We start from the raw sequence: 111,569 nt of genomic DNA, 5'->3' as shown, positions 1-111,569 counted from the left end.
CCCCCATTTCCCCCTTTTGCCTTCCTCCTTCCCTCTCCCACGTCAACTCCAGGGCTTCACCTGTTTATTGTCTGTGTCCATGGGTTATGCATATATGCTTATAAGTTCTTTGGTTAATTTCTTCCCGCTCTCCTTCTTGCCTTCTCTCTAAGATCTGTCCATCTGTTTCATGCTTCCATGTCTGTGGTCCTATCTTGTCCGTCAATTTATTTTGTTCCTTAGATTCCACATATAAGTGAGATCATGTGGTATTTGTCTTTCTCTGACTGGCTTAGCAAAATATTCTCCAGGTCCCTCCATGCTATCTCCAAGGGTAAGAGCTCCTTCTTTTTACAGCTGCATACTGTTCCATTGTACCACAGCTTTTTTATGCACTCATCTACTGATGGGCACTTGGGCTGTTCCAGATCTTAGTTATTGTAAATAATGCTGAAACATAGGGGTACGTGCATATATTCTGAACATTAGATATTTTTTCCCATGGGGTCAAAAGGTACCTAAGTATATGATTGCAAGTGGAAGGTAGTAGCCAGAAATCAAATATTGGCAGTTTTTCCATTTTCATTTGTGTGTAAATTTGTTAAATATAAATGTGGGGATAGAAAGCATTAATGCAAGTCAAAATGTTTTAGTGAACATGTTTCAACAGTTCAACTTTATAATAATATAAATAAATTATATTATTATTTTTCTGGACAATGTTAGCATTTGGATGTGTGTGTGGGCGGGGGGGGTATTTTATTTTATTTATTGATTTGAGAGAGTGAAAGAGAGAGATCTGCCCATTGCTCCATTTATTTATGTATTCATTGGTTGCCTCTTATATGTTCCGCAATTGGCTTAGACCTCAGGAGTACAGGTAGCCTGACACTAACTACCCAATTTGTAGCCCCAAAAGGGAAACTTATTAGTAGGAAACACGTGTACTCTATTTCATAATGGCCCTTTGTTTCCCCTACAGCGTCCCCAAAGCCAGAGTTTCTCTCATACCTAAGTGGTTTGCTCTCTGTCTCTTTTCAATTATATTACAAATTAACAGACTGACTCAGTTGTTTCACTGTTGGCAAATACTGGGGTGATACAGTCTTTCACACTGGTGCTGGCATTTCCATAGGACAGATTTCCATAGAACTGATGCATTAAGGGCTCTGCATGCTTAGATTGTTCTCCAGAATTATGGTGCACGCACACTCTTAAAATTTATGTGGCCAATAAAAATAATGAAGTAGATGATTTATCAATTCTTTAAACTGCGGGGGAGAAGGGGTGACACGTAGGCTGCAAAACAAGACACCTGGCGTGGTTTTAAAGTGAGGATGGGTAGAAGTGGGAAGGGAATGCAGGATGAGACTGCCTCTTCCACTTTCTGCTTCTTAGTGCTTTACAGTCTTTTAATATTTTAAAATATTTTAATAAGCAGGTTCTGCCTTTATAATTTTTTAAAATTAATGGGAGGAAGATAGGCCTGTTCTTATAAAAATATATCAATACCTACAAGAGGGAATTCTTCCTTCTGTTCCAACTAACGTGAAGCGGCTACGCCCACCTCTCCTGAGCTCATTCTAAAAGACCATTCCTGAGATTTAGGATTACTGTTTATCTTGGCTTGAGCTGGCAAAGAGGGCCTCTGTCCCTGACATCATACCAGATACGGTGATTTCTGCCTTGCCTCTGTCCTGGCATATTGCCGGCCCTCCTAGAAAAAGCCTGGGGTGGGACTCATGGGGATCTACTCCCTGGCTTCCCAGGGACACCAGAGGACACTGGTGGCTCCCACAATTACCCCGTATTTACTGCCACAAGGGGAAATTGTTGCAAAAAAACACAAGAGCAACATTTCAGAGCTCAGTGGGTGTTGAGCCAGAGCTTGGACACTGCCTGTAAGGGCGTGGAGAGTAAGTGGCTGCGGGGAAGCTGGAGTTCTGGTGGGGGAGCAGTGAGCACAGCTTGTGCTGGGGCGTATGCAGAGACTTGCCTGGTAGCCCCTGAGAGAATGATGTGGGGCAAAGCTGGTCAAATGGGGGCTCCAGAGCTCAGAGGCCATCACAAGTCAAGCAAAGCAGGGTAGTCAGTGGGGAACTTTGGGAAAGAGGGTCTTTAGCAAGTGTATGGCTAATCAAAGCCCTCTTCCCTCTCCTTCTCCTCACTCATCCAATCAATCATCAAGTCTTACAAGACAGGATTGATTTCTCTTTCCTTCAGTGGGTAAGTATTGAGTGCCTCCTATGTGCCAAACTCTTCCAAGTGCTGGAGATACATCAGTGATCGTGGTCCCTGATCTCACGGAGCCTATGCCTAGAGCTGAACAAATAAGGGCATAATTATATTATTGTAATTTTATTGTGTTACTAGAGGCCCGGTGCACGAAATTCATGCACGGGGGAAGGGAGGGGTCCCTCAGCCAGGTCTGCAACAACGCCAGCGTCCCGCGCCCCAGCTGCTATGGGCGCCACCATCTTTGTGACAGAGTGATGGTTAATTAGCATATTACCCTTTTATTAGATAGGATGAAGGAAAAGGAATGCTGTAAGTCTTGCAGTTAAAAATAATTAACTTTGTGTTTCCTATACTTACCTCAGAAACCACTACCCTCCTCTCTCTTTTTTCCCTGTACATAAAGACTTTATTTTTAGAGCAGCTTCAGGTTCTTAGCGAAGCTGAGTGGAAAGTACAGAGTCCCCACAGGCCCCCTCTCTCCACACATGTGTAGCTGCCATCACCATCATCATCCAGCACCAGTGTGGTACTTTTGTTACAACAGATGAACCAACGTTGACACATCATTACCAACCAAAATCCATAGTTTACAGTAGGGCCCTTCTTTCTTCATCCTTTTTAAAAATATAATAACACTGTATTACACTGAAACTCACAGCTCTAGGCAGTAGAGAGCTTACAGGTTCTAAGAGGGAACTGATCACTTAGATTACTGTTTTGCACAAGCAGTTCATTCACTGCTTCTCCTTATCTGATCCATGAATGTGTGTCCTTCTTATCTTCTGAGATTTAATTGGTTCAGAAGGCACAGACACCACCCTGCCCAGGTTACTGGAATTAACTTTAAATTGATCTGCCAGCCGCCAGACCATCCCAATCTCCCCACTGCCACCCCTGATTCACCTCCGACTCCAGACCCGCCGTTAAGTGAAGAATACTACTGTCTCCATGGCATAAGCTTGCTCAGACATTTTCAGTAACTCTCTAGCAGTAGTTTTTAAATATTATTTTTTTCATTTTTATTGGCTTTATTGGGGTGACATTGGTTAATAAAATTATATAGGTTTCAAGTATACAATTCTATAACATCATCTGTATATTGTATTGTATGTTCACCACCCCGAGTCAAGTCTCTTTCCATCACCATTTATCACACCTTTACCTTCGCCTACCTCCCCCACCCCACCCCCATCCTCTCCCTCTGGTGATCACCATACTATTGTCTGTGTCGAGTATGAGGTTTTCCAATATTATTATCCATGGAACCCATGGTGATGGCAGTTGAACATAGTGATTAAAAGCATAGGCTCTAACATCTGGAGCCCAGAGACTACATCCCAACTCTAAGAATCCCAGCTTCCTCATCTTTAAAGAGGATCATTATACTACCTAGTCAAGGAGGTGGGAGATTGGGGGGCATAAAATGAGATAAAGCATACAAAGTGCTTACTAGTATAATAAACATTTCTAATCATTAGCTGTTATGTTGTTGTTGTTGTTGTGGTTGTTGTTACTACCCAAAGGAAATCTTAAGCCCTAGCCGATTTGGCTCAGTGGATAGAGCTTCAGCCTGTGGACCAAAGGGTCCCAGGTTTGATTCCAATCAAGGGCACGTACCTTTTTGCAGGCTCCTCCCGCACCCTGGCCCTGGTCAGAGATAGTGCAGAAGGCAACCTATCAATGTGTTTCTCTCACATTGATGTTTCTCTGTCTTTCCCTCTCTCTTCCACTCTCCCTAAAAATCAATGGGAAAATATCCTCAGGTGAGGGTTAACGACAACAAAAAAGGAAATCTTAAAATCTGAGCTATAATATCAGTTGATATGATGTGAACACCATAGTTCTACCAGCTTACAGGACTAGTATGTCTGACCTCTCAGCCCTGTCTGACACTCCCCACCCCAAAATTCACTGTTCACCTTTACAACATTCCAGACTATACTGATCATTTACTTTCCATCAATATGTCATGGAACCTCTGAATTTTTATCTACATTATTCCTTCACTTCCTCTTACCCATGTAAACCCCACTGCAGGCTGAGGTTTCAATCAAACACTCCTTCCCACTTCCTTTGGGAGCCTCTCTCCAACCTCTTCTCTGACCCAGTGGCACTCACTAGCTTTACCAGCTTCCCTCACCCTTTCCCTTCTTGTTCCTCCTCCCAACTGGGTGAATTTATTTGCTAGATACACTCTCCGAGTATGACCACAGTTGTACAAAATTCTTAGTTATAATGTTGTTGGTCTCTCATTCAGTAAAGTATATTAGATCACAGGTGCATGTGAGTGACATTTCTATAGGCATAAATTTCAAGATGCTCTATTTCATCAAGAAGAATCATTCACTAGTATAGTGGGTTGAATAGTGTCCACCTGGAACCTCAGAATGTGGCATTATTTGGAAATAGAGTCTTTGCTAATGTAATTAAGATGAGATCATGCCGAAACTGGTTTGGCTCAGTGGATAGAGCATCGGCCTGCGGACTCAAGGGTCCCAGGTTCGATTCTGGTCAAGGGCATGTACCTTGGTTGCGGGCACATCCCCAGTAGGGGGTGTGCAAGAGGCAGCTGATCGATGTTTCTCTCTCATTGATGTTTCTAACTCTCTATCCCTCTCTCTTCCTCTCTGTACAAAATCAATAAAATATATTTTTTTAAAAAGATGAGATCATACTGGATTAGAGTAGCCTCTGATTCCAATAATGACCAGTGTCCTTGTAAGAAGAGAAGAGACAGAGACACAGAGGAGAAGACCATCTGGAGATGGAGACAGAGACTGAGACTGGAGTGATGCAGGAAAGGAACAAGCCACGGATGGCTAGGAGCCATCAGAAGCTGGAAGGGGTGAGGAAGGATCCTTCCCCAGAGCATGTAAGAGCTTGGCCTTGTTGACACCTTGATTTTGGACTTCCGACCTCCAGACTGTTAATGAATAAATTTCTGTTGTTTTAAGCCACCCAATTTGTGGTGATTTTTATGGCAGGCCAGGGCAACTAATACAATTAGCTTCAACCTTTGAACTATATTTAGTAAAAAATTACTTATATGCCACTCACATCACTCCACAGGCGCAAATGGTTGTGTGATCTGTAGGACGTATTTGATCTCATCACATACTGTCCTCCATAGTTATTGCCAGAAATGCTAAAAGACAGTGGTCACAAACAGTAGTCAGGCAGGACACCTGCCTGGTCAGCAGGGCCTGAGATAAGCAGTAGACAGTGATAGGGACTCTGATGAGCTGGAGAAGGGATGTCCCGTCTCAATGGGCCAGAAGTTACTCAGTTCTAGCAGTTTGTTGCCAAATCTCCCCATTTTTTAAGAAAAAATAGTAAACCTGATCTTTACATGAAATAGAATTTTGTTTTTATGTTGGCAGTTGTGGAAGACTGCAAAACATAGTCTCAAATTCCTCTCCCTTTGCAATGGGACCTTGCCATTCCTCCCATCAGAGGTTGGAGTCTGGCCCTGTCTTGTGTCTTGTGTTGGCCAATAGGATGGAGTATGGGTGACATTTGCAACTTTGAGCCATGACCTCAGAGTTTGGTTTTCACCCTCTTAGAATTCTCTGCCATCATGTAGAAGAGCCCAAGATCACCTGAAGGAGGGTGAGGTCCCACGTGGAGAGTAGCCACGTGGTCAGAGAGACAGCAAGTCATCCCAACCATTTCAGCTGTCTCAGCTGGGGTCTCAGACATGGGAGTGAGGCCATCTAGGACCAACTAGCTAAACTGCCCACTGAATGCAGCCACCTACACGTACCCAGGTGAGACCAGCAGAAGAACCATCGGAGTAAACCACAGAATCATGGGCAAATGTAAATCATTGTTGTTATAAGCCACTAAATTTGGGTGTTTGTTACATATTGCTATAGCAGGAAGAAATTTTTAAAGCACCATGCCCACCAAACACCTCAAGTCACTAACTAGTGATCTCTTAACTGTGAAGCCCTAGAGGACAGGAACTGTGTCTTATTGATCTTGGTATCTGCAGTGCCTACCATTTCATGGTACTTACTACTTACTTAGTACATCTTTGTGAATAAGTAAATGTGGCTCTGTGACAAACTCCTGCCCAGCTTCAGCCCCCTTGAAGAGCCCCCTTGAAGACAGGTCTTTGTCACACATGCCTTTTTCATGCCAGCAGAGACCAACAGTAGTCCCACAAGTCATATATATATATATATATATATATATATATATATATATATATGTATATATATATATATATATATACACACACACACACACACACACACACACACACACACACACATACACACACACACTAGAGGCCCAGTGCATGAAATTCATGCACTGGTAGGGTCCCTCGCAGCTGCCAGATGCCAGCCCGGTACTCCCTCCCTTCCCCCGGCTGCTGCCACCACCACTGACTAGGGCCTCCCTCCCTTCCCCCAGCCGGCCCGCCCCCTGGTCAAACTCCTGGAAGAACTCCGGTCAAGGGGACAATTTGCATACTATGCTTTTATTATATAGGATATAGATATACTAGGTGTACCAGTTAATAATGCGGATGTTTTTCAATAGATGGAGCTACACATATGTTGATATATATGCGATTTGATATGTATGCTATTTTGTTGTATTGACAACAAGCTTCAAAACTTCATATGTCAAATTTGCTGAAGGTATTAACATCATAGATATTTTTACACTTAAAAATGTTGAATTTCATGCCAAAAGAAGAGCATTTGCAGGAAGTTTTAATTCATTAATTTATTTTGAAGAAAAAGTTATTGTATACTTCCAGAAGCTTATGGTGAACATGCTCCATCTCAAGATACTTGTGAACACTGGTTTAAATGCTTTCAAAGTGATGATTTCGATGTGAAAGACAAAGAATGTCCAGGTCAACCAAAAAAGTTTGAAGACCAACAATTACAAGCATTATTGGATGAAGATGCATGTCAAACTCAAAAACAACTTGCAGAAAGATTAAATGTTGCTCAGAAAACAATTTCCAATCATTTATAAGCAATGGGAAAGATTTTAAAGGAAGGAAAATGGGTGCCACATCAACTGAAGAAAAGACAAATGGAAAACCGAAAAGTCATCATTAAAATGTTGCTTCAATGGCATGAAAGAAAGTCTTTTTTGCATCAATTGTGACTGGAGATGAAAAGTGGATTTATTTTGAGAATCCCAAATGCACAAAATTATGGGTTGATCCAGGTCAACCATCAACATCTACTGCAAGGCCAAATCGCTTCGGAAAGACACTGCTCTGCGTTTGGTGGGATCAGGAAGGTGTGGTGTATTATGAGCTTCTAAAACCAGGTGAAACCATTAATACTGATCACTACTGACAATAAATAAACAATTTGAACCACACTTTGATTGTGAAACAACCAGAATGGGCCAGAAGATACGACAAAGTAATTTTGCTTCATGATAACGCACCATCACACACTTCAAAACCAGTTAAAGACACGTTAAAAGATCTTGCCTGGGAAGTATTAACCCACCCGCTGTATTCACCAGACCTTGCTCCTTCAGATTATGACTTGTTCCAGTCAATGGCACATTCACTTTCTGAGCAGCACTTCAAAACATACAAAGAAGTGGAAAATTGGGTCTCTGAATGGTTTGCCTCAAAACAAGAAAAGTTCTATTGGGACAGTATCCACAAATTACCTGAAAGATGGGGGAAATGTGTAGCTAGCAATGGACATTACTTTGAATAAAGCACTTTTGATGTTTCTCTTGAAATTATCGTGTTTTCCTTGATTACAAAATCCACATTATTAACCGGTACTTCTATAGATGTGGATGTAGATGTAGATGTAGATGTAGATGTAGATGTAGATGTAGATGTAGATGTAGATGTAGATGTAGAGGTAGAGGTAGAGGTAGAGGTAGAGGTAGAGATATAAAAGAATGTTTGATAAATAATGAATTAGGACTGCAAACTGCATAATAAAATGGAATTTTGGGTGGCTACTGAATAATTAAGCCAACAAGAATTTTGGTGACAGTAAGAGAAGGTCACTCTGACCAACAACAACCTCAAAGAAACAACACTGGGGAGTCTTGATGGAGGCAGGAAACTGTGTAAGGCCATCCACCCAAAACTGGGAAACTCCAAAACCAGGCGAGACTGTGGTCAGTAGCCAGTGGGGTGCTCAGTCAGGAAATGTTAGAATTTTCAGGCTAGAGAAAATAATACAAAACAACCCAAAATGGAATAGAAACGTAATCTTCCCTGCCTTGTAAAAACTTTTTGTGCTCTATACAATCACTCAACGTTAGGGGCAAGCAAGCATTTCAGCACCTGATTGAATCTATGTACTATAGTTTTGTCTGCACAGCCAGGGTGTGGGAGCTGGCCAGGTACCAGGCAGGTCAATGCTTTGGCCTACTGTCTTCCTCTGCCTTCTGCCACCAGGGGGACGAGGAATGAAGAAGACCACTCTCTGAGCCTGAGCAACATCCTTAAAGAGCCTAAAGAATGGAGAGGAAAGGGGCTCAGTTCTGCCCCCAATCAGCCCTTCTACCCCTTCCCCACTCCACCCTTTCAGCCAGAGACTGGGGAGGTGGGACTTGGCCATCCTGTATTTTATCTAGCAAGCCTGAGTGGAGGGCCACTTCTACAGGCTCCTCTGTACACTGCTACTTGTGACATGAACTCCTGGAGTGTTAGAACTGGGAGGGATCTCAGGCACTGTTTGGACCAGTCCAACCCTGCATTTTGCTACATAAGAAGTGCACAATTTCCCAACGGGAGCATGAAGCCCAGAGCCTTTGATTAAAAGTCTGAAGTTCAATCTCTGGGTTGTCTGGCTGCCTTATTTGAAGGCAGCCCTGGATGTTTACTTTCCTCCTTTTTTAAAGTTTATTTTTCAATCACAGTTGACATAGAATATTGTGTTAGTTTCAGGTGTACAACATAGCAATTAGACATTTTATATACCTGACGAAGTGATCACCTCGATAAGTCTAGTACTCACCTGGCAACATGCATAGTTATTATATTATTGACTTCATTCCCTATGCTGTATTTTACTAGATGTTTACTTTTAACCTGATTTTACCCATGCAATAAGGAACTGGATGCAGTATTGTAGAAAATATTGTTGGGCCTGGCATTAGAAGATAGCCTTCAAATGCCAGCTCTGTCCTTAAGGAGCTGTGTGACTATATAACATTACTTAAGGCCTCTCTGCCTCAGCTTCCTCGCTATAAAATGAGGACAGTAATAGGAGCAGCATCTCGGGATTGTTGGGAGAGGCTTAACTGAGGTGAGCTATGTAAAGGGTATGATGATGCGCCAGGAGGTGAGCACCCCCTCTCACTGCTGTGGCTCTTAACAAACATCTCTGACCTTTGGTTTGGGATTGCAGCAAACTTGAAGTAAAACATGTAAAGCACTCTCCTAACATGCATCACAAAAATGGCAGCTTTTATTATTCACTAGAGGCCCAGTGCACAGATTTGTGCACCAGTGGGGTCCCTCGGCCTGGCCTGCAGGGATTGGGCCGAAACCAGCTCTCCAACATCTCCCAAGAGGTCCTGAATTGCGAGAGGGTGGTGCAAAGGTGATGCACCCTGGAATCAGGCTCCCTCCTCTCTGGTTCCAGGTGCATCACCCAAGAACTGCAGCTGCCAAGTCAATGCAGCTCAGCAGCTCCTGCATTGAGCATCTGCCCCCTCGTGGTCATTGTGCATCATAGCTACCGGTCAGACAGTCAAACGGTCAGATGGTCACTTAGGCTTTTATATATATAGATATATATAACTTAGGCTTTTATACATATAGATATATATTATAACTCTTTGTATCTGTTCAAGAAGCTACAGAGTCATAAACACTGTCTCTTCTCTTTAGGACCTTACAATCTAGTAGGGGAGACAGGGAAGGAGCCTTCCATAAAAATATAGTGATGCCCTGGCCAGTTTTGCTCAGTGGATAGAGCGTCAGCCTGTGGACTGAAGGGTCCCAGGTTCGATTCTGGCCAAGGGTATATGCCTGGGTTGTGGCCTCGATCCCCAGTAGGGGGCATGCAGGAATCAGCCAATCAATGATTCTCTCTCATCATTGCTGTTTCTATCTCTCTCTTCCCTCTCCCTTCCTCTCTGAAATCAATAAAGAAATATATTTAAAAATATATATATACTAGAGGCCCGGAGCACGAAATTTGTGTATGGGGGGGGGGGGGGGAGGGGATCCCCTCAGCCCAGCCTGCACTCTCTCTAATCCAGGACCCCTCAGAGGATGTCTGACTGTCGGTTTAGGCCCGATCCTAGGGAGTCGGACAACCCTCTCACAATCTGGGACCACTGGCTCCTAACTGCTCACCTGCCTGCCTGTCTGATCGCCCCTAACTGCTCCCCCCCCCCCTGCTGGCCTGATTGCCCCTCACTTCCCGCCCCCCCCCCCCCCGCCAGTCAGGTCACCCCCAACTGCCCCCCCCTGCAGACCTGGTCACCCCACACAGCCTGCTGCTCAGTCCTTTGGTCGCCCCTCATTAACCCCCCTGCCAGCCTGATTGCCCCACACAGCCTGTTTGGTCGTTCATTCGGTTGTTTCGATGCAATGGTCGCTTAGCCTTTTATATATATAGATAATGAAAAAGGCAAATCTACAATTACTAAAGGCCAAATGAATGCTGATCCTGAGAAGGAGAACCAGTCTTTAAGGTGTGATCTGAGCAAATGCAGAAGAAGGTCTGGATGTGAAGTTTGCAGGGGGAACAGGGGCATTTTCTAACCTTCTCCGCCTCCCCCGACCCCCAACCCTCCACCTTGTTACTGCTGCCCCCTGGTGTTGCTCACCTTCCTAGCATTCCTGGGTGATAACCTCAGCACTGTCTACCCTGGGCAGTTCAGTGGGGAGGGACTGTCACCTACCCCAGGGCACAGCCAAGCAAGACTTGAAGCTCAGCGGGTCCCACTGGGAAGGAAGGGGGTGTCTCTTCTTTAGGATTATGATGGGCCCCCAATCCAATGACTGGTGTCTTATTAAGGGAAATTTGGACCCAGAGACATGGAGGAAACACAGGGAAAAATTCCATGTGATGACAGAGGCAGAGATTGCAGCGATGCTTCTACAAGTCAAGGAGCACCAAGGACCCAGCAACCAGCAGAAGCCAGGAGAGAGGACTGGGACATATTCTCCCTCAGAGCCTCCAGAAGGAACCAACGCTGCCAACAACTCCACTTCAGACTCCCGGACTCCTAAACTATGGGAGATGGGTTCCTATGTTTTAAGCCACCAGTTTGTGATGCTTTGCAATGACAGCCCTAGGAAACTAAGGTGTCAAAAGGGGCTAGAAGGAATTAGCGGAACATACTAGTAAAAGTGGAATGCCACCTAGTCCTGGAGCTGCCCCCTTCCCCAACTTTGGCCCCTGGCTTCCTGCCCTACCAGGACCCTGCCTCAGTGCAGGAGAAGCTGCTTGGACACGGACCTAACTAGATTGCTCAGGTTCAGGCCCAAGAGAGAGAAGCATAGAGAGATGTTCCTTCTAACTCTACCCAGAGCCTCGGTGACAAACCCACATTTCCTGACCTTGGATGCTTTTCATCTGGGATAACAATGACAGTGGAAATCTCCCTTCCTTCCAGAGAATGTCTTGTCCACCCCACCCCTAGCCCCCAAAAAAGGGATGGATCCAAACTATATCAAAATACAGTCGTCCACCATTGCTACAAGAGATACACAAGCAGCAGGAGAGAACAGGCTCAGTGACCTCCCTGTGCGGTCCCAAAGCCTCCAGTATTTCCCACCATTACACAGTGCTCTGCAATTGCCTGTTAATTCTCGAGTTCCACTAGGGAATGAGCCATGTTTGTTTCATTCAGTGTCCTGGCCCCTGTAGCTAGCACTGAGGCTGGCATGTAGTGGGAGCTAAATACATTTACAGCTAGGCAGCCAGGGCCCACTTACGTGAGGGTGTGCTAGAGATCACACAGCTAGTTCGAGGAGCTAGGACTGGCCCAAGACCTGTTAGGAAGAGCTCATCCTATGTAGCTGAGCTAAGTACTAGGCAGAGCCCAGACTTCTCTTGCCTGAACTACTTCAAAACCCTTCTTTCTGGCCTCCCTGTCACTATCTCTCCACACAGCTTCTAAATCTTAAATCTCACACACACACACACACACACACACACACACACACACACACATACACACACACACACACACACGCACACACTCCTGTAGACCCTTTGACCAACTGAGTGAATGACTCCCTGTTATTCATACTCCTTGGCATGGCCTGTTCAAGCATCCCAAGTTTGATTTCTACACACCTGTTTGGTCTTGACCTCATACATTTTAACCCCTAGTCATGACCCCTATCTTGTTTACACAGAAAACTCCCACTCTCCCTTAAAGACCCAGCTCAAAATCACCTGCCTTTGTAAAACGTTTTTTACCCTCCCACTTGGGCTTAGTCCCAGTGTTTCCATAGCAACCTATCATTTCTGCCTCTCATTCAGCTCAGACCAACACCCCACCCCAATCTCCAGGCAGGAAGGTCTCTCCCACTAGGGATTGTGTTGTCTGTTCCTCCAGGGCAAGGCCCCAGTGTAATGCCCGTGCACAGGGTTTGGTACAGACCCAGGGCCCTGGGAGGGCTTGGTGGGGAGTTGGCTAAGTGAGCAATCAGACACTGAGGCTACTAAAACCAGCTCCTAAAAGAACGGCCAAACCCCTATGCACTTCCCACATCTGGAATTTCCAGGAAGTGAGAAAGATGCTGCTTCTCTGCAAGGGTCTGGCGGCAGGCTCCAGGGTACCATGGCTCCCGCTCCAAGCACAGCCTGAGACCCAGCTGAAAGGCTCCTCGCTGAGCCCTCTCCAGACATCCTGGAGGCTCAGAGTTCCAGCCAGAGAAGGAGACTCGGTAAGCACCAGGGGAAACTACTGCACCCGGCTGCCAGGCTGTCCCTGACACCATCTTGTATTACCTAAGCCACAAGACAGAGCCAGGTGAGAGAAGAGATGAGTTGCAATGTCAGGAATGTGTGTGCCCTACTCCTCCCCTAAGTACACTTTCCAGGTGATCCTCCACCCACAGCAGCCCAGACAAGATCTGTGACGGGGTAGGGAGCTATTATAGAGTCTGGAGTGGGAAGAACTGACACTTATTTGACAAATGACACTAGTTCTCAAACTTTCATGTGCTGAAGAATCACCCAGAGTGCTCTTTAAAATGCAGGGGGGGAGGAGGGGGAGGGTAAGAGATCAACCAAAGGACTTGTATGCGTGCATATAAGCATAACCAATGGACACAGACAGCATGGGGATGAGGACCTGTGCTGGGGGCGGGGGAGGAGGGGGCGCGGGAGCAGGCAGGGAGAGGTCAATGGGGGAAAAGGAGACATATGTAATACTTTCAACAATAAATAAATTTTTAAGTCATAAAAAAATAAAAATAAATAAAATGCAGTCTCCTCCTCCTCCCCCTCTGAGAATATAATTGAGAAGGTCAGGGGTTGCCTAGGAATCTACATTAAAAAACAAAACAAAACAAAGCAAACCACACCCCCGCCACCACCTAGTGATTCAAGTGCAAGTAATCCTCAGACTGCACTCGGAGAAGCCCTGGCCAAGAAAGGCTTTTCTGACACCAGCTGTAGATCAGCATCCTTCTCCTCTCCCAACCCCAGCCTCAGGGAGTGAGATGTCCGTAGGGAGCCTGGGAAGAGACAATGACCCTGGGAGGCTGACTCTCCTCAGGATTCTAATGGGAGGATTCTATAAAGTGAGGGCCTAGCACAGTGCCTTGCAGGGCAGTCACAGGAAAGAAGATTTCAGCTCACCCCAGGAGGACTCCCATCTAGTGGGGAAGCACCCATCATCCTTGGATAACTCTAAATTCCCTGGCATGACTACGAGACCCCCAGAATCCAGCCTGTGCTTTCTCTCCAGTCCCTCCTCAGGGCCCTCCACTTCCAGAACTTAACCTTTCCCCATCCTCATCACACAGAACCTCCCTTGGCCCTTTGAGTGTAGCAAGCCCTCCATCTGCCAGGCTTCCTTATTCACCTCTCCTCCAGGACCTGGCCCATTCTGGGGGCTCTGCCCGGCCTGCCTTTTCCTGCTCCTGGGCTGGTCAGTTCAGTCATGCTTCAGGTCTCAATCTGGAAGTCACCCCTGAAGTTCCCTCTAGCTCCTACAGCTGGACGGAGTGCCCTGCTCTCTGCTCCTTCTGCACCCTGTAATAAAATTGTTCACTGCCCACCCCCCAAACCTTACCTTCTAGGAGAAATATTTACTGAGTTGAACTGTTGAGTTATAATGAGATGTTGACTTACTGTGGCCTCGTGAGGTCCTCCAGGACCCATTGGCTGGCACTTAGCTGCCTGATAAATGTCTGGCAATGAATGAATGGCAGTACTCTGGCAGAAAATGAAATCATCTGTCTGGGAGGTAATGAGTCCCCTATAGCTTTTCATTCACAGAAGCTGACACCCCTTGTTAGAGATCTTGGGGTATGAGGTGGGTGGGGGTGTTGAAGAATGCTGGTTATAACACATGTATCCCAAGGTCCCTCCTGACATGGAAATTATAGGGTAATGACTCTGGGCCCCGCTGGAGGGTATCTTTGAAAAGCGGCCAAGGCCACAGCCCAATGAGCTGATCACTTGATGTCAGTCTGGTGCACAGCAGTTGGTATTCAGGAAGACACAGGAAATTCCTTGTTATTGAGGTCGTCCTGGTTCTCTTGTTCTCCACTTCAGAGCCAGCTTCTCTCACACCCGCCCCTGAACACACGGGTTCTTGCCAGACCTGTCTGAACCCATTGGATATAGAGAGGCCCCACCAGCTTGGAGGTGATGCCTGTTTCCTGAGCACCAACTCCCTGAATGTATTTGGGGTGTAGCCCCCAGCAGCCAAGCCTAGCCATCGCAGGCTAACGGTACTAAATGCCAGGCTCCATGTGAGCAGAGCTGACAAGGTCTGACTTTTCACAGTCCACTGGGGACTTGGCCACATTGGCTGTCAAGACGGGACAAACCAGGCTTTGAGCATGGGCCTGTCATTGGTGATATACGGGCATACCTGCAGGCCAGGCCAGGAGCCAAACAATGCACTGGGCCCCATGGCGAGTAGCACTCAGAGCCGCTAGAGAGGTTGCTTGGCTTCCTGCAGTCTACTTCCAAAGCACAGATCTTTCCAGAACGTTTTCACTGTCCCCAAGAATCCAGACTGTGGATAGACCCATGCCAGCCTGTCCCTCACCCTCAACCCTATTCCAGGGAGATAAGCTTCAGGGGCCTGAACCTGATGACTCAGGGTGTCTGAGGATGGGCTGGAGGCAGGAGCCCAGGAGTACAGCATTTAACCTGCTACTGATCAGCTGTGTGACCTTGGGCAAGCCCCTTCCCTCTTACTCAGATGCCTCCTTTGTAAATAAGGGAGAAGGGCTAGATTGGTGTTTCCTGACCTTGCCTAGGAATCAGAATCATCTTGGTGGTAGAAAGAAAAAGAAACTTGAAAATACAGATTCCTGGGTCCCATCCCAAAGAGCCTACAGGAATTTGAATCCCAGGGAGGATAGGCCTACTAAAGCTCTGGCCCCAACCCAGTTAGGGAGCCTCTGGGCCCCTTAAATTATCCCCAGCCCCCTACTCTGAGAAGCTCTTTAGGTTACAATGATCCCAGCCACATCCCATCTCTTTCCAACCTCTAAGCCACCTCAGGCCAAAGTAAGCTGCCCCTCCTCTCTTGCCAAAGAGTTCCAGAGCCTGAAGCACCCATCAGTGAGCAGTTTATTATCCATCCACCCATCCCAGACTCCCAGCACCAAGGCCCATACACAATCTAGACACAGCCTTCACTCCAGTCAGTCCTCGCACCCAGCCTCAGTCCTCCATGCTGTCCCCTCACTGAGCCTTCCCTGGCAGCACCAGGCCCAGGGGGCCACACCTCAGCTAGGGGAGGAGAGGGAGGGCAGGAGGAAAGAGGCAAAAGCTGGGGAAAGAAGAACCAGATTGCCCCCAAGTTTCTGGAACCACCACCCCAGGATGAAGGGAAAGTGGGCAGGGCTGGAGGGGCCAGGAGGCTGGAGTTGCCAGGTGATGGTTCAAGCAGGAGGCTCATCTCCAGGAGGTGCTGGGAAGCCACTCAGGTCTCGGCCAATGATTTCACTCACTGCAATGGAGGGACAATGGAGAGACTGGGCTAGGAGCAGCTCCCTTACTTTTCCAGAGACCTCCCCCCCACACACACACCCACCCATTCAAGATAGGCCTCAGTCTAGGAAGCCTCTAGGCTCCTCCCCACTGGGCCTCACTTTCCCCAATGTATCTTAACACCTGCTCCCAATCAAATCTGCTCAGCTCCATTCACGTGGGCTCCCAGGCCCCCATCCTAGCCCTCTCCTGCTGGCTCAGCAGCCTGCAATGTCAGGACAATCGCCGTCAGCAGGGCCAGTGGCGGGTGTAGTCAGTGGGAGGAAGAGGCAAAATATCAAGGTTCTTCATCACCGATCCTGACCACAGTCAGCATGCTTAGGGGGAAGCTGAGGCAAGGGAAAGCATGCTTGACTAAGACCTCAGCAAGCCACTGCTCCTCTCTGAAACTCAGTGCCTCCGTCTGCAAAGGGGGAGGTTTATTAAATGATCTTGAAAGTACTTGTAACCCGTGATTTTGTGACGTGGGGCAGAGGCAGGAACGCCATGCACCCTTCAGAATTAAGTTAACTGGGTTCATGTGGCTACATGCACCACGAACTTGCCTCCCGAGACCCCCTGACTGGTCTCAATGGATCAAGCTCCTGCCCTCAGCAAACATGCAGAGCAATCTCTTACACACACTCACACTTGCAGCAGCCAGTTCCACACTCACCTTCCTCCAGCGTGATACCCTGGATAGGGACACTGTCTCGGAAGCTGCTGCCGTTGCCATAGCCACCCCTGGACTTCTCCTGCTCCGGAGTCCCCTCCCCAGGGCCATAGCTTGGCCCTACCTCATTGTACCCCTCAGGAGGTGGGGGATGAACACCACTCTGGGGAGGGAAGGGGCCTTCCAGCGGTGGGGAGGAAGGCAGGGGAGGCTGGAAAGGGGCTGGAGGAGGGAATGGCAGCCCCAGGGGAAAAGGGGAGGCCCGTCCCCCATAGGGGTCACTGGGAAAGGGCCGGGGAAGGAAGGAGACTGGTGGACGGGCACAACCTGTGGTACCCCCAGTCTCAGGGAACATCCGAAGGCCAGGTCTGTATGATGGTGGGGGCCCCGTTTGGGGGTACAGAGGGGGTGTGCCATAGCTGAAACCTTCTGACAGGTAAGGAGGTTCATAAGCAGGGTCTTCATGGGAATAGGAGGAGTAGGGGAGCCTGGGGGGTGAGAAGTCCATGTCAGTGCCAAAGGAGGGGCCTGAGGCTGAAGGGAAGCCCCGGAGAGATGAGTCTGGTAGGGGCTCCTCCTTGAAGATCACTGGGTGGATAGGAAGCAGGAGGACACACTGGTGAGAAGACTGGCAGCCCCCCCCCCCCACTGCACACCCTCCATCTACCTTCCCATCCCAAGAGCCCTCACGATGAAGGCATGGCATCCCTCTGCCCGGCCACAGCTCCCCATACCCCCACACCCCACCACGGGCTGTCCTAGAGCGCACCAGGCAGGAACTTGAAACTCTGGGTAGGGCTGCGCTTCCTGCGGCCATTGGAGACATAAAAGTAGACCTGGACAGGCCGGGACACCCGCTTGTTGCTGTACTCGGGGACGGTCAGGGTCAGGGTCACCTGGAAAAAGCAGAGGACGAGGCAGGGAGCCCTCAGGAACCTGGGCTCAGCCCAGCCCTTCCCAGGACCGGAACGCCACCTCCTGGATGTTTCCATTTGCTAAGGAGCAAAGTTCATCCCCTAGAGAAGAACCTGCTTCGATTGGCCAGAATGTGTCCTCTAGAAAAGAACAGGTCACCCCTGGAGTCCTTTCCCATGGTCAAGGGCCATTCCTGGGAATTCCCTGCCTTCTTCCCCGCCCCGCCCCGCCCCACCCAGAAGGGGGGCACCCCAAGTGACACTTGTACCTCATTGCTCTGCAACCGGTTCACAGTGGCCTCCTCCTCCCATTGCAGCTTTCCATCTGTGCAGGGGGAACAGACTACTCCAGCCCAGCTCCAGGGCCCCCACCCCATACCCAGTCCTCTGCCACTTCCCCTCCCGCTAGAGCGGAGGCCAGACTCAGAAGGCCTCTGCAAGGCTTCGCTCACAAAGAAGCCCACTGCATGTTTACTCAATTGAATGGAAAAGGCAGGGTTTTAAACTGTGCACGAGACAGAGCAGCAAACTGAGACCAACAGAGACAGCAGGACCAGCCTCGGAGCCAAAGGGAGTGGGTGACAAACGCAACTCTTGAACCCTCCCATCCTGTTCCAAACATCCCCTCCCATGATAGCGTTGGGAGGAAGTTCAAGGATAGGAAAGGGTCCTAGCTTGAAGGAGGGCAATGAGACCTCAAGTCTCATGATCCAGCACCTCAAAATCTGTTAAATTGGAGTGTCGGTACTAGGGATCTTGGTGGTCAGGGTTGGGAGAAGACAAAGGCCTCAAGCTGGTGGGTGCACCTGGGCCCCTCGGTCTCCCCTTCTCCCTCTGAAGCTCCGTCTTGGGGTATGTCACAGGCTTCCATAATCATAGCTGTGCTACCAGGCTCATAACTCAGGAGGGGCCGAGCATGGGGCTGTGAGGGTTACCTCTTCCCTTCTCCTCAATGACCCTATCCACATGGGGTCAATTATCTCAAAACCGACTTCTCCCTAAAAAATAGAACGTGTATTTCTTACACCTGTTGACCATCCTGAGCATTACAGATTGCTGTCCTGCCCGTGAAGCAGAAAGTCCAAGAGGAAGGATAGTCTATCTGCCCGTTTTACAGAGAAGTTAGTTTAGTGACGGTGCCAGAGTTCTTTCAGCTGCCTGTCCCAGCTCTTCCTGCCTGCCCTTCCCTCCCCAGTGAGCACTCACCGGGGCCCCTCTCGATGAAAACCACCTTGGAATCCGGCAGGAAGTTGGAGCCAGTTAGCACTAGCTCCTCTCCTCCTCTCACAGAGCAGGCGCTGGGGCTGTAGGCCTCCACCTGGGGCAGCTCCTGGGCCGAGCGCTGGGCTGCAGAGCAGTGCAGGAAAGGCCTGGCTGGACTGCATATGGAGAGGACAGCCTCCTCTGCCCCCATGCCCTTGGAATAACTGCCACAGGGCCCTGGAGGAGCCCTCCTCAGTGGCAGACACACAAGTAAACCCACGGAGTCCCTGGGGTGGCACACACCATGTAAAGAGCCACCCAGGCAGACAGTGAGCAGCAGGGCAGGCCAGAGAGTTATCCAAACAAGTGCACAGGGCCACCGACCGCAGAGGGAGGACAGGGGCACTCTACTCCATCCCAGAGACAGAGTCAGCAGCAGGGGCAATTTAGAACACTCCTCCCACCCCTCCGGGATAGAAATGCGGGCTAGCTCCTTTGCAGGGCTACCCAGGAAAGATGGGACACAGGACACTATGCAGAGGAGATAAGGTGGACAGACAGACACACAGACAAGAGGGTCACAAGAAACAGAGAGATGGCATAGGGTCTCTTTGCTCACAGCACTCGATGGGCACTGATGCTGTCTGCACAGAGACGACCTTCCCGCTGCCCTGGGGCACGTGTACCCGGAATACCAGCCGCACACGTGTGTTCTTTCGCCCGATATCCGTCTCACCCTTCCGCAGCTCAATGTCTGAATTCCGAAGCTTCAGGATTCCAGCGCAGTCAATGCTGAAGGCAAAGAATGGTAAAACCCACACCTCAAGAGGGAAGCCCCGCCCTCTATCCAAAGCCCTGAAGACCTGCTCTGGGAGCCTAGAAGGGCTATTTTAACCCCGAGCCCCAAAAGTTCTCTTCTAGGTGGTGAGAAAGCCTGAAACTGCTCCTCTGGATGATGTCTAGGTCTTCCGGGAAGAGGAAGCATGGAAAAGACTGGTCCTAAAGCCTGAGGACAGAGGGGGAGTAGCGTGGGAACCTACTTGGCTGCCATGTTGTTCTCAGGAAGCAGGGTCATCTCCAACACCTTGGTGCCACTGACTACGGCTTCATAGCTGGCCGTGGCCACCATCTTGCCGGTGATGCGGTGCACCTGATAGAAGGCATGGGGCCGTAGGTTCCTTTCATCTGCAGTGCCGATGAACATTTGTAGGGTCAGTGGCTTCTCACTGTAGCCTAGGAGCTGGCAGAGGGAGACACAGGCAACACAACTGAAATCTCCACTGTCTGATCTTTCATCCATCCCAGGGTTTTCAGTCCACCAAGGGGTAAGGATGGTGAAAGACAAAGGATATCCTGGGAGGGATTCCCAGGGGGGGGGGGGGGGATTGGGCATCAGTTGTGGAGAAAATGTGGCCTGGAGTTCACAGTGTTATTCTTGGAATAAGGCTCCAACTGAGCTGGGCAAAGGGGAAAATCTCCCAAGAGAGACTGGCCCAACTCAATGAAGACAACCTAACTCCCAGTGAACTTTGGCCTCAGCCTAAGCCCTCCCCCACATCTGGCAGGCCATCATTTTCCACAGCAGACATGAGGCTGGTGTCCCATGGGATGAAGGGGGTGGGGGTGGAGGGATAGAGTAGAAAGTACATCCGGGTCCTCGAAAGGCACCCTTCCTCCCCCAACCCCAGTCTGCCTACAGGGTCAACTGCTGAGAGGGAGTGTGGGAAAGGGCAGTGCCACGGGTCTGCACAGCTGGAACCCATCGGCAGGGATCTGGGACTGGAGAAGAGAAAGGCTGTCAGGCCTCTGCCCCTTACCTTGACTACAGGGTGACCACCAGGAGCAGCTTTGACAGCACCTCGGCTGCCCTCTGTCTCATAGTGGGCCCGATGGTGGGCTCGGGGCTGCACCTCAATCCTCAGCTCCAGCTGCTCGTACTGGCTGGGCAGAGGCCAGTCCAGCGGGGGTAGGGCAGAGGTCCTAGACAGAAGAAAAGAGCACTGATCACCTATGGCCTCAGACCCTGGTCAGGGCAGCTCCGAGTCTCAGCTCCCTGGCATGTGAGGGAGGAGGGGAGTTGGGTGTGGGAGAAATCACAACAGGAATAAAGTAGTCCAAAAGCCCAGAAGCAAGGTGAGAGGGGAAAGGCCCCTCAGAACCCCTCAAGATGAGGGTGCGGGAGATGGCACCAGGCCTGAGACTCCCTCCTTTCCAGCTCTGAGCACAGGGTCTGAGGTGGCAGTGGTTCACTTGGATACAGAGGAACCCAAAGCCCATCCTAATCCTTAGCCCTGGATGGGAAAAAGAGTCAAGCAAAGAAGCACTATTTCAGACTGAACATGGCCTCGGAGATAAGCCCCTTTGTTTTTCAAATAAAGAAACTGAGACCCAGATGATAGAACATGGTGAGCCAAGCACGCCAGGGACTGACAGAAGCCAGGACTGAGCACACGCCCTGTTCCCAGGTCAGTGCCCATTCCACTAGTTGGGGCTGGGCAGGTCCAGTCCAGAAACTAGGGGTTACAAATGTGCAACTTTCCTCTATTGAGCTCCCAGATACCCTAGGCCAGGGGGCACCTCAACTGGTGATTGTCCCCAGGTGATATTTGGCAATGTCTAGAGACGTTTTTGGTTGTCACACTAGAGGAGGGGGTACTACTAGCATCTAGTGGGTAGAGGTCAGGGATGCTGCTAAACCATCCTACAATGCCCAGCACAACCTCCACAACAAAGAATTATCCTGTTCAAAATATCAATAGTGCTGCCCTAACCGATTTGGCTCAATGGATTTAGCATTGGCCTGTGGACTGAAGGGTCCCAGGTTCGATTCCGGTCAAGGGCATGTATCTTGGTTGCATCCCCAGTAGGGGGTGTGCAGGAGGCAACTGATCGATGTTTCTCTCTCATTGATGTTTCTAACTCTCTATCCCTCTCCCTCTCCTTCTCCCTTCCTCTCTGTAAAATATCAATAAAATATATTTTTAAAAAATATCAATAGTGCTGAGGGTGAGAAACCCTGCCCTAGAGGAACCAAGGAGAACAGGTGTTAAGATTTCTTTTCCCAGGAAACTTTCCTGGATGGAGCCAGCTCAATCTGACATCCCAAGATTCAGGAATATTGAAATGGGCAGGATTCTTTGAGGGTAAAATGGATAAAAGAATGCAAGAACTGCTTGTTTTAATATGAATTTTTGTCTTGCAAATATATGCTATTTTAATTCAGATGAGCAGCTATGCTTTTAAGGCACAAGTTGGGCCCTAGAAATTAAAAGTTAGAGAAGGGGGGCTTCCTGCTACCCCGTGTAAGTATGCCATCCAGTCCACAGCCATGTCCAGACAGTGCCAGCCCAAAACCAGGTGTGGAGGGACCCAAAAGGAACTCCCCCTTTGCCTAAGGGGTGGGGGCGGGGCTTTTCCTTATTGATCCACAGGGAATGATTATCCTTTTGCAAATAAATCATCGGTTTGTAGAAGGGGTATGTTGCTGTTGATTTAATCCTCCCTAAAACTGGGTAAATGGTAGCAGCCAAGCTGGTTACAGATTCTCTTTTGAAATGCCAAGGGCACAGAACTCGGACCTTTCTTCAGACTGATCCCCTGACCTGCTCCAAAGTGGAATGGCAGTGGTGCCGGCACAACCCTCACCTGAAGATGGGGCTGTGTCCCCCAATCCGGGCCTTGGACCAAGCCAGAGGGGAGGGCACTGCCAGGTAGTCCATGCCAGCTCCCTCCTTCCGAGGACCTCCCGGAGGAGCTGCAGTCTCCTCTGCTCCCGAAGGCAGCTTCCCGTTGCACGGAGCAGGCTCCTCAGACCGAGGCAGGGTCACCGCCTGCTCACTGGAAGTCCTCCGGGTTTTCTGGGGGATGCTCTCGGCTGGTGGGGCCCCCACATAGTCAAAGGGGCCAGGGGAGCCAGCATCCCGGGCCAGAGGCAATGGGGGTGGTGGAGGTGGCTCGGGCCCCTCTTCTCCCAGGCTGCCCCGGCGGGACAGAGCTGGAGAGGCTGAAGATGGGGTTCCGGAGCTTGAATAGCGCCGTTTGCCACAGGGAGAAGCTGGCCGTGGGGAGGCTGGGGTGGGCCCAGGAGCGCTGAGAAGTAGCCAGCTATCTTCTGGTCCCCGGCCTCCAGGGCTTGGACCATACAGGCTCCAGGGATCATCAGGGGTCCATGGCCTAGGGGATGCCCGGGGCGAGGGCAGTGGGGAGCCCAGGCCGAAGCGGGAGGCCGCTTCATTTAGCTCAGACTCCACCTCATCGCAAGCGGCATACAGGGCAGCCTCATCAGAGGCGTCTGAGAAGAAGCTCCAGGAGGACAGGCTGCTGCTGCCAGGGCTGGGGCTGAAGAAGGGGCCCCCGCCCTGGCCCCCTGCCTCTCGGTAGCCTCCAAAGCCTTCTGGTGGGGGGTAATCCCTGGGAGAGCCGTCCCCCCAGGCATCAGGGTTGTCCTCCAGGGTGGCTGGCGGGTCGGGCGTGGGAGAGATGGAAGTGATGCGGATGCTTGGGCACTCAAGGACACGGCCTCCCCCAGCCCCGCCCGAGCCCCCTCCTGGCCCCCCCAGCCTCACCGAACGAGCAGGCTGGCTCTCCCAAGTGCCAGGGGAGGGGGCTGGGCGGGGTGGAGGCGAGTGCATGCCAGGCCGTGGGGGTGGTGGCCGGGGAATGCCAATAGGGGCAGCGCCATAGGGAGGGGGCTCCCCCAGGGCCAGGCGGCAGCATGTCGGAGTGTCCTCTGAGTCCAGCTCTGTCAAAATGGGAAGGGAGGGGGACAGAGAGAGGGATACCACAGGAGATGGGAAGAGAGAGAAGCAGGTGAGATGTCTGGGTTCCTTGAGAGATCAGCCCCTTAGTCTTGTATGCCACCCCCTCCTCAGCAAAGAGGGGTCTCTACGGTGCCCTTCAGAGCCACAAAGACAGACGCAAGTTGAACCTCGGAAGGTGGAAGAGATAGATTTAGAGGCGCCAAGCCTATTCCCATACGGAAAAGCTCACACTCTGAGCCCCCTGCCCCGGACCTCGGGCACCAGACCCGGTGGGTCTTAAGGTGAGGGATGTAGGTCAAGAGGGGCTGGAGCGGGGCCCGGAGGCGCGTTTAGAGAGGCGCCCGGCTGGGCTGGGGGCGACTCACACATGAACCCAATTAGTAGCGGTTCCCAAACCCCCAAACGGCGCTGGCAAGAGCCCCAGTTGCTATCGCAACAGTGGCCAGGGAAGAAGGGGGGGGGGGGGGCGCCAGGGCAGTGGTGACGAGGAGAGGTGGCTCCTCCCTCGCTCCCCCCCCCCAATTTGGGGGCGGGGGTGCTGCTTGCCAGGCCCGTGGGGAGGGGGGGCCGCGCGCGGCACGGATTCCGTGCGAACGGCGGCCGCCGCCCCCGGCACGGTCCCAGCCATCTGCCTCTTGTTGCGGCCAGACCGGGAGGGGGAGGGGGAAGGGCGCCCCGGCGGGCCCCGAGAGTGCCCCGGGTCCCGGCCCCGGCGTCGGGTCCGCCGACCCGGGGCTCGGTCTGCAAGGGGCACGCTCCAGAGCCCAACCTTCCTTTCCCCTGGCGGCGCCGGGGGCTCTCCGGACCGCCGCTCCCGTTCGCCCCCTATCCCGGTGACAGTCGGCCCAGCCGAGAGGCGGCGCGCAGCCAGCGGCACCCCCACCCCCACCCCCACCCCAGTCACGACCTAAAAAGGAGAAAGTGGTGCCCGGCCCCCCGAAGACCTCCTCAGACCCCCCCAGCCCCGCGACTCCCTTCAACCTCTGACCCCCTCCTCTCCCACCCCAGGCTCGCTGCCCTAAGGTCCCCAGACTCAGAATCCCCGGGCCCTTCCCTCACTGACCCAAAGACCCCCTTCCCGGCCCCGCACTAACCTTCCCCCGGCCCCCCCGCGCTCAGCGGGGGGGCCTCCTTTTCCTCCCCGAACACCAGCTTAAATTCCAGCTCCTCATCCTCGCAGCTCGCTGCCCCCATGGATCCGGCCAGAGCCCCCAGTCCCGGTCCGGGTGGGAGGGGGCGCTCAGGAGGCTGCGGTCGCTGCACCCGCGGCTCCCTCCCGCCCCTTCTCCGAGACGCCCCCTCCTCCGCCGCTGCCGCCTCCCTCCGGACGCCCCCTAGTTATTATAGAAACTTTTCCAAACTTTTTTCCCCAAACTTCTTCAAAGCGGCCCCCCCAGCCTGTCCCTGATTGGCTGCCCGGGATGCTCCGGCCCCTCCTCCGGGGATGAGATGGGAAAACCACGCGCCCCTCGTCCTTCCCCACCCTCCCTCTCTCCCTCTGTCCTCCCTCCAGTCCCTCCCCCTCAAAAAAAAAAAAAAAAAAAGGAGAACAAAACTGAATTGGAAAACGGTCCCTCAAGCGTGGGATGACCACAATGGTGCCGATTGGCTCGCAGTTGTGACAATCACTGCCCGATGCCTGGAGCACTACCACCACCAACCCCCAACTTAGTCTAAGTTCAGGGGCTCCGGGTCTGAGCGCCTTAAAGAGGCCACATTTGGGGCTCACTGTGTAGAGGGTACACGGAAGACCCTTTCTGAAGTTATGAAGGAGTTCTGCAGCCATCGACTAGCTAGAAAGGACCCCCTCTCCTCCTCTTTCCCTCCAAGCCTCAGGCCAAGCGGACTGTGGGGTGCAGAGTGGTCCCAGGCTGTTCTGAAGAGCGAAAGGCCCTTCCTTCGAAGTCCCTCGCCTGAGCCCGCCCTGCCTGGGCCTTCGAGAAGCCTTGGCTCAGTCAAAGCAGCCCCTCCACCGGCTGTCTCTCCCCCTACCCGCTACCCCACCCCAAAAGTGAAGAAACATTCAGCTGTCCTGAAGAACTGTTCATAGGTCCACGGCCCCGGATGGGCGAGGATCCAGGCCGGGCTTTACCGCTGCCCCTGTCCCAGGCACCCAGAGGGGCCATTAATTAGCCTCCTAGGGAAGTCGGCTTCCCCCCTCCCTAGAACTGAAGTCTGGAATGAATCTCTGACTCTTTGGCATCCCGCTCCGGCTCTCCTGAAAATCCTGGCCAGGTTTACTAGGGGCCCGGAGCCCTGCGACTCCAAGGGCCCCTAGTAGGACACCTGTCACCTGGGCGGGAGGAGGAAGGAAAACTTGGGCTGGATTTTCTAGGAAGGGCCGGCAAGGAAGGGCCCTGGTGTGTGAGAGGGAGTTAGATCCGAAATTCCTGACTCAGACTGCGGAAGGGATGGGGTGTCACCCGCGCCGCCCCGCGCGGATTGTGTACTTCAAACTTTCCTAACACGCGATCTTTCATCTAAATCCCTCCGGCGCAGGGCTGCTTCCCCCGTGGCAACCCCCTCCCCGCCAGCCCCGCACCTAAAGGGTTACGCGACGGCCCTCGGGTCAGACGTTTACAAACACTCGCGAGCCGGGCGGGACCGCGCCCGCTACTCTAATGAGAAACAGGCGCTGCGGGGCGGGGAAGAGGGGAGGGCTGGCCGGGCGGCCCGAGCTCCCCTCCCTCCCTCTCCCTCCTCTCCCTTCCTCCCTCCCCTCCCATCCTCCCTCTGGCCCGCCCAGGGGACCCCCCAGCCCCCGGGGACCCCAATGACGTGCGGAGCTGCCCCGGCTCGGAGCCCAGGCCACGACGCGGGCGGGGCGGGGAGAAGAGGCCGGCCGGCGGGGAGAGAAGAATGTTCCGAGGCCGAGCGGGAGGCGGCCGGGTTTGATTTTCCCCCTTTGGTTGGTCTCCTCGGGTTACACTTCCCTTCCAGCTCCAACTCGGAAATAAAGGAGAGACCTACAAGGAGGGAGAGCGAGGAACACCCGAGACCTGCGATCAGAGTCCGTCCACCTAAGGGAGAGGAGGGGCAAGGGGAGGTGGGAGCGGAGGCGAGAGGGGCGGGGTGCACACCCGACCCGGGCCCGGCCCGGCCCCCACCCCGCCGCCCCGAGCCCCTCCCCGCCGCGCCGTCCCCGAGCCCCCCTCCGCACCGCAGGCAGACGCGCACATTCTTTTCAAATGTCATTATTTCCTTTGATCCTGGGCAGCATTTCTCCATGTGTCTGGCTCAGCTCCTGCCCAGCCAGCAGCCTCCCCCCTCTCGCCCGCTTTGTATATTTTCCTGGAGAACCTGCCCCTCCTCCCAGCATCTGGAAGGCCCCGAGGGCTGGCGACGGCGCACATTCCCCTTGGGGACTCTGGCCTCGCCTCCCAGTGACTCAATTTCCCCTCTGCGGGTGTTGGGGGAGGGTGGGGAGCAGAGGAGAGAGTTGTGAAGCGCAAATGTGGTACCAACGAGCCTGAAGACTGCTCAGGGCCCAAGCTTCTCTCAGAGGAGGGAGGGTCCCCACCCCGGTCTGCCTGGGCTGCAGCAGAGGGATGGAATTTATGACTTCTGCCGTGTCCTGCCTGGAGAAGAGCGGCTAGCGGTAAATGTAGGTCGCCCTACACTTCTACCCCCTGGCGACCACAAAGACCCAGCGGCCCTCCCTCCAGCAGCTCCGGGTTTCTCGCCGGCCTCGGCTCAGTCCTGGTTGCGCTGCCCCCTAGCGCGCACACCGGAGCACAGCCCGGCTCTCTCACCTGGCGAGTGTGAAGCAGTTTGCCTCCGGCTCTGCACTTTCACAAACATAATTCCACGGCCTTGGAGGTGGTCGGTTTAAAAAAAAAAAAATTACACAAGATACATTCTTCTTGTAAATTATTCAAGGCATTCAAAAATATATAGAGCCCTGGCCGGTTTGGCTCAGTGGATAGAACGACGGTCTGCGGACTGAAGGTTCTGGGGTTCGGTTCCGGTCAAGGGCACATGCCCGGGTTGCTCGATCCCCAGTGGGGGGCGTGCAGGAGGCAGCCGATCAATGATTCTCTCTCATCATTGATGTTTCTATCTCTAGCTCCCTCTCCCTTCCTTTCTGAAATCAATAAAAATATATTTTTTTGTTTTTCTTTATCAATTAAGGTATTACATATGTGTCCTTATCCCCCCATTGCCCCCACCCCACCCCGCTCCCGTTCATGCTCTCACCCCCTTGGTGTCTGTGTCCATTGGTTAGGCTTACATGCATGCATACAAGTCCTTTGGTTGATCTCTCCCCCTCACCCGCATCCTCCCCTACCTTCCCTCTGAGGTTCGACGGTCTGATCGATGCTTCTCTGTCTCTGGATCTGTTTTTGTTCATCAGTTCATGTTGTTCATTATATTCCACAAATGAGTGAGATCAGGTGATATTTATCTTTCTCTGACTGGCTTATTTCACTTAGCATAATGCTCTCCAGTTCCATCCATGCTGTTGCAAATGGTTAAGGACTCCTTCTTTTTTACCGCAGCATAGTATTCCATTGTATAGATGTACCACAGTTTTTTAATCCACTCATCTGCTGATGGGCACTTAGGCTGTTTCCAAATCTTAGCTATTGTAAATTGTGCTGCTATGAACATAGGGGTGCATATATCCTTTCTGACTGGTGTTTCTAGTTTCTTGGGATATATTCCTAGAAGTGGGATAATAAAAATATATTAAAAATATCTATAGAAAACCATGAGAGTCCACAATTTTGTATACATGTACTAACATATGTACACACACAAGATCCATATCAGACCATACTACAAGCATTTTTTATTTATTTATTTTTTGCCTAGCTTCCCCCACCCCCTCCTCAGTTAACAAATGACTTGGAGAACTTTGCCTGTCAACACATGTGTGTCTGAAAATTGTGGTAAAAGTGCCCATCTCTATTTGAGGTTAGTGACAGACCTCTGTCTGGAACCCAGACTTTCAGAGATAATTCTATTTTACATAAAAGTCTGTCTTAGGCTGGGCTCCCCCAAAAACCAGAGCCTGAGAAAAGAACTATAGACATATAGTTTATTGTGGAAAGCAATCCCAAGGGACTAACGTGTGGCTCAGTTGGTTGAACATCGTCCTATGCACCATTCAATTCCCAGCCAGAGCACATGCCCAGGTTGCAGGCTCGATACCCAATAGGGGGTGTGCAGGAGGCAGCTGATGGATATTTCTCACAAGGATGTTTCTCTCTCTCTAAAATAAATTTTTAAAAACACTTTTAAAAAATAAAAATTAAAAAGTGCGGGACCATGAAGAGTGAAATGGAAAGAGGGAAAGCTTGGCCAAGGGTGTAGTATTGAGCCACTTTGAGAGATGGAACATTGTTCCACTTGGGACCTTGTGTGGAGCCATATACAGTGTGATTCAAAAAAACAGAAAAGAGAATATTTATCCACTCTCTCTGGTCAAAAGTTGCCCCTTAAATGTTAATTCCCTTACTCTTCCAGGTTTACACAAGTGTCAGAAAATGGTAGATGTTCTACAAGGTTGCATCAAAAAAAGGCCCTAGGCAAAAGGCAAAAGATAGAAGCTGTAGCTGGGAGCAAGTACTGTCAGGTAACACTTGCAAGCTGTAGGTTCCACAGTAATAGCTGAAGTAAAAAGATGGATGGAGAGTATGTGAGGCAGGTAAGATGTGATCTTTCACTCATTCACTCATCGATAAGATCATTCACTAATTCAAACAAAAAAATATTTATTGAGGAACCTGTATGTTCAGAGGCAGTTCTAGGCATTGGATATCTATAGTTATAAACCAAGCCCCCAAGAATTTCCAGTTATTATCAGGATGAAAATATATTTCATACTCGACATCTCCCTCTTCCCTGCCCCCATAACTGTAGACAACTATCAGTGTATTCATGTTATTCATTCAGTATCGATCTACCTATCTATCCTTCCTTTCTATTCCTTCCACTACCATTCCAGTGTAGGCCTTGATTTTTTTTCTGACTTGGACTCTCAACAACAGTTTCTAATGTCAATGGCATACCTTACATATTTGACAACTGAAACATCATTTTTAAAGCCCTTCTACTCTATAACAAAAAGTTATTTTCAGTACTACTAATAATATGAAACAATATGCTATGAAACAAGAAATGCAAAGAGTAAAAATCGTTTTATTGAACTCATATGCTCAATCACACTGGTTAAATAGATATATCCTACCTAATAAAAGAGTAATATGCAAATTGACCATCACTCAAAGATACAAGATGGTCGCCCCCATGTGGTCAAAAATGGCTGCCCCCATGTGGATACAAGATGGCCACCACAAGATGGCCTCCAGGGGAAGGCAGTTGTGAGCAGTTAGTGGTGACCAGGCCAGCAGAGGAGGGCAGTTGGGGGTGACCAGGCCTGGCAGGGGAGGGCAGTTGGGGGAGACCAGGCCAACAAGGGAGGGCAGTTGGGGGGGACCCAGGACTGCAGGGGATGGCAGTTGGGGGGGGGTGCCAGGCCTGCAGTGGAGGGCATTTGGGGAGGACCCAGGCCTGTAGGGGAGGGCAGTTGGGGGGACCAGGCCTCTAGGGGAGGGGAGTTGGGGGGTACCAGGCCTGCAGGGGAGGACAGTTGGGGGGGACCCAGCCAGCAGAGGAGGGCAGTTGTGGGGGGGAGCAGGCCAGCAGGGGAGGGCAGTTGTGGGGAACCAGGCCTGCAGGAGAGGGAAGTTGGAGGGGACCAGGCCTGTAGGGGAGAGCAGTTGTGGGTGATCAGGCCTGCAGGGGAGGGCAGTTCGGGGTGATCAGGACAGCAGGGAAGGCAGTTAGGGGTGACCAGGCCTGTAGGGGAGGGGAGTTGGGGGGTACCAGGCCTGCAGGGGAAGACAGTTGGGGGGGGACCCAGGCCAGCAGAGAAGGGCAGTTGGAGGGGACCAGGCCAGCAGGGGAGGGCAGTTGTGGGGGACCAGGCCTACAGGAGAGGGCAGTTGGAGGGGACCAGGCCTGTAGGGGAGGGCAGTTGTGGGTGATCAGGCCAGCAGGGAGGGCAGTTAGGGGTGACCAAGCTGGCAGAGGAGGGCAGCTAAAGGAGACCAGGCCAGCAGGGGAGGGCAGTTGGGAGGGACCAGGCCTGCAGGGGTGGGCAGTTGGGGGGACCAGGCCTGCAGGGGAGGACAGTTGGGGGAGGGCAGGCCTGCAGGGGAGGGCAGTTAGTGGTGACCAGGCCTGCAGGGGAGGACAATTAGGGGTGACCAGACTGGCAGGGGAGGGCTGTTAGGGGCAATTGGGCCGGCCGGAGAGCAGTTAGGTGTTGATCAGGCTGGCAGGGAAGTGGTTAGGGGGTGATCAGGCTGGCAGGCAGAAGCCGTTAGGGGAAATCAGGCAGAGGCAGGCAAGCGGTTGGGAGCCAGCAGTCCTGGATTGTGAGAGGGATGTCTGACCGCCCTTTTAGGCCCGATCCCACCGGGATCAGGCCTAAAAGGGCGGTCAGACATCCCTCAAGGGGTCTCAGATTGGAGAAGGTGCAGGCTGGGCTGAGGGACGTCCCTCCCTCCCCCCAAGCCCCCCCCCCCGTGCACAAATTTCATGCACCGGGCCTCTAGTATATATATAGAGGGGGTGGGGGCGGGCAGTTAGGGGTGACCAGGGCAGTAGGTCATATATATATGTGACCAGGGCAGTAGGTCATATATATATATATACACACACACACATATATATGACTGTATATATGTGTGACAGTATAAGAAAGGAAAAACAGCAATGGATTAATAATTATAATTATATTCATATATTTTTAAATATATTTTTATTGATTTCAGAGAGGAAGGAAGATGTAGAGAGAGATAGAAACAGCAATGATGAGAGAGAATCATTGGTTGGCTGCCTCCTGCATGTTCCCCACTGGGAATTGAGCCAGCAACGTTCTAGCCACTGAGCCAAACCGGCTAGGGCTCATACACTTTTTATTTTAAATAGAAAGTAAAAACATACTTACATATTGGTCTGTCATAGGAATCCTATATAATAAAAGGCTAATATGCAAATCGACCTAACAGTAGAATGACGGGTCACTATGACATGCACTGATGGGGCGGGGGCGGGGGGGGGGGAGGGGGAAGGCGGGAAGACACTCAATGCAGGAGCTGCCCCCTGGTGGTCAGTGCGCTCCCACAGGGGGAACTCGGCTCAGCCAGAAGCTGGCTCATGGCTGGTCAGCACAGCGGCAGTGGCGGGAGCCTCTCCTGCCTCCTGGGAGTCTCTCCTGCCTCCGAGGCACTGTACAGGCCTGGCTGAGGGACCTGTCGTCCCCCGCAACCACACACACCCCTAGTGTGCAAATTTCATGCACCAGGCCTCTAATAAATTATAACATTATAACTTCTGTTCTAGTTCTTAATTTTTGCAAATTTGTCGATGATTTTGTCAAAATTGATCTTCACATATAGACAGCATTACCAGATATGTTGCTCTATCTAACATATAGTTAATTAAAGAAAACTTTTTAGTAATTTTAATTTTTTATTGTGATATAATCCATATACCATATAATCCACTCTTTCAAAATGTATAGCTTAGTGGTTTTTAGTGTATTCAAAAGTTGTACAACCATCATCATATCTAATTCTGGGACATTTTCATCACCCCCAAAAAGAAATCCTATACCTATTAGTAATCACTTCCCATTGTCCCCATTCCCTTACACCTGGAAACCACCAATGTATTTTCTGTTGCCATATATTTGCCTATCCTGGACATTTCATATAAATGGAATTACATAATATGTCACCTTTTGTGTCTAGCTCTTTCCACTTAGCATAATGTTTTTTGTTTGTTTGCAGTATTTTTTTATTGATTTCAGAGAGGAAAGGAGAGGGAGAGAGAGATAGAAAGATCAATGAGAGAGAATCATTGATTGGCTGCCTCCTGCATGCCCCACACTAGGGATCTCGATTGAGCCTGCAACCTGGGCATCTGCCCTTGACAGGAATTGAACCTGGGACTCCAGTCTGCAGGTCAACACTCTATCCACGGAACCAAACCAGCTAGGGCTACTATAATGTCCTCAATCTTTATTCTTGTTGTAGTATGTATCAGTATTTCATTCCTTTTTATGGCTAAATATTAACTTTAATTTTGAACATTTTCTTCACATAAAACAACAGATATATAAATAGTTAGAAAAATTATTAAACCTATGGATAAGATTGGCAAGATTCATAAAAATCCCATTTCATAATAAATTCAAAAAATTGCAACTATCTTAGTTTCTCCAGGATTGAAGCTAATAGCTTTCCATTGTCTCCTTTATTGAAAAAAATTTAAACTCAAATAAACACTATGAGTTTTTTATATAATGTTTTAGTTTTGCTTACTGCATAACAAATCACTCCCAAAACTTTGTGGTTTCAAAGCACAATGACCATTTACTATCTTTCATGGTTTCTATGAGTAAGAAGTTCAGGCAGGGTACAGTGAGGAAGGCTCTTATCTGCTCCCCAGTATCTGGTGGGGGACTTAAAGGCTGGGAGCTAGAATCACCATACGTCTAGCAGTTGATGTTGACTTTCGGCTAAGATTTTAGCTAGAGCAATTGGCTGTACCACCTACATGTGACTGCTCCACATGGCTTGGGCTTCCTTACGACATGGCAAGCGTGAGAGAGAGCACTCCAGGTAGGAGTTACATCCTTTTTATGATGTGTATTTCATTGGTGAAGGCAGTCACAAGCCCCTGGCCAGAATCATGGGGTGGGAACATAGACCTCACCTCCAGATGGAAAGAGTAGCAGTTACACTGTAAAATGAGCATGTAGAACAGTATGAACACATACATGTGGCCATATTTTTTTAAAATATATTTTTATTGATTTCAGAGAGGAAGGGAGAGGAAGAGAGAGATAGAAACATCAATGATAAGAGAGAATCATTGATCGGCTGCCTCCTGCACACCCGCTATTGGGGATCAAGCCTGCAACTCGGGCATGTGTCCTTGACCGGAATCGAACCTGGAACCTTTCAGTCTGCAGGCTGATGCTCTATCCACTGACTAAAACCAGGTAGGGCCATGTGGCCATCTTTAGATGATCACAACATGCCGAAACCGGTTTGGCTCAGTGGATAGAGCATCGGCCTGCGGACTCAAGGGTCCCAGGTTCGATTCCGGTCAAGGGCATGTACCTTGGTTGCGGGCACATCCCCAGTAGGGGGTGTGCAAGAGGCAACTGATCAATGTTTCTCTCTCATTGATGTTTCTAACTCTCTATCCCTCTCTCTTCCTCTCTGTAAAAAATCAATAAAAAATATATATATTTAGATGATCACAACAATTCACACTCCTCCCACATTTATCCTCTCCCCATAGACCCTCAAGTATCATGGCACCAAGCTCAGGCACAAGGGACCAGATCTTGTCACCTAGATCCTGAACCTCAAGCCTGAGCAAATGCTGTGTAACAAGTCACCCCCAAAGTTAGTGGCTCCTTCCAGGTACATATTTTATGATTGGGAGATAAGACATAAATATATGAAAGGTTATATACTGATAAAAGAGTTTAACAAAAAACAGTAATTCTGGAGATATAACAAAACAATTCTATCAGTAAGAGATGTTTGGCTGGAAGCAACAGAAACTGACTCCATATAACTTAAGCAAAAGAGGGACATATTGAAAGATGAGATCACAGAACTAACAGAAAAAGAGAATGAGGCTTCAGGAAGGATGCAAACCAGTGAGTCCTCAGAACCTGAGGCACAGTCTCTTCATGGTGCTGGATGTTTTCAGTTCTCAGTCTGTACCAAGTCCTTCCTGTTTCTAGGACTCCACAGATGCTGTTTCTTCTCTCTTTACACACAACCCTCCTTGCCTGACTAACTTTTATTCATCTCTAGATCTCAGCTACAATCCCATAGCATTCTCATAGCATTCATAACACTGTGAATACATACATAATGCATTATGTATGTATTTATTTAATGTCTGTGTACCTCACTAAAGTGTACAGTTCTCTGAGAGGGGCTTTGTCCTTTTTTTTCTACAAAAGTCTCTTACTTTCTAAGTTTTATCCATTTAACTAACATTTGTGGAAATAAATGAAGACCAATTAAATGAGACAGGCAAAAGCTATTTATTCAGAGCTTGTTACAGCAATAGAGTTAGTCACCATCACTTGCATTTTGGCAGAGACTCAAAGTCAGGTAAAAGAATGGGAAAGCTTTATAGTGAAAAAAAGGAAAGCCTTGGGTATGTTGACTGGCTAGGGAAGCTGTAGGTGGGCTGACCGGAAGCAGGGTGCACTATTTGGCTTTCTCCAATCGGTCCTAATTTGAAAGTGGGGACAAAAATTAGGAAAGTTGTCAGATATTAATCGAGAGCTGGCTTTGGGAAGATTGTTACAGGGCTTACTATATGGCTTCCTAGGCTGGTTGCTGAAGGCAGTGGTCTGACTTCCTACAAGTCTGTCTTACAGACAGTAGACTGGCTTCCTGGGCTGATTGGTATAAACAATGAGTTGGTTTCTCAGGCTAGTTGCTGCAGATTGTGGGTCAGAGTTCTATTGTTATATATGGCCTGACCATTGTCCATTGTCTATTCAATCTCTCACATTTAACAAAAATCTATTATGTGCCACACACCATGCTAAGTTCTGGGATACAAAGATTGCTAGAAGACGGTGGTTGACTAATTGAACAGTTGGTAGGAGATGGTGTTTGAATAACTAGGAGCACCCATTAGAATGAGGCTTGGCTGTGTATGACATAAAAACCTTAAATCTATAGTTTAAGTGAAATAGAAGTTTACTTCTCTCTCATGTAAAAGCTCTGCAGGTAGGCACCCAAGGTCTGGTATGGCAGTCCCACAGGCTCCCAAGCTCCTTCTAGCTAGCTGTTCCACCATCCTTAGCATTCCACATCATGGAAAATGGCTGCTCAAGGTCCAGCCATCATACCCATATTTAAACCAAGAACAACAAAATAAGAGCAGAAGAACACACACCCTCCCTCTCCCCCCACCATTTATATTTACTTCCCAGTGGCCAAAATTTAGTCATATGGCCATATATGGCTGTAAGGGAGGCTGGGAAGTGAATTTCTTCCAAGTGCACATATGTGAAGCTAAAAATGTCAGGTTTTATTACTAAGGAAGATGGGAAGAAAGGTCACTGGGGGTCAATTAGCAGCCTCTGCCAACTAGAGAAATGGGATTTGGAGATTATCCATAAATCTAATTACTCATATTGTCCTTTCCTCTAATATAGAATACTCTTGACTTACCATGTAATTATTCTCAGTATGTATTACAGAGTAAAATCAAGTTCTTTACATAGTTAAGAAGAAGTTGATTTATGAGCTTTATGGTTATCCTATTTTAAGGATGTTGTCTACAGCAACTATTCGGAGTCTTCACTGTAACCAGAGACACTTTTCTCTCAGCTCCCAGGAAGAACTATGCTTCTCCTGAATCATTGGTCAAAGGGCAAAACCAAAAAGACATTTAAAATGGCAGATACTGAGGCTTTTTTGCAGGCTAAACATTTGCAATATATGTTGTAGACCTTTAATGCAATCAATTTGGTTCCAGGTGAAATTAGGTCCTGTCTTTTTTGATGAATTCATGATCCAATTAAATTCATGATCATATACATTCCATTTTTTTACGAGAGAGAAAGAGAGAGAGAGAGAGAGAGAAATTTGTTGTTCCACTTATTTATGCATTCATTGGTTGATTCTTATATGTGTCCTGAACCCAAAACCTTGCCATATTGGATGATACTCTAACTGAGCACCCAGCCAGGTACATTCAATTTCATAATCACATACTAGTATAATTCCCTAGATTTTGCCTTAGAAATTTCCTACAGCTCCTTCTGGGTAGCATTCCTATTTACTTTGACACGTTGTTGCTTCTCATTCTCTCATTCATCCTGGTCAGAGGATGAGTGTAAGAAGGTGAGTGTAGAGGGGGTGGGGCATAGCAAAGCAGAGTCTCACTCTCCCCTTTGCAAGGAGGAAACAGTGAATTGCTTCAAAGGAGACAATTCGATTGGATTTTCCCAAGACTTCTAGTTCTTTTCTTATGTCCATACTAGTAGCCCATTTGCAGGAAAATCCTGCAAGCGGCTGTTGCGGCCGCATGCGCTGCCGCTGCCGCCGCCTTTGCGGCCACTGTGCCTGCACCCACTCGCCACTGCTGCCCGCCCCGCTCCGCCCCATTCCACCCCGCCCCGCCCCGCCTGGGCTTTCCCTCTGGCAGCCACCTTGCTTTCTGCTTTTCCTCCCTCTTCCTTCTAAGTTGTCTTCAGTCTTCACTCCTCCCTCTCTCAGCATATGCAAATTAACCGCCATCTTTGTTGGGTAATTTGCATACTGGCCCTGATTGGCTGGTGGGTGTGGCTTTGGCTGGTGGGCGTGGCTTGGGCATAGCGAAGGTGCGGTCAATTTGCATATTACTATTTTATTAGGTAGGCTTTGGATTGCCAAGTCCCTAATATTTTTCCAAATCATTATTCTTACTTTCACTGCAGAATCTTGGTGAGGTTGTAAACTCATCTTCATTTCAATGATGTGCAAGATCAGTTTCAGAGTTTAGTTTATATCTGACATCTACGAGAGAAAGTTGCATGAAACAGTGCTGTATTTTCTTCTGGGCTTCAAGGTGGATATTCTAAGTTCTTTGTTCTCCTATCTTTAACTGTCCAATGGCATTGGAAGCAAACTTCCAACCCTAAAATTCCATATTGCTTATTATCTTTAACTTGTTCTATAGGAACTGCTACCTGGTGCCTCAGAAGCTCACATAATTTGCCTTGCTAGAATGTGGAAGGAATCTCGTTTTCTTTACTCATATCCAATTGCAAGTGCCCCACATATTCTCTAAGGTTTTGCTACATACAATCCTACCTATCGATTAGTGGAATGGCTTATTGAACAATCATTTAATTCTCCATCAAGGAGATACATATTGAGGTTAAGGTCTCTTTATACTTTGACCTAGTGACTAATAAATGGTATTGTTTATCTATTACCAGAATCCATAGTTCTGAGAAACAAGATGTGGTAGAAAGAATAATGGTCCCCAATTATTAGGTAGGAGCCTGCAGAGAACTTTCAGCAGTCTTGTGGTACTGAGGAAACAAAAATTGGAGTTAAAGACCTGTCAAGAAGGAGGGCCCTGATAAATTCCCCCAGGATTTCAGTCAGAGCCCCTGAAGAACTATATCCTAAGATTACAGCTGTATCAGTCAGGGCTTAATCAAGAGGCAGATATCACACAGGAATCTGAACTGGTAAAGTTTAATATAAAGAAGTATTAACTATAAAAGGGCACTGAATTACTGAGAGATTGGCTAGTAAGAAGAAAAGATAATTATGAAGAAAGGGGGAATAGCAGATATGAAAAAGAGCTACGCCTCCTAGAACTAAAATAAAATATCCAAGAAAGACCACCCATCCTGCCCCAAACTTTCTCGCAGGGCTGAGATCCAGGCTTAGTTTAAGAGAACCTGGCTCACTAGCTGGTGTAGGGAGTTGCTGAGATGCCCAAGAAGGTGTCAGGGGAAGTCATTCATGGGGAGGTGCCTCATCATTTGCAGTTCGCTGAGAAGCCACCTAAGGAGGTGACAGGTGAAGCTGTTGGCTGCTGAGCACTGTTGACTGCCATGCACTAAAGAAGTGGTTCATGCCACTGGAGCCGGGCCAAAGGAACGTCAGAACTGGGGAGAGACCTCTTCCTACTCCAGTGTTTCTCCAGCACCCTCTACTGACAATGCTTAACAGTGTGCCAGCTGGCAAAAGAAAAATATTTACAGAATCTAGCTCCTGTATTGTAAAGCAGGAAGTGAAGGGTGGGGCTAGGGCTAGGGTTAATTGATAATTGGCACAAAGGACAATCTGGAAATAGATCAGCCTACACTAAGACTGAAACTCAGCTTCAAATCAACTCAAAACCACATTGGATTAAAGTGATTTTCCCCTCTTTTAATTGCCTGCCAGAAATTAAAGTGAATTATCTGTGAAGAAATATAATATTATGCAGACACAACTATCTCTACAATTTTTTTGGCACAATAACTGTCATTCAGTCAGAAATTATCAGATGCCTCAGGAGATATCATCAAATTACTGAAAACCAAGAGAGAGAAAAATACTCAATAGTAACAGACCCACAGCTGATCCAAATATTGGACTTATAAGACATGAATTTTTAAATAACCACAATTAATAAGTTTGAGAAAGTGGATGGTAAGATGGAGAATTTCAGCAGAGAAATGAAATCTATAAAAATAATTAAATGTAAAATCTACAACTGAAAAAATCCTATAAATAATATATTTGTCTCTATTTCCCACTTTTCATAAGAGTTCATGCATACCCAAGTCCCACTTAATTTTTTCCACTCAGAAAATTGCTTTACTTGGTAATTGTTATTATCTTTTAAGTGTCTATTATGTGACAGGCACTGTAATACATATATCATATAGTTCTCTCCACCCACAAACCTTGTTAAGTAGATATTAATTAGTGCCCCATTATATATACAGTATATGGAAATTGACACAGAGATTAATGAATTTTCCCAAAACAAACAGCTGAAATGTTGAAGCTGAAATCCCAGCCGAGGTCTATTAATCTGACTCCAAACCTGCATTCTTGCCGCTAAACTACACATTACCTCTCTCTTCCCTACTTGTCTGAGCATATAGAAACTATTTCCTTCCTATCTCTTCAGTGTAACTCAGTATCTTAACTTATTTCCTATTTCTTGTTTTCTTTTCATAAAAAGGCATTCTTAATTCTGAGCAAGGCTAATTCTTCTACCTTCTGAATCTGTGCTTACCCACTATTCAGAGTCCTCACTCCCTCTTAGGCCTGTAACTTTTCCCTCCCTACTGCTACTCCCTCTTCTCCACAGGCTCAAGTCTCCATCCTAAAAAAAGAGAAAAAGATTTTTTAAAATCCCTTGATCCTTTTCCTTGTTTAACCTAACATTCATTTCTCTTTCCTTCCCTTCACTACCAGACTTCTCAATGGTAATTTCTGCAGATCACACACACTCATTAACTCACTCAAACTGAAACATAAAACTCCTCTCTCAACAGTCACCATAGTCTCTTTTATACTTTCAAACCCCACAAGCTGTGTGAGTCCTCCCCTGTTTACTATCTTTAGCAGATAACTATGGTCACATCCTGAGTTCAGCCACACCTGAGTTCAGCCACAGATAACTATGGTCACATCCTGAGTTCAGCCACAGAACAGTTCTGTGTGAGCTCATACACACATTGCACTGCCAAGATCCTACATCAGGTCCGCACCTTGACCTTCACATTCTGCTTCAGGTCTGTATCAGTCACGGTTCTCCAGAGAAACAAAACCAATAGGATTTGTATATATATCTCCTATCTAATAAAAGAGTAATATGCAAATTAAACACCACTCCACTATACCCACAAGCCACGCCCACCAGCCAATCAGGAGCAAGTATGCAAATTAGTCCAACCAAGATGGCTGCGGCCACAGAGCGAGCAGAAGGCTTGGGTTTCCCCGGCAATGGAGAAAGCCAAGCTTTCCGCACACCCTGGCAGGCCCAGGCCTCCACTCAAGGCTACAAAGTTTCAATTATAGAAGATAAATAAATCCCAACAAAATTGGCAGCAGCCAGGGAGTTGGAGAGAGCAGGAGGCTTGGGTTGCCCCGGCGATGGAGGAAGCTAAGCTTCCACAGCCCTGGCCTGCCTTGGCCTCTGCTGAAGGCTACAAAGTTTCAATTATAGAAGATAAATAAATCCCAACAAAAATGGCTGCGGCCACAGAGCAAGCAGGAGGCTTGGCTCCGATCAAGGTTACAAAGTTTCAATTATAGAAGAAAAATAAATCCCAGATACCAGGGCCTCTGATTGGGTTGCTGGGGGGCATGGCCAGCCTGCAAACCACCACAGGCCCCTCACCCAGGCCACCCCACGCCCCAAGGGAACCCCCACCCTGATCCAGGACACCCTTCAGGGCAAACCAGCTGGCCCCCACCCATGCACCAGGCCTCTATCCTATCTAATAAAAGAGTAATATGCAAATTGAACATCACTCCAACACACAAGATGGCTGCCCCCATGTGGACACAAGATGGCCGCCACAAGATGGCCAGCGGGGGGGGGGGGGGGGCAGTTGGGAGGGACCAGGCCTGCAAGGGAGGGCAGTTGGGGGTGATCAAGCCTGCAGGGGAGGGCAGTTAGGGGTGACCAGGCTGGCAGAGGAGGGAAGTTGGGGGTGACCGGGCCTGCAGGGAAGGGCAGTTGGGGGGAACCCAGGCCTGCAGGGGAGGGCCGTTAGGGGCAAACAGGCTGGCAGGGGAGCAGTTAGGTATCAATCAGGCTGTCAGGGGAGTGGTTAGGAGTGATCAGGCTGGCAGGCAGAAGCAGTTAGGGGCAATCAGGAAGGCAGGCAGGCAAGCAGTTGGGAACCAGCAGTCCTGGATTGTGAAAGGGATGTCCGACTGCCCGTTTAGGCGCGATCCCGGTAGGATCAGGCCTAAACGGGCAGTCAGACATCCTTTGAGGGGTCCCAGATTGGAGAGGGTGCAGGCTGGGCTGAGGGACACACACCCCTGTGCACGAATTTTGTGCACCGGGCCTCTAGTGTGTGTGTGTGTGTGTGTGTGTGTGTGTGTGTGTGTGTGTGTGTGTGTGTGTTTATAGATAGAGAGAGAGAGAGAGAGAGAGATTTATTATAAAGAATTGGATCACACAACTACGGAGGCTGCCAAGTCTATAATCTTCATTGTGGGCCTGCAGGCTCAAGACTGAGGAGAGCCAATGGTGCGCACGGTTTCAGTCCAAAGGCCAGCAGACTGGAGACCCAAGAGAACTGATGGTCCAGATGAAGTCTGAAGGCAGTCTGCTGGATAATTCCTTCAACTAACTAGATAAGGCCCACCTACATTATGAAGGCTGCTTTACTCAAAGTTCACCAACTTAAATGTTAATCTCATCCAAAAATACCCTCCCAGTGGATAAATAAAATTAACCATTATGAGGTCCTTCTCCCATGCAATGGGACTTGCACATCACCCCTCCCCTAGCGCACTCTGATGCAATCATAGCCAGGAAGTGCAGGCAGTTAGTATCCAGCTGCAATCCTCAATTAATGAGTACAGACATTGGCAGATGGATATTCCAGACTCCCATCTTTCATGTGGACAATTCTGGGAGGCATTCTCTAAGTTTGGAAGTTCTACTGGAATGAAGCCTGCATTGCCTACAACTGAAATCTCAATAAAACACTCTTTTATTGACTTTTCCTTCTTCTCTACCTCATTTTCTGTGATTCTTCACGCCTGCTTCCTGGGATCCCTCCCCAAAAAACCTACCTGTACCTAAATCCATGCTCTGGCTCTTCTTTTGGGGAAACTCAAAGTTAATGCCTTCTCAGTAGCAGCTGACTCTGATGATTCTCTCCTGATTCTTCCTCTGCCTCCCTGACCTCTGTTTCTCTCAGTAGTTTCTCTTCTGTTGGCCTGACCTTCATAATGTGGGGTTCTCTGTTCTCTACCTTCTTCCTTTCTCCCTCCATAGACTCTCCTGGTTGATGCCACTAATTTCAGCCCAGTGCTTGCCACTCTTCTTGCTCTAGTCTCATGCTTCCTCCTGCCTTCTGGGGATCCCTTGAGGCTGCTGCACTGGGCTCTCACACAAATGTGCCCACATCCTAACAGAGTCCATTCCCACACAACATATGTGTCCTTTCTATGTTCCACATTTCCATTCATGGTATTATTCTCTCAATGTCCCAGAATAGAAACTTCTAATATTCCTTATCTCTCATCCCCCACATCCTTCCATTAATGCCTCAGAAATATCTCCATCCCCTCCATCCCCACTGTCATTAGCTCTGTTCAGGGCTTCATCATCTTTCTTAAATTGCTCTGTGGTCTCCTGTTTTCTCTGCCTCCAGATCTCCCCAACTCAATCCATGCTCCAAGCAGTCACTGGCTTGGTCTTCCTAAATCACAAATCTGGTCATGCTGCAACACAGATCAGAACCTCTCCACAGCTTCCAATATTAAAACAAAGCAACACCCTTTAAACCTTTGCCAGAGGAGGCACATCTTTAGGTGAGAATAGTGGTCACTTAAACATCCTTGATGCTTTGAGCTACTTGTCTAACTCCACACCAAAGCTTCAGGTGTGGAAGGCTCCCTTTCCCACCCAAAAACTGGCCTAAGCTACACAAATTCCCCATCTGTAGTTCCTTTATTAAATGTGAGTCAATCTAACACTTTCAAAACAAATTTCTGTAAAAACCAAGAGAGCCTTAGCCGATTTGGCTCAATGGATAGAGTTGTTGGCCTGTGGACTGAAGGGTCCTGGGTTCGATTCTGATCAAGGGCAGATAGCCAGGTTGTGGGCTTGATCCCCAGTAGGGCTGTGCAGGAGGCAGCTGATCCATGATTCTCTCTCATCATTGATGTTTCTCTCTCTCTCTCCCTCTCCCTTCCTTTCTGAAATCAATAAAAAAAAATTTTTTTTAAAAAAGAAAAAAAGGTCAAAAAAGATCCAAGAGGTACACACACACATATTCCTTAATCAGAGATATCTGAACCTTTAAATTGAGTAGATCTATTTTAAAATAAAATGAACAGATATGAATGTAAAAACACTTATCTAAAACTTTTAGAAGAAAACAAGAAAAAAAAATGTGACCTTAGATTTGCAAAGATCTCGTATAGATGACACCAAAAGCACAGTCCACCAAAGAGAAAAACAAATATATAAGAAATTTTAAAACTCAATAATAAGAAAACAAATGACTCAATAAAATATGGGCAAATTTTGAACAGACACTTATCTAAGAAGATATGTGGATGGCAAGTAAGCACATGAAAAGAGGCTCAATATCATTAGTCATCCTGGAAATGTAAATTAAAACCACAATGTAATGCCTGTCAGAACAGCTAGTCTCACATTCGGTTCTTATAATTATATTTCTAGTAACACATGACTCACTCATCTAGGGGAAATGATGAACAACATAGACTGATGAACAAGAACAGACCCAGAAACAAGGAGGCATCGATCGGACTGTCGGGCCTCAGAGTGAGGGTAGGGGAGGGTGGGGGTAGGGGGGAGAGATCAACCAAAGGACTTGTGTGCATGCATACAAGCCTAACCAATGGTTAAGGACAACAGGGGGGTGGGGGCATCCATGGGGAGGGATGGGGGATGGGAATGGGGGGATGAGGACAAATATGTGACACCTTAATCAATAAAGAAATTTTTTAAAAAGTGACCCAAGTGCCCATCAGTGGGTGAATGGATAAAAAAGCTGTGGTACATTTACATAATGAAATACTACTGGGCTGTGAAAAAGCAGGAAATCTTACCCTTTGTGACAGCATGGATGGTCCTGGAGAGCACTATGCTAAGTGAAATAAGCCAGTCAAAGAAAGACAAGTACTATATGATTTCATTCATATGTGGGATCTAATGAGCAAAATGAACTAACAAGAAAATAGGAAAATAGTGACAGACTCAGAGAGGAGGCTGATAGCTGGATGGAGGTGGGGAGTGGGCTGGATGGGGGTGGTAGAGAGGTTGAGCAAAAAGAAGAGAAAAAAAACTCAAGGAAATGGACAACAGCGTGGTGATTGTGGGGGTGGGGATGTAGAGGGAGGTGGAGGAGGATATAGGGGGCATAAATGGTGGTGGATGGAGACTTGACTTGAGACTTGAGGTGGTGAATACACAATACTGTGTACAGATGAAGTGTTGTGGAATTGTGCACCTGAAACCTACACTATTTTGTTAACAAGTGTCACCCCAATACATTCAAAAAATGGGAGAAAATTGCAAACTCTCCAAAAGCCCCAATAGAGTTCTGCTTATTTAAAAAGAAAGAATGGAAGAAGGAAGAAAGGAAAGAAGGAAGGAAGGAAGGAAGGAAGGAAGGAAGGAAGGAAGGAAGGAAGGAAGGAAGGAAGGAAAGAAGGGAGGGAGAGAGGGAGGGAGGGAGGGAGGAAGGGAGGGAGGGAGGGAGGGAAGGAGGGAGGGAGGGAGGGAGGGAGGGAGGGAGGGAGGGAGGGAGAGAGGGGGAGATAATGATCTCACTTCATGAGGCGGGAACATACCTGTCCTGTTCATAGATAGACAATGCCAATAAATTCAAGTATGGTTAAAAAAAAAAAAGTCTTGCTTTCAGATTCTTTTAAAGAACCCCACCCATAAAGGGAAGTGGCTGAAAGAGCATAAATCTGGGTTTAAAACCCTGTTCTGCCACAAAGTTGTTTATGAGCTTGGCCAGGGCTGGTTACTTAACCTCTCACAACCTCTTCAGTTCCTTCAGCCCTAAAATGGGGCTAATAATAATCTGCTTCACCGGTTTGTTGTTAAAATTTGAGTGAGATGCCAGATGAGAGAGTGCCTAGCCCATCCTAGATGGCAGAATACCTTATGCCCCATCTCTGAGGTAGTCAGATTCCTTTCTATTCCTTTCCTTTCCCCTCCTTTCCTCTTTCCTTCCAGATAGGGAGGGTCCTAGTCACAAAGATATTCAGAAGAGAAACAATGAGGAGGAAACAGGGCAGAGGGCTTGGATTGTGTTCCCCTGAACACAGTGCCTGAGACCAGAACTTGAGACTTCCTGGAAGGTGGCCCCAGGGATCGGGAGGGAGGGGACAGAAAATGTAACTCAGGGGCTCGGCTGGTATGGCTCAGGGATCAAGCTTCCATCCATGAACCAAGAGGTTACCGGTTCAATTCCAGTCAGGGTTTCTTTTTTTTTCTTTTTTTAATTTCTTTATTGATTAAGGTATCACATATTTGTCCTCGTCCCTCCATTCCCATCCCACTCCCCTCCCCACAAATGCCCCCACCCCTCTGTTGTCCTTAACCGCCGGTTAGGCTCATATGCCTGCACACAAGTCCTTTGGTTGATCTCCCCCTTTACCCCCACCCTTCCCTACCCTCCCACTGAGGCCCGACAGTCTGATCCATGCCTCCTTGTTTCTGGGTCTGTTCTTGTTCATCAGTCTATTTTGTTCATTATTTCCCCTAGATGAGTGAGATCATGTGCTATTAGAAATACACTTATAAGAACCGAAAATGAGACAAGCAATAATGGTTATGGTGACAGGCAAATGAATCAGTGTGTAGTGAGTTTCTTTCTGGGCCTACAGTTCTTTTGAGACCCAATTTCAATGTCCAACAGTTCCTTATGTGTACATGTCAGCACTGACATTTCAGTTCTGGATGGTGGACAAATGGTGGTCATGCAGGTCCGACTCTGTCTGGTTTGGTCCTGGGCAATCTGCAGTGATGCCCAGCTGCTAACTGCTAGTATGGGAAGGCCACATCAGCGGCTTCCATCTCTGGACTGCTTCTCTTCTGTCTTCAGGGTTTCTATCTCTTTGTTCCTCTCCCTTCCCCTCTCTCTAAAATCAATAAAAATATATTTTTTAAAAAGAAAAGAAAATGTAAATCAGGGAAGGAGAAAATGCCAATAAAAAGGTACCAGAGCTAGCCACTGATGTGGAGCTCAGCCCAGCCAGAGCCTCTCTGAAGAGCTGTAGAATCCACCTTAGAATTGACCCTCTGAAGATCCGGAGGCTGGGGCGCTGACCTGTGTCCGTGTCCAACCTGGTGAGGATTACACTCAGAGCCTTAACTCTCCTCTCTTTTGGCCACACCTCTGTCCACTGAGGGAGAAAAACAGAGACAAGGCCTCCGCCTGGGGCATGGCAGGGCTGTGGGCACCATCCACCCCACCGGCAGTTCAAGTCAAAGGCGGCCTGAGGACATGTGGCTTGGGGCACCAAAAGCAGCAGCCTCCGGCCCAAACCCCACGCTTGGGTTAACAATGTAATCTTCTCAATCCTGGTGAGCAACTCTGTGCCAGACAGACAACCTGGAGTGCCTTTCAGTGGGAGAAGCTAGAGACCCAGGATGAAAGTCCCCTCTCCTCAAGACCACCGCAGGGACTGATTGACTTCCTCAACTGTTCTCTCAGAACAGGCGTCTGGGAGAGAGGAGAGAGAATACCTGAGGGGGTTAGTCATTAAAGGGGAGGAAGGGTGGGGCTGGGAATTTACCGAGAGAAGGAAATGCTAGCTATTTCACTGAGCAGCAGCTAAATCATTTGTCTCTGCTGTACAAATAAATTGAGAGTTAGAAATGTTCCTCAGATTGGAAACACCATTATGGTCATTGTATTAATGCCTATCGCTTATCAGGCACGTACTATGCACCTGGAAATGTGCTGTTTTCTTTCATGCCTTATTTCATTTCATCCTCACAGCAACCCAATCCAACAGGTATTATAATAAACTGAAGCTCAGAGAGATTGAGCAAATCGCTGAATGTCAAACAGCTAGTAACTTGTAGAGCCAGAATTCAATCCCAGGCAGCCTGACCGAAGAGCATGTGTTTTGACCATTAGGCGTCCAGCGAGGGAAGCAATCTGAAGCAGTGGCCTGGCGGACAGGGGCTGGGAGAGCACAGGAACAACTCGGGAGTAGCCAGGTGGAGAGATGCATAGGGCGAGGTATGCGGGAGAGGGCTCGGAGCTCCCATGCTCTCTTCAGGCACCAGCCACCCAGGACCTCCACTTGTTCATCAACCTGGAAGCTCTCCGAGTCCGTCCTTCTGGGGTTTAATGGAGGCTTCATACAGGGGCGTGACCGAATCAGTGGCTTTGGCAGTTGATTCAAACTGCAGCTCCTCTGCCCTCCTTGGAGCAGGTGAGACTGAAAGTTCCAACTCTCCAAACACCGGGTTGTTTCCCCTGGCAACCAGCCCGGTTCTTAGTTTACCTAAGGGTTTTCCCAAAAGTCACTTCATTGACTTAAAAAAGGCACCTTTTCCCACTTTCTTCAGAGGAAATTCCAAGGGTTTTAGGAGGTTCTGTTGTCAAAGAACAAATATATATTTCTTATTATAAATCGAAATATCACAGACCCCTTTCGAGGTGGAACAGTCTCTTCATAACTCCTCTGCTCAAACCCTGGGGTTTGTTTTTTGGCTTTTCCAAGTTCAGTGCAGCCCAGTCTCAGTTCATTTGCTCATCGTTGCACCACCCGTCCTTCTCTGGTCAAGGTTTGTTTTTCCGCAGCTGGGAGCAGAGATAAGGGTTTCCCTGATGAGGAGAGCAGACTTGTGCCACGGGGAGGGTTCTGCACGGTCACAGTAAAAAAAGGTCTTATCACTTTAAGCTTGTCTTTCCCATCCAGACAAAAAGGGAGGCCTTTTTATTTCTTCATCTGCAAAACTTGACGATTGGTCCCACCTCACAGGCTTGTGGTGACACACTGTGAAAGTGCTTTGTGGACTGTGAACTGTAAACAGACTAGCTTTCAGCATTGTTGATGATATGATGGTAATAATGACCCATTAAGGGGGGGGGAATAAAAAGCCCAATCGGCCAGTCCCAAAGTTCACACTGCGAACTTGGCACCTTTTCTCTCTTCAGCTGTATCTTCTGTTTAATCAAGGATTGCAATTTTAATTTCAATGGTTACATACATTTTTTATTTTTTTATATGCTATTTTTTTTCCTAAATCTGTCTGGGCATTTTTTATAATCTCGTATTCCTTATTCAGTTTGTCTGCTCTATCTTTTATTCTTTAAACATTTTGCAATAACTTCTTTAGATTATCTGATTATTCCAAAGCTGAAGTCCTTAAAAATCTAAACCTGTTCATTATTGTTCCTGCTGATTCTCCCTCATGATGAGTTGAATCCTTATATATTTAGTAATGTTTTTTTAAATTTAAATTTGGCTAAATTTAAGCCAGAAGCCTGGATTGAGGATGCTTTCCTCTAAGGAGGATTCAGTTTGCACCTGCTGGACTCTCGGGGGCATTAATAATCTGGGCCACTTACATTTTTCAGTGTATGGTTTATTTAATCAAAGGGAAGAGAGCAGGTCTCACGTGGAAACTAACATCTTTATTAACTTTAACATCTAGTGCTGCAGTCTAGACAGTTTTCCTTATAGGTTCCCTCTGTAAGCAGGTGGACTTTATCCTTTCCACTAAGAATCTAACCTTTTTAAAGGTCCCAGCTTTGGGCAGAAGACGGTGTCTCACATTTAGCTCTTCCGTCCTCCTCGACCCTAGGGCTTAGTGTCCGGTTCTCCCCAACCTTCCATACTTCTACCCAGTCCCTAAAGCTCTAGGTTTCTAGTAAGTTGACCTCTCCGTTTATTTACCATTTACCTTTTGTTTTGTATTATTGGCTTCAGGCGGATGCCCTTGCTAGATTACCTTTATTTGGGGGAGCTCACTAAGGGATTTTTAAAATATGTATTTGTTGTGTTTTATATAGCATTTAAGTTTTCTGCTATGGGAAGCTTTTGAGAACTCATAGTACTGGAAGAGCTTTTTCTTAAGTGATTATATGGCACATGTTGTTTTCTAACCTGCTTTTTTCCCACTTGAAATATGAAAAACACTTATAATATAAATAAATAATAGGTCTAGAGCATCATCTTAATGGTTACATACTCTTCTCTTTTACATTTTTTTATTGATTGATTTTAGAGAGAGACACAGTGAGAGAGAAAAAAAAACATCAATTTGTTGTTCCACTTATTTATGGATTCATTGGTTGATTCTTGTTATGTGTCCTGTCCCAGGAGTGAACCCGCAACCTTGGTGTATGAGAACTTAGCTCTAACCAATTGAACTACCGGGCCAGGGTCTACATAGTATTCTATTGCATAATTTATTTAATCTTTTTCTTATTATTGGATATTTAGGGTTCTGGGTTTTTTTCCCCCACTATTTTAAACAACACTTCAGTGAATATCCTTATAGCTAAATCTTTGCATAATCACAATCTTCTTCTTTCTTTAAGTATTTCTAAAAATAATATATGCAAACACTAAGGAAAATAAAAATTATCCACAATCTTTTTTGCTGTCACCTTATTAATTAATACCATTTGGTCTATAATTGGAATCTCTTAATCAAACAACAGATGAGAAGGAGTTAGGGCTAGAATATGAAGAGAGACCATACCCTCTGCTCTCCACCCCTCACCCCAACAACTAGGGATAGGGAGCCAGAGCAGGTACTAGGGCTGGACCGAAAGTAACCAAGGACTATCAGGAGCAGAGAGCTGAAGGGATGGCAGCCGCCAAGTGGAATCCAAAAGCCTGGGACAACTGTGGCCAGAGGCACCAGGCCTCAGGAAAGGCTGAAGCTTCAAAAATCTCGCCTCACCTGTTCCCTTCTGCCTGAAGCAGAGGGTCTTCTCGGACACTCCTCCATGCTCCCATCCCTGCCCTCCTTCATTTAAAGGGGTTTGGCTTATTTTGAGTCAAAAAGCAGTAGAGCCCTAACCAGTTTGGCTCAGTGGATAGAGCGTCGGCCTGAGGATTTAAGGGTCCCAGGTGCAATTCCGATCAAGGGCATGTACCTTGGTTGGGGGCCCATACCCAGTAGGGAATGTGCAGGAGGCAACTGATCAACGTTTCTCTCTCATCAATGTTTCTAACTCTCTATCCCTCTCCCTTCCTCTCTGTAAAAAATCAATTATATATATATATATATATATATATATATATATATATATATATATATATTTTTTTTTATTTATTTTTTTTTTTTTTAAAGCAGTACAGGGCCCTAGCCGGTTTGACTTAGTGGATTGAGCATCAGCCTGTGGACTGAAGGGTCCCTGGTTCGATTCTGGTCAAGGGCACATGCCCTGGTTGCAGGCTCTATCCCTGGTATTATTCTCTCTCATCATTGATTGCTTCTGTTTCTCTCTCTCTCTCCCTCTCCCTTCCTCTCTGAAATCAATAAAAAATATATATATATTTTTAAAAAGCAGTACAGGCTCTGAAACTATCCCCAGCCCTATACTGCATAGTGGCTTACCCGTGATTCTCAGGGTCTTGTCCCAATCTAAGAAATTCTACCATAGAAAGGCCTTTTTTTTTTTGGGGGGGGGGGGCATGTCTTTAAACACCTTTCTGCCTGCTCCCCTTGAGTGAAGCCCAGATGTTGAGCCCAGGGTCTTCTCCCTAAAGAGGATCATGAGGGGAATGGCTGCCCTCTCTGACAGCTCTTTGCTCTTGACTACACTTTTTTGAGGACCTGATGCACTTGCCTTTATAGTCTGTGAGACACCGTCATATCTCTGTAATAAAGTCTGTTTCAGATTGATTCTGTCAGCTGTGCAGGTGACAGCCCCTAAACCATAAAGAAGCCCCACCTCCTCTTTCCTCCCAGTGAGTATGGAGCTCCAGAGGGGGTGATCGGTTTCTTAAGGAAGCCCTAGAAGTTACGGTCTCCCTGTGAAGGACTGGGTGCCCAGAGCTGGCTGTATCTCGTTCCCACAAGCTCCAGCCCTGGTCAGGCATTGCATGGGTAAAATAACTTTTTGTCTATCCTAAATCCTTAAGGCTCCCCAAGCTCCTGAGTTCTGAAAAGCCCTTGTCCAGAGCATATGCTTATGGGGAAGGTGTGTAAACCAGGGAATAAGCATGGAGGAGCTGGCATGCGGGGGAGAGGGTAGGGATGCTCTGAGGTGTTTCCACTGCAGCGTACTCCTCCGTGTCAACCAGCCGCTGGCTGGGCCGTTCATCTAGCCTACCACAAGGCCCTGGGAATGGTTCTTGATCTTGACAGCAGACAAGTCACTACCAATGCCAGGGGCTTGCCTCAGTGAGAGCAGCTGTCAGGGACTGGGCAGGAATACAGACAGGGACCCGTCAGCACTCGGTTGGATGCTTCACACCTTCCTCAGCCACCTTCACCACCACCTGAGTGGACAGCCCTGAAGCCTGTGTGAAAACAGGAAAGCCTACTGGCTGGGAGGCAGGCTCTGAAGTTCCACACTGGCTTGGGCGAGGTAAACTATCAGGGCCTGTGTTTTCTTATCCATAAAGAAGTAATGAAAGTGGTACCTATGCCCTTAGGGTTGACGTGAGAATAAATAAGCCCATCTTTGTACCGGGCACATGGTGAGCATTACAGAAGGGTTAGCTGTGATCTTAGGGTAGCTGTGGGAGAGATGAGCCCTAGGACCACGAAACCCTCCTCAGCTCCATCCCATCCCCAGCCCAGGCCTGGCGGGTGGTGGAGCTGGGAGGCCTGTGGGAGACACTGGCTGTAGGAATGGGTTGATTGTGGGTTCCTGGAACGTGAGGACTCCTTCGTGGCACCCTAAATGCAAGTGACACCTAACCAGGCTGTGGCATGTACCAGGCTGCTCAAGGAAATATCAGTTAGAAAAGACAAGCTCTAAGCTTCCGTTCTGCCCAGCCCCTTTGGGGCGGGACTGCAGAGGCGGGAGGAAACTTAAAGGCTGTCAGCTGCTCTTTGTAACAGGAAGTTCTTCAGTCACTCTGGATAGGGAAGTGGAATTGGTGCAGTGACTTAGGTGGCCTGGAGATTGACCCTTCTCCCCACCCCCAGACTCCTCTCTCTACCACAAACCCTATTCTCAGAAGTCACTCCATCCGTGTGAACTCGAAACTTCCAGAAGCCCCTGGCACCTTCCAGTTTGATGTCTTGCAGCAAGTTATGGTGAGTGGAGAATGAGACACAGGATACCCCTTGGACTCACTCTGGGACTGCCGTTGTGCCGGTACCAAGGCCAGGGGACAGTGGGGCTCACGGGGGGGGGGGGGGGGGGGGGGGGAGGCTGTGGATTGTGCTGATCCTTCTGAGTCACGGGGGATGGGGGGGAGGGAAGGAGGGCAGGGGCACATAGGGCAGAGGGGTTGTGGGACTTGGGACCAATACCAGCTGGTGAAGAGGCCCCTTCTCCCAGGCAAAAAGGTGCCCCAGCCCCCCTGGTGTCCATCAAGGACTTGAAGAACCCGAAGGTCATTGGCCAAGGCGGGTTCGGCACAGTGTTCCAGGCGCAACACCAGACATGGGGTTACGATGTGGCAGTCAAGATTGTTGACTCGTGAGTGTCCCAGCTGCTGGTTGACTAGCCAGGGTCTTGCTGAGGAGGCAGGCTGCTGGGGCGGGGGGGGGGGGGGGCGGGCGGGGGGGGGGGGGCCTGAGTGGGGAAGGGAGAGATCTGCCCAGCAGAGCAAGACTCCAACTCTCTCCTGGAGTGTAGGAAGATGATATCCAGGGAAGTGAAGGCCATGGCAAGTCTGCGTCACCCCAACGTGCTGCCCCTGCTGGGGATCACCGAGAAGCTGGAGTGGGACGACGCGTCGGGGCCAGCTCTGGTGACTCAATTCATGGAGAATGGTTCCCTGGCAGGGTTGCTGCAACCCCAGTGCCCTCGGCCCTGGCCACTTATCTGCCGCCTGCTGCAGGAGTTGGTGCTCGGGATGTGTTACCTGCACAGCCAGGACCCCGTGCTTCTGCACCGGGACCTGAAGCCCTCCAACGTCCTGCTGGACCCGGACCTGCATGTCAAGGTCAGCCTGTCCACATCCCAGCCCAGCCTCTAGATAGGTCGTGCCCCAGAGCTGCTCCAGCCCCACCAACTGAAAAAGCATCTGCGGCAGCTCTGTCTACGGAATACCCTCAGCATCTCCCTCTGGACACAGGGCTGCCCAAGTGTCAAGGCGTATCCAGAAGCTTTAGCCCCTGCCACACCAAGTGATAGAGGCCCTGACCAACACAGCCACTTCGACATGCCCACCCCACTAGGCTCTCCAAAGGCCCATGGCTGACAGCCCAGGAGACTCAGACCTTGACCCACCCTCAAAGAGAATGCAGACCTTCAAAACAAGGCCCAATTGGTCCTACTGTTTCCCTAACCCTCCTCACCCCCTTTACAAGGCTGGACCTGAATCTTCTGGATGAAGGGCGGGAGTGGGGGGGGGGGGGGGGGGAAGAGAAGAGGATTCTGGAAGCTGCCTGGCATTGTCCATCCCTTACTTCCTCCTCCTTTCCTTCCTTTGCAGCTGGCAGATTTTGGGCTGTCCACATTTCTGGGAGGCTCACAGTCAGGGGCAGGGTCTGGGAAGTCAGGGGGCACCCCAGCCTACTTGGCCCCAGAACTATTGGCTGATGTAAACCAGAGAGCCTCTATGGCCAGTGATGTCTACAGGTAAGACACCATGCCAAACACACATCCTCAATGTTGACTCCTCTCCAGGCCCTTCTAGGGGAAGGTGTGTGAAAGAGAAGTTTTGCCAGAGGTTGGGAGAGGCCTCAGCTTTTTGTGTCTTGCAGCTTCGGGATCCTAATGTGGGCAGTGCTTGCAGGAAGAGAAGCTGAGGGTAAGACTTTGAGCAGACTATTGGGTCCTTAACGCCAGGCGCCCTCCTCCTGAAAGCCCCCAAGCCCTCCAACTTCCTGCTTACCTGCTCAGACTGTCCTACCCCCTCCTCTCCTCCCATTGGACTACACTCCCTGCCCTGTTCTATGATGGAGCAGATCTCCCTCCTACTCTGAATGCTTTCTCTTCATGTCCCCCACCCCCACCTCAGCAGTGAACCGGATAACAGTGATGCAGCAAGCTGTGTGTGAGGAGCAGGTCCGGCCCCCACTGACAAAGCTGCCCCAGCCCGGCCCTGACACTCCTGGCCTGGAGGGACTGTCGGAGTTAATGCAGCTCTGCTGGAGCCATGAGCCCAAGGACAGGCTTTCTTTCCAAGGTGAGCTGGCCACTTAACTGGCAGCTGGGTTGGGCCTCGATCTCTCAGCAGAGGGCTTTCCCAGAGAAAGAAGTTTTGCTCACCTGCCACCCACTCTGCCTTCTCTCCAGAATGCCGAGCATACACTGAGAAAGCCCTCCAGCTGGTACGAGATGAAGCCGGTACAAAAATGGATGATGCAGTCTCCACAGTGAGTACCCAACACCAGCCCCAATCTGAGAGCTGGGAAGGAATGGCACCACATGGCTCCCAGGGCTACCTGGTGACTCCCCACTGACCACTGCTCTTTGTGCCTTAACCCGCTCCCCACTCTCCGCACCCCACTCCCAATTCCCTGACAGCAGTTTATGGACCAGGGGACGTCTTCCTAGGGTTTGCACTGGCTCTCCCACCTCCACACCCATCGAGTTCTCTTCTGGCAGGTGAAGAAGTTCCTGTCGGAGCACAGGAACGGCAACAGGTTGTCTGCCCCTGAGCCAGGTTCAAGGGGGACAGAAATGGATGGCCGTGGGGCACACCCAGGAAGCCCTGATCCCGGGGTCTCTGACATGCTGAAAAACCTGAATCTGAAAGGGCCCCCCAGCTCTGTTTCTGAAAAATGTACAAACCTTCCTGAGAAGATTGAGGCACAGAAAAAGCATGTTCCACAAGCCTGGACAGCAGGGACACCTTCTGATTCAACTGCCCAACTTCCCCCAACTTCAGAGACCTCACCATTCAGAAACCCCACCTCGGCTTGGACCCCAGGTCCGGGACCCCAAGGAAATCAGGTGAGACTTTGGCAGGACTAGGGGATGCAAATATTGTCCCCTTTTCAGGGAAAACTTGGAACTGAAGAAGTATGCCCTGGAATCAGGCCTTGGGACAGGGAGCCTGAGAGCTCTTTGTTGTTCACAGGGGACTGAGAGATGTAGCACCACCTGGCCTCCCAAGGAGCCAGGACCAATGCCAATGCCAGGTAACCATAGCCACTCCTTACCCCCCCCACCCCACCCCCTCAATTCCTCCACCAGCTTCATCCTCTAGAGTCTAGAGCAGGCGTCCTCAAACTACGACCCGCGGGCCACATGCGGGTGTTTCTGCCGTTTTGTTTTTTTACTTCAAAATAAGATATGTGCAGTGTGCATAGGAATTTGTTCAGAGTTTTTTTTAAACTATAGTCCGGCCCTCCAACGGTCTGAGGGACAGTGAACTGGCCCCCTGTTTAAAAAGTTTGAGGACCCCTGGTCTAGACCATATATAGAAGCCCTCTTTTGAAGCTCCTTGTGTGTGGGGGGGTGCTGCCAGTCCTACCCAAGGAGGGGTAGAAAAGGGGAAAGAAAGGGCTAGAGGCCACTTACTCTAATCTTCTCATTTCATAAATGAAGAAACTGATACCCTTTGGGATTGGATCCTGCGGAGATTGCAGCAAAGCCTGGATTTGTCCTAGGCCTTCTAGCTCCCCAGCACCAACTCTGTGAACCCCCAAATTCCATTGTGGCTATGTCAGTACTGAGGGCCTCCAAGCAGAAAAGATCCAAATACCCGGGTCAGAAACGTCAGCTGCCACCACTCTTGAGCTTCTGCACACCCGGTTCTGAAGGGGCGGCCCACAGGGGAAAGGCAAAGGCATCCCTGACACCCTCCCGGGGAGGCCCTGAGACCCCGTCTCTGCCTTTCCCCAGGGTGAACACGAGGTGCTGCTGCCCTTCCACTCTCTGCTCCTCCGAAGTTGCTGAAGACTTAACCCTCACACTAACACCTCTGTTTCTTTTAAAGGGCTATGGTACCCTTTCATCCATAACAGCCAAGCGGTACAGATCGGAAACAACAACCACATGGTGATACCTAATGTCTTGGGTGGAGCTGGTAGCACCCCACACACACAAGTAGCTACAAAAGAAGTGCCACAAGAACCTGATGCCTGGACTGGGCCACAGGGCCAGTATAATAATGACAGAAGTTGAGGAAGCATCTGAACTGCCTCCTGGATTTGAGGCAACTAGCTGAGATTTCCTTTGAAGGGTACCAAGCCTGCACCCAAACTGACTTTGTGCCCCCAGGAATCAATAAAGTGGTGGTATTTTTAAAATTCTTTATTGTTTAAAGTATTACATATATTATTACATATGTCTCCTTTTTCTCCCATTGACCTCTCCCCGGCCACCCCTGCCCCCAGCATAGGCCCGCAACCCCCTAGTGTCTGTGTCCATTGGTTATGTCTATATGCATGCATACCAGTCCTTTGGTTGGTCTCTTACTCCCCCCAACCTGCCTTCCCTCTAAAGTTTGATGGTCTGTTTGATGCTTCTATGTCTCTGGATCTATTTTTGTTCATTATATTCCAAAAATGAGTGAGAGCATGTGATATTTATCTTTCTCTGACTGGCTTATTTTGTTTAGCATAATGCTCTCCAGGTCCATCCATGCTGTTGTGAATGATAAGAATTCTTTCCTTTTTTTTTTTTTTTTTTTTTACCACAGCATAGTATTCCATTGTGTAGCTGTACCACAGTTTTCTAATCCACTCATCTGCTGATGGGCACTTAAGCTGTTTCCAAATCTTAGCTATGGTAAATTGTGCTGCTATGAACATAGGGGTGCATATGTCCTTTCTGATTGGTGTTTCTGATTTCTTCGGATATATTCCTAAGAGTGGGATGGCTGGGTCAAATGGGAGTTCCATTTTTAATTTTTTGAGGAAATGCCATACTGTTTTCCACAGTGGCTGTACCAGTCTGTATTCCCACCAGCAGTGCACAAGGGTTCCTTTTTCTCCACATCCTCGCTAGGACTTGTCTGTTTGTTGATTTGTTCTGACAGGTGTAAGATGGTATCTCATTGCTGTTTTGATTTGCATCTCTCGGATGGTTAGTGACTTTGAGCATGTTTTCATATGTCTCTTGGCCTTCTGTAGGTCCACTTTTGAAAAGTGTCTATTTAGTTCCTTTGCCCATTTTTTTATTGGATTGTTTATCTTCCTTTTGTTAAGTTGTATGAGTTCCCTGTAAATTTTGGAGATTAAGCCCTTATCTGAAATAGCATTGGCAAATATATTCTCCCATGCAGTGGGCTTTCTTGTTGTTTTGTTGATGGTTTCTTTTGCTGTGCAGAAGCTTTTTATTTTGATGTAGTCCCATTTGTTTATTTTCTCCTTAGTCTCCATTGCCCTAGGGAGCTGTAGCAGTAAAGATATTGCCACGACATGTGTCTGCTATTCTGCTGCCTATGAAAGTGGTGGTATTTTAACCAAAGTATCACGCAGGAAGCTAAGGTGTCAGACATAGGAGGGAAGTTGGGGAGCTGGCATTGAGAGCGGGGGAGGCAATGCAGTCTCCCTGAGACCGGAAGCAAAATGCTGAGAGCTGGGGGTGGGCAATGTCTTGGCACACAAGGTCAGGGCCCAGCCGTGGCAGGAAGGAATCCCAGAGGCCTGGCTCCTGGGGCCCACTCTAATCTCAGGGCAGGGCACTTCCTCTAGAGCAGGCAAGACCTGACCCTAAACCAAACTCTGGGATTAGATGCTGTCCCTCCTTTTCTTCTAGGCTACAAAGACTGGGCTGTGGGGTCCTGGGGAGGGGGGCTCCATGCGAATTTGCAGACCTTGTGCACAGCAGGAGAGACCCCTCCAGTTTCTCCGAGGTGAGCCCCCACACTACCACCTTCCTCCACCACACACACTCACATGCACGTTTGGGTCTCCGCTTGTGTCTGGGAGTGGAAAGCTCTGGCTTCTCAAAGCTATGCACAGACCTGCCCCCCACCACGGAGCTGGCGATGGCGGGAGAATAGACAATTATTTAGCCAGGGCCACAGCGGGGGCTGTCCAGGCCCGAGAGTTGAAGGGGGAAATGAGCCCCCATCTTTGTCTCTCCGGCCCTCTCTCAGCCTCCCCACATCCAAGCATTCCACCTCTGTTTTAACACTTGCCACTCCGCGGGCCCACCCCACCCCACCCCCTCGAATTTCTCGCATAGTCACCTTCTCTCCTAGATGGGGGAAGGGGGAAGGCAGTGCTGTTAGGAGAGACTATCGGAGTGGGGGAGGAGGCCTGGGGAGTCCCGCTCGGGCACGGGAAGGGCCGGGCTGTTTCATCGGGGAAGTGGGAGGGGGCCCCGGCGCCGGGAGGGAAGCGCCTGTCGCCCGGGGCTCAGAGCCACTAACTTAGCGGCGAGGAGTGAGCGACTCCGCAGCTCACTCCCCGAGCTTCCTCCCTGGGCCTGGCACGCTCAGCTGCAGCAGCCTCGCAGGCGGTGAGTTGGGGAAGAGAGGGAACCCGTTGCTTCAACCCCAAATCCTGTCCCCCCTGGACGTGAGGTATTGCTCGGGCACCTCCGGAGTCCGGGTTTGAGGGAGCAGGAGCGAAGGATTGGGCAGTGCCCTTGCCGCCAACTGGGAGAACCCTGGGAGCCACAGGGTGTGCCTGGGAGGAGATGGGATTGCCTGGGGCTGGGGGTGGGGATGGCAGCGGCTTGTACCAGGTGAGAGGGACGCAGCCGGGGCTGGCTGGAGCCGCGGGCGGTAACCCGGACAACGACCCTCCCCAGCCCCGTGCCTGCGTCCAGGCGGTGCAGCGCGGGACAAGGGGAGACCATGGCCCGACTCTTCAGTCCCCGGCCGCCACCCAGCGAAGACCTCTTCTATGAGACCTACTACAGCCTGAGCCAACAGTACCCGCTCCTGCTCCTGCTGCTGGCGATCGTGCTCTGCGCGCTCCTGGCGCTGCTGACCGTGGCCTGGGCCAGCGGCAGGGTGAGCCGGGCCTCTGGTGCCCAAGCCTCACGGGCGCGGGAGGGTCCCTGCCCAGGGGGCATTTTCGGTGGTGAGACTTGTGGGGTCTCCTTTACCTGTGCTTTCTTTGCTGGGACCCAGGAAAGAAGCGCTGGACCTTACGAGGAACTATAGTGGCCCCGGCCAAGTCACTTGACCTCTCTGGGTCTACACGGGGAGGTAACTGAGCCCTGGGGGCTTCCGATTTCCCTCAGGGTACTGACAGACCTTACCAGCTTCTGTGCTCTACTAGTTCTAGAATAAATCCAACACCAGATTTTGAGATTTTCCGGGAGAGGGGAAGGATGGAGAATTACACTGGGCCCTGTGGGAGTCTGTTTCCTGGTTTTCTTTCCCACTTAGGGGCTGTGGGGCAGTTGTACCCACAGACTCCCAGAAGGCACCTCCATCCCACTCTCATTTAGTCCCAAAATAAGCCCATCTCCAGTTTCTTTTGAGGGGAGAAAAGGGGTTTTTCATTCCATTTCTGGAAACATCCCGCTCCAAGTTTTCTTCTCACTCTTGGGAGGCAAGGTTGGGGAGACCACCTCACAGTCTAGGGGGGAGAGGGGACACAGGGTGAAGACACTAGCGGGACTTCTACGCCCTGAGCGGGGTGGCGAGGCACAGCCTCTGGAAGCCAGGGAGGTTCTTGGCGCCCCCTGCTGCCAAAGCACTGCTTGCAGGGCCGGAAACCCTGAGGTTTGTGCGGGGCGGGGACTCCCCCGAGCAAATTGGTCAAACTTGGATGCATTCATTTCTAAGTGCCTTCTGTGCGCTAGGGTTTTTTGTGTGTGTTTTTTTTTACTTGCTTCCTGACCCCAGGCTGGTGCCATGATTCCTATTTGACAGATGAGAACACTGAGGCTCGGAGTGATCAGGGATACACAGATGGCCCATATTGGGACCGAAGCCAGAATTTCTGGGTAGATGGCTTATGACTGAGCGGCCTCTGAAGCCTGCAAGTGATATGTTAGGTTGAACCATATAAAATTGCTGTCTGTATAGATTACAAACAAATTATCGGCAATTCATACGGTTCGACCTAATATAAATGGCAAGCGGAGGCGCCCTGCCTTATTTTGTACTTGGGTTTGACACACTTTTCAGAACTGGTCTGGGAGGCTGTCCATTCTTTCTCTTCCTGGACGAGCTCCCCAAACCCGACACGCGCCCCTCCCCACAGGAGCTGGCCTCAGACCCGGGCTTCCTGACCACAGTGCTGTGCGCGCTGGGCGGCTTCTCGCTGCTGCTGGGCCTGGCTTCCTGCGAGCAGCGACTGCAGCGCTGGACGCGTCCGCTGTCGGGCCTCGTGTGGGCAGCGCTGCTTGCGTTAGGCCACGGCTTCCTATTCACTGGGGGCGTGGTGAGCGCCTGGGACCAGGTGAGAGGGGCGGCAGGTGGAGCAGCGGGGAGAGGGACGCTGGGGAGAGGGACGCTGGGCCTCGAACTTGCACCCAGGACACCTGTAGAGCAGAGCAGCAGTGTCAGCCTGCAGCTCCCGCCTCCCTCCCCCAGGTGTCCTTTTTCCTCTTTGTCATCTTCACTACGTATGCCATGTTGCCCTTGGGCATGCGGGACGCCACAGCTGCGGGCCTCACCTCCTCCCTCTCACACCTGCTGGTCCTCGGGCTGTATCTTGGGCCTCAACTAGACTCAAGACCTGCGCTGCTGCCGCAGGTGAGCGTGCATGTAGAACAGGCTGCGCCCAGGGCCGGCTCCGCTGGGCACTGCTGGGTTCATCAGGGCATTCACCAACCCTATGACGAGCTGTGACTCCATGGCAGCATGCAACGCTGGGCACAGGACACAAACACAGATAGGTCCCCACTGTGCCCTGTGGAGCTGGAACCCAGTGCAGTGCCATGCCTGCAGACACCAGAAGAGGGTTCTGCATCCCCGGGGGAAGGGAGTTGGACAGGCGACCAGGGTGCTGGGGACAGATGTAGATGATAGAACCCTCACAGAGAATGCAAACATTGGAGCTTGAGTAGTTTTGTGCTATGGTGTGTGGGGGATAGGGGGTGGGGGTGGGGGATGATGGAATGGTATTCCAGGCAGAGGAGAAGTATGTGCAAAGGTTTCTAGACCTAAGAAGCCATGTTGGTACAGCAGCCAGGAGTCTGGAGCAGAGGGAACTGGGCGGGGGGGGGGGGAGCGCCACCTGTGGGTCCCACTGTGTGGCACGCATTGCCTAGAAATACCTGGGTCTCTAATGGTAGTGTCCTCCCAGCCCCTTTGGAGACCAACTCCAGTTACACACATAGGCACCCCCACCCCTGCCCGGTCTAGCGCCCTCTGAGGTGACCCTCACCCACAGTTGGCAGCAAACGCGGTGTTGTTCCTGTGCGGGAATGTGGCGGGAGCGTACCACAAGGCGCTGATGGAGCGCGCACTGCGCGCCACCTTCCGAGAGGCGCTCAGTTCCTTGCACTCGCGCCGGCGGCTGGACACGGAGAAGAAGCACCAGGTCCGCTGGTAATGGGGGCCGGGTGGGGCCTGGGCTCTGAGAGAGAGGTTACTTATATCACACAACTGGGCTCCTTCCCAAGCTGAGTGACTTTGGGCGGGTCACCTGACCTATTTCTTCCTTTGTCAAAAGTGGCTGTTGCCTGCTTGGAAGGTTGCTGGGAGGCTCAAACACACTGAAGTTGGTTAAAACCCTTTCGAACCCTCTGACACTAAACGAATTCTAATTCCGACGTTGGTGATGGGAGTTCAGTCATCAGTGCAGGATGGGGTACTGGAGCATAGCTAGTATGCGTGGTGGGGAGGACCTGGGACAGCGCCCTGGGGAACCCCCCGTGGGGCTGGGAAAGGGTGTGGGCTCCGAAGGCTTTGGGAAGCCCGGCTCCTGGTTCTAGGGTGCAAGAGGGTTGGTTCTCATAGTGATCTCTCCCAGGAACACCTTCTCTTGTCCATCCTTCCTGCCTACTTGGCCCGAGAGATGAAGGCAGAGATCATGGCACGGCTGCAGGCTGGACAGGGGTCAAGGCCAGAGAGCACCAACAACTTCCACAGCCTCTATGTCAAGAGGCACCAGGGAGTCAGGTATGGGCAAGGATGGCTGGAGAGGAGGGGGCACGGGCTGAGACCATGGCCCCACTAACTGTAGTCTGCTCTGCCCAGCGTGCTGTATGCTGACATAGTGGGCTTCACACGGCTGGCCAGTGAGTGCTCCCCAAAGGAGTTGGTGCTCATGCTCAATGAGCTCTTTGGCAAGTTTGACCAGATCGCCAAGGTAAAAGGGAGCCTGCCTCCCCAGCTTCAAACACCCCACTCCGGAGAACCCGTTCCAAGGGAATTCCTAACTTATAAAATCCCAGTCCCACATCAGAACCCATGTGGGCTCCCAGATACACCACTGAAAGTAGGAAACTCTTGCAAGCATCCCATCTACCACATACCTCAAATCTGAAATGTCTCTCAATAGTTCCACAGATGCCCCAACCACAGCACCCCAAATATGCTCAGAACCCCAACACAGTTGTCTCTGAATACTATAACCAAATCTAGGCATTCAGATGCTCTAAGGTTAGAGCATCTGAATGCCTAGATTTGGTTATAGTATCCAGAGACAACCGCCTGAATGGACCCTAGGGCTGCGCCCAAGCAACTTAATCTTGGATCTCCCACCCAAAAAATCTCAATGCTGAGGCTACATTTATGGGCTCAAATGTGAATACATCCTACACATGCCAAAGGTGGAGAGCCACAGACATCCCAGCCCTTGAAAAACCCTTCTGAGAAAGACACCTGCATGGGAGACCTCAGGCAGCCCCACATCAAGTTAAGGGAGTCCCTAGGTCTTATCTAGACACTTCCAACATCAGACGTTCTTCAGGAACACTATATTTACTCTAACTTTTTCCAACTTCCTCCTGCCTCCTCTGGCCTCTAACCGGGTGCCCCTCTCCCCCCTGCACACACACACTCCCAGGAGCATGAATGCATGCGGATCAAGATCCTGGGAGACTGTTACTACTGTGTCTCCGGGCTGCCCCTCTCCTTACCAGACCACGCCATCAACTGCGTGCGCATGGGGCTGGACATGTGCCGGGCCATCAGGTCAGCTCAGGCGGGCGGGCAGGAGGAGTCCTGAGGGATGGATGTGGGAGAGGAGCAGGCAGGGCAATGGATGTTTTCCTGGAGAAAAGGAGGGGTGGGGCATGGGGTCGGGCTGAAGACAGCACTCAGATTGTCCCTCACACACCCTGCTCAGGAAACTACGAGCAGCCACCGGTGTGGACATCAACATGCGCGTGGGTGTGCACTCGGGCAGCGTGCTCTGTGGAGTCATCGGGCTGCAGAAGTGGCAGTATGATGTCTGGTCCCATGACGTCACACTGGCCAACCACATGGAGGCAGGTGGCGTGCCAGGGTGAGACCTGGGGCTCCAAGAGGCTACAGCAGGAGGCCAACCAGGTCTCCCCTTTGCTGCCTCCCTTTTCATAGTTCCTTAAAATGAGCACAGTCCCATGTGGGGCTCAGGGAGATCCTGGGGTGCAGGAGGGGGAGCTGGAAGACACCTCCTGTAGCACAGGGCCTTGCTTGAAGTTAGAACCTCAGGAATGATCCTGGAAATAAATGAGAGGTTGGAGGTGCTCCCTCCTAACTCCCATTGTCCCCTCCTTCCAGACGAGTACATATCACAGGGGCTACCCTGGCCCTGCTGGCAGGAGCTTACGCTGTGGAGGATGCACCCATAGAACACCGGGACCCATACCTTCGGGAGCTAGGGGAGCCTACGTACCTGGTCATCGATCCCCGGGTAAAAGCCTAACCCGGAACCCAGGGGCTGGCCCACCCTAACCACCCACAGCCACATGCTTGGTCTCTTCTTTGCCAGACCTGAGTTCCTGGGTCCTAGTGTGTATATGTCTCAGGGGAAGGGACACAAGCCTCTAAGGGGTATGGGGAGAACAGGGGAGGGGGGGGCAGTGGAGGGGGTTGTAATCTTGACTGTCAGCGCTCATATACCCCAGGCTGAGGAAGAGGATGAAAAGGGCACTGCAGGGGGGTTGCTGTCCTCTCTTGAGGGCCCCAAGATGCGTCCATCACTGCTGATGACCCGCTACCTGGAATCCTGGGGTGCAGCCAAGCCTTTTGCCCACCTGAGCCACGTAGAGAGCCCTGTGTCCACCTCCACTCCTCTCCCGGTAAGTTCACCTCCACCATGAGCCCCAGCACTTACATAAACCCACCCCCACTGCCCATTCCTAGCCTCCTGCCCCCACCACCAGCCACCTGATGATATCCCAAGGTCCTGAACTCTCTGGTCACCCCAGTCGCTGACTCTGGACCTTCCTTGCCATTCTTTCCAGAGAAAGGGCAAAGATGACTGCCCTCTGAGCTCACCACAGAGAAGATGTGAGATTCCCATAGACACCATGTCCATTGCTCTCCAACCCCCACTCAGGAAGCCCTTTCCCCTGCTACCCCACGTCCTCCTGACTCTGAAGCTAGTGGTCATACCCATTCCCACCAGGATATGTCTCTTTTTAACTCAATTCCTGCAACTACTTGCTCTTTTTTTTTTTTCAATCCCCACTAGGACTGGGAAAGTGGGGCAATTGGTTGTTACCCCCACTCTTTAGCACTTGTACACAGATAAAATGAGGTGACAGTGAAAATCTCACATGGCTTTGAAGAAGGAAGTCACCATGAGCAGGCAGGAGTGATGGAGGGAGAGCAGGGAGCAGACCTGCGCCTTGTCTAGGGGAAGCCAGGCCAGGGCCGATTACTGGCTGATCCTGTGCATAGCACCTTCGGGTAATCACTGACCCCCACCTAGTGGAGGAGCCTGGATCTTCCTTACCTCTAGCTCTGAGGATGGTGCTTGATGATGAGTGACCAGAACCCTCATTCTTGGAGTCAGGCTATGTTCCTCAAGGCTTACCCCAGGATTAGGTTCCTCTGCCGGCTCTCTTCCACTTTCCCTGATCTTCCCCAAACCTGGTATGCATTTCCAGCCACCTTTCTGCAGATCTTCCCAGAATCTTGTCTGCTAGTACAGCTGGTTGGATTTATGGGATGACTCCAGAGTGCCCTTTCCATGTTTCCTTCCCCTCCTTTCCCATTGATCAGGAAAGCAGGCAAGAGCTCAGCGACCACTGGGGAGTGAGGGGACATTGGCAGCTGAGTACTTAATTTCAAGCCTCAACTTAGGGTAGGGGAGGAGTCAGAAGGGCTAAGCTGGCAGAAGGGAGAGGAAGGAAGAACCCAAGACCTAGTTGATTGAGCTGATTGTTGCAGGATGAGGCCTCCAGGGTGGGGCTGGAGTAACAGGGGTGGGGTGTTGCTGGGAGCCCAGGGAAGTGAGACAACATTGGGTGCAGTCCCCATTGTGGGGATGCCCCCCGGGACCCATGTCAGACCTTCACAACCCAACTCAGGTGGAGGAGTAGGAGTCCCTTCATTTATAGGCAGGACCTCACCAGCCCAGAAGTTCACTTCTCAGCCCCAAAAGTTCCAGGATCCCAGTCACATGTTAGAAATCCTGAGAATCACAACCGGCTTACTCATAAACAATGTGGAACTTTGGGGTGGTGGGGCTATGTTTGTGCTGGTAGATCCCATTTATCCAGTCACTCCTTCCACAATTTTAGCATCTACTATGTGGCAGGCTCTAGGCTAGTTATTGAGAAGATAGGAGTGAATAAGATGTTTTCCCTGCCTTCAAGTAACTTACAGGCATTGGGGGGGGGGGAGGGGGAGAGGGAGGACGGGCAGGTAGGAAGTTTGGAAAAAACTTAGGCCCATGCTTAGATGCATAGATGGGCTCATACCTAAAACATACCTCTCAATCTTTCTGTCTTGGTCTCAGTCTCTCCCTTGCCTCTTATACACGTAAGCTTTTGATTGAGGGGGGTGATGTGGCCCCTGTGGCACTCTTCCTTCACATGAGGCAAGGGGACAGGGAAGAAGATCACCACATTTCTTACCCTGGGCCATGGCTGCAGCGTTTTACCCTCTTCCTTGGTGCTTGTCCTCACCTTTTCATTTGCTGTTCATTTTCTTATCTCTGCACACACTACGCAGTCCATAGGGTACAGAAGGAAATGACTCTAACCTTGTTTTTTATCTCTTTCCTTCTTCTCCATTTTTTTGTTTTCCACCCCCACTACCTTCTAGCTCAGCCTGACCGTCACAAAAGGTCGGAGGGGTGTCAGAATGTTCTGCATTGTCACTTCAATTAGCACCAATAAGGATTTTTTGGCATCCCAGGGTGATAGAAAAGTCCCTGACTTTGGTATTGTGTAGTCCTTAGGGGAAATGCAGCACAAGGGAACCAACACTCAAGCCTGTAGAAGATACAGGGTTGCCTTGTAAGTGATAGAAACTAACTATGAGGAAATCAGAGTATAAAGACCCTGGGAGTCAAAAGAGTCAGGAGGGGGGTTGAAAACTGCGGCAAAATTTAACATTGCCCCAAACAAGCACTTTTCTGGAACTGATGTACCTGAAAAAAGGCAAAGCAGGCTCAATATGGCGGAGAGCTGGCCCTGAAGAAAGCAGCTGCCACCCAAATTACAAGGGCGGAAAGAGGGAAACTGAGGCCTTTGGCTCAAATAAACTCTAATTTAAAAAGTTTAAAATAATAATAAAATAAAGATTCAGGAAGAATCGTTGAGCAAATGTGGCTTGAACTTCTTCTAATGACTATTAGAAGCGAAACAGCCAGATCAAATGCTCAAGGTCAAAAATGTGTGTAGATATGAATGCCTCGCTCCAGAGAGCTTCCAAGGATGCTCACCATCTTCCCATCGTCTCCCCTCCCTGTCTTCTCTCAACAGGAGAAGGCCCTGGCTTCCTTCAGCCCCCAGTGGAGCCTGGACCGGTAAGGAAGCCTGAGCAATTTTTTAAAAAAATGTTTTTTATTGTTTTCAGATTGGGAGAGGAAGAGAGAGATAGAAGCATCAATGATGACAGAGAATTATCCACTGGCTGCCTCCTGCATGCCCCCTACCAGGGTTCGAGCCCGAAACCTAGGCATGTGCCCTGACTGGGCATCGAACTGTGACCTCCTGATCCATAGGTCAATGTTCCACCACTGAGTCACACCGGCTGGACATGCCCAAGCAATTTTGACAGTGGGACTGTCTGGGTGATCTACCTCCATCCTCGGGTGGAGTGGGGGTGGCTCCTGCTTTGCCCAGATGCTTTTGAAGGTCTCCATGGTGACAAGCCAGGCTTTCCCCGTACAGGAGCCGTACACCCCGGGGACTAGATGATGAAATGGACACTGGGGATGCCAAGTTCTTCCAGGTCATCGAACAGCTCAACTCTCAGAAGTATGGAAAAGAAAAGAGGGCTGGGAGTGCTGCAGGTCTTGGGCTCGCGTGGTAGGGTAGGGATGGTGTTCCCCTGATGACCTGGAGGGAAGGGAGCCTCTATCCTGCTCCAGCCTTAGGAAAGACCCGCCTGACCATTCCCTCCTGCCCTGCTCTTTTCTCTCTGGGTCTTACTGCCCCCCACCTCCCACCAGACAGTGGAAGCAATCAAAGGACTTCAACCCACTGACACTTTACTTCCGAGAGAAGGAAATGGAGAAAGAGGTGGGCTGCGCAGGTGGGGGAAGGGCGTTAGAGAATGGCCTGTGGTCCCATCTCCCCTCCCCAGGTCTGCTCAGTTTGTGATTCTGGGGGTGATGGAGGGCATGTGCCTCTCTCTGCAAGGAAAGTCACCCTGTAGATTGAATTATTGAGTGGTGATGGGAGAGGGGAGGGCAACTCCTTGGAGAACACATAGCAAATACTTGGGGCTGAACTGAAAGGTGGGGCCATGAGGCTGGGGGGCCCACTCCTTGCCTGGGATTGACACCTTCAAGGTCATGAGCAGCACTGGTGACCCTGTCTCCACCCTGACCCCCTCTCCTGCAGTATCGACTCTCTGCACTCCCTGCCTTTAAATACTATGCAGCCTGCACATTCCTGGTTTTTCTCTCCAACTTCATCATCCAGATGCTGGTGACAAACAGGTAAAAGAGCCCAGAAAAGGCAGCCCTGATTCTCAAAAAATGGACCCTCTTGGTCTTTCTGATCCCCGACACCCACTTTCTTCTTTTGCCTACTTCCCGTTGGCACTAACCTACAGAGGAAATGGAAATATGTGTTCTGGGAACCATGATAATCACAGCCCAACTTACTACCAGACATCCTGTGGATTTTCTATATCCTGTGGACCCAAGCATTTTCACATGCCTGTCTCTTGATTCTAACAACGTTTCCAGGAAGGAGGTTTTCTTCCCATTAGAAGCCCAAATCTCACAGTGAACAAACATAGAAAGTAGGTCCTCACTCCCAGTCCACAGCTCGGAGGGGCGAGGACTTGTTCAAAACTCAGCCAGGGGAAAGAGCTTTGGCCTGAAGGTTGGAGACCGGTCTGATGCAGCCTCAGCCACTTTTGTGAGCACCCTGCCCCCTTCCAATATTGTTCCTATCTTATTAGTTCCTATCCCACCCAAACACTGCCCTAGACCCCTCAGCTTTCTCATATCATCATGCAATGCCTGTTATCAGCCCAGACCCCCTTGGCAGCCAGTTCAGATCCCCAGAACCACTTCTCCCCACTTCCAACCAGATGATACAGTGACCTTTCCACACACAGGGAACCTATTGTGGTTCTTCAAGGCCTCACTCTTGTCTCCCTTTAGGCCCCCAGCTCTGGCCATCACCTATAGCATCACCTTCCTCCTCTTCCTCCTCCTCCTCTTCGTCTGCTTCTCAGAGCACCTGACGGTGAGGTGGGCTGTGGGGTGGAGGTGGAGAACTGGGGCTCTGGCCACACCTGCTCCCACCCCATGGCTAAGACTCCCATGCTCCTTCCACAGAGGTGCGTCTTGAAAGGCCCCAAGATGCTGCACTGGCTGCCTGCATTGTCTGGCCTGGTGGCCACACGGCCTGGACTACGAGTCGTCCTGGGCACTGCCACCATCCTCCTCATCTTTACCATGGCCATTACCAGCCTGGTGAGGGCAGAGGGGGCCCTACGCACCCCCATAAGGTCATGTTGGGCATGCCAAATCTGAAAGGGAACCCCTGAATTTGGGAGGACAGCTAGACTAAGGCCAGGGGATATTGAAAGTGTCGGACAAGTAATGAAAAAAATGACAATCACTCATGGTCTACTATCTGGGCATAATCATTATTAACTCTTAGATGGACATCCTCCATATATATTACTTAGTTCACCCACTATGATTTTGTAGTGGAGTTTGGCTGATTTTTCAGAACTTAGAATCATTCCTAGAATTCTATCCCTGAAAGGCACCTTAAGAATCATCCCCCAGCCGAGAAGAGGAAGCTCATGCCCAGAGAGGTTGAGTGGCTGGCAAGAGATCACACAGTGGATCCCTAGAAGTCTAGTGCTCGTGACACCCACTCCCCTAATTCCTGCTTCCCCCACCAGTGAGGGCCCTCACCAACCAGAAATAGTGGAATCTGCTCCTTTGGAGTCTGTCCCTGACTTATCCCTGGATCGGCTGAAACCCAGCACAAGCACCATTGTGCCCAAGGAGCCGCCTGATCACCTCAGCTCCTCATCTCTTTCTGCAGTTCTTCTTACCGGCAGCATCAAACTGCCCTTTTCGGGCTCCCAATGTGTCCTCCATGGCTTTCAACCTCTCCTGGGAGCTCCCTGGGTCCCTGCCTCTCATCAGTATTCCAGTGAGTGTCCTGAACAGCCCTGAATCTCCTTCCCCCAGAACTTTCCTTGGCTCCTCGCCTGCCTCCTTAATTGAAAAACACTCCATCCTATGATTGGGACAGACATAAGTCACACTTGGTGTGTGTTTGCATGTATGAAACCCCCTGCCTCCAGATAGGACCTAGGAGGGGCGGGACAGAAGCTCTCAGGTGTCCCCCTACCCCTGCCCACGGAACATGTCCCACCTCCTGACCAGCCTGCCTGGCCCCACAGTACTCCATGCACTGCTGCGTGCTGGGTTTCCTCTCCTGCTCCCTCTTTCTGCACATGAGCTTCGAGCTGAAGCTGCTGCTGCTCCTGCTATGGCTGGCGGCCTCCTGCTGTCTCTTCCTGCACTCCCACGCCTGGCTGTCCGACTGCCTCGTCGCCCGCCTCTATCTGGGCTCCTTGGACTCCAGGTGAGTGTGGCATCTGGAGAGAGGTGCCCAGGAGCTCTGGGACCAGGTGAGATAGAATAGGGCAGAACTGTCCTTACTTCACTGACCTGAACCACCCACCGGGCAAAGCAGGAGGGAGGCTGGGGACTCCTTGGGCACTGGGGGCAGGGGGAGCTATCGTGAAGGGGCAGGACAAGAGACAACCCTGATTCGTGGCCTCCTCAGGCCAGGGGTGCTGAAGGAGCCCAAACTGATGGGAGCTATCTCCTTCTTCATCTTCTTCTTCACACTCCTTGTCTTGGCTCGGCAGGTAAGTTACCCAGTTCTTCCCTATGAAGGGTATGGTGTGGGTCCCCATATTTATGACTTGATCTCTCCTACCCTTTTCTTAATCTGGTGTCTTCAGGGTTGAGTCCCAGAGGTGTACCCACTGAAAGCTTCTAAGTAAAATTTCTTGTTCCCTTTTTCACTTCTCCACTCCCCAAGGAGAGTGCCCTCAAATTCTCTTCTCCCTGTTCCCTTCTGCCTTCCACCACCAATCTAGGAATGCCCATGCTTAAGGAAAAATTAGCTGTCAATTCTCCCCACGATAGTTTGAATCTAGTTTCAAGGTAGTCTCTCCAGGGCTAATTTCACGTTAAGCCTTATCTCTAAACTGTGGGGTGGGCCTGGCTGGCATAGTTCAGTGGTTGAGCATCGACCTATGAACCCAGAGACCACGGTTGGATTCCAGTCAGGACACATGCTCAGGGTTGCAGGCTCAATCCCCAGCAGGGGTGTGTGCAGGAGGCAGCCAATCAATGGGATTCTCATCATTGATGTTTCTATCTCTCTCTCCCTCTTCCCTTCCTCTCTGAAATTAATAAAAATATATTTAAACTGTGGGTGGGGTGGTTTTAGACATCATGGAGTCAGGAGTGTGGTGAACACTCAGAATCTGGGGTTTCTCCTGCACTGTCTCCCCATGGCCCCCGGTGACCCTCCCCAGAATGAATATTATTGCCGCCTGGATTTCCTGTGGAAGAAGAAGCTGAGGCAGGAGCGGGAGGAAACAGAGACGATGGAGAATCTGACTCGGCTGCTCTTGGAGAATGTGCTGCCTGCACACGTGGCCCCCCAGTTTATTGGCCAGAACCGGCGCAATGAGGTGACTCCTTACCCCTGACTCCTGAGCCTCAGACACCATAGGGACTAATTTTGGATGAAAGTCTTGGCCCTTAGCCCAGCCTCTCTGGACACTCCCAGAGTGGGTCAGGCAGCCGCCCAAGCCACTCCATATCCCTGTCAGATACCTCCCATTTTCACAAGATCTTAGGCTCTGTTCTTGGTGAGCAAAGGGTCTCTGCATTCCAAGTTCTTAGAAAGACTGTCTTCTCCAACTCATGACCACACCATACCTTCAGAAGCTTTGTCAAGTGTTGATGAGAGTTGTGTGGAGGACACAGTCTAACCATCTCTCTATACCTGCACTATCCAGTATGATAGCCATTAGCCATGTGTGATCATTTAAATTTAAATTAATTAAATGGAAAATTAATGTGACAACATCGGATGGACCTAGAGGATATTATGCTAAGTGAAATAAGTTAGACAGAGAAAGACAAATACCATATGATTTCACTTATATGTAGAATCAAAAGAACAAAATAAATGGCAAAACAGAAGCAGACTCATAGATATAGAGAACAAACTGATGTTTGGCAGTTGGGAGGGATCGAATCCATGCACCGGGCCTCTAGTATAAAATAATATTGAATGTCAACTGTAATTGACAAATTTTTTAAAAAGTGGGCCTGGGAAACCCCAGGCTCTCACTCCTAACCCCAATGAAAGCAGAATCCCAGGCCCAGGTCCATGGGCACTGTCTCTCTCTCTCTACCCATGACCTCGCTGTGTGGCCTCAGGCATGCTATATAATTTTCAGGTCTTGTAAGTAAACCTGTATCTTAAAAGAGAGAGAAAGAGAAAGAGAGGGAGAAAATTCAGTTCCTCAGTCACGCTGGCCTCATTTCATGTGCTCAACAGCTGCATGTGGCTAGTGGCCACCATATTGGACAACACATACACAGAACATTTCCATCACCACAGAAATTTCTATTGGATGACACTGCTCTAGATCCTCAAATATCTTGCTACAGTCAGACCATCAGAAGGTCACCCACATATTTGTACCACCTTCTTTGTAGCGCCACCACCCCATCCTGTGCTATGGAAATGCTCTTGGCCTATATAAAGGGGCATTGAAAAAAACAGTTCAGGGACTATTTCACAGCCTTATATCCCCACAACCTGCTCTCTACTCTCAAGGTCAGAAGTACCTCTACTTCTGGTTTCTGCTGTTATAGACTCTGGGTATCTTGTTTCTGTGTTCACATTGGCTCTAGAAAGCTCAAAGCCAGAATCTAGGACTAAGATGGCACCCATATAGTGAACCAACCTCAGATCTGATTCCATCTTTACAATCTTACCCTTATTTTCTCTTGGCCTTTTTCCCTATTATTTATTTATTTATTTGATCTTGCAAATTGTAGATCTTTATAAGCTGATTTTAACAACTTTCAGCAATAGAAAGGATATAAAGATAACTCCCATTGGCATGATCCCAGTTCTAGAAGTGACTCCCTTCATATTGCTGTGAGGTGGTCTTGACCCCAAATCTCTGTCTCTCCTGGAATGAAAATGAGACCCAGTCTTTGACTCCTGAGTCACATCCTTAGGGTAACCTGGCTTTCCTCCTTCCCCTCCTCCCCAATCCTTCTTACACAGCGGGGAAGGCATGGGGACACTGGGACAGGAAGGGGAAGAACGTGGCCTACAGTCTCATCCCAGCCTCTCACCCTCCCAGGACCTCTACCACCAGTCCTATGAGTGTGTCTGTGTCCTCTTCGCCTCAGTCCCAGACTTCAAGGAGTTTTACTCTGAATCCAACATCAACCACGAGGGGCTAGAGTGTCTGCGGCTGCTCAATGAGATCATTGCTGATTTTGATGAGGTGACAACTCTGAGGGTTCCCCAGATCCTCTGTCCAGAGTTCTAGAATTTCCTACCAGTCCATCCTTCTACTTTGCTCTTCTGGCCATAAGCCCATTCTGCCCTCTCTAGCCTTTCCACTCTTCCTCTGATGCCTCATCTCTGCCTTCTCCAGCAACTGTGTTCACTACCAACTCTCCCTCCTGCCACCTTTCCTAATCCCATAACCGGTCCTTTAGCCTGGGGCTGGGCTTTGGGGAGAGAGGCGTGGGGAAGCAAGAGAGAATGGGGACACAGCCTCCTCTCTATACAGCTGCTCTCTAAGCCCAAGTTCAGTGGGGTGGAGAAGATCAAAACCATCGGCAGCACCTACATGGCAGCTACAGGCTTAAATGCCACCTCTGGACAGGATGCACAGCAGGTACAGCATTCCTTCCTTACCTACCATCCCTCACCTGTGCTCTTATTGGTGGGTTCGTGAATGGGCCTTAATCCTGGGCCCTCATTGGCCCATTCTGGCGGCCATCCCATTGCCAGGATGCTGAGCGAAGCTGCAGCCACCTAGGCACCATGGTGGAATTTGCAGTGGCCCTTGGGTCTAAGCTGGACGTTATCAACAAGCACTCATTCAACAACTTCCGCTTGCGTGTGGGTAAGGACCTTCCCTTGCTGGGTCAGTCTGAGACCTCCTCCACATCTTCCCAAGCTCTCCCTCCCCCAAGTCCTTGGTCAGCTGCTTTCCAGGTCAGCCCCGGACCTCCCTCCAGACTCACCTTTTGAGATGGAGCATGAAGCTGCTGGGCCAGGAGCTATGAGGCGCACCCACTCCCTTCCCTAAGCACTCCTCCAGCCCCACCCTCCTTTCTTCCAAGGCCCCAAAGCCCCTCTCCCTAGTTCCTTAAGCTCTTTCTTCCCCTATCCCTCCTCATATCTCCCCCCTTTTTATCTCTTGTCAGGGCTAAACCATGGACCAGTAGTGGCCGGAGTGATAGGAGCCCAGAAACCACAATATGACATCTGGGGCAACACGGTGAATGTGGCCAGTCGCATGGAGAGCACAGGAGTCCTGGGCAAGATCCAAGTGAGGGAGCCACATTGGAGTCATGGGGGCAGTGGTTAAGGTGGGGCCATCCCCATCCTCCCTCACCTTCCTCCACTTGCAGGTGACTGAGGAGACAGCCCGGGCCCTGCAGTCCTTAGGCTACACCTGCTACAGCAGGGGTGTCATCAAAGTCAAAGGCAAAGGGCAGCTGTGTACCTACTTCCTCAACACAGACTTGACACGAGCTGGACCTCCCTCAGCCACCCTAGGCTGAGACCCCACTCCCTACTCGGCACCTCAAAAATCCTCGATCAAGAGACTGGTATGTCTGGAGCCAATTTATGCCAGGAGCTACTGATATGGCTTCTGGGATCACCTCCTTGCTTCTCAGCAGGACTGCTTTTTCCCAGGTCGAAATGAGTGTTTGTGTGTGTGCAAGCATGAGCATGAATGTATGGAGGGCGTGTTTCTTTTCACAAGTTCGGGAAGAGAACTGCCTCGGCCTCCCTGCCTGCCTGCCAACCTGATTCCAGTGTTTTGTAAACCTCGGAAGTGTGAAGAATTTTAGCCACATAACTCAACACAAGGATTTGTCCCTTCCTGCTCTCCACTCACAAATATTGGAAGGGATCTCCAGGGAAGATGTCATTTGACCTTTATTCATTCAACACTAAACAGACACTTTTTATTCTGTGCTTACTATGCAACGTGGGTAAGAGGACTTGGAAATAATCTATTAGGTCTCTCCCAATTTCAGCTGCTGTTCTAAAATTGACCCACGATGCTTTCCAGTGAGGATTTGTAGGCAGTTTGGGGTTCTCCTGTTCTCAGGCCCCTTAGGTGCCCCCTTGCTCCCCTCTGCTGATATTATGTGGGTCTTGAAACATCTATGGTTCATTCCCAACTGCTCAGATTTTGGGGTCCATGAGGCTTTGTTTCAGATGTTGCACACGGATTTTTCATTTTTTTTCCTAGTTGCTCTTTCTTTTTTTGTTTTTTGTTTTTTTATGGGAAAGATTAAAAAAGTACACCACTACCACTGCTGCTACCATCTTCCTAAAATGCTGTCAGAATAGGGGCTCTAAGACAACAATCATCCCTAGAAAAGAATGGCTCATCCCTTTCCCTTTGGGGCATCTTCATTTCCCAAGGGTGACCAGAGTACCCTCAGCCCCACCCTGTGAAATGCTGATGTGAATTCTAGGGGATAAGATCTGCTGACGTGGTTCTCAACTGAGGCCTTCTTGGGAGATGGAGGGAAGGAAGGTAATCCCCTTGAATACCTACCACTGAGAGGATGAAGGTTAATAGCAGGAAGTTGGAGTCATGCTAACAAAGATAACTATCACTAGAGTCAGGGTACAGGCAGTGCTAACTTTTCTCAGAAAGTAGGCTGAATGGGAGTCTGGAGTGATGAGTCCACGTGGGTGGTCTTCCCTGGTCAGCTCTTTCAGGCGTCTGCAAACCTGTGTTGTTCTAAGTGTGATCTGCAAGCCACCTGCGTCCGAATGGGGCAAGTGGTGGTGGAGGGGGGTAATTTCTCTATCTGCCTTCGTGTCCCTTTCAAAATTGAAAATCATGGGAAACTAAAGGACGTGCCTCTCCACTATCGAGACCGACCCCCACAAAGACACCCATCCCCCATAACACGCATGTCCCACACACAGGGTTAACCCAATTTCAGACTCCGTTTTTAATTGCAAAGCTGCCCAGGAGCTGACTCTGCCCTTACTTGCCCCTCCCCTCCCTCTTCTTCCGCTCCACGCCCACAGGCCTTCTCCTCGGGGTGCAGAATTGGGTCAGGCCAGCGTGGGGGCGTTCCGCCAGGAGGAAAGCCAGTGTCCTTCCAGCACCACCCCTCCCCCGGGCCTGCTTCACTCGAGAGGGTTGGTGGAGGCAGTGAGGCTCTCGGCTGGGCCAGGCTCATTGGGGGCGGGGGCGCCCCTCGCCGTCTGGCCCAGGGTGCCCCCGCGTCGGGTACTGGACGTCTCGGAGCCGGTGCCTTCCAACAGCTTGGCGACGAAGCCCACGCCGGCCAGGCGCAGCAGGCTGCCTCCGGCGCACGCGTACAGCACGGGGTTCACGCTGCTGCTCAGGAAGGCCAGCGCGATCAGCACGCTGCGGGCCAGGCGCAGCCGCTGCCCCACCGGCCCCTGCCCCGCGGCCTCGCCCGCCAGCGCGCGGCCGGCCTCGGCCAGGTTCACCACGTGGTAGGGCAGCCAGAAAGCCGCGAAGGTCAGGATGATGAGCGCCACCAGGCGGCCGGTGCGGCGGCTGCGGCGGAAGCGCCGGGCCCTCAGCCTGCGCCCGATGTCGGAGTAGCTGGCCACCACGGCCAGGAAAGGCAGCAGGAAGCCGGTGAGGGCCTCGAAGAGCAGGTGGAAGGCCCTGTGTCTTTCCGTGTCGTACTTGGGGAAGCAGACCAGGCTCCTGTTGTTCGGGTGCGGCACCACGGTGCGGTAGACGATAACGGGCGTGGCCAGCAGGACTGACGCCGCCCAGATGATTGCCAGCAACCACCTGGCCACCGCCTTGGTGCGCAGCTTCTGGGACACAAAGGGGCGGGCCACCGCCAGCGAGCGGTCCAGACTCATGGCCGTGATCAGCAGGACGCTGGCATACATGCTGACTCCGCAGACGTAGTGGAACAAGCGGCAGCCAGTCACGCCAAAAATCCAGGTGCCTCGGGCCACGGAGTGGAGGAAAAAGGGGGCAGTGAGCAAGACGGCCAGGTCTGCCAGGGCTAAGTTCAGCACCAGCAGGGCAGTGACAGAGCGCTTTCCCATCTTTACCAGGATGCTCCACACCACAAAACTGTTGCCAGGGAGCCCCACAGCCAGAGCCACTGACAGCAGGGTGATAGCCATGACACCTAGCGAGGAGGGTGCTGCAGAAGAGGTAGTGTTCGTGGCCATTGCAAGGATCTGGAGGGTGAGGTGGACATGTGTATGAGGGAGGGATCCAAGGGTTTTCTGACAACCCTGGACACACCTAGCCTGAGTATTCAAGTCTTTCTCTAAATCAGCAGCATCAGTGCACCTTCACAATATACTGTCCGTATCACTGTCAACTAATCTGTTTTAGGGATCTGGCTGAGTAGAAAGACAAATTGCCTAACTGAGCCACAGGGCTCCTTCCTGCCCACAGACCCAATTGCAAAATATCAAGCAACAGCAGCAGTAGCATGTCTGGACCCTTTCTGCCTCTTTCCCTTAGGAGACCCTCAGATTCAGAGCCAAACTGGGGAGATTTCCTTCTCAGTGCTGCACCCCTTAAAAGGCTAACTCCTCTGTCCCTTGCCAAGTCCTTAGTCCCCTCAGTCCCAGTGATGTCCTCCAATCCCCTACCCACTCTCCCAGAGATGCCCAGGGCCCACCAGGAATAACAGGGATGGGAAGGAGTTCATGGAGAGGAGAGAAGAACAAATCCTCCCAAGTCCTTTTACCACTGGTCAGGCTCTTTTGGAAATTCCTCTGTACCTTTTCTCATGGCTGCACCCCGCTCCTCCACCAAATCCCCTACTCCCAGGATCCTTACTTACTGGCTTTGCTGGGTACTGGTTGGAAGCTGGTGCCAATCCCAGGGTCAGGGCAGAGTGGTGTAGCCTATCCCCAGATCGGTCTCAGTGGCAGGGGTCTGGACCCAGGTCTGGATGCTGTCAGCTAAGTCAGCCGGAGAGGAAGTACCACACAGCAGGGGGAAGACACATCTTCCTGAGGGTGGGGCTGAAACTCCTGCCCCCTCCTTTCACTAGGAGGGAGGGTAGTCTTTGTGTTCCAGAAGGGGCCAGCAGGAAGGAGGACCCTCAGGGGTGGGACCAGATGAGAAGCGCCCAAAAAGGGGAAGGGAGAGAGGAAAGAGGGGTGCAGGAGTGAGTAGGCTGGGGTGTGGCCTCATATGCAGGTCTAGACTGGATCATTGAACAGAATAATAAAGTGTGTCATATAGGAGGAGGAGGGAGGGAAGCCAGAGAGGGGAAGTGGGCTCGGATTGGGAGGGCAGAATGTTGAGTATATTTGTCATTTGTATGAACAAGTAGATTTTTAGAGTAATAGGAAATGTAGGGTACAGCTGTGGTTAGGTTCCAGGTTTGGGTTGTAACCTCATGACTTAAAGAGGTCAGCACCTTGTTCTTGGCTTGCGTTCAAGCCATGAGTGGAGTTGGAGGGAGAAGTCCCTCTTCCAGCAACCCAGTCGCTCCCTCCACTTAAATGGGTTGGTTCCATTCTAGGGTAATCAATTTCCCCTTCTCTTGGTAGAAGCCAAAGTCCAAAGGGTCTCCTTAGCATCACACAGAATGCCAATTTCTTCCCCTTCCCCAACCATTTGCCTTGTGCTTGCCCGTGTGGCTACCCTAACACATGAGTTTGGATTTAAAATCTGGGCACTGGGCAAGGTCAGTACTGCCTTTTTCCTTACCTCCCCACAGCCAACTGTCCGGTCCCACCATACAGAAGTAGAGGCTGAGCATAGGGGCAGGCATGAGGGAGTGAGGGAGATGGTGCTTCATGCCTGCGCTGCCAAGAGGGGAAACCAGGGCCATGAAAGGGTCCCTCTTCCCTTTTCTCCCCTTCTTGAACTCTCCTGCAGGAGCTAAGAACTGAAAAGTCTTTCCTTCGATCCGACCATGAGCCTCCCTGCTTCCCTCCCAACCCGGTCGCTCTCAGGAAACGTGCGGAGTGTAATAGTGGTCATGGAAGTTCCTTACCTTTGCGGTGCCCCCACTTTGTCTGCTTTGAGAAAAGCCAGAGCAGAGTTCACCCAGTAGCTGTCAGGCGGAGCATATGATGAAAAGAAATGGACTGAAACCACAGCAAGCAGGTTCCTCCACAGAGTTGAGGAAGGGCTTGCTGACCGCAGAGGATGTGTTAGTCGGGAAATATGTAACAGAGGAAGTTAGGAACCCTCTTCCCCAGCGCTTGAGGACAGAGGAAGCCTCTGCAGAAGCTCTGGGGTCAATCTGAGGTTCCTTCTGACACAAACTGGACTGTCTTTGCCTCCTCTCCCAAGCTGCTCCCCATTTCCCTTTCTGTCAGTGACCTTTCTTCTTTCACCCTAGACTAGACACTCTAAGCATACCTGTCCCCCAAGTCCAGAGCTCCAACCCCAACCCGTTTTGGTGGCCCTGGCGTGACCCTGAGGACTGGGTTTCCTTTGCTATCTGCATCTACCTGGGTGGTGCGAACAGTCACTAAGGCAGAACAGGGGGTAACAGTCGGGTTGACCAGAACTTAACAACCATCCTGGTTGGCCAGGGACTTAGGGGACTGGGATAAAAGGCTTCCACTGCTAAAACCGCGAGTTGGTCACCCTAGTAACCACATGTGTGTGCATCCCATCCTGCACCCCAAACTCAAAAGTGTCAGGATCCAGAAGAGTTTTGAGGCCTGGAGGTAAAGAAATTCCAAAAGATGGGGTCTGGGAAATATTGGGGAGGACGGATGAGGAACAGCTAGCAGTCGGCAGAGAGAAAAAGGAGAAAGGAGAGATGGTACCTCCCTGAAAAATTCTTCCTGTCCTCCAGATATCCACACTCTTCCTCATACTCCCTCATCTCCAACCCCAAATGTCCTCTGGATAACTGAGGGCCTGCTCCTGGGCTCTTTTTGAGTCAGGTGACCTTTGCAGGGAGAGTTAGATTCAAAGAGGAGGCTAAGTCTCGTCTCTGACTCCCAGGGCCCTCCCCCACTGCACCAACCACAAGGCCGACAGGAAAACTCTCCTTTCAAACCCCACAGATCGACTTTCACCTTCCAGGGCCAGTCAGTCCCCCAACCCCCTTCTTGGCTCTTATAGACCCCAGAGAATGGGTCCCGTCCCCACCCCACACCCAAGCACCCACGCCTTTATTTCCTCCTTCTCCCTTTATTTGCAGAGTGGTTGTATGGCCACCTGAGCTGGGGAGGATGGGTCGAGAAGGCTGCCACTGCCCAGCCTTGGCCTGACCCCGCAGGGAAACCAGGCGGCTTCAGTGCAACTCAGGCATGCCGAACCTCGGGAGAGCACACTTAAGCCATGGTGTAATGGCTGCACGGGGTCTTTCACAATAACTGTTGGCAACAAATTAGCAGCTCTGGCACATGGGCACATGCCAACCTGCAAGTGCACAATGTTCATTAGCATGAACCATCAGCCCTGGCAACCCCTCCGTTTGCAGGAACCTGGGCCTGCCCCAGGTACATAATTCTGCCCCGACAGATCCAAACTGGTCAGAGTCTTGCCAAGCGCTCCCGAGTGGTCTCTGCGTTCTGAGCGGTGATGGAAGTGGACAGGGGAGGGCAGGATTTGGTGTCAAGGGTCCCATTCCTGACTGTCCTTTGCCGCCCCGCCCCCCGGGTCTCCGTTGCCCAGGCCCCGCCCCACCACTTTGAGCCGAGGGGTAGCTCGGAGTTCCATGGTCCCCTCCCTGGAGCGGCCGCACCCTCGGGCCTCCCCGGAGCCCTCAAACAGCCGCGTGAGGAAGCGGGGACCTGCGCGGGGCAGCAGATCCCCGGCGGTGAAGAGGTAGAGCACCGGGTTGATGCTGGAGCTGAAGAAGGCCAGAGCCGTGGTTCCGGCTCTCGCTGCCTGGCTCGCACCGCCCAGCTTCGCCAGGGCCCCTTCGGGTGGCGCCAGCGCGGCCACCGCCTGCACAATGTTGACCGCGTGGTAGGGGGCCCAGAGCAAGCCGAAGGCCAGCACGATGGCGCTCACCAGCCGGCCCACGCGCGTGCCGTGCCGTCCGGAGCCCCAGCGGGCGCCCCGCAGCCGCGCCAGCGTCACGCTGTAGCAGCCGAGCACCAGCCCGAAGGGCAGCACGAACGCGCTCAGAGTCTCCAGGCTCAGGTGGACGGCGGCGTGGGTCCGCGACGGGTGGCACAGCTGGCACAGGCTGTCCCCCCAGAGGTGGCGGTAGACGGCGGCCGGGACGGCGAGCAACAGAGCCGCCAGCCAGACGGCAAGCAGCAGGCGGCGGGCCAGGGCCGGGCTGCGCAGCCGGGGCGCCAGGAAAGGGCGGGTGACGGCGAGGCAGCGCTGCAGGCTGAGCAGGCTGGTGAACAGGACGCTGGCGTACATGCTGAGCGCGCACACGTAGTACACGGCCTTGCAGCCCACCCGGCCCAGCGGCCACGCCTGCCTCACCAGGAAGGCCACGAAGAGCGGCGTGAGCAGCAGCACCGCGCCGTCGGCCAGCGCCAGGTGCAGCACCAGAGTGGCCGCCAGCGGCCGCCCCCGCGCGGGCCGCCAGCCCGCCAAGCTCCACACCACGAAACCATTGCCGGGCAGCCCCAGCAGCGCCGCCAGCAGCAAGAAGGCCGTGCCTGTAGCCCGTGAGGCGGGAGAGCTCAGCAGCGTCTCGTTCCCTGGGGGACGGTAGCAGTCCGTCATCCTTCTGCACCTACAGGGGGCTGGAAAGGGCCATGGAGCGCATTCAGGGGCTGGGGCAAAAGCCAACGTTACCCCTGATGCCAGGTGAGAAGGAACTGTGCCTCCCCTCGCTTCCCTGACGCCTGCCTCTCTTGGGTCTGGGAGCCTTGGCTTCCTCTGCGACCCCAGCCACTCAAACACTACTTCTTGGAACCCAAATCCCCTGCTCTCAGTCAGCTGAGCTCCCCAGTCCTGACTCCCAGGCTGTCACCACCTCCACCTCCACTCCTCTACCCTTCTTTGTCCAGCCCCTTCCCTATACCTCAGGGCAAAAGTGAGAGGTGGTCAGGGCACTCGGGCAGATCTACTTACCCAGCTTCGAGCTAGCAGGGTGGGGGGCCCGCAAGAGGCCTGGGGAGGCCGAAAGGCAAAGCAGCAATGGGCTTGGTGCCTACTCCTGTCCGGGGCCTGTCAGATTTGCAGAGGGTGAGGCGAGAATGGGGAGGGATAAGGTGGGGCCTTTCCTGGGGCCCCTCCCTCACCATATTCCTTCCCATCACTAACTCGTCCAGGCATGTGAGGTCCTGCCTCCCAGGAAACAGGATAAGTGAAGGGGTGCAGATAAGGTTCCCTGGTTGTGTAGGTGGGTGAGTAGGGACGCTGCTGAATCCTGACCCTGGGTCCTGTTTCTGTGCAGATCCCTCCCCCAGCTCTGGTCCCAACCCTCCTAACCCTGCAGCCTTATGCTTTCTGGCCTCCTTGGTCTGCACTCAGCAGAAAAGGTGACCCAAACTACTCACTTGCCCTGCTGCTCTTTCCTTTGCCTGTTTCTAGACTCCTGACCCTGCTGAGCCTCCTTTTTCCTCAGCTTCCTACCTACCCCTCTTGCCTCTTGCCTTGGGCCCTGCCCCAGTCATTCCACCCTCAGGGCTGTCACTGGGCTGTCAATGACAGCTTTCAGTGTAAAGCATGGTGCTAAGTCCTGTGGGGTCTGGGGGAATGCATGGAGGTGTAAGGGGCATATAACCTGGCTGAGGAGTTACAGCACACAACCATGAAGAGACCACATTACCAGGCTGCACCCGGATACAAGAAAAAGGGAAAGGTCGCCCTAACTGGTTTGGCTCAGTGGATAGAGCGTCGGCCTGCGGACTCAAGGGTCCCAGGTTCGATTCTCGTCAAAGGCATGTACCTGGGTTGCAGGCACATCCCCAGTAGGAGGTGTGCAGGAGGCAGCTGATAAATGTTTCTCTCTCATCGATATTTCTAACTCTCTCTCTCCCTTCCTCTCTGTAAAAAATCAATAAAATATATTGGGAGGAAAAAGAAAAAGGGAAAGGTCGCAGTGGTAGAGACATGCTGAAAAGAAGCCTTCTCTGGGTGGAGAAGTTAGGCAAAACTTGGAAATGAAGATATTTGAGGGGACCTGGCTCATTGATAACGTTGAGGAAAGGGGAAAGGCAGGTGCCAGTCAACAGCCAGAACTGGGGGTTCCTTGGGAGCCAGAACACCAGTACTGTCTCCATTTGGGTTCCCTCCGAAGCAGAGTCTGAGTTAAGGGCATGAGTACATGTAATCCTGTACTCATTAAATATAACTGAACAGAACTTCAGAGACCTGTGGGATAATATTAGAGATCCAACAGAAGTGTAACTGAAGTTCTAGAAGAAGAGTAGAAGAAAGTCAGATGGAAAAGGACAAGAACCATATGATTTCACTCATATGTTGGATTTAAAACAGGAAGCAACAAACAAACTCATAGACACAGCAACACAGCTTGGGAAGCAGGAGAGAGAGAAGAGAGGGAAGAGGAAAGCCAGTACGAGTGTCATTGAGCTCCCTCAGTAGGCATCAGGAATGTCTAAGAAGTGCACAGAATGAGAAAGAGGAGGCGTTGACGCTCCTATGCACACTTGTAGCCTGCACTTGTCAGGGGGCAGACTTGCCAAAGCTTCAAACGAGACTTCTAGGCAGGAAAGCAGAGACTCGCACTCAAGTGAGGAATTCATTGTCAGTGAGAGTCTGAGCTTCCATGCAACTTGTCCAGCACAACTGCAGCTGAAATCGGGGATGGGACATGGAGCACCGGAAGCTAAAGTCCTGATGCCCTCAGAGGACACTCCCCCTTCACATCTTCATGCCTATTAAGTGGCCAAAGGAGAAAAGTGAGAAATCCAGAGTGGCTGAAGCAGGCAGTTCTGCAGAATTAAATCAGGGAAATGAGCCAGCTGCTCCCCTGGATCACGAAGGAAAGAGCGGGAAAGCAAGAAGGCCCTTGCGACAGGATCCTGGTGGTCCATGGGTCAGGACCCATCCTCTTCTTGCGCCCCACCCAGACACACTGCCTCACCTCCCACTTCTCCAAGCCCTACCCATGGTCTCACCCTCAGCCCCGCCTCCCTTTTCCTAATGCAGCAGTTTATGGATTTTTCAGTAGGTGGCAGTATGTCCAGCACAAATCACATCATGTAGCTTCTATGCCTAGAAATTCCCTCCATACACAGAAAACCGCAATTACCATTAACCCTCACAGCACAAGCTGCCACCAGAGACAACATCCACACAAAGCTTCCTTGGCCTCTGCCTGGCAACTCCAGGCATTAATCCTTCTTCCAGGACCTCATCTAGGCCCCTCCTCTTCTCCCTCCCCAGGGACTTTGCCCTTTTTCCAGGCCCTGAGGGGGGGTGCGGGGGGGGGGGGCAGAGTCCGCTTGACTCATCCTCCACCTCACTGGGGCTGAGGTCCCAGCTCTGTAACAGAAAACATCACCACTTCAGCCCAGCACAGCCGAGAACAACCCAGCCCAGAATTCTTCTGTCTTTCCCTACACCATGGAGTACCTCTCTGCCATGAACCCCAGCAGCCTGCTCAGGTGATTACTGATCTTCCTCTCCACTCTCTAACTGGGGATAGGGGCAGGGCAACGAATCTCCACTCGGCCCCTTGGAAACTCATGAATCTGTACCCCTTCCCCTCCCCACTCCACTTTCCACAGTGGGCTTGTCCAGCTTCTACCACCCACCTCCACTCCATGGCCCCTCCCTCTCTCCCTAGGCTATTCTAATCCAAAAACCTAAATCCCCCCTTCTCTTAACTCTCCAGCTACCTCACCCCCAACATCCCCATTACACCCAGCAAACCCCTCACTCCTTGATCTTTTTTCCCATCTACCAGGTCAGTATCCAATATGAGCTCTGAGTTTGGCCGTAGGGTCTGGACCTCAGCTCCACCACCCCAGCGACCTTTCCGTGTCTGTGATCACAAACGGACCACACGGAAAGGTCTGACAGCTGCCACCCGCCAGGAACTGCTAGACAAGGTGAGTGAGCCAAGTCCCTGGGTTCCTATCCAAGGGGCTCAGAAAGAGTGAGAACTTGGAATGACCAGCAGAAAGGGCTGAGGTTATGCAGCTACCCCTCCCACTGAAACTAAAGCGGGGGGCGGGGAGGGGAAGATAGGGGACGGTGAGCCCAATGATCTCTGCTGCATTTGGGTCAATCTATTTCCCCCCCAAGGAGCTGGCTTTTCTTTGGGGCTAGGCGAAGGAGTAGGGAGGGTTGGAGGGATAGGGTTTAGAAGATAGTGTGGACTGGCAATTTGTGTGGCAAATCAAGTTCAAATCCTGATTGTCACCTCCTTCTGTCAAACCTTAGGAAGTTATTAACCTATAAAGATGTCAAAAATTCTTTCTTTTCTGAATTTTAGAGGACATTTGTTAAAGCTAGGACGTGAAACAAGAAAGGCCTGGGGAAATGAGTCCAGGCTGGTCTGCTTTGGCTGGCTAAGGCAGAGCAAGGGGCCTTGGGGCAGGTTCAGGCGGTTGGTCTGGGATGAGCTGCCGCGGCCCATGGCTGCCCTGGTTGCAAGTCTCATGGGGTCCCTTAGAGTTTAGGAATGTATGACTGTTGGGGAAGTGGAGGGGGGTGGAGGCACCCGAGTACTCCTGGGAGGGAGAGCACCCACTGGCGCCTTCATTTTTGAGGGTTTTTATTTTTTATTTTTTTATTAAGGTATTATATGTGTACACATCTTACCATTGCCCCCCCCACCCCACTCCCATATATGCCCTCACCCCCCAGAGTTTTGCGTCCATTGGTTATGCTTATATGCATGCATACAAGTCCTTCGGTTGATCGATTTTTGAGGGTTTTTAAAAGGCTGGGTGTTTAGGGGAGATTTTAGGGGCAGATCTCAATAGAATTCTCATCAGCTTTATGTTGATGTACCAAAAATGAGATTTATTCTATTAACTTCATCTGTCCTTGGGTGTGGTTGGCAAATGGCACTAATTGAATTTCTGTCTCCTTAAGTAGGGTGATTTAAGCTATTTACCCTCTGGTTGGGGAGAAGTCAAAATGTCAATTTCTTCATCTATAAAAAGGGAATAATAATACACCTCCTTGGATTGTTGAAGAAAATAAAAGAGGATAATGTATGTAAAGTGCTACATAGATACCTGGCACTAGTAAAGACAAAAAGATTGTCATTATTACTGAAAACGGTTCTGGAGAACTCTGTGTAGGGAGCAGGGGAGCGAGGTGGGAGATAAGATTCCATTGCATTAGCCCCATTAGCATAATGCCTTATGCCCACTCCCAAAGGATGGACTTCAAGAGAGCCTGGCTAGCTTTCCAATTCCTAATCAGGAGTGACTTGGAGGGAAGCAGGGGTAAATAACGACATGGTAGGAGCAAAGCAGGAGCAAATGGGAGAGGTCAGCTGAATGGGAGCAAATGAAAGAACACTGAGAGCTGGAGGGTTCCCCAATGAAAGAACACTGAGAGCTGGAGCTGTCTGAAGGGATGGCAAAGCACCAGGAAGTAGAGTTGGGATATCAACCAGTGTCTTGGGCCAGCCAGTAGATGCTGGGCAGCTGGAGAGGGAAGGCATGAGACAAGCTCTGCCATTTCCCTCCTGCTTCTTGCCACTGGGCAGGCACTGGAGACCCTGCTGCTGAGCGGAGTGCTAACCCTGGTGCTAGAGGAGGATGGGACTGCCGTGGAGAGCGAAGACTTCTTCCAGCTGTTGGAGGATGACACATGCCTGATGGTGCTCGAGTCTGGGCAGAGCTGGAGTCCCAGCAGGGTGAGGCCTGTACGGGGTGGGCTGCTTTCGGCCACCAATCCTTTAGATCTCTCCCAAGCCTCTCCTCCTGCCTACCCCTCATCTTGAGGGCGGAAGTGATGAGAGAGGTAAGGAGTTTTTAAGGACACCTTATGGTGGACTAACAGCCCAGGCAAGGGTGGGTCTGTCCCACTACTGATGGGGATTGATGGTGGATGTGAGGGACCACTTCACTCACGGGGGTGTTCTATAGAGTGGGATGCTGTCATATGGCCTCGGCCGGGAGAAGCCCAAGCACAGCAAGGACATCGCCCGCATCACCTTTGACGTGTACAAGCAAAACCCTCGAGACCTCTTTGGGAGCCTGAACATCAAAGCCACATTCTATGGGCTCTACTCCATGAGTTGTGACATTCAAGGACTCGGCCCAAAGAAAGTACTCAGGTCAGAGACCAAAATGTTTTACTTCCCCATCCCCATAGTTTCAGTTCCATAATTCCTTCTCCTGCACCCACCTAACCCATTAGCTCTCAATTATGGAGAGCCCTCAGCCCCCACCCCCCAGCTCTAAGGCGTCCTCCTGGCCATCTGACTGCCTCTTGTCTCTGTCCTTCAGGGAGTTCCTCCGATGGACCTCCACACTGCTGCAAGGCCTGGGCCATATGCTGCTGGGAATTTCCTCTACCCTTCGCCATGTAGTGGAAGGGGCTACACAGTGGCAGCAGCAGGGTCACCTTCATCCCCACTGAGAAGGGGCTCAGAACTTCTGCCCTAGAGATGGCTGTAGGGACTGTGACGACATCCGGTTTAGGGACCTGCAGATAGTGCAGACTAGATAACTCACCTCGTTTTCCCACTGCCCTCTGACCCCATCAGCATGGCGCCTTACACCCTTAGCCTATACCCACTCCTGAAGAATGCTGTCCCTCCTTAGCCATCCTCTCAGCCTCCCACCTACCCTGAAAGGCCCAACCTTGCCCCAGGCATCTTGATAGCTCTGGCTGCTGCTGCCTCTAGAGTTCCTACAACTCCTCTCCCTGAGCTCCCCAGCACGCTGAAGACAGCCCTCTTGGACTTTACCTTGAGATCTCTATTTCTTCATACCCTTCCCCCCCAAGAAAAACAAAGACATTTCCAATACAAATATAAAAATGTTTACCAATAACACTTTTTTGACTTCAATGACTTTGATTTAAATTAGTAAGGGAACAGGATAGATACTCCCTTTCCTCCTCCCCCATCAACACCCAGTCCCAGATCTCAAGGCCTCAGTCTTCAAGAATTGAGTTCAAAACCCGCCTCCGCTTGGCCACTGCCCCCTGTTGCTGTTCCCACGCTTCTCGACGCTTCAGGAAGGTAGTCAGGGCCACATTTCGAGCCACATGGTGGCCAAAAGGGTCTTTTATCAGCTCTTGGTTCCGCTCTCCTGCAAAGGGAACCATCATGTTCAGTATCAGCATGCAGTCACCACCTATGCTTGAAGAGACCCTACTTGGGGTGAAGGTCTCTCCATCCTACCTGGTCCCTGGGTCTGCCTTGGGATAGAGTTAACCCCTCACTCTCCAAAGAACAAACTGGGAGGAGGGTAAGAACATAGGACTGCACCATCAACAGAGGGAAGGGGAGAGCAGACTGCTAAGCACCATGGCCAAATCACCCTTTGGAACCGAAGTCACTGCTGAATTAAAATCCATCCCCCAGCCACCCAGCTATTTGGAGGAAGGAAAGGGAAGTTTGGAACGGTCCAAGAGACCTGCTGGTACTCACCCAGCTCAGCAGCAATTTCTTTCCGGGCCCCCAAGGCTGCTCCATTCCAGATGGCATCTAACACACGGCTGCCATGGCGACTGCAAGCCAGAGCCACATACTGTCCCTGCATTGAGACAGACAAGGCAGGTCCCTCTAGGGCAGTTCTTGAAAATGTGCTGGGGGGGGGGGGGGCCGGAGGGAGTGGAGTTTCCATTTAAAAACTGAGCCAAAAGAGTCTAGGAAAGACATCCGGGGGAAGCTCATGTTCTCTAAATGGGTAATGGCAGAGGAATCAAAGCAGAAGCCAGAGTCTAACCTTTAGGGTCTTGAGCACGCGGCGGCGCTGCTTGCGCGTCACAGAAGGGCTGGTCAGGACGGCATCAAGCACATGGGAACCAGCAGGACTTTGGGCCAGAGTCAGAAGTTGTGGTCCCGTCAAGGCACTCAGACTTCGAAGGACAAGGCCAGGAGTGGAGAAGTGCAGCAGATGCTGGAGCAGTAGAGATCCGAGGACTGTCACTTCCCCCAGGGCCCTGGCTGTGCCCATTTCAACCTGAGAACAGGGATAGGAAGTCAGGAGGCAGCCACCAAAATGCCACCTCCACTTGGATGAAGCCAGAGATCTCAGCACCCTCACCTCCGTGGTGAGAGGCTCCCTGAGCCCAGGGAGACCTGGTCCCCAATCAGTCACTGGCTTGGCCTTTCCCCTACCTCACCTGGTGGTCCGCGGGCGCTGCCCCCTCCTCCTCCTCCAGTCCATAGTACACCTCATAAGCCATCAAAGTGGCAAAGAGAGGCACACAGGCCACTTGCCGGGAAGAGGGCTCTGCACAGTGGAACGCCTAGATGAGAAGACAAAACATAATGAATCTGAGAACTGATTTTAACCCTGAATTTCTAGACAAGGGAAAGCATTCAGGAGTGGTAAGAATGCCTAACTTCACAAGAATATAAGCTGCATGAGGACAGGATCTCGTCTGCCCTGCTGTATCTCCAGCCTCTATACATGTAACAGGGGTCAATAAATATTTATTCCTTAAATAAACTTCTCTCTTTGTTCTGGGAGACAATTTTCATTCTAGGGCTATGAAATGGATTTGGCCTCATTTCCCCTTGTTATCTATGAACTCCCTGAGCATTGAATATCTTGGGGCCAGAGATACAATGACTAAAGATTGGATAAGTCTTAAGAGATAGAATTTGAACCAAGGGCATAAATGGGTTGCAAGTAACACCCACTCACCTCTAACAACAGCTGCAGAACCTGGGCTTGGTGGGTCCCAACTCTGCGGCAGGCTCCCACCAGGGCAATGACTACCCCTGGGTGACCCTGCGCCAGCACAGCTTCCAGGGCAGGACTCAGCTCCTCAAATATGGGGGACAGCTGAGGGGAGACATTGGGGTAAAGAATTTTTGGCATTCTGGTAACTGTGGGCTAAGTTATTCAGAAAAATCTTTCTGCCAAAAACAACTAAAAATGCTAGATAAGACAAAAAAGCATTGCCAATGTCAGGACTTTGGTTGGGCTGGATAAGAAAGGTCCAGAACAAGGGTGTAGTCTTAAAGGAGCTGCCTCACATGGACAGGGGACTTTAAGTTACCATACTGTCAGGGTAAAGGAGAATTAAAATCAAACCTTCCACTCTAACTCCCAACCCATGAGTTCCCAAGGAAACATGCCCTGGCACTAAGCAGCCAAGGAAAAGAGAAGCTATGGCAGCTCCAGTGCTCATTTGGATTTGTAGCCACATACCCAGTCTGGGTAGGCCATGGAACCTCAAGCTGCTAACTTGGATTAAGCCAGTCTCCTGTTGGTATTGGCGTTTGAGAAAAGCCAAAGCAAATCCTTTCTGGGAAGAAGACACCTTCACCCTGTGCTCTGGGAAACCCCCAGGAATAACTTTTTAAGGGGAACAGCCAGCACACAGTCAGAGATAGGCACACCATAAATAAGGCCCAGTGAACAAGAACTAGTAGAAGCAACAGCGTACAGAAACAGACCCAGCCAAGTTCCCGACTCACGAGCTCAGGGGTAGTGACAGCATCTAGTAAACGCTGCAAAGGGAAGTTGGCAATGGGATGCGCAGCCATGGTCTGCAGCTGCCCTTGGAAATGATCCTCAAAAAGGCTCTGGAGCCGCGGGGGCTCCAACACCAGCAGCACCTGCTCCAGAAGTCTGGAGCTCGTCTGATCCCGCAGAAATAGCAGTAGGGGGCTGGAGACAAGAAGGTAGTTTAACTCCACTCCATCCAAATACCTACACACCTCTAAAATACTATACACACCCCATCAATCCTGAGGCCTGACCTACCTGCCATCTGCTGAGGAATTGCGATTACTCAGATAGTCAATCACAGCATTACAGAGGTTGGCACACAACTGGGGCAGTTTGCGGTGTAAGATCTGTAAGGCCGCTTGAAAGCAGAAGCTGGAGATCTTGTCAGTGATAAACACTGTGGTAAGAGAGCAGCAATAATAAAGGCAGCTTTCCCAAAATCCAGACGACCTGGACAACCTCAAACAACAAGGTATAAGGAACCATGGACAACGGGTCTATAGAGTCTTTGCAACACAAATCAGATCAGATTTGAAAAGAAGACTATCTAAATAAGGGCCTTATCCTATCTAATAAAGAGGGAATATGCAAATTGACCATCACTCCATCACAAAGATGGCTCCACCCACAGCTGAGGCCAAGCTCCCATAAGGAGCCTTAACGAGCTATCAGCAGGGACCTGAGGCTACGCCCTCCCCCGCCCCCGTGGGACTTAACAGGAGACCTCAGGCTGCACCCCCCCACCCAGCAAGGCTTGACAGGGGACCTCAGGCTGCTCCCCAAACCCCAGCACCAGGCCAGGGGACCTCAGGCCATGCCCCCTACCCAGCAGGGCTTGACAGGGAACCTCAGGCCATGCCCCCCACCCAGTGGGGCTTGACAGGGGATCTCAGGCTGTGTCCCCCATCCTGGCGCCAGGCCAGGGGACCTGAAGCTATGCCCCCTTCCCGACAGGGCTTGACAAGGGTGGGACTGGCCGGGTCTGGGTCTCACATGATTTTGAGGTGCATGTGGGTGGGCGGGGATTTGACTCTGGGTCCCATGGTGAGCCCCAGACTCTGACAGGAGGAAGGTTTTTATAAACATTTTACTAATTTTCTTTCATCTCTGACACTTCTATTATAGAGAAAGGGCAAATAGCAATATTAAATTATTTCCTCTAATTAATCCCCTTTTAATGTGCACGAAGGTCACTAGTTTGAAGATAATCACCTCCAGAAAAGTAGATCCTAGCCCCTCCTCCTATTTCCCACCTTACCAGCAATGTCCTTCAGAAAGCAGGAACTCAGGTCCTGAAGACAATTCAAGAAGGATTCAGGAACCTCAAAATCAACTGGTTTACATTCCCGACTTGGAGTCCTTTGTGCTTCTGAAGGAAGATCAAGTGGCAAGATCACAAACCACCATGCCAGAGGGAGAAGAATTACAAGGTCAGGAATTTTCAACCTTTTCCATCTCATGGCACACATAAACGAATTACTAAAATTCTGCACCACACCAAAAAATACATTTTCCCAACCTGACAAAAATATATGTATAGTTTTGACTCATTCACACTGGACAGCTATTGTGTTAGGTGTTGCCTTTTTTTCTTTTATTTGACAATCTAAGGGAAAAGAGGTCAGTGCCCTGACTAAATAAGAGGTATCACACATTTTAAATATTCTTGCACTGTGTCACAGCACACCAGTTGAAAATCGCTGGCACAGATGAACAAGGATTTAGCTTAAAAATGCAGAACACAACTGAATTTCCCTTCTCATCTAGATGACTGGATTGAGACCACATTTCTGTTTCAATTTGTCTGAGAAACTTCAACCATCTTTCCCACGGATCATGGGAGATAGTCCAAACTCCTCAGCCAGAAATTCAAGATGTTCCAAAATCAGGCCTTATCTAAATTCTCTAACCTTATTTCCCAGTTTTTAAAAATGTAGGTCACTGCCTATGAATGAATCACGAAGTCAATTTCGTGGGTCTCAACCAGCACCTTAATGGAATAGAACAGAATAAAAAAGGAAAGAAAACATTAGAGTGGGTTGCATGTAGTGAGGGCATTATTTCCTGATCTTCTGCTTACATCCAGTATGTGCCTAAATACAAATGTACATTGAGTCATGTTTAGCTTTCCCTAAACACACCCTACCTCTGGGCCTCTATAGCACACTAATCTTTGGCCTGCTAAGCCCTGTCCTAATTTCTCTGTTAGTTCTTCGAGGTCGTGAAGAATTAATTACTCTTCTGCCACTATCTCCTCTGAACTTCCTAAACTCTCCTTTCCTCTCGGCCCACTTCCCTGTCTTGTAATACTTACCAGGTGACCGGGAGCCCCGGTGTCTGGCTCTCTCGGACTCCAGAAGAGTCCCTCCTAACACCTGCAGCAGAGTTCTGACCACGAAGCTGCCATGTGTGTCTCCACAGTAGAAGAGAAAATCATCACACACCTCAGAGGCTAGTCCCAGCACCAGCTCCTCCAGGGTGTCCAAGGGAGGCTCCTTCTCCTCCTCCTCAGCCTCCTCCTCCTCCTCCTCACAGCTCCCCAACAATCGAGGCAGCTGCAGCAAAGCACTTTGCAATACATGGACCCCACATCGATGACAGGCCACACAGCGCAAGTTGGAGCGCAGAGCAGCCAATACTCGACACAGAGGTTTCAGGGGGCTGAACCCCAACAGTTCCTGCAGCATCTCACTGCCAGTCCTGTTTGTGGCCAAGGCGAGGGCCTGAGCCTCCGCTTCCTTCAAAACATTGTGCACCATCAGCTCTGGAAAGACAAAGAAAGAAATATCTTAAAGAGACTGAGAGGAGGAGGAGGTTATGTTCCATCACTTAACCAAGGGGCTGGGAGTGAGGAAGAGGACACGGGAGATGAAACAGTCCCCACGCCCTGGGAACCCACCACAATGTCCTTGCCTGCACTGAATTTTGTGCCCAGCAAACCCCTCTCTCGGTCCCACCCGGAAGAGCCTCCCCACCTCGCTCTTCTCCGGCCTCCGGGGCCTCTTTCAGCGCCGACAGCGCCCGGCGGAAGTACCCCAGCGCTTCGGGGCTCAGGTGAGGGTGCGCGTCGAGAGCCGGCGACGAGCGCCCGTCCGGGGGCGGGCAGGGCTCTCGCTGGCGGCCTGAGGGGCGCCCCGACCCCTTGGCCCCGCGCCCCCGTTTGCCACCGGCTGGGAACCGGCGCCCGGACTTGTGGGGGGAGCGCGGCCCCAGCCCCATGGGTGCTCCGGTCCCGGCCAGCCCGCGAAAGCTGCCTCGGCGGCGGCGTGAGCGCGCTCGGCCAGGTGGGCCGGCTCCCGGCGAGTGTGGGAACGCGGCGCTCGGGGCGCCGCAACGTCACAGGCCCGCGACGGCCCGGCCCCGCCCCCGGCCCCGCCCCCGCCCCGGCCCCGCCCCCGTCGCTGCCGCGGGCCGTGTGTACACCAGGTCGCCCCGCCCCCCGCGCCGCCCGGGCCCGTGCTCGGACTCCGCCCCGCGGCCGCAGTCACCGCTCGCCTTTGGAGAACCTGGGGAGTCAGGTGAGGCAGGTCTCCGGAAGCGGCACGGGTGGCGGGTAAGAGACGCGAGCTCCTCCCAGGTAGGGCTCAGGGTCCCCGTCCTTGGCTCACCCCCCATCCCAGAAGCCGCGCCACCCGGCTTGGGGCTTGGCCTGCCTGGGCCAGGCCGGGGCCAGAACTCCAGCTGGCCCAGGGCTCGGCGTGGACGCTCCGCGAGGGCCTTGAGGGCCCAGCCAGCCTCACTCCGAGTCCCAGTAGGTGTCCTGCCCTGAACAGCCCCTTCTGCACTCTGGGCGTCCCAAAACGGACAGCCTGGCCCTGGCCCTGCACCCAGGTGTCTCCCTCTGAAGCATCCCCACCATGGCTCCTCCTCCTAGCACTATCCGGGGGTCCCCCTTCAACAATCTGCAGGCTTCCCTCAGAGCAAATCTTTGCTTCCACAGGTTTTACTCCTTTGCTGGTGAGTCATGCATGGCAGCCCCCATGAAGGGCCAAGTGTGCGTGGTGACTGGTGCTTCCAGGGGTATTGGTCGCGGCATCGCCTTGCAGCTCTGCCAAGCAGGTGCCACCGTCTACATCACTGGCCGGCGTCTGGACACACTGCGGGCTGCTGCTGAGGAGGTGAGTGTCCTCTGGACCACGCGGGCAGGAGCCACTGCGGGATCCCTTCCTCCTAACCACTCCTCCCAGTCCCTTACCAGAACCCATAATATTCCTCAATAAAACGTGAATATTTTCTCCAAGTGGGATAAATGAACCCCACAAATAACTCCAGATCAGGTCACAGTTACCACCAAGTGAGTTTTATGGAAAAAAAAAGAAGAAGTTCTGTTTGAAAGCTTTAGGGACTTTGGAATTGCAACTAAAAATTTGTGGGCTCGTGCTTTCTTTTTTTTTTTTTTTTTTGGCAAGACTTTATTGAACTGTACATTTTTATTTGAGTTTTCTACTGGTTTTCAGTTAAATACTTGGGTACACTTGATTTGCTAGGCACAGGGTGAAGCAGTGTGGTTACCAAGATTAATAAGATATAACTTCTGCTCTTAAAAGCTAGATCTAGCCAGAGGTAGAAACAGGTCTTGTCAATGTATTGTGGATATGGTGAGTGATAAGAGGTGAATGTGTGTGCACAGAATGCTCTGGGATTGAGGGGTGGGTTTTGAGATGACATGAGAGGAGTTAGGGAAAGCATTCTGGGGGAAGTGGTTCTTGAACTGAGTCTTAGGTCAAAGAAGCTAAGACATACTGGCAAAGGGAACTTTACAAGCAATGGTGAAAGAGTGTGGATCCTGTGAGAAAGAATTGCAAAACATACAGGTGCAAAGCAAGAGCGGAGGTGAGAGGCTGGAAAGGAAACAGAATGGGCCTTGGAAGACCCTGGTAGATAACTTTGGCTTTATTCTCTAAGAGATGGTGATCCCATTGGAGGATTTAAAACAGATTTGTGTTTTAAATAGTTCATACTATCTGGCTGGGGTATGAATAATTAATTTAAGGCAGAAAGACTGGAAGCCATGTGAGCACATAAGAGGCAAGGAGGTAAGAGGGTTGGACTTGGAAAATAGGAGGCCTGTTCCTGACTAAGGTACTCTTCTTCCTCTCAAGTTAGAGGATGGGGCACATTTGTAGAAGCTGAGATGGAACGGGAAGTAGAAATAGGTCATGCCTGAGAACTTTTATTTCCTTGTTACCAGGAAGGAGCACAGGTGGAGTGAGGGTAAGAGGACTGGGATTGAGTAGGGGTTCCACATGAGTGGTGCAGGGTGGGAGCTAAGGGCATGTGAGATGGAAGTAGCCAAGGGCAAGGAAAAAGATGGATACTCATTTCTTAAGAGCAGCCTCCGTGTCTTATTTGTCCCATCCCCTCCACATGCAGAGTACAATGCCTTGTACATGGTAGGCCTCAATAAATGTTTGTTTACTAGTATTTTTAAAGCTGAGGTTCCAATCCACCTTGCTCTGAAAAGGGAGGACCTAGCACTCCTGAAATTCCTCACACAGACATCAGAGGGCGACATTGCCAACCATGTTCCCTCAGCTGCTGGCTTTGATTCCTATGATGGCCTTCTAGCTCCTAAGCTGGGAGTGGAGGGAAGCTGCATTATGTCTACCCTCCTGTGCGACTGTGAGCTCCTATCCTCTCTGTCTCTCTCCAGGCGCAATCCCGAGGGGGCCAGTGTGTGCCTGTGGTGTGTGATTCAAGCCAGGAGGCTGAAGTGCGAAACCTATTTGAGCAGGTTGATCGAGAACAGAACGGACGTTTGGATGTGCTGGTCAACAATGCCTATGCTGGGGTTCAGGTACTCTTGAAACTTTGATCCCAACTCCACACTCCCGACCTCCTACTGTGACCCCTGAGTTTTTATCCCCACTAATTGTCCTTCCATGATCCAGCCCCTCAGACCTTCCTGCCTTCGGGCCATCCAGTTCATCACTCTCCCTGTGCTTTCTAGCCAATCCTAGACAACCGTAAGAAGGCATTCTGGGAAAGCCCTGCCTCCATTTGGGATGATGTCAACAATGTTGGACTCAGGTAGGTGTTCCCCTATCCCACTGCAAGGACCTGGGCTCCCCTCACCCACTTAGCCAGACTGACAGCCCAGATCTTTCCCCATATGCCCTTTCCTTTTCCCTCTGACCTCCCATCTCTTTCTTCTCCCTTTTGTCCCATTTACCCCACTCACCTCTGGAGAAGTTCCATCCAAGTGAATCTGTACTTGGGAATGTCAACTTTTGTCTTGTTTTTGTCAGCCATTTTCATCTGACCGTGCCCTTTGCTTCTCTCCTGCCTCACTCTCTGCCCATCCAAATGCATGACCCAGAAGGGAACTTGCTTCCCTCAATAATGCACACCAAAAAAATTAGAGGAAGAAATTGTTTTGTTTTATCAATCCTCACCTGAGGATATTTTTTTTTCATTGATTTTTAGAAAGAGTGGAAGGGAGGAGGAGACAGAGAGAAACATCAATGTGAGAGAGACACTTCAATTGGTTGCCTCCCGCACACGCCCTGCCTGGGGTTGGGGATCAAGCCTGCAACCAAAGCACCTGCCCTTGACTAGAATCAAACCTGGGACACTTCAGTCATCAGGCTGGTGCTGTAACCATGAGCCAAACCAGCTAGGGCAGAAATTGTTTTAGATAAAAAGAAAGTCAATAAGAAAGAGTGAGTGTCAGTCATCGTAGCCTCCAGATCCTCACTCCAGACCCATAGGCAAGGGTACTCCCAGGTCAGAGTTGGGAAGGTAAGGGTGTCGTGGGTTTACATGTACATGTGGTACAGGAGTGAGATGAAACACAGCATTTAGTTTGCTCGACATGATATATACCAGTCATGTCTGTGTTTATTATTTTTGAAACTATGGTATTCTCATAAACTACACTCCCTGAATACGACCTGTGGAAATAACTTAAGATATTATCTGAAAATCTGAGACTAAAGTGTTTAAGAACATCCATAGTTTCTAGTGGCAAAATCCCAAGGAAACAGAATGAGAATCCAATCGTGATTTCCAAAGTAGAAGAAAGATTATGAGGACAGAGAGGGATGGTTAGCCAAGAGGCAAGAAAAGAGAATCCAGACAGCTGGTAAAAGGCAACACCCACATCCTTAGTCCTCCAAACAGGCCTTTCACATTCATCTCTTGCTGATCAGGGTTTTCAGCCATGTCTGCCTGGGGCCTGTAGTCTGGGGGCAGCTCCTGTGTTGAGCGTCTGCCCTCTGGTGGTCAGTGCACGTCATAGCAACCAGTCATTCTGCTGTTCGTTGATTTGCATATTAGGCTTTTATTATATAGAACTAGAGGCCCAGTGCACGAATTCGTGCACCTTGAAAGGAACTGTGGGCTGCGAGGCTTCGATAGGCACAGGGGCGGGTCTCAGCCCATCCTCCACTCCCCCACCTGGACCCTCCCACTACAGCCAAGGTCCCATCTGCTGGCAGTCCTGCTTCCACTGCTGCCTCTCCCACACGCCAGCCCCACTCGGCTCAAACCTGCTGACGGCGCGGAGCGACTGGGGCCAGTGCCAGCAGTGGGTGTGAGTGGCAGATGCTTGCCCCGATCATCCCTCAGGAACAGGGGTAGGTGGAGAAGTCCTCAGGGGTGATCAGGGCTGGCAGCCACTGCTTGCACCTGCTGATGGTGCCGAGTGATCAGGACCAGCACCGGACACTGGCAGTGGGTGCAAGCGATGGCTCCATCACCGGCAGCGGGTGTGAGCAGAGCCAGCGCTGGCAGCAGGTGTGAGTGCTGGGCGGGACTGCAGCACACAGGAGCAAAGAATTTTCAGTAACCACCAGAGGCTTGCCCCCATGACAGAAACCAGTGCCCACCTTGGTCTGGCACCCCCGCTCATCTGCTCCACCAACCCACCTCAGCCAATGCCCACCATGTTTTGCACACGGCCCCTGGTGGTGAGCGCACATCATAGTGACCAGTTGTTCCGCCAATCCCACCCACCAAATAAGTGGCTAGTTGTCCCAAATTCATTTACTGAATGATCCCTCTTTCCCTGTAGACTTGAAATGTTCCCTTAATAATTCACTGAATTCTCATTTACACGTGGATCTAGTTATAGACTATTTTGTTTCACTGGTTATCTGTGTATTATTATACTAGTACTACATTCTTTTAACTAGTATGCCATTTTTTTCATTAAATGTTTATTTTATTTTATTGTTTAAAGTATTACAAATAGTAGTACATATGTCTCCTTTTATTCCCCTTGACCTTTCCCCGGGCTCCCCTACCCCCTGGCACATGCCCTCACCTCTACCCCCTGGCACATCCCCTACCTCCTGGCACATAACCAATGGACACCCCACCCCCAGTGTCTTGTGTCCATTGGTTATGCTTATATGCATGCATACAAGTCCTTCGGTTGATCTCTTACCCCCAACACTCCCCAGCCTTCCTGCTGTAATTTGACAGTCTGTTCGATGCTTCTCTGCCTCTGTATCTATCTTTTTGTTCATCAGGTTATAATGTTCTTTGTTATCCATAAATGAGTGAGATCATGTGGTATTTTTCTTTCACTGCCTGGCTTATTTCACTTAGCATAATGCTCACCAGTTCCATCTATGATGCTGCAAATGGTAAGAATTCCTTCTTTTTTATAGCAGCATAGTATTCCATTGTGTTGATGTACCATAGTTTTCTAATCCACTCATCTGCTGATGAGCATTTAGGCTGTTTCCAAATCTTAGCTATTGTAAATTGTGCTGCTATGAACATAGGGGTGCATATATTCTTTCTGATTGGTGTTTGTTTTCTTGGGATATATTCCTAGAAGTGGCATTACTGAGTCAAATGGCAGTTCCATTTTTAAATTTTTTGAGGAAACGCCATACTGTTTTCCACAGTGGCTGTACCAGTCTGCATCCCCACCAGCAGCGAAGAAGGGTTCCTTTTTCTCTGCATCCTCTCCAGCACTTGTCGTTTGTTGATTTGTTGATGATAGCCATCTGACAGGTGTGAGGTGGTACCTCATTGTTGTTTTGATTTGCATCTCTTGGATGATTAGTGACTTTGAGCATGTTTTCATGTGTCTCTTGGCTTTCTGAATGCCCTCTTTCGAAAAGTGTCTATTTAGGTCCTTTGCCCATTTTTTTTTTAAATTTCTTTATTGATTAAGGTGTCACATATTTGTCCTCATCCCCCCATTCCCATCCCACACCCCTCCCCACGGATGCCCCAACCCCCTGTTGAACTTAGCCATTGGTTAGGCTCATATGCATGCACACAAGTCCTTTGGTTGATCTCTCCCCCCTCCCCCCACCCTCCCTTATCCTCCCTCTGAGGCCCAATAGTCCGATCGATGCCTCCTTGTTTCTGGTTCTGTTCTTGTTCATCAGTCTATGTTGTTCATCATTTCCCCTAGATGAGCGAGATCATGTGTCACTAGAGATATACTTATAAGAACTGAATGTGAGACGAGCAATAATAGTTATGCTGACAGGCAAATGAATCAGTCTGTAGTGAGTTTCTTTCTGGACCAGCAGTTCTTTTGAGACCCAATTTCAATGTCCACCAGTTCCTTATGTGTACATGTCGGCACTGACCCCTCAGCTCTGGATGGTGGACAAATGGTGGTAATGCAGGTCGGACTCCCTCTGGTTTGGTCTCGGCTGGACCCAGGGGCGCGGCTTCACCCGGACTCAGGGGCGTGTGGCCTCACCCGGACCCAGGGGCGCACGGCCTCACCCGGACCCGGTATTATTGGATTGTTTATCTTCCTTTTGTTAAGTTGTATGAGTTCCCTGTAAATGTTGGAGATTAAACCCTTAACGGAGATAACATTGGCAAATATGTTCTCGCATGCAGTGGGCTTTCTTGTGTTTTTTTGTTGTTGATGGTTTCTTTTGCTGTGCAGAAGCTTTTTATTTTGACATAGTCCCATTTGTTTATTTTCTCCTTAGTCTCTCTTGCCCTAAGATCAGTGTCTGTAAAGATATTGCTACGACATATGTCTGCAATTTTGCTTCCTCTGGAGTCTTGGGGGATATTTATGGTTTCCCGTCTTACATTCAACTCCTTTAGCCATTTTGAGTTTGTTTTTGTCTATGGTGTGAGTTGGTGATCTAGTTTCATTTTTTTGCATGTATCTGACCAAATTTCCCAGCACCATTTATTAAAAAGGCTGTTTTGACTCCATTGTATGCTCTTGCCTCCTTTGTCATATATTAATTGAGTATAATGGCTTGGGTCAATTTCTGGGTCCTCTATTCTGTTCCATTGGTCTATATGTCTGTTGTTGTGCCAGTACCAGGCAGTTTTGAGAACTGTGGCTTGGTAATATAGTTTGATGTCTAGTATTGTGATCCCTCCAACTTTGTTCTTCTTTCTCAGGACAGCTGTGGCTATTTGGGGTCTTTTTTTATTCCAGATGAATTTTTGGAGAGTTTGTTCTAGATCTTTGAAATATGCCATTGGTATTTTAATAGGTATTGCATTGCATCTATAGATTGCTTTAGGTAGTATGGACATTTTAATGGTGTTGATTCTACCAATCCGTGAACATGGTATGTTCTTCCATTTGTTTATGTCTTCCTCCATCTCTTTTTTCAGTGTCCTGTAGTTTTCCGAGTACAGGTCTTTTACATCCTTGGTTAAGTTTATTCCTAGGTATCATAATTTTTTTTGGTGCAGTGGTAAATGGGATTTTTTTCATTTCTCTTTCTGTGAGTTCATTATTGGTGTATAAAAAGGCCATAGATTTCTGGGTGTTAATTTTGTATCCTGCTACATTGCCAAATTCATTTATTAGGTCTAGTAGTTTTTTGATGGAGTCTTTGGGGTTTTCTATGTATAGTATCATGTCATCTGCAAATAAAGATAGTTTTACTTCTTCTTTTCCAATTTGGATGCCTTTTATTTCTTCTTCTTGTCTGATCGCTCTGGCTAGTACTTCTAGTACTGTGTCAAATAGGAGTGGTGAGAGTGGGCATCCTTGTCTTGTTCTGTTCTTAGGGGAAATGGGTTTAGTTTTTGCCCACTGAGTATGATGTTGGCTGTAGATTTGTCATATAGGGCTTTTATTATGTTGAGGTATGATCCCTCTATTCCAACTTTGCTGAGAGTTTTTATCAGGAAAGGATGTTGGATTTTGTCAAATGCTTTTTCTGCATCAATTGATATGATTATGTGATTTTTGTCTCTCAGTTTGTTTATGTGATGTATCACATTTATTGATTTGCAGATATTGTACCATCCTTGCATCCCTGGAGTAAATCCCACTTGGTCATGGTGTATGATCTTTCTAATGTATTGCTGAATCCGATTTGCTAGAATTTTGTTGAGGATTTTAGCATCTAGTTCATCAAGGAAATTGGCCTGTAGTGCTCTTTTTTTGTTGTGTCTTTATCTGGTTTTGGGATTAGGGTAATGCTGGCTTCATAGAAAGAGCTGGGAAGTGTGCCTTCCTCTTGAATTTTTTAGAATAGTCTGAGGAGGATAGGTTTTAGTTCTTCTTTGAATGCTTGGTAGAACTCCCCTATAAAGCTGTCTGGACCAGGGCTTTTGTTTACTGGAAGATTTTTGATCGCTGTTTCAATTTCTTCAGAAGTTATCAGCCTATTCAGGTTTTTTTATTCTTCTTGGTTGTGTTTTGGGAGCTTGTATTTTTCTAAGAATATATCCATTTCATCTAGGTTGTCCTTTTTGTGGGAATAGAGTTGTTCATAGTATTTTTTCATAATTGTTTGTATTTCTGTGGGATCTGTTGTTATTTCACCTCTTTCATTTCTGATTTTGCTTATTTGGGTCCTCTCTCTTGGCCTCTTGGTGAGCCTGACTAGAGGTTCATCAATCTTGTTTATCCGTTCAAAGAACCAGCTCTTGGTTTTATTGATCTTTTGTATTGTTGTTGTTTTTTTGGGTTTTTTTTTTTTTTTTTTTTTTTGGTCTCTATTTCACTTATCTCTGCTCTGATCTTTATTATTTCCTTCCTTCTGCTTACACTGGGCTTTTCTTGTTGCTCTCTTTCTAACTCTTTGAGTTATAGGGTTAGGTAATTTATTACCATTGTTTCTTGTTTTTTGCGGTAGGCTTGTAGAGCTATGAACTTCCCTCTCAAGACTGCTTTCACTGTGTCACATAGATTTTGGATTGTTGCGTTTTCATTGTCGTTTGTTGTCATGATGCTTTTTATTTCTTCTTTTATCTCTATGGTAACCCAGTCATTGCTTAATAGCATGCTATTTAGCCTCCAGGTATTTGATTTTTTATTATTTTTATTGTAGTTGATTTCTAGTTTTATGTCATTTGTGATCTGAGAAGTTGCTTGATGTGATTTCTGTCTTCTTGAATTTGAAGAGACTTTGCCTGTGACCCAATATATGGTCTATCTTTGAAAATGACCCATGTGCACTTGAGAAGAATGTATATTCTATGGCTTTGAGGTGAAATGTTCTGAAGATGTCAATTAATTCCATCTGATCTAGTGAGTCATTTAGGATTGATGTTTCTTTGATGATTTTTTGTTTAGAGGATTTGTCTAATGGTGATAATGGGGTATTAAAGTCCCCTACTATGACTGTATTGCTGTCAATCTCTCCCTTGATATCCTCTAGAAGTTTTTTTATGTATTTGGGTACTCCTGTATTGGGTGCATATATGTTTACCAGAGCTATATCTTCTTGTTGGATTGCTCCCTTTAGTATTATGAAGTGGCCTTCCTTATCTCTTGTTATGCCCTTCACTTTGAGACCTAATTTGTCAGATAAAAGTATTGCTACCCCAGCTTTTTTTTTTTTTTTTCATTTCCATTCGCCTGAAAAACCTTTTCCATCCCTTCACCCTCAGTCTGTGTGCGTCTTTTTTTCTGAGGTGGGTTTCCTGTAGACAGCAGATATATGGATCATGTTTCCTTTTTTCTTTTTTAATATATTTTATTGATTTTTTACAGAGAGGAAGGGAGAGGGATAGAGAGCTAGAAACATCCATGAGAGAGAAACATCAATCAGCTGCCTCCTGCACACCCCCTACTGGGGATGTGCCCACAACCAAAGTAAATGCCCTTGACCGGAATCGAACCTGGGACCTTTCAGTCTGCAGGCCGACGCTCTATCCACTGAGCCAAACTGGTTTCGGCTGGATCATGTTTTCTTATCCACTCAGCTATCCTATGTCTTTTGATCAGGGCATTTAATCCATTTACATTTAAAGTTATTGATAGGTACTTGTTTGTCTTCATTTTTATTCTTTATGCCTGGGTTCCTTCTTCGCTTCCTATTTCTTCTTTTTACAGCAGACCCTTTAGCATTTCTTGCATTGCTGGTTTGGTGTAATAAACTCCCTTAGTCCTTTTTTGTCTGTGAAGCTCCTGATTTCACCCTCAATTTTGATTGATAGCCTTGCTGGGTACAGTATTCTTGGATTCAGACCCTTCCTTTGCATGACTTTGTATATTCCATTCCATTCCCTTCTGGCCTGATGTGTTTCTGTTGAGAAATCAGTCGCTAGTCTGATGGGGGATCTCTGCGGCAGAGCCGGTTGCTCTGGAAGAGATTTCAGCAGCAGTGGAGGCTGCCCAGTCAGGGGATCCTGGTCGGCAGTCCCCACCAGTCCCTTGGTGTGTAGCTGGCCCTCACCCACAAATATATACTCCTCATATGTCCACACACTCTCCTTTCATTCTCTCACTCACACACTGTCTTGCAGTCTGCCTTCCCGTTGGCAGCCATCTTCCTCCTCCATTAAATATGTTTCTAGTATGACATTTTAATAAGGGGTGGTAAGATGGGGGAGCATATCCCCCACCCACAGATATTACTCTTTTTCAGAATTTACCTGGCTATTCCATGTTTATTATAATGGAGCTTTAGATTATTTTGTCAGTTCCTCCAAAAGTCTTATAGAGATACTAGAGGCCCAGTGCACACATTTGTGCACGAGTGGGGTCCCGCGGCCTGGCTGGCAATCGGCCAGGGGGAGGGACCACGGGAGGTTGGCCGGCTGGCCCAGGGAGGGACAGCAGGAGGTTGGCCGGCTGAGGGAAGGGACCACAGGGAGGTTGGCCGGCTGGCCCAGGGAGGGACAGCGGGAGGTTGGCCGGAAGGGGCCACGGGTGGTTGGCTGTGGGAGCGCACTGACCACAGGGGACAGTTCCTATGTTGAGTGCCTGCCTCCTAGTGGTCAATGCACATCATAGCAACCGGTCATTTGGTCGTAAGGGTCACTTAGGCTTTTATATATATAGATAACTCAAATTGACTGAATCTATGGATTAATTTAAGTAGAACTGATGTTTTACATGTTGATTCTTCCAAATAAATTATGCCTGTACCTGTTCTTTTACATTAGACAGCACTTTATAGTTTTTCCATATAGATCTTATATATAGCTATGTTCCCCCCAAGCTACTTTAGGTTTGTAATTGCTATTATGACAGAGCTCTTCTGTTACATCTCCTAGAGAGTGCCATTTCCCTCCTTCAGTGGTTAATTTTACCAGTATTCCTCTCAAGCCCTTGGTTCTCCAGGTCTGTGGCCACTCTGGTGCTGCCTTCTCCTGGCTGACCACAGCCACTAGAGGGCAGAGGGAGCTGCCAAGGTTACAGCGCCCTGGCCAGCACTGAACACAGTCCATTCCTTTCCTGTCCCACCTCTAGAGGCCACTACTTGTGCTCGGTGTATGGGGCTCGGCTGATGGTACCAGCTGGCCGGGGGCTCATCGTGGTCATCTCCTCCATTGGGGGGCTGCAGTATCTCTTCAATGTTCCTTATGGCGTGGGCAAAGCTGCGGTAAGAACCCAGTGGCACAGGGGTTGGGACTGTATAGGACAGTGACTGTACCCAGTTAGTTCGGGAGGTAAATCCCCAGTGATCAGAGTGGGAGGCCAACTTCAACTTTCCTCCTGGCCCTCCATGGACAGTTCCTTCACCTGGGCTCCTCTGCTGGCCAGAGTAAGTAGTGCACTGGGAGAGGTGGCCAGCTGAGGCAGAGCGCCTAGGAAGGGCATGGAACAGGACATGCTCAGCTGAAGCAGGGAGGGCAGGGAGGAAGGTGACATGGCCAGTGCCCTGGCTCTCACCCTGTCTTCTGTCTCTACAGTGTGACAGGATGGCTGCAGACTGTGCCCACGAGCTGCGGCGCCACGGGGTCAGCTACGTGTCTCTCTGGCCAGGGTTGGTGCAGACAGAACTGCTTAGGGATCATTTGGAGAAGAGTGACATTGCCGAGGACCCCCTGGTTAAGCAGGTTGGCAAGGGGAGGCCGAGGGTGGCAGAGAATGCAGAGGAATCAGCTCTCTATCCTTAATGTCAAGACAGTAGCAACAGCAAGGAGCAAATACCCGGGTGTTTACCATGGCAGTAAATTATGGGGCTGAGCACTGTACACGCGTTATGTCCTCTAATCCTGTAAGGGGATAGTATCTCCTTTTTATAGATAGTGAAACTGAAACCCAGAGAAGTAAGAAACTTGCTTAAGGCCACGGATGGCTTAAGTGGAAAGACTGCCCACCTCCATAGCTCCATGGTCTTGACCCCCACACTGTACTAACCTAGAAGGTCAACATAGTTGGCTTCCCCAGATCCTTCCACTTAGGAAAGACAGTGGGTCCTGGTGCCGGGGTACAAGGCTCACAGGGATGTGGGGAGGAATGGCTCCAGCACCTTCCAAGATGCTGAGTCCTACAGGTGCGTGCTGAGGGCCTCTGTTCTGGAACAGAAGCTGAAAGCAGAGAAGAGACGTGGGCAGTGCTCTGGGAAATTAACCCTTCACTTCTCTGCTCCTGTGTTTCAGCTCAAAGCTAATTTCTCATCCGGGGAGACCACGGAAATGAGTGGCAAATGCGTGGTGGCTTTGGCAACAGGTGAAGAGGTTGGGGGCAGCTGGTAACAAGAAGGGCCTAGAGGATCTGCAGGGTGGTGGCAGCCAGTTCTGGGGCCTGGCTCAGGAGGTGGTTGGGGAATAAGCCGTTCTTTTCTCTGGCTTCTGGAGGCCCAGAGGGTCGGGATTCCCATTTTTTGAGGATTGGGTGCTCCAGGAACTAGCTCCTAGGAGGTATGGCCAGAAGCCAGAGGCTTGGGAGCCTTCCTAGGAACAGAGAGAAACAATTCTGGTCTCCTAAGCCTGTCTCAGTGGTGCCCTGTCCCATTGGGCCCAAACCTTGTCACCCTGCACCACTGCCATGCCATATCAGCTGTATGTGTGCCCACAGACCCCAATATCCTGAGCCTGAGCGGGAAGGTGCTGCCATCTTGTGACCTTGCTCGACGCTACGGCCTTCGGGATGTGGATGGTAAAAGCTCTAGCCCAGCATCCAGCCTGGACCTCTCTTCCTTCTGTTTCCTGCTCACTCCTCCCTCACTCTCCCTGTTCCTTCCTCCCTCACATCCCATTCAGTCAGTCTCTTCAGCCAGGGAGTGGGAAATGAGGTCTAATCCTCCTTCTCTTCCTGTTGTCCTCAGGCCGCCCCATCCAGGACTATTTGTCTTTGAGTTCGGTTCTCTCCCATGCCTCCAGCCTGGGCTGGCTGGCCTCCTACTTGCCTGGCTTCCTCCGTATGCCCAAGTGGATTATGACCCTCTACACAAGCAAGTTCTGATCCTCCTGTCCTAAGGTCACCACTCTGCTTGTCTTTTCACTTGGACTGGCGGCTGAGCCCATCTCAGCGGAACAAGGCAGCCTTTCCCACCACCACGTGCGCCTGATACAAAGAGAAGGCCTCTGCGTGTGTCCTGGGCCCCATAGGTCCTTCTTTGTGCCTTGGTTTTCCTTGTTCCTACGTTTTGCTTTTTGCTTAAGTTTTGAAAAATGTTCTTGGTACTAATAAAGTTCTCATTTCTCCAACACATTTGTGTGCTGATTCTGTACTGGGCCAGTTGTAAACTACCTGAGAGGAAGACTCAAAGGTACCCAAAATGGAGTCCGGTCCCTGGGACAAGGCCCCTTCCTCCAAGCAGTTCTTGCTCTCCCCTGGAGACCTGTCCATCTCGGGGGCACTTGCCCTTGGCCAGAAGGCCTGTTTCTCCCTCCCCAGCTAGGGAGCGGGGCCCCTCCACAACCAGAAGCAGGCTTTCTCAGTCACACTGCTTCCCCGCCCCTTCATTCCACCCTCTTCAGAGATGCCTGCTGCTTCCAGCTGGGCCTGATCCGGTGAGCGCACTTTCCTCGGTGTTGAGGATTTTCTGGAATTTGGGAGAAAGTACTGCCTGAATTCAAGTGAGGGGCAGAGGGAGAGCTGATGGAACTAGCACACCCGCATCCTTCCTCTCAGGATGACACCACCTGAATTACTTAGTGAAGAACTAATTGCAAGAACCCTTTAGGGCAAGGCAACAGGGTGTATTCCAAAGAGGAGCCGAGGGCCACTGGGGGAGCCCTCCAGCCAGCAGCTGAGATGGCCATTGAGGTAAAGGGATAGCGGCTGTACTAGTAAATCAGAGGGGCAGAGACCACTGGTCTTCAAAAAAGGCAGGGTAAGAGCCGAGGCTTCCCTTGGAATCCAGCAGCTGCAGTCGTCCTGCTTACTGTTCATTTGGTGTGCCACGGCAGCTCACTGCTTGTGAGAGCTGACTATGCCCAGTTCTGCCCAGTCTGCAGTCAGTGACACTACGGTGGTTGCTTGAAGTCAGCCATATTGGGAATATATACCACAGAAAGCAACAAAAGCTATTAATCAGCACCTTTTTGTTAGAGAGAGCTGGCTTATCAGCACATGGCTAGAGCTGTGTACCTAAACCCCTCCATTTGCCCAGGCACCCCATTTAGATGACAGTGATCAGATTTCCTCACCGCACTCTCACCCCCTTCCACTGACCACTTTACATTCCTGTTATCCCCCAAGGTTTGTGAGGGAAGAGGTAGTTGCCTATCTATATAATAGAGGAATATGCAAATTAGCCAGGACACTGTGTCATGACCGAGGCAGGGACCTGAGGCTGCATGGTGCCTGGCCTGGGCGAGGGACCTCAGGTCATGCCCCCTGCCCCGGTGGGGCTTGTATTGGGACCTCATGCTGCGCCCCCCACCCCAGCGCCAGGCTGGGGGACCCCAGGCCGCGCCCCTCACCTGGCAGGGCTTGATGGACCTCATGCTGCACCCCACCCCCCACCCCAGCGCTGGGCTGGGGATCTCAGGTCACATCAGGGATCTCAGGGATTCATCATTTTTAAAAATATGTATTTTATTGATTTTAGAGAGGAATGGAAAGGGAGAGAGAGAGAAACATCAATGATGACAGAGAATCATTGATTGGCTGCCTCCTGCACACCTTCTACTGGGGATTGAGCCCACAACCCACGAATGTGCCCTTGATCGGAATCGAACTTGGGACCCTGCAGTCCGCAGGCTGACACTCTATCCACTGAGCCAAACCAGCCAGGGCGAGGGATTCATCTCAGATGCTGAGTGACATACTATTACGGACGTGCTCCCAGTTGGTGAGTGGGGGCTGTGAGCCGACAAGCAAACTACTCACCCAAACAGCTCCGGAGTGTAAGGCCTCAGGGCAGCCCAGCCCGGGGCAGTCACCGGTTGTGCTGTGGCCCAGGGGTAGAGCAGCTCTGGGAGGCCAAGGGCAGTCCTCCAAGAACTGAAGGCGTCAACCTCAAAAGCACACTGAGGAGAGTGTCATGCACAAAAATGGAGAGGGGCATCCAGGGGGGTGTGGGCAGGAGAGTAGTGTGAAAAGATCTGTATTTTAGGAAGCTCACTGGGACTGAGGTATGGGGAGGATAAGCCAGAAGGAGAGCCAGCCATCAGAAGAGTCCACATACCCTATCCAGGATGTGATGGGAGTGGAGGTGGGCTAAGGAGAGATGGCAGGAGGCAGAGTCAACAGACTGGGGGCCTGTGGGGAGGGAAGTGAGGCTATAATAGCCGGACTACTGTGGTGCTACCACTGGCATGGGGAACCATGAAACCAGCAGCAGGCGCAGAGGAAGAAGGAATGTACCTGAGCTGTGAAGGAGGTGCCAGCTTGCCTGAGGTTAGCCCTGGTGCGACCCTGAGAAGCTGGCTGAGATGCATGCAGCCCCTACCCTCACCAGCTTGGCCAGTCCCCAGAATATGGTCAATCCCCCAAAGGATCCCAGGGAGGGATTGAGAAGAGAATTTTTATTTGCTCTCTTTAAAAAAAAATGTTTTTAATCCTCACTTGAGGATATTTTTTCCATTGATTTTTCAGAGAAAGTGGAAAGGAGGGGGAGAGAGTGAGAGAGAAACATCGATTGGTTGCCTCCTGCAGGAGCTGGGGATTGAAACTGCAACCCAGGTGCATGCCCTTTGGTGAGCAAGCTGGTGCTCTAACCGCTGAGCAAGGCCAGCCAGGGCTTTATTTGCATTTTTTAAAATTTTATTTATTTTTTTAATCAGAGAGGAAGGGAGAGGGAGAGAGAGAGAGAAACATCAATGATGAGAAAATCATTGATCAACTGCCTCCTACACGCCCCCCACTGGGGATCAAGCCCATAACCTGGGCATGTGCCCTTAACCGGAATCAAACCCGGCACCTTTCAGTACGCAGGCCGATGCTCTATCCACTGAGTCAAACCGGCTAGGGCTGCATTTTTTGTTTACATTTTTAAAAGGTCACATATTTATGCGTCTCAGAATCCAAAAGGTATAAAAGAGCGTACAGTGAAAAACAGTGAAAAGTCCCCTCCCATCCCTGCCCTTGAGTGCCCAGTCTCCAACTCAGAGGCAAAACAACTAATGCTACCAAATTCTTAGGTAGCCCCAGAGAGAGCCCAGACAAGTAGCTCTAAGCAAATAGCTCAGGGTGTTCAGAGAAGAGATTTGACTGCATGCACATCAGGGCCTCTCTTTCTCCAGCTAAGTGGGGTTGCATCTTCAGTCTCCGAGGCCTGTTCTAACCCTTGTGTCCTACGCTTACTTCTAAGCTAGGGGCAGCCCTGGCTCCAGAGGCCCCTCCCCTTTCCAGGTCCTTACGCAGCTATTTCCATCACCAGAAGCTTCCCTACCCAATCAGCAGAGAGGGTAAGAGAGTGACTGATGGCCTAAGGAATGGAGAAGAGTGGCCACAGGGAAGGGGTGTGAATGCCGAGGAGCCCAGCCCAGCCCTGGCCTCCTCACAGAAGAGGGCCCACAGTGCAACTGTGAGATGCATGTCACACCTGAAGTGGATTCCTCTTCCTAGAGCAACTGCCCAAGGGTTAGGGGTGCTAAAATGAGGCAGGCCGTGGTGCCTTTGTTCCCAGGGTGTCCCCAGGGATGTGAGCTCCAACCAACTGGCCACCACAAAAGCAGGAAGGTGATGGAAGCAGGGCTGGACCGAGGTGTCTCAGATCCCAGCTTTTGAGACGTCCCTGAGGAGGAGCTCTCCTTGGCTCCTGAAGGCCCCTTTGGGTGATGTGAGTGAGAGTGGTGGGGATTTAGGCACAAGGAATGAGGAGCCCCAGCCCAACAGACAGACCAAGGTGAGGTGGTTGGGCCCACACTTGTCCTTTTCCCTTCCTCATCCCACCATGGCCCCCATGACACGGTCTCTGAGATGCTGAATGATGTCCCTTCAGCTTCTTGGCCGCCCCATCCCTGGGGAGGACCCCCACTGTATCTTAGAAGTCACTTTGCCACAGCCTGCCCCCATCACTCTCGTCCCTGGTCCTTACCCCCAAGTTGGTCCACTACTCCACACAGCCTGTCCTCCCCAGGCCTTTCTGCCTGTGCCCTCTCGGGCCTCCCATCCTGTCACTGTTCCTCTTGGCCCCTGTGCCCACCCTCACCGTCACCGGCCCTCTAACCCCACCTCCTCCTCCATCCCCCTCCATCTCCTAATCAGCTGGCCTTTGTTGCAGCCTCCTGCTGTGCCCTAGGCGTGGCAGGGCGGACAGGCAACAGGCCAGCCTTATGAGACAAGGGTCCAGCTCAGTCATCATCACAAAACAATTAGACAACCACGGTGAGACCCTGGGTGGGGACTCGCAGGAGCAGGAGGCGTCAGTGCGGCCAGGCTGCTCGCCAGGTCATGCACAACTCTTGTTCCTTTCAGGTTTCACCTTCCCGGGAGTGTTACAACATTCTAATCCCTGCCTTTCTCTGCAAACCTCACCTCTGTCTCAGCTCCTGTCTCCAGGAGCCAAGGGCATCCTTGCCCGTCGCGGTCTG

At 50.3% G+C, this 111,569-nt stretch overlaps 8 protein-coding genes across 17 annotated transcripts; 4 read left to right on the top strand and 4 right to left on the bottom strand.

Moving 5' to 3' along the window:
- Positions 1-15,946: 15,946 nt before the first annotated feature.
- On the bottom strand, positions 15,947-25,224 carry NFATC4 (nuclear factor of activated T cells 4). Its single transcript, XM_008158436.3, has 10 exons — positions 25,003-25,224; positions 22,794-23,889; positions 20,966-21,128; positions 20,189-20,388; positions 19,768-19,940; positions 19,152-19,292; positions 18,215-18,270; positions 17,801-17,927; positions 17,035-17,619; positions 15,947-16,338 (listed from the first exon to the last, which is right to left on the bottom strand). The coding sequence occupies exons 1-10, from the start codon at positions 25,100-25,102 to the stop codon at positions 16,271-16,273; spliced, it is 2,709 nt and encodes a 902-aa protein (XP_008156658.2). The 5' UTR covers positions 25,103-25,224; the 3' UTR covers positions 15,947-16,270.
- A 27,006-nt stretch (positions 25,225-52,230) lies between these two features.
- Positions 52,231-56,512, top strand: RIPK3 (receptor interacting serine/threonine kinase 3). 3 transcript variants are annotated; one of them, XM_008158442.3, is made up of 10 exons: positions 52,231-52,393; positions 52,641-52,781; positions 52,941-53,250; positions 53,743-53,888; positions 54,014-54,060; positions 54,271-54,438; positions 54,549-54,628; positions 54,861-55,208; positions 55,336-55,396; positions 56,197-56,512. In XM_008158442.3, exons 1-10 carry the CDS (start codon positions 52,374-52,376, stop codon positions 56,382-56,384), a joined length of 1,509 nt encoding a protein of 502 aa, XP_008156664.2. In that variant the 5' UTR covers positions 52,231-52,373; the 3' UTR covers positions 56,385-56,512. The 3 variants fall into 3 exon arrangements, with proteins under 3 accessions (XP_008156664.2, XP_054572455.1, XP_054572456.1); XM_054716480.1 differs by lacking the exon at positions 55,336-55,396 and having other exon boundaries at positions 56,197-56,320; XM_054716481.1 differs by lacking the exon at positions 52,231-52,393 and having other exon boundaries at positions 52,692-52,781; positions 53,090-53,250.
- A 2,498-nt stretch (positions 56,513-59,010) lies between these two features.
- ADCY4 (adenylate cyclase 4) lies at positions 59,011-75,444 on the top strand. Its single transcript, XM_008158443.3, has 25 exons — positions 59,011-59,169; positions 60,374-60,571; positions 60,706-60,867; positions 61,508-61,657; positions 62,090-62,238; positions 62,317-62,428; positions 63,128-63,255; positions 63,410-63,568; positions 63,826-63,958; positions 64,173-64,346; positions 66,984-67,027; positions 67,395-67,481; positions 67,676-67,745; positions 68,070-68,167; positions 68,843-68,927; positions 69,020-69,157; positions 69,744-69,854; positions 70,108-70,292; positions 70,497-70,581; positions 71,260-71,418; positions 73,117-73,263; positions 73,555-73,662; positions 73,779-73,893; positions 74,198-74,322; positions 74,405-75,444. Exons 1-25 carry the CDS (start codon positions 59,011-59,013, stop codon positions 74,555-74,557), a joined length of 3,234 nt encoding a protein of 1,077 aa, XP_008156665.1. The 3' UTR covers positions 74,558-75,444.
- Positions 75,445-75,961: 517 nt separating this feature from the next.
- LTB4R (leukotriene B4 receptor) lies at positions 75,962-79,613 on the bottom strand. Of its 5 annotated transcripts, none has more exons than XM_054716484.1 (4): positions 78,992-79,612; positions 78,703-78,800; positions 77,825-77,945; positions 75,962-77,207 (listed from the first exon to the last, which is right to left on the bottom strand). In XM_054716484.1, exon 4 carries the CDS (start codon positions 77,196-77,198, stop codon positions 76,158-76,160), a length of 1,041 nt encoding a protein of 346 aa, XP_054572459.1. In that variant the 5' UTR covers positions 77,199-77,207; positions 77,825-77,945; positions 78,703-78,800; positions 78,992-79,612; the 3' UTR covers positions 75,962-76,157. The 5 variants fall into 5 exon arrangements, with proteins under 5 accessions (XP_054572459.1, XP_054572460.1, XP_054572457.1 ...); XM_054716485.1 differs by having other exon boundaries at positions 78,703-78,795; XM_054716482.1 differs by lacking the exon at positions 78,703-78,800 and having other exon boundaries at positions 77,825-78,033.
- A 515-nt stretch (positions 79,614-80,128) lies between these two features.
- On the bottom strand, positions 80,129-82,095 carry LTB4R2 (leukotriene B4 receptor 2). The gene is made up of 2 exons (XM_008158445.3): positions 82,003-82,095; positions 80,129-81,671 (listed from the first exon to the last, which is right to left on the bottom strand). The coding sequence occupies exon 2, from the start codon at positions 81,649-81,651 to the stop codon at positions 80,575-80,577; it is 1,077 nt and encodes a 358-aa protein (XP_008156667.2). The 5' UTR covers positions 81,652-81,671; positions 82,003-82,095; the 3' UTR covers positions 80,129-80,574.
- CIDEB (cell death inducing DFFA like effector b) lies at positions 80,645-87,860 on the top strand. Of its 2 annotated transcripts, none has more exons than XM_054716487.1 (5): positions 80,645-81,735; positions 84,806-84,950; positions 86,567-86,716; positions 86,949-87,139; positions 87,312-87,860. In XM_054716487.1, exons 2-5 carry the CDS (start codon positions 84,819-84,821, stop codon positions 87,442-87,444), a joined length of 606 nt encoding a protein of 201 aa, XP_054572462.1. In that variant the 5' UTR covers positions 80,645-81,735; positions 84,806-84,818; the 3' UTR covers positions 87,445-87,860. The 2 variants fall into 2 exon arrangements, with proteins under 2 accessions (XP_054572462.1, XP_008156668.1); XM_008158446.3 differs by lacking the exon at positions 80,645-81,735 and adding an exon at positions 84,352-84,503.
- On the bottom strand, positions 87,834-93,813 carry NOP9 (NOP9 nucleolar protein). The gene is made up of 10 exons (XM_008158447.3): positions 93,476-93,813; positions 92,815-93,264; positions 91,759-91,869; positions 90,756-90,897; positions 90,467-90,659; positions 89,688-89,828; positions 89,161-89,286; positions 88,761-88,997; positions 88,463-88,568; positions 87,834-88,121 (listed from the first exon to the last, which is right to left on the bottom strand). The coding sequence occupies exons 1-10, from the start codon at positions 93,717-93,719 to the stop codon at positions 87,964-87,966; spliced, it is 1,908 nt and encodes a 635-aa protein (XP_008156669.2). The 5' UTR covers positions 93,720-93,813; the 3' UTR covers positions 87,834-87,963.
- Positions 93,814-93,942: 129 nt separating this feature from the next.
- DHRS1 (dehydrogenase/reductase 1) lies at positions 93,943-107,291 on the top strand. 3 transcript variants are annotated; one of them, XM_054716479.1, is made up of 9 exons: positions 93,943-94,018; positions 94,441-94,618; positions 96,154-96,297; positions 96,451-96,530; positions 105,106-105,238; positions 105,549-105,695; positions 106,242-106,311; positions 106,660-106,740; positions 106,910-107,291. In XM_054716479.1, exons 2-9 carry the CDS (start codon positions 94,469-94,471, stop codon positions 107,044-107,046), a joined length of 942 nt encoding a protein of 313 aa, XP_054572454.1. In that variant the 5' UTR covers positions 93,943-94,018; positions 94,441-94,468; the 3' UTR covers positions 107,047-107,291. The 3 variants fall into 3 exon arrangements, with proteins under 3 accessions (XP_054572454.1, XP_054572452.1, XP_054572453.1); XM_054716477.1 differs by having other exon boundaries at positions 93,971-94,053; XM_054716478.1 differs by having other exon boundaries at positions 93,973-94,077.
- The last annotated feature ends 4,278 nt before the right edge of the window (positions 107,292-111,569 follow it).

This window comes from Eptesicus fuscus, chromosome 5 (assembly GCF_027574615.1).
Source record: "Eptesicus fuscus isolate TK198812 chromosome 5, DD_ASM_mEF_20220401, whole genome shotgun sequence".
In the NCBI taxonomy this organism is placed as follows: domain Eukaryota; kingdom Metazoa; phylum Chordata; class Mammalia; order Chiroptera; family Vespertilionidae; genus Eptesicus; species Eptesicus fuscus.
This window is presented reverse-complemented; position numbering and strand designations above follow the sequence as displayed.

Coding starts and splice junctions, on each gene's coding strand:
- NFATC4 (XM_008158436.3), bottom strand. CDS start 25,102: ATGGGGGCAGCGAGCTGCGAGGATGAGGAGCTGGAATTTAAGCTGGTG. Junction 18,271..19,151: donor TTTCATCGAGAGGGGCCCCG/GTGAGTGCTCAC, acceptor CCCCCTGCACAG/ATGGAAAGCTGCAATGGGAG. Junction 17,620..17,800: donor GAGTTTCAAGTTCCTGCCTG/GTGCGCTCTAGG, acceptor CTATCCACCCAG/TGATCTTCAAGGAGGAGCCC.
- RIPK3 (XM_008158442.3), top strand. CDS start 52,374: ATGTCTTGCAGCAAGTTATG. Junction 54,439..54,548: donor GGACAGGCTTTCTTTCCAAG/GTGAGCTGGCCA, acceptor CCTTCTCTCCAG/AATGCCGAGCATACACTGAG. Junction 55,209..55,335: donor CGGGACCCCAAGGAAATCAG/GTGAGACTTTGG, acceptor TGTTGTTCACAG/GGGACTGAGAGATGTAGCAC.
- ADCY4 (XM_008158443.3), top strand. CDS start 59,011: ATGGCCCGACTCTTCAGTCCCCGGCCGCCACCCAGCGAAGACCTCTTC. Junction 63,569..63,825: donor GAGGCAGGTGGCGTGCCAGG/GTGAGACCTGGG, acceptor CCCTCCTTCCAG/ACGAGTACATATCACAGGGG. Junction 74,323..74,404: donor GAGTCCTGGGCAAGATCCAA/GTGAGGGAGCCA, acceptor CTCCACTTGCAG/GTGACTGAGGAGACAGCCCG.
- LTB4R (XM_054716486.1), bottom strand. CDS start 77,198: ATGGCCACGAACACTACCTCTTCTGCAGCACCCTCCTCGCTAGGTGTC.
- LTB4R2 (XM_008158445.3), bottom strand. CDS start 81,651: ATGACGGACTGCTACCGTCCCCCAGGGAACGAGACGCTGCTGAGCTCT.
- CIDEB (XM_008158446.3), top strand. CDS start 84,463: ATGGAGTACCTCTCTGCCATGAACCCCAGCAGCCTGCTCAG. Junction 84,504..84,805: donor AACCCCAGCAGCCTGCTCAG/GTGATTACTGAT, acceptor CCCATCTACCAG/GTCAGTATCCAATATGAGCT. Junction 86,717..86,948: donor AGAGCTGGAGTCCCAGCAGG/GTGAGGCCTGTA, acceptor GGTGTTCTATAG/AGTGGGATGCTGTCATATGG.
- NOP9 (XM_008158447.3), bottom strand. CDS start 93,719: ATGGGGCTGGGGCCGCGCTCCCCCCACAAGTCCGGGCGCCGGTTCCCA. Junction 91,870..92,814: donor CCGGGGCTCCCGGTCACCTG/GTAAGTATTACA, acceptor ATCTTCCTTCAG/AAGCACAAAGGACTCCAAGT. Junction 88,122..88,462: donor AGAAATTGCTGCTGAGCTGG/GTGAGTACCAGC, acceptor TTCCCTTTGCAG/GAGAGCGGAACCAAGAGCTG.
- DHRS1 (XM_054716479.1), top strand. CDS start 94,469: ATGGCAGCCCCCATGAAGGGCCAAGTGTGCGTGGTGACTGGTGCTTCC. Junction 94,619..96,153: donor TGCGGGCTGCTGCTGAGGAG/GTGAGTGTCCTC, acceptor GTCTCTCTCCAG/GCGCAATCCCGAGGGGGCCA. Junction 96,531..105,105: donor GTCAACAATGTTGGACTCAG/GTAGGTGTTCCC, acceptor TCCCACCTCTAG/AGGCCACTACTTGTGCTCGG.